Genomic DNA, 112,260 nt, shown 5'->3' on the forward strand with positions numbered 1-112,260 from the left:
GACGACATTTTTATTGAGCTGGATCGTGATCACTCATCCGCTTGAACTTAATGGTCACACCAAGCATGTAATCATTATATACATTTAATTTTTGTTAAGAAGTGATCGGTTGTTGCTAATATTATATCCGTTTGCCCAAATACTCACATTACATTTACTAAACAAAACCGAAGATTTAATATTAAAAAGAAATTATTGATCGCTACTAGATCTTAACGCAATAAAACTGCGATGGATCCTGTTTTGTGAAGTATTATTGTTCATAAACGTTTATTAAATCTTGACGGAACACGAACGCGAAGCTGGTGTAGTAAGAAAATAATGATATTCACCGTGTAGTAGAAAAATTAAGGATCTACAATGTTCAATATCAGGCCAAACCCAAATCCCAAATCGTTGGTCTGATTGTGTCGGGAATTGCATCGTTTATTTCACGTGACAAAATCCACATAACCCTCTGTTTCGTTCCGATATTATCTTTTTTTATGTTGGATAATTATGAAACGTAATGTTTGGAATATTTTCTTGAGTGGACCATTGGCGTCGCTATTAACCACCAAAACCGACATGACATTTGATATAGCCTATTTCTAAACTAAGAGCCTCGACTGTAGTATTCCTCCACAGTCGAGGCTCTGAAATAGTTCTAGAATAAGTCGTAACTTTTGTCATGTATTATAACAGATACAGAGAACTCTAATTTATAATAAAAATAAAGATAGTTTTCTCTGTAAAAAAGAGACTGGTTTGATCAATAAAAATAACACAAACGTAGGCCATAAAAAATAGCTCTGGTGGCAATTTGCAGTACTACGACGACTGAAGCACTGTTTGACAAGTGGCTTAGCCTGGTTTATAAGTTTTGTACGATGACGAAACCACGTGTTAACATCAAAATATTAGCTCACGTCTAACCGCTATTTATTGGCACCGTGTGTTTCGTCCGACGGTACATTGGCACCGACGGTTTTTTATTTGTTTATTTTAGATTGTGATGTAATTATGGCTGATAGTCACAATAACGAAAGTGAAATAAGACAATGTCTTGAAGAACCTTGTTCACAGTTAGAGAACGAAGACGCCTGGTTGTCGGAAGATGACGGTTGGTTTGGGAACCGGCAGATGACTCGGACGCCGATCCGACTTAAGTGGCGGGACCATGCAGGCCCTGCGTAGTTTGCAAGTTTACACAGAGGCGGGAAAAGAAAAGGCTAGAAACAAGATACAATATGTGCGAGGAGTGCTAAGTTGCATGGTGCGCCATATCTATTATTGGCTGTAATTGGAAGACATTCATATTTTTTTTTTTGCAGCAAACACAACTGTTTCAACTTCCTCTTTATATAAGGCACCCTGTACAATGGAAAGCTCAACATTGAAAAAAGTGACGCTCTTGCTTTTTTCCGTGGACTCTTCAAATGTGTTTTAATAAGTCCACAACTTAGACTTTTTATTGTAAAACTTATCACCTATGCGGATGGATTAAATACGTCGAACACTCAGTAGGAAATTGTATAAGCCTTGAGTAATAATTAAGGTTAAGGTTTTAATACAAACTATAGTTTTATTATTTTTTTAAACTGGGTCAATGTCTTTGAAATTAATAAATATTGTTCAAAACTCACAACCAAGAGCTTCTATAATGAAATGATTAATCATCTATGACGCCAGTATAAGCAATACATAAAATCATTATATGTACCGTTTATCCTCATTTAAGGAAGGAAAGGACAAGGAATGGGTAAGCTCTTTGGAGTAACTCCTCCTTTTACAGCTTCAGAAGTGGAGGGAATTAAAATGCTAACAAGAAACTTCCTTGTTGGAATAAGTATGTGCCGATGCAGGAAACGACCAGAGCGTTACATGGGCATTGCATTACTGGCCTTGCACAAGTGAAAGTGCACTTTCGCCGCTTACCTGCCAGCCTTGTATCAGATGCAAGGACAACCTGTGTGCAGTTGCCAGCAAATACCAACGCATTTGTGCGACTATCAACTGTATTTGGTTTGTACTTTTACACAATCTTTAAAGTTTGTTTGCAATATATTTTTATTTTGAATCGCAATAGTGTTTGTGCATTCTTTTGACTGTTATAATAATTTTTGTTAATCTTGGTTATGTTTATTTAAACACTAAAAGTATTAATCTAAACCTATTCTTTAAATCGTGATAAAATATTTTCTTTTTTAAAGATGAACAATACCGCCCACTACACCATGGGTTGCTAAAATGGTTTCCAAAATACAAAAGCTGTGAGTCAAATATGGCATCTTATGACAATTTAAGTAGTAACCATATTTTGTTTGACAAATTTAAGTCACTATCTGAAGCGGGTTTTTTTTTCTATACAGACAACGGTAATTTACTACCCGTAAAGTAAATAGTGTTAGGCGCTTTGCCACCTTCTGTTGTTTACATTTTTTTAAAGTGTCAGAAATATGCATTGTGGTTAATTTATACTTTTGTTTTGAATGGATAATGTTTACTCTGCTTGATTTAATCTTTATGTAACACACTACGTCCAAACGTCACTGCCAGATATTACACCTGTAAAATATACAAGTGACGCCACAAGCAATCGGCGGTGGTTTGGTAACAGCCATTAAGGGTGAAAATACGAAATCCCAAGATCGGATACCAGAAAAGACATCTCCTTAACCCGGACGCCACGCTTCGGGATTGCAGATGATGAGGTGATGAGTGTCATCTCGCAGGTGACGAAGAAATCTGGCGATTCTAAATCCGTTGGTCTGGCTGAACGTCAGCCGCGTCCTGTAGAAGTAAACAATACATAACAATCTTAGCCGACAGTCGCATCAGGGTCTCTATGAAACAGCGACCACTGTGCACTATCAATATTGATACGTTGTCACCGTCGAAATCCAACGCTTTATTGGTGATTATTTCCGACGGTAGTGTTAAGTACGGATACTGGTATCGGACAACCCTCGTGAACGTGGTAAACGCGTCCGATGAGAACACCGGTTCTCGTTTCACGATGGCGGCCACTTTGTTCGTATCGGCGGACTTGAAGAGACCCTCCATTACGTGATTGGAAATCCCTGTCTCTTCGGGTCGTAACTTAGGATCCGGCAGGACCTTTCCGTAAAGGCAGTTCAACATCTTGTCAGGAATCACGAGTTGTTTGAGAAAGCTCTTTCCACCCTGGGTCTCGACTTTGATGCTTTTATTACCAGTTCGATTTCCATCAGCGACTTCCACAGTTTCTGAAGTGATTCGTTGTTCACGTGGGACGGTTTCTGACGCGGCCTGTCCGCGTCGCGAACGCCGGTCTTGGTTCTGGATGAACATGCGTTTAGAGTCTCTCCCTTTTCCTTTGCCAAAACCTCATCGCCGGCGATCTGTCAGTGGAAACATTTTCTCTTTTCGATTTTCTGTTGATGCGGTCGAAACACAACCTGAGCCGCAACACTTCTTCCGGCGTGAGCGCGCACTTTTCTATTTCCTTCTCGTCAGTCCACGCGTCGTCGACCGTATAAACGGTCCCCACATCTCTTGAACCCGTTTCGTGGTTCGGCCGTCGTACACGAACGGGTTTTCCGTGTAATCGAGATCAATATCATCTAGCCTTCTCGCCACATCCCTGACCTTACCTTGCATTTCCATGGGAACACGAGACGCTCTGCCCGCGATTTCTCGTCCCGTACTGACGACCGCGACACGCGACTAGTTATCCGTAACTGAAAACGGTTCCCACCCACCCACTCAACAGACACTCACGTATACGCACATACACTCACGTACACAAACTCGTTTAACTAGTTAAATGCTGCTAAAGTTCGTATAGTATAATCTAGAGTAATAATAATAAAAAAGTGTGGATTGGATTCACCATTGCGTACACTAAGTCTTTACGAGCAATGGCGTCTGTACTTTCTGGTACGCTGTTCGGCTCTGACGAAAAATGCTACCGACGCGATAACGGAGTACCTGGTCACGTTACGAACAACAATCGGTTCCGAGGCACGTTTGTCCGTCGTGAGAACGACGGACCGGAACAGCGCAAACACTCAATACCTTCTACGTCAGTGATGGCGACCTCTCGGGGAAGTGTCTTTGGAGATTCAGCACCAGCCACTCCGGTCCCGTCATCGTTCAATAACATTTTCGGCGGTTACGACTGCCGAACGGCTACCGACCGTGAACTCATACATTGGAACGTTGTGAAAGAACAGGATGCTTAACGTGGGTTTCGCGTATTCGACGGTGTACGCGTTAGCGCCAAAGACCTATCTTCGGAAGACCTCTTTCTGGAACGAATGCAAATCGCTCACTCTACGTATGACGCGTACGTGGCTAGTCTCGTGAACGGCTCGCCGTTCGACATCGCCAAGGCATTGGTGCTAGCTGTGTTCGCGTGTCTTACGCGATAATTTTCGACACAATCCATGTTGCGCACGAACCGACCATTCATCGCCAAGGTTTTGAATCTGCAAAGTCCCGACCTTTTTTTACGTGCACTCTGACTTTTTGCAGGCGTTTCTCTTCACTGACGCTTCATCCGAAGACGAGGCTATTATATCAGTCGCCAAAAAAGTCTACACAGAAAACGATTTCGATGTTTGTGGCGATTTCGCCGATCGAAATACACCGCAGACTCAGGGAAACCGCAGCCCGTATACTGCCCAACAACTTTTCGATCTAGCAACGCGCCTCGCCGAACGCCAAGTGATCGGTTCACGGCAGGACACGAGCTCCTCATGCAGCGGAGAAACTGGGGTGATCAAGGACATGACGGAGTGGGTGGTGACAGAGCCGAGCAGGGGGGGGGGGGGGGGGGGGGGGGGGGGGGGGGGGGGGAAGACTGACGGAGTGAAAGAGTGGGGGCAGAGCCGAGCAGTACCGATAAATTCCGAAAATTCGTCAACTGGTCAGAGCCAAGCAGTGCCGACAAACCCTGAACATGCGGCTGATAACGAACTCAGTTCGGAACGGTTCTGATTTCTATTATCTTACGAATTAACGAGTCGTTTTATATCCGAACATATCTGCACAACATAGAAATTATATCGAATTAATTATATCAATATTGAACTTTCTTTATAACTCCAAAGATACTTTACAAAATGTGAGATGGTGCACAACAAATAAAATGTCATAATTTCATCATATTTTGCATAGAGGCTTAAAACGACGGTAAATGTATTATTGTGCTATTGGAATATATTCAAATTAATAGGACAAAAGCTATATATTATAATGTGGAGTCCTTAATTGGTAGTAAATAAATGAATAATTACGCTACAAAATCTGTAATAAGAGTTATGCTGTGAGTGTATAGCTGTAATAAACTAAGGGGATTAAAAAAGAAACTTGCGAGTAAATATTCAACCAAAAACATAATTATAGAAATATGACAGAATCAATGACAACTACCTTACTTAAATACCTAACATAGCACGTGACATCATTAATAAATACAAAATTTTCCTAATTATATTATATTATAGTAACTGACAAATTCAGTTTAAGATCATATATGAGTATATGTTTGGTTTAAAATTTTGAACACTTATATGTATGTAAGAAATATTACACTTATATTACAGAAATATTTATGTAATACAGATGATGAAAATAATTTAGTCCTACTGATCTCTAATGCTACGAATATACAGATTTATGATACAATTACAATTACAATAATTTATATAATTTATTGAAGTCTGCCATTATCACTCAGAAGGCTTAAAGTACAAGTAAAAAAGTACAATTAAATTGAGAATTCACTTGTAAACAAACAAATTTTGAATTTTGCGAGTAGGGCTCTTTTTAATCCTCCTGGATGTTTAATCCACCCTCGAATGTTTTCTAGCTACGCCACTGAATGTAACGAGGTTACTTTGTTACATTAGACTTCCTTACGTCTTTTTGGGTCTTTCAATACTCCGATGTATTGGTTTATTTGTATGTAGACAAGATTAATTGCCTGTAATTAATTACGTTGTAAAATCAAGGTTTAATGAAATAAATTTAATTGCACTGCATCCTGCAGCTTCCAGCTTTGAAAATGTAATATATATGTATGTTGTACCAAATTACTGAAAGGTGTTTAATTCAAAGTCGAAGCTAAAACACAGTGGTACATTTTAAGAGATTTGTCACATTGATTGCCTGCAATTTAATTGTGCTGCATCCTGCAACATCCAGCTTTGAAAATGTAATTTAAATATATGTATGCTGTTCTAAACTACGGAATGGGGTTTGAAAATACAGTGATACAATTTAATATGTTTGCCAGGTACTGAACTAAATTAAATTCAGAGGAGTATGGATGCGAGAACGCGCGGACTGCTCATTCCACTATTCTAATACACGGGCTATCTGTAGTTGGCAGGAGGCCATCCTCAGTCTTTCACTCCGCCAGTCTTGATCACCCCATTTCTCCGCTGCATGAGGAGCTCGTCGGCAGGAAGGACAAGACTCAGCTCCATCACTCTTCGCACCCAGTTTCACCGCGCCGTCGCCGTCTCAACAACAGGATGGGGCTCGGGATAGCGCTACCGCGATGTTGATCCTAGTAACCGACTTGGACGCACTACACAATTACATCGCAAACGTGTTATACTTGACGCCGGCACGACTCCAGCGTCGTTACAATGTTAGTTTCGACTGTCTGCGACGTCCCGCTTCTTCCCCGGGCCTCGACTGTTGTCGCGCCAGTGAACCGAGCAAACGCAAACGGACAACACCAAGGTAGCGATATCCACGGCGATCGAAAAAAAGCGACGAGATAAGATAGATTCGATGGGTGAGGGGAACTCCATCGAGGTATGTAAAATACTCGTTGAAATGCGAGGAGATATTAAATGAATAAAAATATCGGAAAATAGAATATTTGTCTGGAATATTTTTAAATTCGGAAAAATGGAAATATTTATGCTTTAACCTCAAATTTAGCTGACACTAAGCAGCTATTGATCAGTAGTAATGGAGATAGCAAAGAACAAGTTAATATATAACTTATACTCCAGATCGCTCCAGTTACTACTTAAAAACATGGAATGCGTTGTAAATGCTATTTGGACACACACACGTGCCTCGTGAGTTAAATGGAATAAACATTTTCATGAAGATAAACCACCTATTTTAGGGTTGAAATTGGTTCCAACCCCTAAAAAAATCATATTTTTGTTTTCAACTAACCGATGATTAGAAATTGAAATTAAAAATACACTTGGCTTAAACTCTCAAAAGACAAAGTAAATATTTCTTATGCAGATGAACTTTCGAACAGGGACTGATACAGGCTGCAACCTCAAAGAGAACTAGCCTATAATCTGGTCTTCAACTGCCGTCTGTTCTACAAAGGTGAAATTTGACACACATATGTATTATGCACTCAACAGACACACACCGGAAGCATACACAGGAAGTACAAGAAGTATATTAGACGGGAAGGGAAGTAGACTGCAATCGTCGAGAGTAATCGCTTTTCAACCGAAGTAAATTCCGTTGAATTAACTAATGTATGTATACAATTTCTTCTTTAGGTTTTCCTTATTTTAAAATGCTCCTTCGACGCCAGAAATACCTTAGGCCGGAAGTAGATGTCAATCGCTTGGATTAAACGCTTATTCACAGAAGAGAATTTTTAGCTTATAAATTTAAGCATTATATATTTTTAAGCTTATATATTTTCTTGATTGGGGCAAAAATACAAACGCTACGGCAAATACTACTGCACCAGAAATACCTTAGACCAGAAGTAGATTAAAATCGTCCCACTTTACTCTAACTTAAGTAGGCTTTTCAGACCAACGTTTGTGATGAGGGTACATTAAAATGACATATACCCATACATGTTTCATGGCATTACTCTATGGTGGTTGATCGCATCACAACATGTCCATATGTTTTGTGTTGCAAAAAAGAGCAATCAGAATAATTAATTGCAAAACTTGGTTTCAGAGAGTCATGTAGGTAGAGTTTTAGAAGGCTCGAACTGCTGACGCCCCCCCTCCCTCTACGTCTAAGAAGCTGCCTTATACTGTCGGTACAAATGCAAAAACCACACGTGGCGAGACGGGCATGGCTAATAACACTAGGGGGGAGGGATGAGTTAAGGGCCGCACAGTACAGGCTCCGAGCTTATGAAGCTCTACCCCGTGAGGGTCCGATCTAAATTGATCAATTTGCTTCCCCTCGGTATACGTGAGAAACACAGGTAAAACACTGTTTAAAAAGAAATTAAAGCAATTTTAGTAGGGGGGACTTGTACGGCATTGCTGAGTTCGTGGGCCGTGAGCCAGTTTTTAAGGGGCCGACCTGTTTTAAGTCTTAAATTATATTTTTAGGATTTTTATTGTATTTTAAAGTTTTAGCCATTTTTAAGATTTTATCTGTTTTTTAAAGTTATAACAAGTTAAAAGTATTTATAATTTTATATTTTTAAATTATATACAGTTCTTGTATAAATACTGTTTAATTTGACCAAGTTTAATTTGAAGTTACTTGTACTGATTGTGTATACTTGTACTTCAATAATATTTTATGTCATGTGTTTAAATAAATACCTGTTTACATGTTGTATTAAATTTAGTTTTATGCTCTGGACAGTTAGCTTAGAATTAAGATGAAAGTGACGGATGCTATACAATAAGTGAATTGTTTTACAGCAATAGAGAGATTTATTACTGTCATTACACACTCGAATTTAGTGCCCAAATATACGTGTTCCGTTTTCAATCCGCATGCAGTATTCAACTTTCTCTAAGATTTGTTGAATTCAGAAATCTGAAATATATTATTCAAGAAAAGTCTGAAAAATATTCGAGCCTGTTAAAAATGTAATCGACTTTTCTATGTAAACGTTATAATATGACTACACATTCATTTTATGTTTAATAAATTTACGTACAGTAATTAAATAACGTTACGTATATGACTTGAAAGCATAAGAATAGCTTAGAGGTAACAGCACTTCTTATTTCACTTTTGAGGGGAGAGGTTAACCAGAAAATAAACAGTTTCAGTAAAAATATAAATTAAATGGTAAAGTTTAATAGTTCATTAATAATTATAAGTAATAGTAATACATTTATAAAACTCAAAGACTGGTAAAAGTATACAACTCTCTTCTGCCTGTCTGTCTTTTGTCTGAAGGATATCTATAGAAGAATGAAAATTGCTATTTAAAAAATAACTTAACTTTTTACAATTTTATAATCCCGGCGCACTATTTGACATGGCACGTTCCATAAATAGGCAGTCATGCCACTATCGCAATTTTAAACAACCACATTGTTGGACTAATTTTGTAATATGATATATAATTGTATATTATATATATATATATATATAATATGAAATGTTTTAAGCGCTAGCAATAGTTTAGTTGAAAATTTCAAAGTTACCGTACACTGTTACAGTACAACTATGGCTGCTTATTGCCATAGCTTATTGTGCCATAATGTAAAAATGAATTTTTGTGTGCGTGCAATGGAAGTTGTTAGTATTTAAGCAGATTGTTCATGCGAGAGTCCAGGACTAAGGTCCCGGACACATACTCGCACAGTGCTCGGTTATCGTGCACACCACACAGGTCCGACATGTCCGTACAAAGTACGAGCGCAAACAGTCTCACTGTTTGTAACTAGAGCATATTTTTTTTGGAATTTACAGTGACAGATACTTAAAAATACGTTCAGCAAGTTTCAAAATAGTCTTTTGTAAGTTTTTTTACAATAACTGGTAAAACGTAGTAAACATTTGTAAAATATGTTTACTACAAAGTATAATGTTTTTCATATTCTCAAACCTTATAACTGAAAATAAAATATTTTAATTTTTAGACTGTACCGTTAGAAGAATAAAATAAATATGAAATGTCATAGAAACAGTTCACAAAAAACAGAAACAAGCCCTACTAAATACAGGAAACTAATTTCACAAGTAACATCAATACATAAAAAATAAATACAGTTTTGCGTAAAATAAATAAAGTCTTGATATTTGTAAATCAAAACAATATTTTTATATTATTTTAATTTAGTAGCTCTAAAATCACGAATTATACATGTTTTGTAATTTTTTTATTTGTAAAAACGTTTTAAATACCACCTAATGTTTTTGTAGTAATTTTTCCCACATTAAGAAAATCATTACTAGTTTACTGTAAAAAACCTCTTCCTCACTTCTTAAATGAATGTGTATATCCATGACTGATGCCGTCCTTAGACCGCACCGTGCCCGTCAAAATTCAAACTTCACGGCACACATCGGTGACGGTGCGGGCACGGCGGTCAGATGTCGGTTGCGGACATGTGAGGACTTGCAGGTTGAAAACTGCGCCGCAAATCTTTCACCATGACGGCCCGATGTGTCGGTGACGGTGCGGGCACGGCGGTCAGTGTCAGTGCGGACATGTGTAGACTTGCTGGTTGAAAACTGCGCCGCAAATTCTTTCACCATGACGGCCGACCTCGACCGTCAGTGCGGACGTAGCTCGGACGCGGTTTTTGTTTCGGGTTTGTTGTCCCGGACTTTTAGCCAGGAGGCACGTGGCGCGGGGGTCGTACACTATGAGAGATAAAACACAGGAAATAAGGAATAAAAAGGATTTTGATCGAACTACTCAACCTATGTTACAAGTTAAAAGTTTCAAAATTCATAACAAATACACAATGCTTTAACTGCAAATTTTCATTTTCAAATTGAAATAAATTACAAGTTCTGTTGCATCATTTTTTTATAAATAAAATATTTTGCCGCATCATCTATAACTTAAGTGCTGATTCTACTTCCAGATTACAAATCAGTTTTAAAAATTAAAATCGGTCCACATTAACGGAAAACCCAGACAAATTAATTTGCTTAATTTTTGGTGCTGCTCCGCGGTGGTTCAGTTTGGAACTAATGCCGACAAGTACGCTAGCATACGACGAACTAAAGAGTGCAATGCAATATTAAAACCTCGATATCTTCTTTTAATCCGTACAAAACCATTTTACCAGTATCTCCTGTACATTCGCACGTTGTGAAAAAATAAGTTATACTAGCCATAATTACGAACATTTTATCCGGAGTAGGGGGCATTATGCTATTATTGTTTAATGCACTACACTTAGGAACACACCCATTTGTTGTGTTATATATATATACACAATCATTAATAGTTCCTTAATACAAAATACAAAATTCAACAGTAAACTATACATAACAACAGTCACAAAAATAAATAAATAAAGAACAACACATTTCAACATAACTTTTAAATAAATAATATAATAGTAAACATTTTTATGTATAAAAGAAGTTTAAATACATATTAAATACTCTACATAAACAATTCATGAAAGATTATATATAATATTCTGTGGTTTTCTTTAGTCATGTATAAGTTAAAAATCTCGTAAATTAATTAATAACTTGCCAAAGGCCAAAAATATTTCCAAAAGTTTTATATGTTAGTAAATTGTCATTTTATCATGAAGAATAGGGTACTAATTGAAAAATTGAAGTTATGAGCTATTTTTCTGGGAATGTTGCGCCTGACCCTTACGTATGCATATAAAAACTGTGACTTAAATACAGTCGCAATATCCTCTGCAAAAGAAAAAAATGTCAGAGTATAGTTATAATGTCATTCACATATATTATAAACGTCATAGGCCCAAGGATTCATCTCTGCTCTATACCCCATTAGTAAGCCATTCACTAGATAACACTCTATTTTATTGTTACCATATGCTTTCGATAAAATTAAAAAAAACAATTAACCACTACCTGACTAGACTAAATTACGATGTACGCAAACACCTCATATCCATTTCATGTAGGCTTCCGTCACGTTTATCATAGCACGTAACCCAATCCTTTTGATTTCAGATAGTCTTCAGATTCACTAAAACTGAACTAGATACAAATATTCCACCAAGACCTTCCTCGGCCTTGCAAATAGGTGAATAACTTTCCACAAAGCAAAATTACATCAAGATGCATTGGAAATGCCAGCTCTGCGATAACTTACTCTGTCTGAATTTCAAGCGGTGTGAAACTGCCCATAAAAAGAACTAACCCTCAGACACGCATAACCTGGTTCGTGAATTAGCCTACTCCTAACCTCGCTCCTGAACTATTTATAACCTAGTTTCTAAACCAGTCCTTTAGACAAAACTACAATTTTATAAATTTGAGAACAAATAGAACACATCCATAACCAAATTTAAGAATCTACTTAACTGGAATTCCAATAAAGATTTTAGATAAACAAAGTGTACTTTATACTTTTATAATTGCCATTCAGAGCAGCTATTGGGACTATATTTATCTTAAGGCCAACATGAGAAAAACTATGATCCCGTAGCCAAAAATGTAAGAGCCGATTTTGTTAAAACGTTTGCACACACATTCTTTACATAGTCAACTATAACTTTAGTACAAACCTTATTCTCATGCAAGGCCTATTTTCGGAGCTATGTCGATTTGACAAGCCAAATACTGAAAAAACAAATCTATGGATGGTCATACCTCAAAGTCAAGGAGCTGGTTTTAATAAACTTGGCATACTCATTAATTACACAGTCTACTATATGATGTCACTAACCTCATTCTTACCCAGATCTATTTTCGGAGGAACACCGATGTTACAGGCTATGTACTGAAAACATAAATCGATAGATTCTCGTGCCTAAAGGGGCCCATACACGGTCAATATTATTGTGCAATATATTGCGCAATGATATTGAAAGGATTGGACACACACAGTTCAATAATTTTACGCAATCTGAGTGATCAGAATTACCGAGGGGCAAGGCAGTTCGTGTGCCGTGTATGGTAAAGATGTGTGACGTGGATGCTGCAGCGTGTGTTGTGGTCGCATTGTTAGTGAAAGCCAAAGAAGAAAAGAAAGAAGGGGGTATGGATTAAGGAGTGGTTAAAAAGAAGGAACCAGTTTTTACTCATGAAATACTGCTGAATGAGCTTCGTACAAATTTGAAATATTAATAATAATAATCATCAAAACCATTAATCGAATTCCATGCAAAATATATTCACCGTGAACTACATACTTGAACATTTAATTAGAATAAAAAATGATTTATACGTTAATGTTTTCAGTTCTACAGATTTATAGAGGGATATAAATAAATAGTAGTATATAAATATTAAAATCTTTTTTTGCAGTTACGTAATGATGATAATTCAATAACTTAATTTGTTCTTTGCTTATTTATTTAATATTGCCACAATTAAACGCATTAGGAAAATAATAAAATAATTAAAACAGAACTCTAACAAAATTAAAAACCTATTAAGACACCAAGAAGCATTTTAGTGGAACCCTGAAATGATTTTTATTTAAAAATATATTTAATACACTAGGTTCAACCACGAATTCACGAGTTCAAACCACGAAACATAAGATTGAGAAACGTCGTAATCACTGGCAATCGGCCTTGACGTCACGACCTCAATCGTTCCGCTTCGGCAACACGGAGTGTCCTGTCGACTGGTGCGGTGTTGGTTTTCCCAACGCGAATCGTTCTTCCATCACTCCACCGCGGCGCCGCCAGCCGCCAGTCTTCGACCGATAGTCCGACTGAGAGGTCTCTCCGTGTGGTAGACTCCGCTCCTGTCCGCCGTGTAGCGGTTGTAACCTGTATTCTACTGCTCTCTTCGGTTTACAGTTTGTTATTTTGTGTTCCACTGTTTCAAGTATAACCAGAATCATGAGCGAACCAAATAAATATCAGCTTATCAGTTGGTAAAAAGAGAGACCTGTAATTTGGGATAACGATCGCGAGGGTTACAGAAAACGAGATGTTAAGATGAGGGCGTGGAGTGACATATGCTCTATAATGAATTCCAACTACAACGAGAAGAGTGGAGATGAAAAGAAACCGTTATGGTGAGTGAGATTGTTTTTATTTTTGAAAACTGAACTAGTTTCAAATGGATCATAATTGACACACGACAATTTCTAGAGCTACATTTATAAAAAATAATTTTTGGACATAATAAAAAGTAGTTTTTAAAATATACTAAAAAGATTGAAAATACATAATTGTGTGTGTGTTGTGTGTGTGTGTGTGTGTGTGTGTGTGTGTGTGTGTGTGTGTGTGTGGTGTGTGTGTGTGTGTGTGTGTGTGTGTGTGTGTGTTTATAAGTATCGTTAAGGACATTAAACAAATTACGGTGTAAAAATACCTGATATAGAATGTTAACGATACTTACAACATAGTTAATTGCAATTTAATTTTTTACTCACCGGCGCAGTGAAATCTTTTATTAATAAGACATTTTATTTCTGATTCCGCTAATGAACGTTGGTACGCATTATTCACAAATCATGGACCGAATATTAAAGTAATAGGCTGATCTTTCGATCCATTCAAAAATCCGGTTAGTTTGAGGAAAAAAGAATCTAACAGATTACAGTACTATGAGTGCACAATTTAATAAACTTTGCACATTAAGTACATAGTTTACTATATCCCAAACTAGCCCTCATTTTTAGGCCGCGCCTATTTTCGGACCTATATCGAGTTTACAGGCCAAATACTAAAACAAAGAAATATATCGATGGTCATAACTCAAAAACATGATCCGATTTTGATAAAACTTGGCATACACATTCAATACATAATTTACTATATTATTAATATTACAACCTTCATTCATGGGCCGCGCCTATTTTCGGAGCTTTATCGATTTTACAGGCTATGTACTGAAATATTTGTCCATGGATGGTCATAAACCTAAAAAACTTACGATTTTTAAATCAGTCCCATTACTTACTGTGCATAACTCGTACATTAAAAACACAGTCTTCTACATTATATTAGTACCTTAATTCTTAGGCTGCGCCTATTTTTGGAGCTATATCTATTTTATTGTACATTTTTGAATTACGATCCTCAATAAATTTGTTTTCTGGTATTCGGCCTATAAAATCGACGACTCCCAAAATAGATGCGGCCTACGAGTGAGGGTTGTAATATAGTATGGTAGACTGTGTATTGAAAGTGTGTAGTAAGTTCTAAATAAAATACGTTTTTGAAATACGGCCTGTCTAAGTATTTTCAGTATTTGACCTGAACTGCCAAGTATTCGGACCGTGTATGGGCCCCTTTAGGTGAATATTGAGTTAGCTCCAGTTCACCGACCTCTTAGTGCAGTGTCTCATCAGTTGTGTACCTGACGAAACAGTACGAATACTGTTCACCTAGATTACACTACATTTTGTAGTCTAGTTGTCTCTGATGTCGAAACTATGTAAAGAGTCCACTTTGATCTTTTTCGTCGGCGACTTTTTTGGATCTCTTCAGACGAACATTACTCCAGAATCCAGGAGTCAAGTCTGTGACAGCGCCAGAGTCAAGAGGCTGCACTAAGAGGAAAGTGAACTAGAACTAAACTAAACATTCCTATTAGATTTAATCCCTCGGGCGGACCAACTTCACGGTAGCCCACTCATAATTCAGTTCATAAAAAAATAAAAACTTTCCCGTAATTTTTTAAATTAGAAAACTAACTGAACTAACGTCGGGAACGAAAAAAACTTACGTAAACTACTGCACAGTACTTAGGTATTTTACTTTCCTTCTCATTCATTGACTGACAACAATATTTCGAGACCGATACTATCTGTGAAGCTGAACTAACTATTCGTCGTTTATGTTTTAAGTCTGCAATAATGTTGATTTTTTTTAAATCGTCGTTAATTTGTGATATTTGTTCAGAGTAATTCTTGACTAATAACGGTTACTTTAAACACATGTGTTACTGCTAAACAGAGTTACTGTAGTTTTTAGCCAAGAATATAAATATGCTTACCTTAAGAATAATACAAAGTTATAGTAAAATACACTGAAAAGTAATTAGGACCGTAGGGAAGGAAGGTCGCTGCGCCGACCACCGCAGTTGTAGGCTGACGCAGGATAGGTACTCTCACATTAAACTTACACGGAGAGGAGATTTCTAACCCACTAGCGCCGTGACAAGAGAATTGCATTATAATGAGACTTAACTAAATAGTTTAAATATCGCATCGACAATCATGTTACCTTATAGTTGCTCTCTAAGAATGCTTTTCTCTCAGCTATAGTTGCTTCATTTTCAGCCGCTTTTAAATGTGCAAAAGAAACTTCTAAAACACAAAAACTTGCACAAATATAATGAAATTGGTTCATTATTCAAGTTACAGGTGCTTTATAGTTTTCTCTCAGCTATAGTTGCTTCATTCTCAGCCGCTTTTAAATGTGCAAAAGAAACTTCTAAAATATAAAAACTTGCACAACTATAATGAAATTGGTTCATTATTCAAGTTACCGGTGCTTTATAGTTTTCTCTCAGCTATAGTAGTTGCTTCATTCTCAGCCGCTTTTAAATGTGCAAACGAAACTTCTAAAACATAAAAACTTGCACAACTATAATGAAATTGGTTCATTATTCAAGTTACCGGTGCTTTATAGTTTTCACGTACAAATGATTGCGCATTCTATTTCAGGCATCTGTGCATAGACTTTAAAATTAGAACCTAATAAATACAAAAATACTGATACAAATGCCATGAAAATTGATAGTTATTCTCTATTTCCGATATCAAAACTCTGTATGGTAATATGGTCATTTGCCTTTTCTATCTGACTTCAGGTTTCCGAACACTAGCTCTTACAATGTAGTAGTTCAAATTCGGAATTTGTTTTTTTTAATGGAGAGGCCGATCCCCTTTTAAGCCTTATGCTGTCCGCCCTCATGGGCCACTGGCCTGTGCGAGGATCTTATCAAACAGAATAAGGGGGAAAGTCGATACAGTACGAGGTTGATTGTACTGATAAAATGTGCAACGGTCACAGACAGGATTTGAACCTGCGCTATCTCTAACTCAGACCCAAAGTCCCAACGACTTAGACCGCTCGGCCATCGGCACTCCCAAGATACGATACCAAGTAGTTCCGAAGATACGATTAAGTGGTAATAATTTCTCGCAGGGATGTTAGTTTGCTATTTAAAAGGTTTTCCTAAGACATCTCTAGAGCATGGTAGGCCAAGTACATTTATAAACGTAATATACAGTTTAATTAAAAGTATTGGTATCGCTGAATGTAATGATCAGAAAAATCTAAAATATGCCTGGAAATTGTAGAGAATTTTGTTTTATGATTTTAATAGGTAAACTGGTCAAATGATAAAAACATAAATAATGTATATTTTTAAAATCAGAATGTTTCATATAGTACAAAGTTTAAATGAGAGTGTGGTAGTTAGTTTGATGTTCTGATTTCAAAATTAAACTTTAAAATACTAACGTGGTTGTTTATTTGATTTTGAACGCAATCGTAATAATCATATGTCTGAGTTCGCCATGAATTCAGTGTATTTGTATTTTGTATTATTTATCAATCCCTGGTATAAATGTATTGTAGTATTTATGCTATGTTACTATATTATTCTAAAAAAAAAATTATATGTTACAGAAGAATCTATCCGAAACAAATGGACAAACATTCGAGATTGCTACCAAAGGAAATGGAAGCAGCGTCAAAGAAAGGCTGATGAGAAAGGGACTGGGTTTCAAGATTATTCCAATGAAAATGGGTTTCTAGAACCTTTGGGATTCCTGGATAGAGTATTAAAGAAATCTCAAAATTTAAAGTACATGGAGTCTGCAAAAAACAAAGGTAATGAAGTGCCTAATAAATCACGTCTTTCTAAGTTATTAAATTATTCAGATGACGAAACAGAATTTAACTTCAGACTGACTACACCACCACCAAGAAAAGATATGGATAATGCAGATCCTCAGTTTTCTTTAGTCAAAGAATCTGATTTGACTAAATCTAATCAACGTCAGAACGGTGACATAGATAATTCAAGAGATGCTTCTCCGACCAAGTTTGAGAATGTTTTAAATGAACCTGAATTTATCTCATCAGATTCTGATGATGATGATAATAATACTAAAAGTATGCCACTAATTAAAAAAGAAGAAGTAAATGATAATATTCAACGTGGAAATGAACAGACTTCAAACTCATTTCTAGCGTACTCTGATCATGGCAGTGATTCAGGAGTGGAAAGAATGCCATACAAGAATCGTCACCGATCAATTAAAAGACGCTTTGAAGAAGAAGAACAAGTGGAAGAAACAAAACAGGAATTAAATCGTTTTTTCAATAATGAAATATTGCCATTCGTTACTAAGCACTTTAACAAAAGACAAATATTAGAATTTAAAAGTAGCATGCTTATTCTAGTTTCCAACACACTATATCCTGAAATGAAGAACGAGTAATGAAGGTCATAAGGGTTTCAATTTCATTTCTGAACGAAAAAGTCAACACTAATAATTAATAAACTGGCAAATATGGTTCTGTATAATTACAAAATAATAACTTAAATCATACAACCATTACAACATAATACTTTAAAAACGCAATTACATTTATATTTTAAAACATATAAAAATATTGTGTAAAAGAGGAACCAAGCCAATAATTTAAAATTTGTAATCACTGACATGAATAATTAATGCCAATGAAGTGATTTCTGCTAATACTGACCAATAATGTGTATTAACATTTTTATTAATGTGTAAAAGTCCCCAGAAGTAGTCTTTAAAAATTTACAGATAACACATCATCAAATCGACTTATAAATATATATATATATATATATATATATATATATATATTGATAAGTCGATTTGATGATTTGTTATCTGTAATTTTTTATAATAATATATATATATTTATAATAATAATATAATAATATAGTAATAATATAGTTATATAGCAATAATATATATATATATATATATATATATATATATATATATATATATATATATACCGGGAGTCCCACGAATAGGTTTAAACGTTTGATTTTATATTACTTGCACATTTATGCACAAAGCATTTTCAAACTCTACACAATTCATTAAATAGAGTTTAAAAATATTATGTGAAAATTTCAGCTCTCTAGCAAAAAAACTGTATTTTTTGTTTTGTAAAATTATTTATTATGTGTGTGTATGTATCTATAAACACACACACGTTTACTATGTTATATATTTTACGAACACACATAAAAAAGTTAAAAATGGACTAAAGTCATAAAGCAAAATAACAGCTGAGTCATGAAATGAAAATAAATTGTTTTTTCAAATCCTCTATTTGATTGGCGCATTTAACTAAAAATCATAAAATTAACAACCGGTCTATGTAATAAACTATTATATTAGGGAAAAGGTAACCGTTACCTTTTTTAAACGTATTATAAATTATTTAAGTTTTATACCTGATGTCCATGATACAATCCAATATGTTGTGCCTAGTACTATTATGAAATTATTTTCAGGTTTACGAGTATTTATTACTATTAACATGATTATTGAATTTAATATTAAATCAATTCCTTATACGTTTATAATTACAAGTTTAGAAAAAAACACTTATGAATGGTAGGTAATAAAAAAATGCTACATTCAGTTTTGTATATTTTGTGAGTTTATGGTATTGTTATTAAAATAGACTAATGACTTAAGTTGATATGTCAAATCAACTATTACATGTAATTACACTAATCGATTAAATTTATATTACTGTATACCTGTAATGAAAAATTACTATTTGTATGATTACTTTATACATTAACAAGTACAAGATATATTTATACAAATCTTTAGTATTTACATTTTTACCTATATATTTTTATTGCCTTTTGTGTGATTAAATTTCACTGTGTCAACCTGCACTAGCGTCTACCTTCAGTTAATGTGAAGACTATATTTTAAATAAAAGTAATAAGAACATTACCATGTTAGTCTTTATTTGTGTTTTGCATTACAATCAAATATTGTGTATTTATATATATATACTGTATATATATATATATATATATATATATATATATATATATATATATATATATATATATATATATATACGGGTTTAATAAAAAGTCTGGAGACCCCAGACTAATATTGTAACGGCTCACACGAGAAAAACTAAACTCGCCACACATTTATGTTATATTATGAGGTACTTTTTGGGCATAATTACTGCTTCATTCACAAACCCAAAATGGGGGATTTTGGGAGCAGCTCAAAAATTTTAAATGTAAAGCCCCATCAAGTGACCTGTCATTTTCAAGCCCCTCATAAAAGAAAACAAACGACGCAAACTAGAGGTCTCTATATTAACCCAGTAAAAAATGACTGCCAATTGAAAATTTTATAAACCAGAATAAACTACTTACAACATAGGAATAAGTAAATTTTGGGCAGCTAAAAACTGTCACTTTTAAGCACCCCTCAGTTGATCTCTCATTTGTTAGGTATTAAAAGGCAAAACAATCTCAAAACGAAGTATGGGTTTAAATATCAAACCTAGCAAATAACAAAAGTTTAAAGAAATATTGGGAATTCCTAACTGCAGGAGGACTACATTCCACTAGTTATGAACTTTGTCCCGAATTATCTGTTGTTTACATTAGTCTTATCATTGTTTCATGTTTTCAATACCATCAGTGTCTTGCCGTACTGACTTGAGTCACATTATTCCTTAATTTTATCATGGAGCTAAGCGAACAGGAACGTATTACATTGTTAATGATGCGTGGATATGGTGATAGAATTCGATCATATGAACAAGTGAGACATTTATTTAATGAAACATTTCCTGATAGACCCTATATCAAAATCTGCTGTTGAAAAAACGATTTAAAGTTTTGAAGAAACAGGCTCAGTGAAGAATCGGCCTAGGTCTGGAAGACCGAGATCAGCAAGAACTGAAGACCATTGTCTGGAGGTGTTGATGTCTGTTGTTGAAAACCCGCATGTGTCAACAACTGCTTTGTCAAGAGAAGTGGGGATTTCTCAGGGATCCGTTTGTAAGATTTTACATGAAAATAAATATGAGCCATACAAAATTCATCTTGTACACGAGCAGAACGAAGATGACTTCGATCGAAGGGTACAGTATTGGGATGAAATGATGAGCAAAATAGATAACCAGACATTAAAATAATATTGTATTCAGTGACGAAGCAACCTTCATGCTAAACGGGGAAGTAAATATACACAATTCTCGTCTCTGGAGTGATGTTAATCCTTACTGGGTATAAGAACAACACACTCAACATCCCGAAAAAATTAACGTTTGGGTAGGTATGATGGGAGGACAAATTATTGGACCATTCTTCATTGAAGGGAACCTTACTGGTGATGTGTACTTAGGTATGCTCCAAAAACAAATAATTCCAGCAAACCAGGCATCCAGAAATGATTTTGAACAAGTTTGTTTCCAACAAGACGGAGCACCTCCACATTATAGCCGGCAAGTCCGCCACTACTTGGATAATGTTTTCCCAAATCAATTGGCAGTCATTTTTTACTGAGTTAAGATAGAGACCTCTAGTTTGCGTTGTTTGTTTTCTTTTATCAGGGGCTTGAAAATGACAGGTCACTTGATGGGGCTTTACATTTAAAATTTTTGAGCTGCCCCCAAAATCCCCCATTTTGGGTTTGTGAATGAAGCAGTAATTATGCCCAAAAAGTACCTCATAATATAACATAAATGTGTGGCGAGTTTAGTTTTTCTCGTGTGAGCCGTTACAATATTAGTCGGGGGTCTCCAGACTTTTTATTAGCCCTGTATATATACCCAATCATGCTTCTTATGACCACGTTGATAAAATGAATTGTCTATCAATTTACTTTGAACATGAGAGGACATCGTCCTTTATATTACCAAGTGTCGTGACAGGTGTGCCAAACAGTTATTCCTACATATATTTCGTTTGTTGAAAGTATTATGGACACTTTCTGTGTCGACGTGAACTGCCAAAAGATCATTTTCAACATTGGAACGGGTCAAGAACATTTCAAGGCACAAAATGGGGAATGAGCGGTTGTCTGCACTTACCATGTTCTCTGTCCACTAAGGAAAAATACCAGTTTCTTCAGAGCAAACACTAGAAACCAAGTCTCAGCCGTTAAGAAAATTTTACTTTTGTAAAAGCCCTTTTACATATTACCATTTCTTAATGTGCATTTGTATACTATGTACTGTGTTTGGCAGACTATATAAGCATATTTTTTGTATTTACATAACTACATAGCGTACGTATAACCAATTTTAATTATTAACTCTTCAAAGCCTAATAAATTAGTACCTCCACAATTATGAATATCAATCCTCAATACAAATTATTCAAACATGTTAACACTTTGTGCAAAATTCAATATTTTGCTTCCTATATTCGAAACTTAAAAAAACTGATTGTTTGCGGTGGAGGCCTCTCAATTTCGTCTTGACCCTTAAATTTATTTCCTGGCTACGTCCTTCCCAAGGAATACTTGTAAATACAAAAGAAAATAGTTTCAAAACCATACAAACTAGTTTCGGATCGGATCAAAAAGTATGAACACCAGATTGTTAAAGGCAACGGCAATAGTTTAAACATAAATTAAATTAATTGCGTAAAATAACTTAAAATTGTATATCCTATTGTGATCATATTTGTACACAAGAATTGCACATGTTTTAGAATATTTAAAACATTTTGATCAATTACAAACCTAAGCTTTTATTCTTGACTTTGTTAACAGCTATTTACAATGTAGAATTTTTTAAACTGATTAAATTGAGGTGTTTTAATTTACAGCAGTTGCCGCACAGTCGTACAGATAGCCTGATATCTTGAACAAACATTTTTGTACAATATATTTACACTCTGATTGTTAGTCCGTGCGCATAAAAACAACTCATCCAAATTTTACTTACCTGATATGCTTCAATATAGGCCTACCTGTATATAAATAGAAAATAACACTACTGAATATAATTCATGGTATATACATTTTTAATACAGTTACGAGTATATAGATCCAAGAGAACAGTGTGTAACTGACCATGGATTCCATCCATAGAGAAAACGAATCCTAACCTATATTGGCGACCAGTACGTACAGTATCACACAATATTTTCAACATCTCAAAATAATAACTAACAACCAATCGTAAGGGATTTAAAAAAGAATTATTATCACTTTAATTATTAACTAAGACATTTTTGGTATGTCATTCTTCAAGAGACATGCTGATAACAATTTATTTACTGCCATTACTTTTGGAATGGTGAGTTAAAGTGGAAAAAGTACAAATTTTAAACGGAAACCGTGTTTTTCTCCATATTTTGGATTATTATACTTTACAATAACACACAAAATAGTTATTCTTTTCATTCAATAGATGGGTGAATACTACCCAATTAGTAAAAAGATGTTTCCGGTGTAATATAAGTTAATATTTTAAGCTATTACCCCATGTCCCTCTCGGCACTGCCTAAAGCCTTCGAACTTCTCCCGTAGGAGAAGGAGGGTTACTTCCCCCATCTCTTCAACACATTGACAGATCAAAAATACGTAGGCCCAATACCACACAAGGAATACTACATCACTGAAACCATGAACGAGAAAACCCAAATAGACTTCAAAAACTGGCACAAAGAACAGGTCGAAAAATGTAGTTTTTCATTTTCAAAAAGAACTTGTCGAGTACTCCAATGAAGACATACTAGCGCAAGCGTGCATTAAATTCGGAAACATTTTCTTGAAAGAGTGAAATGTTGACCCCTTCATGGAAGCCGTCACCATTACCAGCGCATGCAATCTAGCTTTCAGACGCAACTGTTTTAAACCGAACACTATCGGTCTGATCACTTAGAACGGATACCGCATGGTCGATGTCCAATCGCCTATTGTTCTGCAGTGGCTGTCTTGGGAGGAAGAACGGCGTGGTATTCAAATGCACGCGGGAATGGATAGGGAGTTCAATACAGACGGGTTCAACGGAGAGGGCGTGTACGAGTTCAGGGTTGTTATTTCCACGGGTGTCCCAAAATGTTTTTCCATTTAAAAGGGAAGAGCCCCTAGCAGACGACCCTTTCGATATTCAGCATTTAAGGTTCGATCCCCCCCCCCCACCCCCCCCCCCCCCCACCCCCCCCCCCCCCCACCCCCCCCCCCCCCCACCCCCCCCCCCCCCCACCCCCCCCCCCCCCCACCCCCCCACTTTAAAAAAATTAAATATTTCCAGCAAGTAAAATGATAGTAAGAACACTTAAAAGCGGTAATACGTGGTCCAAGTCCAGGAAACAGCTTTAATTAGAGATAGGGTAATATAGATATAGTGCAGGTGCAACGACCCCTAGTATCTCGCCTGCCGTTGTCGATGTAGGTTAATGTCACAGAAGATAACTACCACACTATGCACTTTCACCATTGTTTTGTAACATGGGTGGCTTCCCGTCTCCTTTTGTTGTGACAGTATGTGTGCGTGCGAATTGCGTTTCACACCTTTAATTAACAAAACATTGTAGAAAAATATAATATTTTTATTTTTGTTTTTATAAATATGTATACGAATTAAAAATAATTGAGAAGAGTCAAAGGAAATAATTCACTAAATTGAAAGTGATTATATATAAACCACTCGCAAAGAAACCTGCGCAGAAATATCTGAGCAGCCACGCGTAGGAGGGGCCCCCCTCCATGTGGGTGAGTGGGACAAGCAATTCCTCGTCTCTGTTTGATCAGCTGTGTGGATCGTGTCTCACTCGTCCCATTTTTTTTACAGTGCAGCTACTTCTATGAGAATGTTGTATTTTTTATGACTATACAAGCGTAAAATATGAATTAATACCCATTAATGTAGCCATAAACGTATCCAGGGAGCTTGTGTTTTGGTGAGGTTAGCCGCTAAGTGGCAGCGGTCAGTCCAGGCAATAGGGCAGTGGTGGGGATACTGGGAGAGGGCGGCATCACAGCGGCGGAGGGGTATTTACCCCTCCCTGCCTGAACTAAAATCACCCAGAGTCTTTTGATAACAATTTTTACAGTCTATCAAACTCCTCAATCAATATTATTAAAATAGTCATAGTACAACTGTTTTATATCTTTTAATAGTTTGAAATAAAAATATGTTTCTAAAATTAATTCTGAAAGTTTTTTTTTTCAGTGAAATTTTCGCTACAGTTGTCTAGTTTTTATGGCAAGCCTATGCAAAAATGTGTTGTTCTCCATATCTGTATAAATATTTTAATCTTTAACATTTTTGTTTAATTTTTAATTTGAAGAACCCATATTAGCGTAATGGCTACTGCACATAATCAAAAACCTCGACAGATGGTGTGAATGTTGCCCAGCTAGCAGTTCGTTTTGTGAGATATAACGATGTTTTCATTCATGTAATACCTGGCCGCACAGACCGTGTTCTGAGATCTCTGCACGACTGCGTCACTCACAAACAGCAGTGATATGTCACGCACATATCCGGCACGAGGAGACCAAGATGTCCTTTGTCATAGCACCGAACAGCTTCTCCGTCATACGGTATATTCGGCGAGTGGACTCCTCGAATTGCACGTGTTGACATCCACGAGCATACGAGATTCACAAGAGCCAGAGGTTTAACTCTTCCTACTCTCAGGTGGTAACAAAATCCGGTGCGTTGGGCCCCTCATTAAGCGTCTAACCGAAAACATGACAAAATCCAAATAAACTCACAGTTTATCTGTCATTCAAAAGTTTAACCGTGAAGTTAAAAGTTAAAGTAACGAATTGCAATAATTAAACACCAAAAAAACAAAACTAAATTATCAAGATTAATTCACTTTACATGTGAAGTAAACATTACAACAATGATATGAAGTGGGTTCAGAAACTAGGTTAGGAGTACTTCAGGAACTAGGTTTGGAGTACTTCAGGAACTAGGTTTGGAGTAGATCACAAAATATAGTTTGTTTTTTAAAGAAGATCCCTGACGGAGCCGGGTCCAGACAACCTCTCTCCCACGCTAAACATCTCACTTCAAATGTTTACAGTGGACTAACCCGGAGTATAGGACTGGCCCCTGATTGGCCAGTCGGATTTAAACCTGATTGAGAAATTGTGAATTCGCTTGTATTTGTTGGGTAGCGACAGTCAATTTTTGCCCGTCGGCCGTCCGTGGAGTCTCTAAAAAAAGAATCAAACACCTCCAAAATATGGAGCGGGATCCCCGAACGTTCAAAATTCCAAGACCACCTGAAAAAGTACAGCATCACCGTCTACGATTATAACGGTGGTGGCTTATAATGCCTAATCTCACAGGCGCCACAAACGTGAATTTTGCTCCACAAGCGCGGCCACAGCTCATAGCGCCACGAGATTTGGCCGGAGTGGCTCCACCAGCCGCCAACACTAACCCGCCGAATAATAACACAAATTTGTTTGTGGCGCTGTGAGCTGCGGCGCTAATATGAGGCCCGACACACGATTATAACATTAAAAGGCCGAGAAGTTTTTATTTTAGTGGGTTAACTAACCCGATGCCCGATTACCAAAATAATCTAATTTGTGTCCACGAAGGCCACTATACAACGTCATCACGGTCCCCTTACCGCGGGCTTCGGTTACGCACAATTCTTTTAGCGAATCCTGCCATAACGAGCCCCGTACAAACCACAAGGGGTGAAACACAGGTGTTTCCAATATCGTCTGCGCTGCTTGTCAGGACTGTCTCTCCGCCAATATAAATAGGGGCATGGGAAAATCGTATGTGCCACAATGTAACATGATGCTCAAAAACCAAATTTGTTACTCACCCCACAAGAGTGGGCGTAGTAAATCAGTGAAAATGTTTACAATGCCATAGACTTGTCATTTTCCAAAACCGTAAGTCAAAACACGTGTGCGGGGATAGTGTTTTGCCAAACTTGTAATGATTATACACCCCTGAACCACCAGTGCTACATGCGGGTCGACACAAACAAACCCAAAACTAAACATTTCCTGTATATTTTCTTTAATCTGGAGACCCGTCAAGATGAAAATTTAACCGAAAATTCTAAAGTGCATAAAGTCATATATAATGCACCTCTCAACAGTTTTGTTTCAAACGCATTGGTCAACCGTGTCAAAATTTTAACAGCCGCACCACGGTTTTTAGACAAGACCCAATCAATCATCTTCATGGAGTACGTGATGGAGGAGAGGAAAAAATGTAAAAAGCGCATATGTCATCGCTAACAACGCTCAGGGAATCGATTTTCAGTTTTTGCTAAAGTGCATACTGGAGCAGACCAAATTCACCCCGGATCCGATTATGTCAGTCACAAAAATAATTCTTATGGAGCTCCCTGAGCTATTTTCCCATGGCCTTCTCGGCACTGCCTAAAGCCTTCGACCTTCCCCCGTTGAAGAAGAAGGATTACTTTCCCCATCTCTTAAACATATTGGAAAATAAAAAATACATAGGCCCAATACCACACAAGCAATACTACGTCCCTGAAACTATGTTCGAGAAAACCTATAGAGACTTCGAAAATTTGCACAACGAACAGGTCGAAAAAAATGTAGTTTTTCATTTTCAAAAAGAAACTCTTCGAGTACTCCGATGAAGAATATTGGCGCAAGCGTTCATTAAAATTCGGAAACATTTTCTTGAAAAGAGTGAAATGTTGACCCCTTCATGGAAGCAGTCACCATTACCAGCGCATGCAATCTAGCTTTCAGACGCAACTGTTTTAAACCGAACACCATCGGTCTAATAACTAAGAACGGATACCGCATGGTCGATGTCCAATCGCCTATTGTTCTGCAGTGGCTGTCTTGGGAGGAAGAACGGCTCCTGGAGAGGGGTTTGCTGAAGTGCAAGGCCCTCCAGGGTTCGGTTTCAACACTACTGTCGACGGTAATTACGACATTAAAGAAAAACAACTGCAATGTGGCCGATCCGACCCAAGAATCTAGAAGTTGTTAACCTGCGAACCTTGGATACGAAATTAAAAGAAATCTCGAGCGATTTGAAAACCGGTCCGGGCTTGTAACGGGCTTTCTGATTGGTATCGTTCGCTCCGTAAGGGTAACACAACGTGAAGTGTGCAGGGATTTTACAAAACATATTCGACCATCTTTATACAGACTTGGGCGAAATTTATACTAACTGTCGTGCGTGTTTCTCAGCGATACAAGTTTCGCGAACTGGTCTAGAAACGGCCTGAACAGCAGATTCTGTGGGTTCCACACCGTACACTTTAACTTTTCTTAATGGTACACGACTAGTCCAAACGATACGCCTTTCTCTTGACTCTTTTTCAAAAACTCTATCCATGTATCGCGATTATAGAAACGTCCGCTTTCCGAAATCATTAAGGGAAGGTAGCGCTGTACTGCCCTTGACGTTTGTGTCTCCAACACCTTGTATTAAAACCATGGGTGGATGTCTGCTACAGTAGTTGCAGCAAAATCTTTCCTTGTTCGGATAATACCACGTACTCAGGTTTGAGTTGATCTTGCTGCTCTTGGTCGAAACCCTCTAATGTTGTTATAGGCGTAGATCCTCGCCAGTACAGATCTTTGAACGAAACTGTCGATACCTTACGCGGTACGTTCCTTTATCAATGTCATTGTCCTTACTTATGGCTATAAACCCGTGTTTGTCCTTCCAAGCCATACTGCACAGCCGCTTGAATTTTTCAAATCCATATCGATATTGACGTGATCGCCATAGGCGTAACGCAAGTTTATGTCGTCTTGTTTAAAAAGTATTATAAAGTTGGAATTGTCCCTGCTAAGCTGTTTAGGTATGTGCGTGTACGTTTGCCCGAGATAAAATGTGTCAATATTCTTGTATCTGCCCATAGTGAAGTAGTTACGGATATTATCGTGTTTTTTCTCAAGCTATATCGTAAAAAATCATAACATAGTTCCCTTTGGCCTCGTTCGTTTTAATGACCATAGTGTTTTAATCGAAGGCGAAATATATAATCTCTTAAGCATTATTTTTGACGGTAATTGGTACTTTGGCTGGTATAGGGACTTTGAAAATACGTACACGTTTTCGGAAGCTTAAGAAGTCTAAGTCTACAATCAAATTAAATAGTACATGAGTTTTACCACAATTTAAGGGTCCTACAATCAAACCTCTTATCGTGTCAGGTAAAATGACGGGCCGTTTTTGTTATAGCGACCCAGACAGCTACCTATAAAATCCGTCTATGTTGCAGACCTTGAACTGTGTGTCTTGCTTTACAACCTTCATTTCAGTAATGACGGTTCCCCGGTATTGCGTCATCTTTTATATTTTTCTGTTTTAAGCTGGATAATGTCTTTAGAGCTTACCCTGCTGTCGTGAGTGTGGTCCGAAGCCACGCCAATCCGCACTTAAAGAGTTTGGGGGCCCTATTCCTCCGGAGCGCACTTTTTCGACGAGGATAGGACGTTCCTGTTAAGGTTCTGAATCAGTTTCATCCTGCCTTATATTAAACCGTTCTTTGCAAAATAGTTCAGAGCGATTCGTATGACTTGTAAAACGTAACGATTATACAGGGTTTTCCCTAGGTTTTATTGAAAAACATTTTTAAATGTTTCGTTCAACGTAGACACGGAAAGGTATGATGGTCCTTTTTAACACTCCTTTGCATTTACACATACCTGAACTGCTCGTTTACAACTGAACCTTTTGGTTTTTTAGTTTCGGTCGAGTCGGATGTCAGCTCATACGGGCGAGTGATTTTGTTTCATGTGCTTTTTCCTCAAGATCCTTTGGGTTCCTCAAATACCGATTGTACTCCCGTGCACTGCTACCGTTATACCTCCCTAACTATCGATAAATACTTAGCCATGTCGTAGCTGCCCGCCGAGCGCCGTATATCTTTTATACATTTTTTCTTTAAGAGTTTACCGTTTAGACGTTCCACTATAGAGGCTTTTCAAATGTGATTGTGGTGGAGTAAAGATTGATGTTGTGTTTGACTATAAGTGTGTTTACGTGGTCTGTTGTAACATCTTTACTTGGTCCGTTTGAAGTTTTTGTGTTTAGACTAGTATGGTCTCTACAGCAGCTGACTACTTCTGCCACCGTTTCTGTTCTTTAATCACGGGCCACGGCGAACGCCGAATTTTGAGATACAGAGCATCGTCAGTATGTACTTGTAACCCTTGTTCACTCTTGCGTGGGGTAACATCTCCCCCAGGTCGGCTTGATACAGATCCGTTTTAAAGTCCCATCAACGTGGACTTTACGTCTTGGATTAGTTTCGCCTAGTTTGGCTTATGCCAATTCTTTCGCCTACTGGCGTCCATATTTGGAAATGTTTTTCTTGAGGGAGTAGTAGTACACGAACGTAACTATATGTCAAGGCTGAGTGTGCGTTGCGAAAACACTCGCACTACGTATTAGTAGTACCGAAAGGTTAAGCATTATTGAAGAGTATAGTTGTCTCCTCCAAGATTGTGCTGGGTTGTAGACCGGCGACCCAATAAATACCACGCCTCTTTCTCCTTGGTGACGGCCTTAGCTGACACACTCACGACGTTCCAGGGTTCACGAGCTGTTAGACCGCACCAGAGACCTTCAAATTGCTCATGTCTCAGGGAAATTATGGGGTTTAGCCCACCCGTAAGACCACATTCACACGCGTACATGCATTCAGGTTTTACCGGGCTTTTAGGCTTGCACCTGGGACGTTCATGTCCCAGATACAAGGTATTCATAAGTACACGAGTAGCTTTTTGTAACCACGACGCTCAGTGTAATATGACATGGACGGGAGCCCAAAGGAGGCGTCTAACCCCAGAGAGGTGCTGCAGACTGCGGCGACGCTCACTCGGCCAAACTAACAAAGGTTTGCGACAAGTACCGAGAGCGAGCGTCAGTACTCGTTATGCCAGCTGCAGCCAAGGCGAAGAAGCCTACCGCCCTGCCTCATGCAAAGACGGCAGCCGCCAAAAGGGCACGGAGGGAAACTGACGACGCCGACCCTGAATCACCCCCACCGCAAGCCAGGACGAAAGACGGACGGCATCGAGAGGCGTGAGGCGTCGGCCCGCCACCGACTATCCACGGAACCCTTAAGAAAACCGTGGGGAGCGCTCGACCGGTGCGTAAGGCCAAGGAGTCACGGAAGCCCCACCCACTCCCAGCTGTCCGACAACCCGAGAGGCCCCAAGGAGACGACTCCAGCCTCCGAACACGGGACCCAGGCCGACTCCGAGGGGACTCGCCTAGAAGTCCCGAAGCGGACCAGGACGCCACTGCCTCCCTGCCCCTGCCCACAACCACCCGGGGACACACCCATGGCCACACAACCGCTGCCACCTTGACCTCCAGATCTCAAGCGGGAATTTCGGAGATACCTATCCCAGCTGACAACCATGGTCCGGGATGATGGTCGACTCATTTGGGAAAAGGCTCCTGAGCACCTTCCCTCCATGGTTTACGCTCCGGGTCGTCAGACTGGAAACGCTGACTGGCTAGCGGACAAGAAGGCTGGAGCTCAGCAAAAGCTCTACAAGGGACATGAGTTGTGGACATCGCACCTAACTCCAGGAAACCCACTTTCAGGCAAGCAGACTGCTTCAGTATCCCTAAACTTCCAGGTGTGTACCGCACTGACAGGGGCAGCAACAGAATATCCCGTCCCAGCGGAGGCCACGGGCTGTCCATGGTCCACCGCAGAGTGCCTCACACGCCTGACTGCCTGCTGTTCCTTCGCCGGGGATCGAGGTCTACTCGAGTAGCGAGTTCACATCAACGGAGCCGTGCTCGAGATCGCCTCGATCTACAACCCGCCTCGGTGGACGCTGCGCAGCCGCAATGCCTGTACAACCTGCACTGCAGCCTGGCTTCCCTGCACTGAGGTGTTGCAGGGGGACATGAACGCCAATGCACCTGGACTAGGGATGCCGGAGCAAACAAACGCTGTCCCGGTGAGAGGCCTCAAACGTTTCCTGGAGGGCCGCCCAAACACATCCAACTACCTGCGCACCCTGAGGAACGCCACCCAACTATACCCACTACATCAAACACACGGGACACCATCCAGACATCCTTGACGATTTGGATTCTAGCTGGTTCACTTCACGGACACTTCGAGGTTTTTGCCGTGTCTGACCTCTCGTCAGACCATGGTGCCGGTCATCTTCGACTTGCCAGACGAACGGAGCGCCAGTCTACCTCTCCGGCGCGCCCTCCACCTATAGTAAACTGTGCACAAGTACGGCAACTACCTCGCTGACAGACCTCAGCCTCCACCAACCCCTGCCGAATTCACCTAGACCAGCTAGACCAATCAAAGGTACTAGACCACTGACTCTCCACTACTCTAACTTCTGCTACGGTACTCTCGTCTCCTGGCAGAACACCGAACAGCCGCGTGGGAGACGACTTCGTGGAGCTTTCCAAACTGAGGTGGGTCGGGGTATCTGGAAATCTCCAAAGCCTCCCAGGGGGGAAACGATATACCAAATTTACGGGCCCCCCCACCCCCCCCCCCCCCCACCCCCCCCCCCCCCCACCCCCCCCCCCCCCCACCCCCCCCCCCCCCCACCCCCCCCCCCCCCCACCCCCCCCCCCCATAAATTACATGTAATGAGGAACATAATTTCCTAAAGTCCTGATTAGTATTTATATTATCATCTTTAGCCGTTATACTTCGACCTGATTGCAGAACTGCCTACAATCCTGCGTTTAATACAGTTCTATTAGTTGTTTCTGTGTAATTAAATACCTATAGATATTCAAATTTAAAGGGAGATGCTCGGTTGTATTAACTACAATTGAATACTAATTGGTCTAATACCGATCCATAAAGTTATACTAATTTTGGCTAGATTCGAATAAGTAATGGTAGTCTACTGACAGTCGGATAATCTTTTTTTGTCTAGATACTAAGTCTGGCTTCAAATCCACATTGCATTCATTTATACTATCCCAGATTATAACTGGAGTTCGAGCTACGATCGCGATAGCTCAGTCCAACTGGGGTAAGGGAGTCACTGGGTTGATACTACAAGGAAGTTGTACTGACAGTTATTTTATATACACCGGATTCTTCTTCATCGGTTCCGAACAATTGTCAGCCAGGATTATTATATTATTGTAAAGTATTGTAACAGCAAAAGCATATGATGTAAAAAAAAACTTTGCTTTAGTGACAATCTCTCAAAAACAGCTTGAGATATATATATATATAATAAAAACGAGAAACATTTTAAAAGTTTTTTGTCTATTCAAATTGCAGGAACTGAAGTCAACAAGGACTTTATCCGTAGAAAATGTTTTAAATAAGGTTTTGGTTAATATCACAGAAAAAAAACATGCAATTATAATGGGAATATAAAAATACTATTCCAGTTTCATGAATGTTACTAATACCAGTGACACCATCAGATTTGTCATCAACTATTCAAAGCTGACATACAAAAAGATCAACAGATATTGATGGGATTTCAATGTGGCTGGTTAATGAATGTTCGAGATCAATTGTTGAACCCTTGGCTAAATAAATAAATATTTCATTTCAAACAGCAGTTTTTCCTGGATCTCTAAAATACTCAAAAGTATCCTAATATCCAAAAAGGGAGATCCTATATAAGCTATAAACCATCGCACTATTTCTATTTACCTGTGTTTAGCAACATTTTTGAAAAATTATTTTATACCCGATTGTTTAGATATATAGAAAATACATAATCGTATAAAGGTTTTAATTTGGGTTCAGGTAAGGAAGTTCAACCATTGATGCTGTATCACTCTTAATGGAGATAATACAGTATTAGCCAAAATAAACAGTACTGAAATGGTAATGTTTTACTATGGTAAACACAGTAACATTACATATAGATTTTACCAATAAATACAAAGCAAAGGAAGCAAAATCTGTTAAACTCGTCTATTACCATGTTCAATACGACCCCCGTTCAGATTGAGGCAACACTCGTACCGTTCTTGTAGATTTTGTATCCTTTTTATGAATAGGAGTTGTTCCATTCTCCTAATACACATGGTTATTCTTTTCTTTGAGTTGAACGATGGTAGATGTTGGGTCATCGCGGAAAATGTTTTCTTTCAACATTCCCCAGACGTAAGCGTCCAGTGTTGTAAGATCAGGCGAGTGGGCTGGACGAGGAAAGTTTGTTCTAAGGGAGATGAGACGGTTGCCAAAGGTTTGTTGGAGGAAAGCAATGTTGTTAACGGCAGTGTGACTGGTTGCGCCATCTTGCTGGAACCACTGTGAATTTAACGGCAGGTTTCGTGCACGACAAAATCTCTTGAGGCCTCTCACAAAATGATCAAGAATGGTCCTATATCGATACTGATTTTGCTAACATTGTAGCACAGTACTGGACTCCGGCTAGTTTGTTTCTGCAATTCAAAGGTTGTCCAGTTTGTATCCTGTAGGGAAAACCACCAATGTTTTTGAACATTCTTCGCGTTGACGTATTGCTAATATTCAGTTTAAGAAAAGCTAGCATTAGGCTTCTTTTCGGTGATTGTAACACTTGCTGCTACACTCTTCTGTGGTTTTCATTTGTACAGACAGTAGTTGGGCGACCTGAAAAACCCTTTTGCTGTGTCAAAACAGTACCTGTTTTTACGAAAATACGAAATTTTTCAACCACTCTAAGAATCACCGCATTACTAGGCAGGTTTTTTGTGGAAATCTTTCTGAAAACATAATGCAGTGTATGACAAGCTTAGCCCACCAGCACATCCAATTCCGTATGAGATAAAATAATGCTCTACGATAAACACTTTCTCTACCGTAGTACCATGTTAGCAAAAACTAACCTCAAATAAGAAAGAAGTAATATAATGAACACGAAGCCATGGCCACAATCGAAAATTTAATCAGCTGATCGAGAAGGCATCACAGCTGATTCAGTTTCAGTACTGTTTATTATGGCTAATACTGTAGTTAAAGGAATGGAAAACCACAAACATATAATTGGCATCTTCCTAGATCTATCAAAAGCGTTTGAATGTATAAATCAATCATTAGATCCTTTCAACCATTCTGCTGTAGTATACGTGAAGTACCACATAAATGAATCATACCTAACCAATAGAATTTAAGAAGTAGATATTGATGAAAAGTTATCATTTCTAATTTACACAGTCTCTAATGACGCAGAAATAAAAACACGAAACTATAAATTGAATTGACTAAGAATTTACCAACGTCTCAACATGGAAACATTAATACTGAACACTGCTTGCCCCTTCCCCCTCTGTTATCATTATTTTCCCTCCGCCTGTTTACGATCTCAGCAGTAAGGCATGACATAAACTCTTTCAACTTATATATAATCTATATCTACCTATATATACATATACATATCTACTGTACATACAAACTGTTCAATCAGTGGTGTATACATACAATTGTTTCGGAGAGGGCTGATACATTGTGGTATAAAATACCCTCAACACAGGAGCTTAGGGTATTCCCTCGGTAACTTACACATACCCTTATACATGTAACACGTGTTCTAGAATTGTGTTTAGACGTGCTTATGTGTATGCATGTGTTCATGTATATTCTAAAGTGGAATTATTTATATTGACAGTACCTGAAGCTAGCCTCTACTGGCATATGTAGATAGCTAGTCTCTACACATTAAGACCAAGAAGCTATAGATGTTACAAACATTAATAATCATTCACATTTAAGTAATTTAATTCAAGACAAAGCAGATAGGTCTTGAAGTAAGTTATTACAAATTGAATGGTTGCTGAGCTCCATGACTATAGAAAACCTGTGACTATAGTAATAAAAAATATTTCAACCATCTGAATCCATAACTGTTACATATAATTTCGTTTAGCACAATTTATAAACAGCAAATAATGGACAATTAGACCATATGATTATAAGAAAAGTTATGAACAGAGAATTGAGAAAGTGTTGGTTTCGTTTAGCACAATTTATAAACAGCAAATAATGGACAATTAGACCATATGATTATAAGAAAATTTGTGAACAGAGAATTGAGAAAGTGTTGGTTTCTGAAAACAACAATTTTAAAGCTCATAAAAATATAAATAATTGTTTTACGCTACTAGTATGTATGTAAAAAGTTTTGATTTGTATTCCCCTATGCAAGAATTAGAAGTGTGTTGATCATTTCGTTGTACCGTACAATACATTTCAATGTAAAAAATTCATTAAAAATAACAAATATCATATGTTTTTAAAAATAGAATTGATGGAAATTACTACTTATAAAATATGACTGCGTGCAAATGATTAGTGATAAATTAGATTAAATGATAAATAAATAGAGTAGGGACAGTATAAGTTTAGTCTGTAAATAAGTACAAATTGCCACATAAATGCAAACACGTTCGTAAAACTGATCATTTTCAACATTACAGGTAAAGTATAAGTAAAATTGTAGCGCAATAGATTACATATTAAACTTGTTTTAGATTTATATCTCTAAACAGAAACGGAAAAGATTCTAAAATAGTAATCCATAAATAAATATTATAGACACATTTTCCCAATTTGAGTTAGATCTTTGTATTTAATAACCTTTGGAAAATATTTTATTATATTACGAGTATATCTGTTTACCTCATTTGAATATTTTTCTATAAAAACTAAGACATTATAAAGTTTAACTTGATGTGGTTGTTCAAATTTCTTTTTAAATTTAATAAGTTTTAAAACCCAACACAAAACCCATCTAAAATGTAAACAAACAAACCAAAATTTAATAAAATAAAGCCAACAACATGATAATAATTTAATTACTAAAAGGTAGAATTAAAACAAATATAGCATACATTATATAAATTATAAAAAACAAATATTTATTATGAACTAAAAGTGCCTAGTAATATAAAAAATATCTTTAACTCTATACTTGTGAAGTGGAGTATTGTTTTACAGATTAACTTCAATTTAATTTTCCGCTGTACAGTCTGGTCGTAGACTACATAAGACCAATGTATAGAATATGCCTATATAACTGCCATTACAGCAGCTGAAGCCATATTGTTGTAGAAAAGTAATGTAAAACTCAACATGGTGCAAAATGTTAATGGTCTTGTTTCAAATAACTCATGATCTAACTTACTTAGAATATAGATAACGTTTTAAAACTTTGCATAGTTAAAGCTGATAGGTCAAGGACACGAATGGTACCATACATAAGGTAAATAACAGCAATTTTATACTTTTTATAGTCAAGTCTACACTTTAAAAAAATCTGATTTAAGCCTTAGCGTCAGCTATGCCGACTTCTAAGTGCACTGGTTTTATTGTCAAAGTACATCATTGGACCTCCCCGGGATTTGAACCAGTGATCTCTCGGTTAGAGAGCCGAGACTATCAGTCTACGGAGGAGGACTAAGTCAGCACTAGTTTGTTTTTTGGACAGGTAGGTTTAAAAACAGTGGAATGTGTAGTCAGAGAGTTCAACTTTCTGCATCATATATACATATATATATATATATATATATATATATATTTTAATTTAACTGCCGTAGTTTGGTTAATATTTTTGATTGTATGAGAGAGTTCTAACTCAGGCGTTTCTCGATATACCAGTTCGTTATTGTTCTCTTGAGAGCCTCACTCCTCGCTTTGACGATATTATTATTTCCATTAAAAGAAACATATTAGTTCATATTTATACTGTAATACGATAAAAGATGTAGAGATCAACAATTTCTAGGGTTTATGGAAAATCAACTAAGTTATCTAAACAGGAAACTTTGTCCTACCTATAACATATAAAAACTCATTTGTGTGCAATAAAGGTGTTCTGTTTTTGTGTAAACAAATCCATTAAGAGAGGTTACAATGATCACTCTTAATACATTCACAATACATTTCAAAAGTAGTTTGAATGCGTATGAACCTAGTTTTTCATTTTGATAAGAGTATTGATGGGCATTTTTCCTTTTAGATTTGAAATGTACTTTGTGACTTCAAGAGAAAATTTGGAAATTTTTTCATGATTACTTGGTAATAAAGCCAGTTTGTTGTACTTAACTCGAATGTTCCTGGAATTCAAAATTTCAAATAATGTACCAAATGTTCGAAGAAATTAAATTGTTCCTGAATAATCTGGATAAATACTTTAGTATTATTTCTTCACTGTGCCAACATAATATTTTCAGGGCTGAAATAAGAGTTGTTAAACAAAAAGGTCTCAAAAATAATCCTAAGATGTTCTAATAAAAGATGCACATGTGAGAATTGGTTGTGCTACATCTAAATTTGTAAGGTCAAAATATACGATTTCACTTCAAATAATTAAGAATATCAATTTGTTTGATTGATGTAGGCCTACTACTCTCATGTGGTCTAAAACACCCTGTACTCTATACTCAATCAAGTAACCTATTTTTGTTATTTTGTAAATATTCACTGAACACGTTTTATTTCGTTCGCTTGAATAATATTAGCATGTAGGTAATATGAGGCGCTAAGCGGACAAATGGGCCTAACCCACAAAATAGCAATATTGAGATATGAGCCTTAGAATATCTCTAACACTCTATTCTAAATACTGCATATCGACCCAAGCCACCTTTTCCATTTTTCTGATAGATAGCAGCACTAGTTTTGTTTGTTTATTATTGGTCTTTGAGTCAGCTGCAAACTGAATAGTGGGCCCAAGCCACAGCCGTGTGGCCTAACCCACATTCTGTTCCATTGTTGTGGCTTGAGCCATTTGTTTGTTTACTTAAGTGTCACCTCTTAAGTGTCACCTTAAATTGCCGACTGAACACTGTAAAAAAATATTTTATTCCTATTATGACCTAGCGGACCATAATCTACAAACCTCCTTTATAAATAACTTAGTAACAGTTGTCAAAAAACAAAGAGTTTATACAAAATCTAATTCAGAAGAGAAACGAATGTTTACAAGGATTTATAACTTAAAAAGGGAAAGTGGAGAAGAAGTCAGGGTATGTAAGGAGTATTTTAAAAAAGTTTTTAGGAGTAAGTGATGGCAGAATTTCACGGGCCATTAAAAATAAAGACAAACGCCATAACCCCACCAAAAGACAAGAGAGGACAAGGAAAAGCCCCTAAAAATAAAACCCCTGATCATAGGCTGCAAAGGTAAAGGACTTCATTAGTAAGTTTCCAGCTTATGATTCCCACTACTCTAGGGTAAAAAATCCAAATCGAAAGTATCTTTCGCCCAAACTTAAATATCTCAATCAAGTACAAAATGTATGTTGAAGAAAAATCAGGTTGATCATGTTTCACCCTTTGTCTTTAGAAAGGTTTTTAATAATGATTTTAAATTATCACTTTTCATGCTCCAGTCACAGACAGCTGCCGTAAGTGTGATGCATATAACATCAAACTTAAATCATTACCAGAAACTGAACAAAGGCCTGTAAAAAATTGAACAAGAATTACACTGGCGCTTAGCTGAATCAGCACGAACGGGTTACAGGGTAGATGCTGAAAAAGGGAAGGATCCTTCAAATGACGTTAGCGTGATTGCGTTTGATTTAATGAAAACATTGCCAACACCTGTGCTATCCACAGGGCCAGTTTATTACAAACGGCAGTTGTGGACGTATTGTTTAGGAATACACAATTTGTCCACTAAAGACAGCTACATTATGTGTGGAATGAGGCTGTAGCCTCCCGTGGCCCTGAGGAAGTGGGATCATGTATTTTACATTTTGTGGAAAACCATGTTAAAACTTCAAAACTGATCATGTACAGTGACCAATGTGGCGGTCAAAACCGCAATATAAAAGTAGCTGCACTATGTGATTACATTGCTACGTCTCCTAAATATTTTTGTACTGAGATTGACCACAAATTTTTTAGTCTCAGGACATACATTTTGGTCTTATTGAAAAAGAAAAAAAGTATCACTCTGAAGTTTATGTACCAGATGATTGGATCAAGGTGATCTTGTCAGCAAAAAAGCCACCATTTAAAGTAAAAAAAAATTGAAAAAGATGACTTTTCATTTGAAAAGCTTATGAACAATATTACAAACCGCAAAGTTGTCAAAACTGGGGATGTGGGAAATGATCAAAAGGTTGAGTGGCTTAAAATACAGTGGATTAATTTTAAGCATTCAGAGCCTCTGCTCTTACATTACAAATACTCTAACAACGAAGAGGTCCCCTTTTCCATTGTCAACATCAAAAAAAGGACAACAACGGAAGTAATGCAGTTAGATGTTCTCTACCCCAATGGAAGAAAAATAGATGAGCCGAAAAAGAAGGACTTGAGGTCTCTTTTAGAATATATACCACCAATCAAACACTCATTTTTACACATCAATTTTAAGGTTCTGGAGATATTCCGTCAACCGTTCCAGTCGATGAGGAAGAAGATGAACTTGTTTGAATTTTGTATCTTTGTATTAATGTTTAATTTTTTACTATATCCTGTTTTAAAGTAGTGTACAATTTGTTTCATATCAAGTACAAGCTTATGGTATCATTAAGTGATGTAATAAAATGTTAATTGACAGTAAAGTTGTACAGTACTTTTATTAATATATTGGCCCAACCCACATAAATTTACTTAATGTATAAAATATGCCAATTTTCAAGTGGCCCAACCCACTTTTATTTTAAATTAATGAAAAATAATTAAATAAAAAGGTTACCATGCATACAAGGGTTATGTTCTTATATAACTGTAACAATTACAACTAGAAAGCTTGAGATTTTTTAATGTGTTTTAAAAAATGTTAAAAAAGTGACAAATCTTTAAACGCTAATAAACTCAATACAGCTGTTTTGGGGTTAGGCCACTTGTCCGCTTAGCGCCTCATATAGTAACGCAGTGATAATTTTGTCCGTAGGCAATTTCAATACAATGTCTGTAGACTAATCCATTTAAATTAACTTCGTGATTATTTAACTGTGTACATTGCTTTTGTCAATAATGGAATGTACTTAGTAAATATAGTTAAATAATTCATGCACGGTAGGTAATGCCTTCTATTTATCCTCTGTTCACACAGCCGCACGAAACGCACGAAGTAGGCATGATTCGATTAAACGAGGAAATATAAAAACTGTAAAGTTATATTCAGCAGTGACAAATTGTCCTTGGTGTGTGCACAGAGACTGCACGTGGTGCAAGAGTGAGGATTGTGCACTTGGTCTGACGCTAGCTACTAGGATGACTCATTTCCGTCCGCCGCCATCTTTTTGTAGGCGCGCGATTATCTTAGCTTCTCGTTGCGTTTACATTGTAGAGATTGAAACTGTCGTTTAGCGGCAACGCGCTACGACGTTATTCTGTCAACCTACGACAGGTTGCGGCAACGTGTTATTTCAGTAACTGTTGCCGACTGACAACAGCGAAGGTCCATTGCGCAACGTTATTAATTTTCCGTGGGCGTGCTTATTTGTAGAACATTAATCTAATATCGTCATGTATTCAAATTTTATAATTACATTTTCTTAGTGCCGTTACTATAATTTATTTTGAGTCAATTAAAATAATCAACTGTCATGAATTAATCTAACATTATTCATGAAACTTTGTATGATTATGATCATTTAAACCACACCATTGCATTGAACCAATAAAACATGGCAAAATATAAGTTTCTCAACTGTGGTTTTTATCATATGACCAATTAATTATTCATATAATTTTATCATCTAGAATTAATTATACAATTAAAAACTAATAGTGTAGTTTTAATTGTAAAATTAAACACGGTCCGTATTAGAATAATTAAATAGACTAGTTAAACAAAAATCTGTTTTTTTTTTTTTAATTTTATAAGTATAAACAGTGCACACATAATAACTTTACACAAATGCAGAACACACAATTTATTTTGTGTGTTAATTAATGTAATTGAACAATTGATTATTATTTAATTCCCGGAAATCTATCTACAGCTCGATAATACCAGTTTATACATCAGTTTTATAAAGCCCTATTGTAATTTATATTTAGTAGACAAAATTAATTGTTCAATTATGTCTAATGCACGAAATAAACTGTGCAGTTTGACTATGTTCATGTGAGTTGTATAGTTGTTTAAAGTTACTATGTGTGCATTGTTTAAATAGGCTACTGTGCAAAGTTTTATAAAATTGTGTAAAGGTTTAATAGTCCATTAACATTGTGCGTTAAAAAAAGTTATTTTATCATAAATTATGTTTATCATAAAAAATTTTTAGGAATAATGTGAGATTAACTTAACTTTGAAAGTTTGTTCTCAGTTATACAAAATTATTCTTTTAATTGTCCCAAAATAAATTATAGCGACGAGGCTAAGTAGATTTAATGATAAGATTTGAACATATTATGACAGTAACAAATTCCAATGTTTAGTAATGTATTGTGTTTAGATAGTGTTCTATAAGCAAGAGCTACTGGAATCCGTTGTTCAAAGAACGTTGCGCAATGGAAAGACAGACGACTGTTTCTCTGTGGTCAGTTGGCAACAGTGTTGCTGAAGTAGCACTTTGCCGCAACCTGTTGACGGTTGGCAGCTCGTTGCCACTAAACAACGACGATTGGTCTTATAAGTCCGATACACAACTCTGGGAATGCGAGGTTACGGTCGCGATCGTCATTCAACTCCACGTACGAACGCTTGCTGCATCACGTATTCAAGTATTTGAATAATCGGGACATTTAGCGTCCCGATAGGCATTATTTCGGAATCCAGGAAGCTTTTTGTAAAGTCAGCAACCCTGCTCATATTATCGGACATTGAAACGCTTGGGAGCTTGCTTGGCAAGTAAGAATATGTAAATAATACGGTAAGAGCTTACATTTACAATAATCAGTAATAATGCACTGAGTTAAAAACAGGCCTAACGTCTGTTACGTAAAAAACCTAGTAAAACTCGTTTATAACCCTAATTACATTATATTAGGGTGTAATAACATTAACAGACTACTAACATTAACATTACTAATAAATCCCTTTGAGTGCCACAGCGTCGCTAATTTTGACGCTACGAAAAGTGCATAAAGTGCCAGCGTCGCCAATTTTGACGTTTCGTATTTCGATAGTATTTTATATAGTACAAGATTATTTTGGCCAAATAATCAGACGGCTGTATTCAATAGGTTCCAAACTATCAATAAATACGAGTTTTATGTTGTTTCTCTACTATTTTATCTGTGAAACTTATGTTGTTTGGGTACTTATCAAGAAGCCACTATTTTTGGATGAGTTTTCCTTATCGGGGACAAAATAAATTACATTGTTAAAAACAACTGACTTTATTTAACCTATTTTGGAATGTACAAGTTATTACGACAATCAATTAAATCAAAAACTATAAGAACAACGTTTCATTATTCGGAAATGTCAAGTCATTCGTGTGTCTATTTGGAGACGATTTGAAGATAAGAAGTATGACTCATCGAGTATTTTTCGATTCATTATGGAAGAAGGAACGTATAATGAAGTTTATTTTGATCTCTGATAAGGAAAACTCGTCCAAAAATAGTGGGCTGTGATAAGTACCTGTACGATGATTCTGTCTTACAGTCACGCGACGTAGCAGACGAGTACCGTGTTGCGTAACGGCCTTTCTTGTTGTTTATGTGCCGATAACCAAGCATTTGAGTAAATACAAAATAAAATAGTAACTTATATAGTATTTTACTGTATTTCTTTACAAAATTAATGTATGATTTGAGTTGTGTTCAAGCGAAAAACGTGAATTTTCAGTGTAAATATTATTAGGGTTATTATTTAGTAAATGTAAACTTTTATGTAAATATGTTAGCAAGTATTAGTTTCTAAATTTATTAATCATAATTATTTGTGTTGTATTAATGTTTTATTAGATTTATTGGGAAAACTACATCATTACTAAGTAATTTCTAAACTCTGACAAATGAAGTACAGTTTTATTAAATGTCAGTACCGGGCAGCATTTTGTTAATACATATAATGCCATGTTTTTAAAATTCTAGAATAAGATATTACACATGTGTTTTATTTATAATCATATGGCCTTTATCATGGTATAAAGAAAAAAAATCTTAAAAATACCATATACACACAAATTAGGTCGAAACTTAACTTTTTATACAAAAGTAAAAAACTTTTTTTATAAATACTGAAATTTTTATATTTTTTTAAATCAAATTTTATTTGTAACGATATGTATCATATTCTGCATTTAATAAGAAAAAAAAAAACAACAACAAAATGATGGAAATCTGTTTGGTGGTTATTTTACAACAGATTTTTTCCCAAAAGCTTACAAATATGCGAAAAACAGCGTGGCACTTTATGCATATGCCTTCGGAAAGTACCCGTGGCACTCAAAGGGTTTTAATGTTTGAAATTTAAACTAGACATGAACGCAGTAATAGAAACGCGTCCACTGTCCGGAACAGAATATGCAAACAAATTAATTTTAGAATATCTTTGACTTGCCTTCCATATCATATGACAGTACAATTATCAACCACTCAACTAATATAGATCAAAACGATCCGATTGTTTTACGACTATAAATGGACACCGCACTGCGTTATTATAATTACGGACTAAAACATTAATATGTCTAAAACGCTTTATTTCAGCTTATAATACACACTGCTCGATACTTCAGCTTAGGCTACTAGCAGTTTAGTTGGTTGAATGTAAACACACAGCTGTGACTTAAAATGAGGTAGGCTAATTGACAGCTAGCAGTGTACCAACTCTCAGATGTCAAATGAAAAATGTTTTTGTTATAATTATAATTAAATACACGATTGTAAATTGTGTATTACACATGATATAGCACGCTGATTTCCTTTACCTTTCGATCGACACGCTTATGAGCGTTTGGAGCAATATTTGACAGTGAGTTGTTAATTTGTAAAAGGCTTGTAGGCTACCAACATCAATAGATATTCTTTGCCCAGTCTTGAGTTATTAACAATGTAATAATATGTATTGCTACCATAAAGGCTTACTGGAATATCGGTTCGAGGAGGTATGTTTTCATTATTATTTAAAATAGTAATTTGGACGCAGGTTCAAACTAGTACTTTCAAAATAGATTGTAAAGCTAACACAAGCTAGCAAGATGGAAGTTAGAGAATAAGCTTAAGTTGTTTAAGTTCGGGTTCGGTAACAATATCGTGTGTGCAATTTTAATATTTGTCTGTCAACATTTCGGAGGAGGGATGCTTGAGCCCCCTACCAAAAAAAGGTTTTTTGTTAAATACAGTGTACAGTACTTCCAGTTGTATTTAAAGTTTCTCTGTATGAACCCATTCGTTCTCTTCAGCCCATCAATAAAATGAATAGCATTTTTGCTAAATAAATAGTCCCACTTTCTCGTATCCATGACAGATTCCACTTTTTCATCCAGTGCCTGAAAACATTCGCGCTTCCTCTCTGAAACTGGTTTGAAGAAAATACATTATTTTGAGTAACGAAAGGGTGCCAAAATCATTAAGTCGCAAACAATGTAAGTAGTTACTCGTGAACTTTTCTTATGTTCTCGGCAAAAAATCCCCAAATAACGTCGTAAAGTTCAAGTCGTAGCATTTCTGCATTTGTTTTTAAAGTAGTCATAAATTATATTTTTATTTGTTTTTAAAGTTGTGATCCTTGTGGGCCCGAGTCTAATAGACCTAGAATTGGTAATTCCGCCACTGTCTAGAACTGACGTTTTGTCGTGCAACTAATATAATCCGTGTTGCATTCAATTGATTGCATCCGCTGCGTTGGGTGAAATATCTTCAGAGCACTTGAATATTTTATTGTTATATGTTGTGATAATAAAGTAAAAGTAACATTACAGTTTTACTTTACTTTTTACTTTATGATAATAAGCCATATTTATACACCCCGAACTGAATATTTTTTCATGTTAAGTTACTTTATAAAACGAATTTTAACCTAGATGACTTATATCGTAGCATGGCTATACTAGAGTAAAATAATAATATGTTGGCTACATGACAATTAAATAGGAGCGGTTAATTTTAGATTGAACAATCTTTAATATATTCTTGTTTGTTTCACGCATACATTCATATTGCTAATGTATAAGTTAGTTTTATCACACAACTTTCAAGGACCCTCGTTGTTTTGAAACATACGGTTTGTGTACTGGCATGTCTACAATAAGTTGATTACAAGATGTAAGTCGCGTCAGGCTAACACGAGGCAGAGAGATCTGCCGACGTCTTGAGAACGGTTAGTAGAGACACGGAGTTGCTGTTGCCGTTTGCCCGTCGGCCGAGCATGCGCGTTGAGTACATCCGTCGTTGCCGTGTCGATCGCGCGGCCGGGCCGGGGCCAGTACGACATGGGCGACACGGACATAGTGCCTGTCTCCCGTCTCATCGCCTTGGTGCGGCAGCGACCCGTGCTGTGGGATCGCCAACAAGAGGTATACAAGAACAGGAAACTGACGAGAAAGGCCTGGACCGAGATATGTGAGGACCTCATTGACGGATATGACGGGCTAACCGACTCGGAGAAGAAAGCCACTGGTGAGTGTGACCGACGATTACATTAATACAAACTCGCGTGATAAGGAAAGGTGATAGTTCACATCGGCCGCTTCGTTGAGCGATATGTTGTGAAGTGATAATTACTTTTCAGTAAAACATTTGAAATAAAACAAATAATATTGATGAAATACATACAGAATTCCCTTCAAAATATGTAGCTTTACAAGGGGAAATTTGTATTTTGTTTTTAAGCTGACAAACTTGAAGCTAATAAAAATAACTACGGAATGCGTTAAAGTAATAAGATCATTTGATATCAAGTTGTTGTGAAACATATTCGCTGGAAGTGGAATTCAAGATAATGTTTGAATTTTGTTGACTAACTGCTAACGAGATTTTCACTATTTGCCAAATTCGTGTAATCTTATATCACAATACACCAAAATCATAATAAAACCGACCCTGTTATATAAAATACAAATATTTCCCATGTGTACTTTGTCTGTCAAGTGAAATAATCCTGGTATGATAAGACGCGATGGATTTTGCCCGCCTTTTTCTAAGTAAAATGTTTTTATTGCACGTAATTTTAAAGGGCTATTCGGACAATTCTAACTTGACTGCAACAGAACTGCATATTTATGGTTCACAGGATGTGACTTGTGATACGTTATCAGCAACAAAGTGACCACAACTGCCGCGGTTTCCGTCTCTCCCAATAACTTGGTGGAGGGAGAGTGAGCTGATAATGATAATGATCCGTTGAAGTGGGGGTGGTGGGGAGAGGAAGGGGACATGGCGATGCAGAAGCGAAGGTGCAACGTTGCCAGATTGTACTACCACACGCTCTAGACCAGTGTTGTCATGTTCATTAAAACATACACGACCTTGACAGTATTGCTTATATTTTCTTTGGTTATATTAAATGTATTGGTTTATTTTTGTCAGTGTCTTACACAGTTCATATTATGGCATAATACAGCTTCTCACAAATAACTATAATGAGTTAGAAAAATATTATTTGTACTTAATAAATATAAATTGTTTATTAAATTATTTTCCAGAGTAGCTTTTTTGAAATCGAATTTCCTAAGGTGCTGTGTATGTACTGAATTCTGCAAAATAGTTCTGTCAGGCTTTCAAACCAATATATTTAAATATATTACTGTAGACCGGATTTCAAATTTCAAATGTGTACCGGTTGTGGATTTCAGATTTATATACCTACCTTTTGTTGACCAGATAAGTGCTGTAGTTTAGATGGTGTAATATAAATTTTCTTGGTGGTATAGTTAAAAAAATGTTTGGTATTTTTACACACAATGTTTAAAAACACTTTTATCTAAACCTATTACTAGTCGCACAGCTCCAGAAAAATTTATTGTTTTTAAACATAAAATGTAGTTGTAAAATATACTTTTAAATTAGTTTAACTAGTATTAACAAACAACAATAAATCAATGTTGTTACTTGAATTAACTGTTTGATTATACAAAATTAAAAATGATACCAATAACAGATACAATAATATGCTTCAGGATAAAAAGTTCATAACACAAATTATTTATTAAACACTATCATTACCATTTTACTCAAAGATTTATTGAACATTAAGCCTATTTACATCAATGGAGGAAGGGAATTTGAATTATAAAATTCAATTACTAATACAATGATAAAAAAGTACAGCAAACAGTGATTGAATGAACAAAACATTGTCACTTGACATTTTACAGTCTGTCGTAGAATATTAACTAAATTAATTTAACTTACAGTAAGTTAATTCACTACAGTTTCTTTTAACTTAATTAATTTCAATGAGCTGCCCTTTTGTACTGGGTTAAGATAGAAAGCTCTAGTTTCCACTGTTCCTTTATCAAGACCTTTCAAACCAGGTGTCTTAATGCTATTTACCCAAATGTATACCTGCAGTCTTTTAACCCTTTAGTGGCAAACTTTCGATGTTGGAAGTTGATAGAGCCTAATTGTAGCAAAAAGAAGAAATTTCGGTATGTCCGTTACATTTATTTTGTAACATATTTTGACAAATGTCCAAAAAAACTGTATATGGATAACCAAAGTATGGAATTATCGTGGATTCAAAATAATACTGGACTCCGTATTTTATGTCACTTCTTGCAATGCTAGCTATAGTCTGTCGTAATAATACTGGACTCCGTATTTTATGTCACTTCTTGCAATGCTAGCTATAGTCTGTCGTTTCTATTCCTGGACGTCAGATGCTCAACAGTAAAAAGACGATCACTAATTTGTGTTTACGTAATTATATATTATGCAGATATTATGTAGGTTAATACATCTAAGAATATTTTTAACGTGAATATAGGTGGTTTGAATGGTTTCATAATTTGGTATTATAAGCAATACCCGTATATTGTTCACGTTAATGGAATATATTCTGATTCTGGAAGCTCATTTTATAATCCATCATATATAAGTAGAACATTAAGGATGCGATTTTAGTTTTAGAAATAGAGTTCAGATGAAAGTTTTGTTAGTTTATTTTTTGGTTGTGCCGAACCGATCTTGTGTACCGGTAAACACGTTATCAAGAACCAAGACCTACGTAATACAGTGTTATAAGGATATTTCATACGTGGCCATATTAAATACTATTAACATTAACTCGTATACAGGCCGGACCCCACCACACGTATATTTGAAGGTATCGTGTCGACGGACATGACAGTTCAATCTAATAACTGTAACGCTATTACAGGCTAAATTTGTAATATCGTTCATTACAGTTTTTACAGTTTCAAAGAAACTATGACTATTACTTCTAAAATCATTACGATCATGTTCAAATTCTGAACAGTGTATTTCTGTATTCAATTTATTACTATTGCCCTGCGTTAACCCTAGGCCTTCATTGTTGCAATAACTATATAAAATAAAATTAGTTTTTATGGACTGTTTCACTTTGTTTCCAAATAAATTACCACAAGCAAATCAAGATAAAGTATTAAAAATAATAAGGATATAATCATACTTAACGTAACAGGTTGACTAAGCTTATTTCAACTAAGTGGGTAATCATACTTTTTTATTTTACAATCTCGATTTGGTTTAATTACATCGTGCATTAAAACCGGAAAGTCAATTATACAAGTGTCGGGTCTGACCCGATGAATCATAGCTGGAATATCGATACAGAAGCCGAATTATCTTCAATTGAGAATAATACAATTAAAAAACACATTTTTTTTAAGATTTTTTCACTTTATTTTGGATAGTGGGACATGGCGGAGCTCGGCCAAATATTTTTTCCGGGGCACGCCAAAGCTGAGTACGGCCCTTCACGTTTATTATTCTTACCATTACTTTCGCAAATAATCGTTGATTTTTATTACCTAATTGACTGCTAGAGTCGGTAGACTTTTTACACTAACTTTCTTATTATTATCGTATAACATGTGTCTATTACACTTGTAAATGTTTGTGCTTATTATATACTTGATATCAGAGATCAGGAGGGTTAATGTTATCGTTTAAAAGGCTAAACTAAAACTTTAAAATGGTATATTCGCACCTTTGAATACAAAGCGCGACAATCGAATTCCTTCATAAAACTATAATTACCTTAAACTCTCAAAGCTTCTTGATAAGACTTTAGGTGTTTTCACCCACAAGACCTATGAAAAGTAGTACTGCTTTTTCTGCTTTAAGAAACATTTTCCTCTACTCAAAGCTTTTATAGTGATAGAAACAGCACATGAAAGCGTTACTTCGTGTTGTTTTGCGATTAAGCCATCTTTTTCTGTTATCAAACTATTGTGTTTTTTTTTTTTTTATTGATTTTATGTAAGTCTGCAAGATATTTCGGAAAAGTAATAAATTAAAGAGGTAAGATTTTGATTTGTTAATATACATATGTGAACAGTATGTAAATTTAAATAGCAAAATAAGTAACTAATACTCTTTTACGAAATCACAGTTTAAATTCTTTAAAATCATCTCTATATTGGTGTCTAAATTTCAAGATTGTTTCTGTGGAGGACCCCTGATCCTCCACTTGATTGGAGGGGAGATTGTTTCACACAACCCATACCCCCCCCTTCGTATGCCAAACCCGAACCCTCCCAAATTGCCATCCTTAATCCGCCCCTAATTCTTTGAGCCACAAACATTCTACAGTTACATGTTTGTTTTCGACTTCATAAGTGACATAGAATTTTCAGTTTAATATTTTCTTTAACATCTCCTGGTGTGTGGGGATTTTATTTGTTTTAAGATATTCTTTATAAACAGATTCTTAGTTATATTTAGATATTGTGATTATTTCGGATTGTTCAGGACTGTGGAGAGAGATACTGAACATAAATATTACACTTGTGTTTTGATCCCTAGACTCAAAGTCAGTCAATTATTTAATTTTTACATCACAAATTTTTTGTATTCATCACTGTTTCTTATTTTTTTAACATTGTTTACAAAAAAATACAATTATTGTGTTGCAAGTTGTAAGTGCTCTGGTGTTTCTCAATTGATCTTAAAATGGAAAGATGATAATACTTCTTCAGATAAGATAACTAGTTTATAAGATTTATAATGCTGGTGGCCAATTGAATTATGGTCCCAGAAGAATATAACTAAGCAATTTTACTCCCTTATTGTGTGCTGAAGAGTTTCAAGAAACATATCATTTTTAAGATAACATTTGTTTCTTAGATATAAAAAAATTAAAAAGTACTCTCGATTTATTGTTTGTTCAACAGCAAAATTAATATCTTCAAGGTCATTTCTTTTTAGCTAAAATGCTCAATTATTAAAATAAACTATAAACATTACATAATAATCAGTTGGCTGCATATAAACCGTGTGTTTAAAATGAGAAAATGTGACAACTTTGTTAATAAAAATAAGGGAGTAAAATAGTTTACGGTTTAACATTGTTCTAGTTGTCTCAGTAGAGTCAGGTCTTTTAAGGAAACATTACCACAATCATGAGACTAAGGACAATCCCTATAACAGAAAATGAATGCTAAGAGTTCCTTCGTAAACACTTGAGAGAGATATCAGTTTTATAGTGAAAGTCATTCTTAATTTATTAACTACAAAATGTGTCTAAAGAATCTGGTACTCATTATCTCTCAAACTGTTATTCAAACCTTTTTCTACAAATAGGCTTCTGCAAAATGATAATTCGCCACCAGACAAAACACACTGTTGATAATGTTTGTGTATTTTCTTAGACCTGTATTTTGTTATTGTTTTCAGAATTGTTATCACAGTTCTTGAACACACCTTTGTATTGACAACAACCTGTCCGTAAACATTTCCCAATATTTCATTTGTTTGTGTTGTTGTTTTAACAAATTTGAAGCAGAACCTACTCTTGGCTTTTTGATATATACTGCTAGAAATACTCTATTGAAATGAATGCAGTAATACACGTCATGAGGAATCTCACGCATTTCTGGACAGGGGTCAGGTCCTGAAATGCCCACGCATGTGAGTGACCTTCTTTCTAACAACAGATGAAAAATTGTGCAATACTTTGTTACTAAAGATAATATTAAGTAAAATAATTTAAGATTTCATTAGATTTCAGAAGTGCTCTTTCATGCGCAGAGCCAGAAATAATTTGTAGAACATGGTGGTATGATTTACAGTACTTTATGCAATCTGTTTTGGAACAATGAGCATAGTCTTGTTGAGACATATCCATAAAAAATAATATAATAAAATTTTGTGTAAAACAACCCAATTTTGAATCTAGAGCAGAAATCTAATACTTATAGCTAAATTAGGATTTCAGTAAAAACACATTGGAGGGACACACATTATTATTACTTCCTAAAGCTGGTAGAGCACAAATCTAATACTTATAGCTAAATTAGGATTTCAATAAAAACACATTGGATGGACACACATTATTATTACTTCCTAAAGCTGGTACATGGCTCTTGTTACAGTGAAGGTGATAACAACATATTCTGTAGCTAGAAATGTATCATAGTTTAAACAAATTCACTGCGATGGACGCACGTTAATACTATTCCGGCTGTCCTAAAGTCGCAGTGAAGGTGTTGATACGAAATCAACCAAAATCTTGCATCATTCTGGAACAATTTACAACAATTTCCACTGAACTTGAGCACTGATTATTCATAAACGGTTGAAGCATTTCCTGAAACTTGAACTCTACAGATCAGAAATATTTTGCTGTATATCTTTTTTTTGACAAGAGTTTAAAGCAATATTAGTCATGTTATAGTGATAATAAATTTAGCATAGGGTTTATAAGCACTCAATAAAAAGGTGAGAAATTATGAGTGGTAGAATTTTTAACAAGAACCAGGGACTAGTGTGCATGTCATTAGAAAGAAAGAACAAACATTTTATTTTTTCTTAAATTGTGGTAGGAGATGAGGAAAATTCCATCTTAGTTATTACTATAAAATGTTTGATAATTAGCATTTGGCTATTCAATACATACATAGCAAAAGGTTTTTGCCATATCTAATTTGTTTGTCAAATGTTAATTCACATCAGTGGGTGCATTGTCTGAAAATGAGGTTTCATTTTAATTTTGAATCATTTTATAGTTTACTAACATACACACTTTATAACAGTGTAGGATATAATTAATAAAATACCCGCCCTTATCTGTTTTAAACATGATGTCAAAACAACCCAAACTCCAAACCTGTGGTCTTACACAAGTAACTTGCTACAACTCAACACATCAGCTTACTATTGCTAGTTGTAGGAAAACTATTCAAGTAAATTATCTAACAAAGGCTAAAATTTGAAAATAGTTATATATTCTGAATCTTAACTTCCCTTTGATGTTTGGCTTATTTTCATTTCTCACTGTCCTGTATACAAGGGCATTTTTATGGTACGGTTTTGATTCAGTTTAGACGAGACGCTTTATATAGAGATTAGTTTGTCCTGTTGTAGTTTTAAGGTAGTACAATAACAGTGTGAACTTTTTATATTTGTAAAAACAAATTGTTCACTGTTAAGTATATATTTCAGGTAAAAATGTCATCGGTAAATGGGCCAACCTAAGAGACAACTGGCTTCGTTACTGGCGAAAACGGCAGGAACTGTTGAGAATAGGCTCACCGACAAAGTCACTCAAGAAATACATTCATCATGACCAACTTCTATTTCTGTCCAAGGTGTACGATGACCAAGAAATTGAACAAGAAGTCGAAGAGATTCAAGTTGATGTTGATGTAATATCGGACCCAGAAATGGATTCACCTCGAAGTAATAGTTCACAGAATCTGTGGGACATTTCATCTGAAGAGAACAGGCTTGAAGAAAATCATTTTCAACCTCAGGCAGGATCACACCTTTACTTTTTTCACAGCATAATGCCAATGATATGTGAATTCAATAACGATCAAGTATTGGACTTTCAGTCAGCTGTACTAGAAAGCATTAAACGTATAAAATTTGGTGGAAATTATGTTAACATTACTCCAGGCCACACCTTGCCTCTTCTAGCTCTCATACCAGCACCTGTACCAGTAAGTTTATAATTTAGCTATTATATAAAGTAAGCAATAACATTGGTTTACATTTATATAGCTTGTTAAAATATTTTCTACTGATAGTACAAGTTACACAGATACTGATTCTGAATAAAAATAAAACAAACTGTATATCTGAAGTTTATTATGTTTCAATCTTTTTAAATATATTTTTATAAGACTCTACGTACATTTTAGACTAATTTTTTTATGAACAATGACAAAAAAATTCTGATTTGCAACTAAAAAAACTCATTAAAATGTTTTCTGTAGTGTACTGAACTAGAAAATATATAATCTACTTTTCTGAAATAAATAAATGATGTACTAATGTTAAACAATTCTAGTGTAAAAATTGTTAGATGTCTAAAAAAATTAATAAAAATATTTAAAATATAAAATATAGACCCCAAAAGTAAAAAAATGGAAAATAGCCTAAATAAAAATGGAAATTTTATATATATATATATATATATATATATATATATATATATATATATATGCTGAAATTCTGATTCAACATTGAAAATACAATAAACAAATTATGAATTATTCAGTTAAAAACCATTATGATTTCTTTAGACCAACAAAAACTTTCTTCAAATTGCGTTGTTTAAAACTATAATTAATTATGATGATTATAAATTGAAGTTTTCTATTTTGCAAGAAAATGCTATATATTCACAATTTTCAGAATTCCGGATTTTGATTAAATTTGAATTAAAGGAAAAAATTACAATAAATGCAGTATAATTATCTGAAACAAATTTTAAAATGTATAAAATACATAATGAACAGTTAGCTACATTTAAATGGATAAAAAATGTATACATTTATATAGTTTGTCTGTAATGTTTGCTTTCAACTTACAGTTTTACATCAAATTATATATTGCAACGTACAATTTACATATATTAATCAACGATAATATGAAACAAACACTAAACTATGAGATTATAACAATGTTTAATGTAAAATTTGTTCCAGTTTTACATAACTTAATAACTTAAACAGAAAATTGTATTAGTTTCCCATGAGTAATGAAAATCAGAAATACACATACAGGAGTCTTTTAGCAAAACAAAATCTTTTAAACTATACTATACAATAAAATCTGTAGCTCAAATAAAAACGCAGCAGCAGCAGCATAAAACAGGACTAGACTGTAGCTGAAGACATAGAATACGGTGGTACCAATATTAAACTTTTTTTTAATAATGAAGACAGAAAATGGCTGCTGCGACAGTTGATTGTGATTTTTTTACTAAAGTTTGTAATTTGTTATAAAGTTGTTTGTATATGTAAACTTCAAGTACCTTATATCAAAATACTCAAAATATCGTGGGATATTTCTTGGCAAATAATGCAGTTCTCTGAGCTGGTAAATTGGTCATATCCATGTCTGGTTGGTGATTGTTTCAAGTCAAGTTGAAATTAACAGCATACATTATGACTTCACAAGTATGTAAAGAGCGGAGACAATAAGGATATTTATAGTTGTGTAGTCCTCCCTACAGTTGTCCTGAAGTGCAGTGTCAGTTATCATTATTACCACCCATTTCCACAGGACTATGGCTCACTGGAGGTTGTTTGAGGAAACTCCCAAGAGTATTATCCCAAATATAATTCTGCTTATGAATAATGCATGACAGGCCACCTTGGTGGCTTCTGGGGTATTGATGGATTTGATTATTCTTGTGCATTGCTCAGCTGATTACACAACTATTTATGTAGATATTCCAAGATATAGACAATTATCAGGTGTTAATACATGTTCCTTTTTAGTGTGAGAAATTTGAGAATCATCTAGGACTGTTAATTGACCCTTGTTTCTTTCAAAGATAATGTTTTGTATTTTCGATTCATTAAAACAAGGTCATTCTCTATACAGTATTGATGGACTACCTATATTAGTTGAGATATATGTATTGATTTCAAGAAGTTAAGTTGATTTGCCAGAGGTGATCAAAACATTGTCATCAGCGTACATGACTGGAGCAGTATGATTTAATGTAGTTAGGTTGATCACTGGTAAACAATATAAATAGGACAGAACAGTGCCTTGGGACAAACCTCGGCACATAACCAGTGGTGGGAATGTTGTTGTTTTGTGAACGTGTTAACTCCTATCCACTCAGGCAGCTAATTCCTATTCATGAAATATACTATTTTCCAAATGTGCCAGAAGATATATTTTTACTTAATGATAGTAATAGAATTTGTTTTGTTTTTTACAGGCTCCTGTCATCAAAAAAGAACAACCTTCAAACGTAGTATCCATAGCTACTAACACAGTTGAACAGCTACAGCAAATCAAACAGGAATCTGATGATGTTTCCAAGAACAAAAATTCTACTGTATTACAAACGAAGGAAACTTTACCAATTCCTTCAGTTTGTGATAAAATAGAAAAATGTCCCCTTCTAAAACTAAAAACTAATGAAACTAAACATATACAAGAGTTAAAACAAGATTCTGCTGATCTTTCACATTTACAAAGGGTTATTTATAAACTGGAACGTATTTCAAAAAGATTTGTAACATCCCATTTTAAGTCTTCGTATTGCCAGTATGGAGCTTATATTGAATCACTGTTGAGGGGACTTTCACCCAGAAATATTCAATACCTTAAGAGAAATATAGTCAAAGAAATTCTGAGGGTAAAATCTTTGGAGAAGCAAAAGAAATCCAACTCAAAGAAGAAATCAACTCAACAGAATACTTGCTATACAGAGATGCAGAAGGATGATGTTACGTTGAGTACACCTCATACTTCCAAGGAGCTGTCTTCTCTTTCAAATCAAAGTAAAGATATTAATATTGAAATTCCATCTCTTAGAGATATTAAAAACAATTCTCTTTATCAAGTTCCTAATAACAAATCCAGTGATTTAGAGAACAATAACTTAAAATCTCTTGGCTCCTGCTCTACCTCTCTTAAAGGAGTTGATTCGTTCAACCAAAACAACCAAACCAATTTTACTTCATCAGAAGGAAATATGTACAGCTGTCAACAAAAAAGGTAAGAATGTACAAACTTTCTAATTATAATTTTAAAAACTATGCCTATAATTCTGGAATATCTTATCTAATTAGTTGTTTATGGTACATGAAATATAAAATTAAGAAGTAAATTACTTTCCTGTAGGATACATGATTCTTATATTCTAAAGACCGAAAAGTCGTAAAAAAGAACTATTATTTAGTAGCCATATTATAGTCAAAATTAAATATTTTTTGAGTATACAAAGTAACTAAGAATGATGTCGTCACCACAACAAATTTTGAATGGAATAACTTTAAAAAGAAAATTATAATTTTAAAATCTTTAAGAAAATAACAGAATTCTATATTTACATTTTAGCATGATTTACAGAAATCATAATCATCAAAATGGTTTTAAGAAAACTCATTTGGTAACCTACATTATTTTAACCTGTGCTAAAGTAAATTTGTAAAGATTAACAATATAAAGAAGATTAGAGATTTATTGTTTTAGGCATCAACTAAAAGTGGCCATATTTTTTAAAAAGAATTTGGGGATACTTCTAAATATTCAATCATTCTCTCCACCCAGGCCTGTGCGCATGGGGGGGGGGGTTTTGGGGGTTCAAACCCCCCCCTTGAAGATTGGGATATATCATATTGTTTCCATATATCAGTTTAATTGTGCTCTATTGTGCCGTCAGTTTACGCGCATGCGCGCGCGCAAATATTTCCAATCGTTTGGATTGCGCGCGCTTTCCGCCTGATTTGTGTTATATACTGTTTAAAAATTGGAGCTCCGACGCGCTACACAATTGGTCGCGCGGGACCAAAAACGGAGCGCGCATGCGCGGACCAGAACGATAGAGCGACGGAGCGTGCAGCGCTCAGTCCTCCTTAAGTTTCTTCTTTTTTATTTCATAAAATAAGTATAGAATCCCCCCTAAATAAAATTCTGCGCACGGCCCTGTCTCCACCACAATCAGACAGCACCAACCAAGTATATTAATGATAATTCTATACATCTTATAAATAAAAATGAATTGCATAATGTGTTGCTAAGCGCTAATCTAGAGAACAACTGGACAAATTCGGCTAATTCCTTTTGTAAAATATTAAATTAAATCTGAGGAAGGTTTATATGAAGAGAGAGATAGGAAATTTTCTCTGGATGTTTTAGAATTAGGAAGAAATGGTAATATTTATATTTTACAATCTAAATTTAAATGACATCAAACAGCTTCGTAACAGCTTCTTCTTCAAACAGTTTGTAAAAGAGGCTCAAACATTTTATTTACATTTAAATTTTACAACAGTGCTTGATCAGTAGTTTAATGCAGACAGCAAATACAAAGTCAATATTTAAACTCAACTCCAGATTATGTCAGTGACATATTTAAAACCACTAATGCATTGGAAATACTATTGAAACACTTTTATAAAATCCACCCATATGAATCTTTTCACATAAGGTACTTGAAACTGGTTGGCTTCTTTGGAGTTGTTTGTTGTATTTCGGACTGTAGTTTGGGAAAGAATGTAGTCTGCTGCTTTTTTGAGTCATGTTAGTAGTCATTCCTCTGTTTTTCCTTAATCCGTTGTAAAAATCAGTTATTGAGACTTTAATCAATGTCCATTTGGTTTAGTGAATGATTCTCAATGATGATTGTTGCCAGTTCATTCAAAAGTTTGAGAGGAATGGTTGATTTCTCTTCATAAGTTACAACACAGAAAACCTTCTGTCATAACTTGCCACTAAAACAGATTGATTCTTAGAGAAAAAAAAGAAATGTGTTGATATAATAATTTTTTTGTATGATAATGTATCACTTGGAGAACTTCCGGAAAGCAGCATTGGTGCAAATTTTTCTAGCTTGTCGAACAGTTCATCTCCGTTTATATCAAATTCTTCTTCATCATACTGTGAAATTGTATGCAAATATTGTTCAGATTTTTCTTGTCCACATATTCTTCATGTTGTAAAAAATACTAAAATTCTTGCTGCGGTTCTCCATGATTTCAAACCTCTCTATAAGCGAATAAATTTCTGTACCTAGCACTGCAAAGAAAAATTTCACTTTGAATGATGTCATTCCAGATTGGATAGGTGACCGGTTCATTCTCACTCTCATAGGAGAATGCTCGTATTGTTTTCCTTGGACAAACAGCATAAACACTGATTTTTTGCAAAATATGTATTGTTATAGGTTCTGTAGCATATATGATTATGCTATTGAAATTTTCATCAGATCTCATTTTTCTCAAAATGCTTTTCATGAGATCCACTAAATTTTGTAAAATCATATGAGACATTTTACAAGGTCTTACTTACCATTATTACTTTAAAGAAACCAATCATAATCTCCCCCTGAGTATTTCTGAGAGATTTGTTGTACAGTGGACATGTTTCGCCACAATAAATTGTATAGCATGGGCTTAGGTACCCATATAAAGCTCCCTTTACTCATGTGCTCTACGCGATTGCATGTTTTGCTTACACTTTAGCACTGCTTGTACAGCATATGTACTGTGTGGGTTCGGACAGTATAGTCTGCCCCCTGCTTTTGACTTATGAAGTTATGTGTCATATTAATACACTGCACAAAGTAAAAATTAATTGTCTGGTAGATAAGTAAAATGAAAATCATCATATATTTCAAGCCACAGTTACCGCTAATGTTTCTCAGATTAGATTGATTAGTCAATTTTTAAATTATACTGATGAATTCAATCAAATGTCTTTTCCATCACTAAAACTAGTACAAATGACTGTCCCATATTTCACTCTAAAACATCCGGGCACAACCTCAAAAATTGGGACTGTCCAGTAAAAATCGGGACAGATGATTAGTTTACTCACTCCACATAATTGGTATGGATTGGGTTTGTTAAGATATACTCAAACATTTATTACAAGTATGTACCTGCCAATGCCAGAGGGTTGCTATCTAATTTTGCATTGTGTAGGATCTCCTTATGGTGATAAATAATAGCTAAGCTTTTTCAATCCGTTTGCTGTAAATACCCTTAAGTTATAAAGATCTGTTGAAACATGTCATAGTAAAATCACAAATAAACATTTTGTTTTAATCTAAAAACCAACACAACTGTTAAAGTCTTACAAATAGCTCATGATTTTACAAAAAACACTAAAACAAGTAAAAATAATGTGTAAATTATACATTTTAAAGGTTGTCAAGATTTTTCAAGTACTGTAGTCCTACTTACAAAAAACCAATGATATTTCTTATCTTACTTAAAATTACTAACATTGGGCTAACATATGATTGTTACATTGGTTTTTAAAATAAAAATCTCTTTACATGGTTCTATAGTGTTTAAAGTAACAGCGAAGAGAGCTTGTGTAGGTTATGTGGGCTTTGGTGTTAGGTACATGATCTGTTCTTAATACTTTGTTACGTGGTTCCCCAAAATAAAGTTAGCTTCTTCCCTTTCCAGGAATGCTGACTGGTTTCAACGTTGAATCTGAATTTTATATGAATGCAATTATAGCTAGGTTCCACCTTATTATACTTGTATGCTGGCCTTGCAGTTAAACCGCACATCTCCGTTCACACACCCAAAATAGACAATTAAGAAGCGAGCCCCCATGGTGGCGAACAGGATGGCGGATCAGAATTAAACCTAGAAGGCAAAAAAAAAAAAAAAACACCATGGATAGCGTGCTCAGAATCATTTACTACTAGTCTGGAGGTCACCAACACAGAGTAAAAAAAAAATTTTTCTTTAACCAAGATACAAACCCTTTCTATCAAGATAACAATATTGGCCATACAAAATAAAACAAACTCATTACTACAGTCAACATAATATTTCAGTCATATGTCTCAGGTGCACCTGGATAAAAAAAATTAGGAACAGCCATAATTTAAAACAAGAACTGCCAATTCCACCCGGTATCCTTCGGCTAAGGGCGGGCTCCTAATGAAACCAAGAAATAAAACTAAATAGCATTTAAACTAAACTAAATAACAAAATATAAACTATAATAACTGGCAACAATAAATAAATCAATAAACTAACAAATAAATAAATAACAAATAGCAGGGCATCACAAATGTAGACTAGGGGTGTTCATCTCATCATGGAGGCCAGCTTTCCAGCAGAGCAGGAAAACCCTGGAAACTGTCTGCGATCACCCATGATGAGAGAGCAGCAGGAGGCAAGAGCTCCCCTCCTGGACCTCGTCAGTGTGAAACAGCAACTTAAGCCAGCATGTCAGTGGTAAAATTTAAAAAAGAATTAACAAATATAATTGTATTAAATGTTTCCACTAACATGTAAGAATTTAGAAGTTCCTTGCCACTCTGAAGAGGATGTGCAGAGCGCTCTCAAACAGCACAGTCAGTGCCTTCTGCAGCCACAACGAACAACACTTACATATATTATATAAATAAACATATACATGAGCCGGGCAGAACTGGGCTCAAGACTTAGAACCGGCTCAGCGGTTTTAAAACTATGAGTTAAATTGTCTGATGGCTAGCAGAAACCAACTTAAAACTTTCTTTTAACATTTTTAGTGCCACTGAAAAATTGCTGTTCCCCACCATGAGTATCAGTTAAACTCATGCAGGTTATACATACAATGCCAAGATGTTTTTTACAAAGTTATGAAGGCTAAAGAGAGAAAGTTATACATAATTGTCTACATAAAATGATAATATTTTTTATGTGACTATTGAGCTACATATCTTTTCATTATATATTATCAATACTTACTTTTTGACGTGACAACGTCTTAAATTAGGTTGCGGCTCGGAGTCACTCATGAAAAAGTGTAACGCCCGGTAACGTTACGATGCCCGTCCAGTGGGTCCGCCGCACGGGATAAAGCAGATAACTATGTTTATTCGTGAAAATGTGGAGTGCTTAGATTCGTCATTTACAACAACTACAACAATAAAGGTAAATAATTGTACACTGATATTTCATTATCGTAAACTATGATTGATTGATTAATTGTTAGATTGACACAAAAGTTGAGAAACTGAGTTTATAGGTTATGTCATACTATTGACAAATGTTGATAGTGTTAAGTAAATTATTAGTTTAAATCACTCTGCAATTAATCGTAATTCAGTCGATTGAGAAGAAACAGCGCGTATTGCTAGTCAAACATTTAAAATAACAAATTATAACCTCTAACCTGTCATAACAGTGCGACCAAACAAACGAACTAAACCGACCAATCACCACGCGCGGAGTTAGAATTTAACTGTGTTTAGCAAGAATTTCAAATTCCAATTTTAGTAAATGTTTTATTCAACTTTACCATTTACAATAACAAATTTTAATTAATTTCAAATTATGTACAATGTTTTAGTAAACAAAATATATTTCTATAGTTAAAATTTGTGCAATTCTTATTTTCATTCAATTCCTTGTTCCTATTGTGCAATTTAATAATATTCATATCAATAAATATTCTACCGAGAAAAAGACGTTGTCACGTAAAATCTTCGCCCGTAAAACCGACTTTACAGGCAACCATAATTTTTTTACTCATAAAATTGTTTTAGCAATAAAAAAAGGAATAACATCTTTTAACTTTTGAGTTAAAAAAAGTAATTTGTGAGAAGTCACCACTAATCAATATGAACAAAAACTAAATCAATTTCCTGTAGTTCAGAATCTAAACTAAGACTTTAATTCCTAATCAAAATGTCTAAAGTTTTAAGTTGGTAAATAAAAATGCATATACATATTTTTATCTCAAATTTTAGTTTTTATTGAATAATTTTGTTTATTATAGAAATATTGCTGTCCATGTTCTAAAGTTACACTTTTGCAATTACTTTTTTTTATACACATATGCTGTAAAATAATATGGGGTAAACTTGTATTAATATTTTATTCATGCATTAAAAAAATTGTAATATACCAAATTAATTGTTTCTGCAAGCTTGGCTGTGAACGAATTTACAATGATTGTCCAAGATAGCCTAGTCGGTAGTTATTATATGTTATCATGATACTTCAACTGCTATCACATCCTGTTAGTTCATATCCTTATCCCACTAGAAAAATAGTAGTATCTTCTAGTTTTCTACTTTCCCCACTTGTTTTCTTTGTTTACGAATCGTGCATGTCTAAAACAGTGTTTTTAGTATTTTTTATTGCTAATTTAATCTTAATGGAATCTTCAATGCCACGGCCGCCTGGAGTACAAGCCAACAGAGCAGCATTTGACCTCTTGTTGCCTGGACCCTCTGGGCTACAGGGCGCATCTGGTGCGACATCGGAAACCTACCTGACTTTTGCTTGTCAGCTCATTGAACCAATCGATCCTGGTGACAGTGATATTGATGAGGATGACAATATACAAAGAATTGTGAATGGTGAATCTTATGAAGACTGTGGTGGTAAGGAAAACGAAGAAAGTGATGGTGAGAATCCTAAAACTTATTTGAATGCTCCTGAATGGACATTACTACATCTGGAATGATGCTCATCCAATTTACTAGAACTGACACATTGCTTGTGCTTATGCCAGGTGATGGAGCCCCATTGGATTGGTTCAATATGTTGATTGACAATGTATTTCTGGAGGAAATATATAGATTTACAAATCTATTTAATTTTACTTCAAGCCTTTTCTGACTCTTAAATTCCGAATAAACCGCTGGAAAAAACGTTAACAGTACCTGAAACTAAGAGTGCTCATTGGACCAATTCTACACATGGTCCAATGAGCATTCATCTGAATAGAATACAAGATTATTGGAAGATAGGCTCTATGTTTGACTTGAAATATTTCTGGCAGAATATGTCAAGGGTCCGCTATCTGCTTATTTTACGCTATCTTCATTGTAGCAAAGTGACTGATGATGGGTCAAAAGAGAACTCAGTCCATAAAGTACAAGAGTTGTTAGTTATTTTAACAACAAAATTATGCAGGTATATTATCCTCAAAAAGAGTTATCCCTTGGTGAGGCAATGGTTCTGTGGCAGGGCAAACTGCACTTCAGGCAGTATATAAAAGGAAAGTAGCATGCATATGGTGTGAAACTCTACACATTGGTAGAGCCCTGAGGACTTATTGTACAATATTTAGTGTACGCTGGTTGTTCAGACGAGGTTGTAGATGGCAAGGGTCATACTGAAAAGGTTGTCATGCTGAAATAAAAACTAGGTAATGGACACAGTGTCTACATGGACAACTATTACAACAGTTACAATTTGTCCTCTAAGCTCTTGGGGCATAAAACGTACTCAACAGGAACTTTGCACCAAGACCAAAAACTGATTCCAACTGAAGTAAAATCTGCCATGCTGAAAATTTGTATTCATAGACAGATACAAAAGCAGTGTGACAATCGGAAAATGGAAGGATAAGCATGTGGTGACTTACATATCGACTGAACATGAGCATGAGATTAAAACATTTGAGATTGAACATTTTATTGACAAACGAGGCCGCTACAAACAAAAACCTCTCGCAATTGTCGAATACAATGCCTTCATGAGCCGACCAGATAATGAGCTACTATCCCTGTGAGCAGAAAACACTTTACTGGTGTTAGAAAATTATAATTCATGTTGTACAAATTCTGTTTTTGAACAGTCATATTTTACACAGCATGTACCACTGTGACTGTTGACTTCAAGTCATAAAAATCATTGTTACTGATACCACCTTTACAGAAGAGAAAACGTGAAGAAACGCATGTCATTGTTAAATCTTCCGAACAAGACAACACCAATCATCAAATAAGAACTGCCGGATGTGCTGGCAAAGAGTTGAAAAAAAAAATTAAAAGTGTGTATTAATGTGATACTTGTCCTGAAAAACCGGAAACTTTGCAAGGGTGAGTGTTTTAAAATTTACAATGACAATTTTATAAATTGTGCAAACAGAAAGTGGGAAGAGCTGTAAATATGAAAAACTAAAATAATAAAATGTAAAAAATAGCAGTAAGACAGTAGGGTTGTGGCACAGAGAGCTAGGGGTCCACTGGTGAATGATAGAACTAAATGTTCATTACCAACGGAAGGAACATTCCAAATCTGGTGTGGACCCATATTCTAAGTTTCTGAAGATAGCGAAATGATGATATATGGTACAAAATATCAATGACACAGTGCTGGTCGTGGTGAGGAGCTATGGGTCCACCGGTGACTAATGAAACAAAATGTCCTCTACTAATGGAAGGAACATTCAAAACCCATAATGGACACATATTCTGTGTTTCTGGACATATAGGATGAGTTTTACAAAGACAAAAATAATAGCCCTAGAATACTTATTACCCACGCAGCGAATGGATTAATAATATTTCACAAGGTCATATACTAGGATTGATTAAAATAAGTAGTAGAATCTGCAAATAATGAAATCTTTTTTGAAAGAGGCCCATACAGATTTTTGAGACTTTATACAGACTTGTGTAGAACTCCATATTTTTATAGTTTAAAAACTGAAATGATCCTTGAGCTTATATATATATAAATTTAAGGAATAATGACTTGTGAAAACAGCTCTCGAAATGATTTAAATTTAAGGAATAATGACTTGTGAAAACAGCTCTCGAAATGATTTAAATTTAAATTTAAGGAATAATGAATTGGCACACCAACTTATATTAAAAGCAAAACAACCATATGGACTAAACATTCGCTAAATTATTGTTTTCCACTTGAATAATTAGATTGTGATACAAATTTACCTAAATTCAAAATTATATTATATTATATTATGTTATTATTGTTAAATTAACAACTAATCAAAACTTGTTTACATGTCAAAATTGTATTTACATTTAGAATGTTTATTATCAGGTGTTTCTTCTTTTGTTTGTATATTTTATTCTGTGTATATTAAGTGTACTTGAAAAAGTTGTTAATTACAACGAAATATTGTACGAAATAATTGTAGTTTTCTTTTGAACTGCTTTAAGAGACTATATAATATATAGAAAAAGTTGTTAATTACAACGAAATATTGTACGAAATAATTGTAGTTTTCTTTTGAACTGCTTTAAGAGACTATATATATATATATATATATATTCATAACTGTAAAATTATATTAGTAAAACTCTTATAACATTCTTTTTAATCAACCAAATACATTGTAAATAATTCAGAGTATTTACATATGATATTTATATGGCTAAGTTATTAAATATTAATACATGTGATGTTCTCTGCTAGTTTGGTTAGAACATATCATCCGTGTCACCTGGCCCACGGCTTGTGAACAAGGCTAGAAGAGTTATAGCACTTTTACAGACCCAACAGGCTATCAAGACTCTCCAATGCATTTTTAGGGACACACTTCAAAAAAATTTATAAAAATTTCTTCTTCTCCTAATCCAAAATCCGTTTAGAGACTTTTGCAAAAACTTGGAAGTTGCTCGTGTCACAGTTGCAACACATGCTCTGTCAACATTCCCTTTAGATAGAATTTGCATTCTAAAGGAAACCATAATGTGGTGGCCACTGTATTATTTGAGTGTGTATGGCTTACATTCTCCTTTCTGTATTCACACTTAAACTATCCCAATCCAAACTAATAAAATTAATCTGGAAGCCAGGAATCAATTTGCATTGTATAAAGACTATAAGTTTTTCATGGATTTAATAGAGGAATTTAACTTAAGAGAGAAATAAATCATCAGTCTTTCTTGCTAGTTTTGGAGGAGGTTGAAATAAGAGTGTATAAAAATATAAATTCATAAATTTTTTTACTGTCATATATTTTAACTTGACACACTTAAATTCAGCCATCAGGCACCAGTTATACCAGTCTAGATACCAGTTAACACCTTCACTGCTAGTCTATACTGAGTGAGACCGTCTACTCAATGTGGTTCTGCGGCATCGTTCGCTTTCAACATGTTAAGTGTCAGATAATAAGATATGAGATAACCGATTATTTATTGAAGATAACAACATTCAGTATTCAACTTTTTATATTATTGGCTGACACTCATATAACTTTTAATGTATGAGTAGAAAGAAAAAAACCAATATAAAATGTATCAATTGACACTTTTTACCCCTTTTGATAACCTTCCATTGGAACACCACCAAAACTAATGTGGCTGATGATTAATTTCTTTCATAGAGAAAATTTCTTTATCAATATTACCAAAAATGAAGTTGTGTGTATGTAAATTTAAATTGACTCTCACCTCCCAGTCTGAATTTCCAAAGAACGGAGAGTAAAGTGGCATAGGATAAAGATGTTTCCTGCTATTGGATGTCAAGGTAATGATGATTTCAAGTTTTGTTTACAAATAGGTTTTCTAAACCTAGTACTAAGTGTCTATATTACATGATATGGTACTTAGACTCAACTTTTCAGATTATAGTTGTAAAATTTTGAAATATATCCAGTAATTTGATAAAAATCCATAAATTTTAACATTTCAATCAACTATTAAACAACAGGGTCATATGTGTAGGTAGTATTGTAATATCCAATATGGGATTTTTTAATTTTCAGTAAATGTGTAACTTCTACATTCCAGGAGATTCTTCTAAGATCTCATTATTATGTAAGACTTTCTCCAACTTAACTCATTATTAGCCTGGAATGGTTCTTGTGCATAATGACCTCAATGTATTTGTTCCAGGGAATTCGTTGAGACCAGTGGTACTAAACCTTTATCTAGGACTCTGAGAAAACGTCAGAAAATATTAAATAACTAATTGTTGTGGGAATTTATCATTACTGTAGGTTTTTAATTCAATTTTACATTCACAGTCTTTCCATATGGTTCTATATTCCAAAAGTACATTTCTAATAAAAAGATTAAAGTTAAAAAAGTTAAAGTTCTTATAATTTATTTGTCCAACAAAACAAGCTTACAATCCTGTTCTCCCCCTGTAATCAATCATTTAATGATTAATACATTATAATTTTTTTAACTTAAGTTGTATATACAAATTTATTGTGTTCTTATAAAAATATTCTTTCTCAATTGCAATTACAAACAAATAAAAAAATGTTTTCTCGTATAAGTATTGAGGATATAAAATTACAATCAGAAATGTATAAAGTTCATAATAGTATTACTATTAAATAAAAATACCATCTATTTAAATTGTTGGTATATTTTTAACAATAAGTTAGCAGTGTACACTTATGCTAAGTATTTTTATTTTATAAATTATTATGAATGTATATTTTTTATTTTTATGAATTATTAGAGAGAGATATTTTTATTTTATAAATTGTTAATAACACAAAGGGGAAAACATAAGTTGCCAATGCGAGGGTGGTTTGATAAGTCTGGTAAAAATAGAATGAAATATTGTTTTAAAAGGCAAAAACATACTTTATTGCTTGACATAGTCTCCTAGCAAGACTATACACTTGGTCCAGCGAGTTTCCAATTTTTTCAATGATCAAGCAGAGCAGCATAGTAGGGCTCAGTTATAGATATGCCTTTTTCCAAATAATTTATCAGTATTATACTCTAGGAATCCCAAAAGACAGTGGCCATCACCTTTCCAGCTGACAACAGTCTTTACCTTCTTTGGTGCACTCTCCCCATTCTTTGTCCATTGTTTGGAATATTGCTTGGTCTTCGGAGTGTAATTTGAGTAGAAATGTTTTTTCGATTCCATTTTTGGTCTGAAGTAAGCAGGCGCGGCACCCATTGCGCACAGATCTTCTTTATAGCCAGTTTTTCATGGAGGATGCAATGCACTCGTTTAGTTGAGATGCCTATAATGTTAGCTATGTTGCGAACTTTTAATCTTCGATCTTCCATTACCATAACATGCACCTTATCGATGGATTCCTGTGTGGTGACTTCAACAGGCCAACCGGAGCATGCTTCATCTTCCATGCTTCTATGACCACGTTTAAACTTATTGATCCAAAAGTAAGTGATCTTCAATGTTAGTGCAGAACCTACATGGACATCATCCAACTCAGAATTGATCTGTGCAGCTGTCTAACCCTTCAAATGAAAATGTTTAATGACCATGTGAAATTCATTTTTCTCCATCCTAAGGAACTAACTACGCAGTTACCACTTCAGTTGGCTGCCAACAATCAACTAATAACAACTGCTATTCAAAACTTGCTATAATATCCATAGAAATATCAGGCTTATCAACAACAGTGCAGGTTCCAAAAATTTTCCGCTCTTTCATACAAATTTACCAGACTTATCAAATCGTCCTCGTACATGTGACAATCATGCCCAAGACTGGACATATGCATAACTGCTAATCTTATCTTGTATTTGATTCTTGTGTTGCATTTGATGAAATTAATAATAACCAATCAATGTATGCCGTAATTCTAATTGTATTTCTGTTTTGAGTTCATTCTATTTTCTACCAGTATTTTTAGAATGAAGTTGTGTGTTATTACTGCAAATTAGCTTTCTGGTGTTTTGTGGAAATATTCATCTGAGTATCTTAAGTAAAAATGTGGATCAGTAAAATTGTCCATCTGATATGTCTGTGTCTGTTCAAAACAAACTCAAAGGGTTTTGAATATACTTTTGTTACTTCAGTTAATTAAACGCATAATAAAGTGCTACAGACAGCATTTAATCTAAAGTTATAATTTTTCATTAAAAAATCAACCTTATTATAGTTTATTGTTTGGCATTAAAATGTAAACGTTCATGTATTCATTAGCGGTTACAAAACACAAAAAATCAGTAATATTTAGTAAGCATTTGATTATAACAACGCATTAATTATTGCTCATCAAAAAGAATGTGAATTTTGATTGAATTTCCTTTATTTGTATCTTACATTATATAATACAATATAATATTAATAATACATTATACAATACATTACATTACATTATATAATACATTTATTAGTAATATAATACACACTAATGGGCATGAGAAAAAAAAAGGTTTTATATTAGACCAAATCATTAAGACAAAAGATTTATGTTATTTGGAAAGCATATTTCTATTCAACTTTAAATCTCGCTAGACAGGGTTGACATCAGAGTCGGTGTATTGTCGGTGTTTGCTGTAAAGAAGTCGAAGTTTTTGGCAAAGCAGAGTTCCTAACAAAGCTAATGTATTTCAACTTCCAATTCTACTGTGGGCAATTTTGCAAAACGAGGTTTGCCCGTAAACTCTTTATTAAACAAAAATATTTGTGTTGACTTGAACCTTGTGATATAAAATAACCTGTTGGTAAATTCCTATCAATGTGAAAAAACTGGTGAACTTTGTTTGGTAACAAAGTTGGTGAATCCTCAAGGGCCAAGGCTACTACTATGAGGTTGAATCCCATGTGTTCATCAGTTCAAAGGTCTTTCCACTTAGTTATTAAAAAACTTATATAACGCCATAAATAATTTCTTCACAGAAATAGACCAGTATAGTTACTAAAATAAAACAAGTATGTTTGGAGCTTAGATGGAGCTTATATTGGTTACTGTTAACTTACATTAAACATAAAACCAATATTTAATACTTTTATTTTTTGGGAGGCCTATCTTCTTCAGACACATCACAAAATTTTGTGATGTGTGAAGAAGATAGCCTCGCTATCGAAAGGCCTCCCAGAAAAATAAAAGTATTAAATATTGGTTTTATGTTTTAATGTAAGTTAAGTATGTTATTAATAAGGACCATTCAATAAGAATAGATTAGGTACAATATTTGTTCAATATCAGTTGGAAAGTATTGATTTTAATCTGTTAAAAAACATCACAAGTTTTTTGTACAGGGTCCTTTTTTTATAACAAAGAGAAGCCAATCCTTTTTTATGCCTTATTCTGCCTGTGCTCACAAGCTTCTGGGCTGACAAGGCTGTGATTGCCTTATATTTGTTATTTAAATGTTTTCACACAAGTTTAAATAACTTAGTAACATGCCATAAATTTGAAATCATTTTATTTTAAGTTTAAAAATATATCTTAAAAAGTTTGTTTTTCTCTTGTATAAATGTTTCTTTCATTTTATAGAAATAGCACTGAGAAGTATGCTTTGAGTTGATATCAAAACAGTTAAAATTCATTTCTTTTGAGTGCATTAAATTATTTCAGAACCAGTCCCTAATTCTTATTTTATTTTACGGTGTCTTTTCTGTTTCATAGTCAAAGCGATTGTTTTGTTTTTGTGATATTTTCTGTACCTATTGTGAAAGAAACATTATATTTGAATATATAGGCTACTTTTCTTTAAGAAATTAATATACAACACATAGTAAATTTTAATTTTAAAGATTCAGTGTAATATGTAAAATAAATAATTACATGTTTTATGATAACAAATTATATTAATGTATATAAAATAATTCAATGAATTTCTTACTAACTGTGATACTATTCAGTAAGTTTTTGATTAGCTATATGCTATATATAGTACATTTAGTTGTAATAATTTTGTTCAATAAAACCTATTTACCAGAAACCATACTGAGTGGTGTGTTTCATTTTCCCAAACTACTTTTTTGTCATTTTTTGACAGTCAAAGTCATGACTTAAGCTTTGCAGTATTTATGTATGTATGTATGTATATATATATAATATATATACTGCAAAGCTTAAGCCATGAATTTCACTGTCTCATATATATATATATATATATATATATGTGTGTGTGTGTGTGTGTGTGTGTGTGTGTGTGTGTGTGTGTTCACAGAATATTCAAGCAGTATGTAATTAACGAATCCAATGAATAGGCCTTTTGTAAGAAGATAACCTGAACCTTTAGTAAGGATGAACCTGAACTGAGAGTAGCATCCAGGTAACATGGATGTCAAGTAGGGTTTTATTTTTGTGAAATTAAGATTTGCCGTAATTACAAATAATTAGACAGTTAAGAGGCCAAAGCATAAAGTCAAATATTAAAAAAGCTTTATTCACTACCCTAATAAATATCACTTGAACCATGCACTCGAGCTTGGCTAAATTCTTAGCATACACAACCACAAGTAAAAAAGTACTGTTTTATTATAAGTGGCTATCAATCAATATTTATAGATATTATTGTGTACGGAGACTCAATGTTACTATAGATAAAACCATACTTCTATTAGAGACATAAGAGACTTTTTTGCAAACGATACTGCCCAGGCTGCTATAGAGATATTCCTTGAGAGGTCAAAGAGATAATATGAATTTTCCTAGATGGCACATCTCACTACACTAGAAATGTTCGACTCTGAACCATCAGTTTCCTAACAGGAGTGGTTGGATTTCTAAGTCTCTTACATCACCTAATATCAATTGATTACACACCTTTACCTTTGGTTACGTCTCAAAAATATCATAAGAAACTGACCAACAATTCAATTGCTGGGCTCCGTGAAGAAGTGTTATGGTCTGTTTTTTTAATTCAAAAACAGGATGTCTGGAAAGTAATGGCATTTATTTCAAGTATTTGAACTGTATACAAATATTTTTTAGATTTTCATTCTGCATTTGTCTTGTAACAAATTTACTGAATAAATGTTGAAAATCATAAAACTGAATTTGTTGATATAAACTTTCACTTGGTACCCATAAATACAGTTTATTTGATGTAATTTTGTAAGGTTTAGAGATAGAGAAGAACTTTAAATGTAAAAGTTCTTCAGTTTTGTATGACCTGTAACTGGATGTGGACCCATTAAAAAGTTTTGGGTTATGAGCATTTTAATATATTTATAAAAGTAAATTTTAAAGTGATCGAATATTTTTTACACTGCCATGCATGGTATCATTAGTTGAAAGCTCGTATCATGAAGTATCAAAAAACATTATTTTGGTGTGGGTTCATATTACAGGAATACAATACAAACAAAAAAGCACTGTTTTATATACACTTTAGACTGGCATTTTCGAGCAAATATAGGTATTTACATTTTTTCTTCATCAAAATGTTTGGGATACAAAGACCTTTAAAATGTTTTATGACGTGTTTGCATTTGAAAGTTTTGAGATTCGAATATAGGATCCTCTGTTTTTGGAGCTCCTATATTTTTATAGAGTTGAAATTATTTGAAACAAATTCTGTAGGGTTGATTCAGTGGGGAATCCGTTTAAACTAAATCTCAGCAGTTAGGAAGAAAACAGGATTTTGAAGTGATTCAAAAATTTAGTAAGTGTTAGTTATGGAAAAGGTCCAGAAAATCCGGATTCTTTCACAATCCTTCTATAGTTAAATACAAACATTGTAGTTAGTCGTTCGCCTGGTAGACATTTGGGACAGATGTATATTAGGGTCAGAAACATCCTATATATATATATATATAATCCAGATTTTCTGGACCTTTTCCATTGTTAAGTGATACAAAAAATCAGTAACACTGTTACTGAAATATATATATATATATATATATATTATATATAATATATATATATATATATATATATATATATATATATATATTATGCAGATAGAAAAAAAAGATTTGAACATTTAAGCAAACAAGTGGTTGTTTAGAAAAACTATTTTAGGAAGAATTTTGAAACAAAATCAACAGTATCAAATAAATAGAGGTTTAATTACATATAAACAGAAGCTAACTTGCTAATAATAATGTAATAAAACACATTACAATCACCTCATATTTGTCCATATAATTATTTTAAAGAGAGGATAGTTTGGATGTTTTAAAGTTACTACATAATATTCAAATACATATAATAATAACTTATTACATAATTATGGCACAACATTATGTTATACAGAAAATTAAGAACACGAATTTCAAATCGCAAAATTACATTGGTTTTTTTTATTTCTAAAAGCGTCAGAACAATTACTTTCTATTAACTCAGTACATATACTATCACAATAATAACTAACAGTCATTTGCTCTATCTGGCACATAATTTTCACAATTTATAAGATTCTAGTAAAACTTACATATGCCTTTGAAAATCTAATGGACATTTCATATACACAAGTATTATATGTTGTTATTTCAGAAATCATCTAGGAAAATAACATATTAATAATTGCATTTACGGTACTATAATTTTTTATCACTTCATTATCAATATAAATATATTCAAATTTCAACCAGTGTTTCTGCTGAAGATAATTAATTACCACTGGTTTGTAAATATTTTGTTTTGTATTCTGGTATTGCCGAGTAAATATTTATGGTTATATTTAAAAGACAAATGTTATAATTATAGTAATTGGTAACATTAACTATTTTTATTTGGTATTTTTCGAGATTGAATATTTATGCATATTGTTTAAATTTAATATGCACCGTATTCAGTTACATCTATCATTTCAATATTTATAATCTTGTTCTCTTTCCGAGCTACAACTGATAACTGGGATGAATTTTAGGTAAATTTGAGTACAATATTTATTGTTATTTGCTTGTCAGCCTCATTTCATAGCACAAATATTTATTTTACCCACGTTGAGGAAACGTATAACAGATGATGAAAAGGTAATATTCAGGTGATTACCTAAAGACAATAATTCATAATCGCTGTCTTCATGCAGTAGATAATTTCCATTTCATTCTATCAAATTTTCTCAGATAGGATCACTTCTGTCTTTAGTTTATGTTAACTGAAACATACAAGAAAAATAACCAAATTAGGCTTTAATTCTCACTCATTTATTGCTTTTAAAAATCTTACTGCAGTTTATTCATATTTTGATTGCATTAAAAGTTAGTAACGTTCAATATTTATCACATTTTAATGGTAATAATTTTTATTTATTTATTTTTAAGCAAAATTTTATGTAAGTAAATGTCATAAATTCATCTTACATATTATAATATACTCTTGTCCACAGGCTTCGGACTCGCCAGTGTACAGCGTTTTCAGGTGTTATCACTACACACCATCCATACAATTGTTTCTTGAAATAATACTTTCTCTTAACAGAATTAGATCATGCATGTTGTTGAAGCATCTTAACCATTGTAAAATAAAAGTTTTGCTACGTATGGTAATAATATGCAATAACTAAATAGCAATTTCATTTTGATAAGCAATGGTTAAGTTTGAGGCTGTGTTTTATAAACGTATTTTTGTATTGTTAATCTAAATACACTTTTTCACAACAATTGTACAAAACTAGCCAAACGACTTTTAAATGTATTGTACTTCATATGCTCTCTCATAATTTATAAAGTGATCACCATTTTAAGTTTGTTCAGTACCATAGAAATATAATAAATATATAGACAAAAAAGGTACATCAGGAAAGAAATTATTTATAGTTTTTCAATAACTGCATGTCACACTACCTTATGATGCCCGTGTTTGGAACTTGCACAAAACAAGTTATAGAAAACATATGTCAGTTACTTTATCTGCTGACAAAAATTGTAACAAATACATAAATTTATTACATAAATTATTTGAACTGGTAGTTAAATTTGTTTGAACCAAGATAGAACTCAAGTTGAGAAGCCAACTACTTAAAATAATATTAGCTGATTTTGTTATTAGAGTGTTATCTTATCTTGCCCACTGATAAAAATTTAGCAATAACTGATACCAACTCTGCTCATCTTAGATACAGGAAAAAACAATGCTACACACTACATAGAGAGAAATGTAACCCTTCAAGTGCTTGTCATATAGGTACTTACGAGAAATTGCAGGGTGTTTTTTTGCCATAAAGCATGCTTATACTTGAAACTATAATTTTGTTGTATTTTCACTTCAAATTAACTTTTCACACATGTGTAATCTCAAAACTATATTTTTTACAAAAATAAATAAATAAGTAATTATAACTGTAAACAACCATTTTAAAACATTACCGACTTTGTGTCATCTAAAATATTTAATATAAAAATCTAATCCCTATGTTGAGCTTAGTATGATATTATACATCTGTTTATGAGTCTATATAAGCAAATAGGTTGTCCTATCTTTCTTAGAAGTTAAGGTACAGCAAATTTTTGACATTGGTCTAGATTTACACATTATTGACCATTTTTTGTTTTGCACATACAATTTTTATTTTATATATTTTTAAACAAAAGGTAACCCATACTCTCTACTTTAGCATAAAATAAAACATTTCGTTCATAAAAACATCACAAATTTATTTCAAAACTATTTCAAAAAAAAATATTGTACGTACTATTTACAAGAAAAGACAAAAAAGCACAGAAGAACGTTGGATATACACTCTTTTTACATATATTGCAGAAGTGCCTATAGTTTTCCAGATGTAAACATACAAATGATATATCGATCGTAAATAAGACTATCAAACATAGGATTGAAGTTTGATCCAAAATAATTATCCATGTTGAATTCCCTTGACTCTCACACACGAAATAGATGGAAGGATTACCTGAAGCTTCTCCAGTGTTAATGGATGCTAACACAGTTCAACCGACTGTAATTACAGTATCACACACTACCTCATAATATTTAATGTGACCACCATGAATTCGGTAGCACCCGTATCATATGAGCTCTACTTCTTAACACATCGATCAGCTCAGCATTGGACACCCAAATATCACCTTCCCCTAGTTGTATCTTCATATGAAGATGATATTATACATTCTTAACATATCGATCAGCTCAGCATTGGACACCCAAATATCACCTTCCCCTTATTGTATATTCATATGAAGATGATATTATACATTCTTAACACATCGATCAGCTCAGCATTGGACACCCAAATATCACCTACCCCTTGTTGTATGTTCATATGAAGATGATATTATACATTCTTAACACATCGATCAGCTCAGCATTGGACACCAAAATATCACCTTCCCCTTATTGTATGTTCATATGAAAATGATGTTATACATTCTTAACACATCGATCAGCTCAGCATTGGACACCCAAATATCACCTACCCCTTATTGTATGTTCATATGAAAATGATATTATACATTCTTAACACATCGATCAGCTCAGCATTGGACACCCAAATATCACCTTACCCCTTGTTGTATGTTCATATGAAGATGATATTATACATTCTTAACACATTGATCAGCTCAGCATTGGACACCAAATATCACCTACCCCTTATTGTATGTTCATATGAAGATGATATTATACATTCTTAACACATCGATCAGCTCAGCATTGGACACCAAAATATCACCTTCCCCTTATTGTATGTTCATATGAAAATGATGTTATACATTCTTAACACATCGATCAGCTCAGCATTGGACACCCAAATATCACCTACCCCTTATTGTATGTTCATATGAAAATGATATTATACATTCTTAACACATCGATCAGCTCAGCATTGGACACCCAAATATCACCTACCCCTTGTTGTATGTTCATAAAGATGATATTATACATTGTTAACATGGCAGACATATTAGTGCACTGGTTTAAGCATAATATACACTGTTATGAGTATTTAAAATCACTCGGTTACCAAGTAATGCTCATAATGCATAAGAAGCTATTATATTACTTTTTCCAAGATTACCAGCGAGAGAAAAAAATAAGGTATACAGTATTGAAAGAAAATAAAATATTTAGAAAGGAAAATCTTATTTAATTCTTTCGGACAAAGGAGGGAAAACTGAATAACATTAGATAGGGAGAAATAAAGATTGGAGAGGGAAGGTCTTCTTAGTTTTATTCTGGCATCTATTGACAATTCATGACAATAACAGGTACATGTGAAGATCTTATAGACATAAAAGTTGGATGAGAATTGGTACAATGTGTAGTAAACAGGGCAGACAATAGTGCTAAGGTCATAGACAGTATTTCAACTTTAACCAGACACAAAGTTCAGTACAGCTATCGGTTATCTAAAATCATTTAAACTGATAACTAAGTAAATTTCTCTACTAGATTCAGCAATTATTGTATTATTACTAAATTAACAAAGAGGATATTAGTTATATTTTTGCTCGTATATTAGACCAAGTTAGTATTCTCTCTTACCTGAACAAACTGTAGAGACAATATCGCCAAATGTTAATTGCCAAATGTTAATTGCCAAATGAATTTAAAAACCTAATTTCATGAATGGTGAGAGGAGTCACCAGACATGTAGTGATCTTCCTCATTATCTGGAGGTTCTTGCTTCAACTGTGAAACATACATCTCTGTTAATATTGTTAAATACACTCAAATAGTGACCAAATATACTTGATGCTCAACTTGGCACCAAAAATCAAGAGTGGAAATTTCTTCAGAGTTTTTATTTCTTTTCATCTACAGTCTATTTGATATTAATTTATGAAAATATCACAAATCCCATTCCAAATTGAACTTTAACCCTTTGAGTTCCATGAGCCGAAAAGTAGATTTAGAAAAAATGCTTAAGGCCGACTAGATCAGCTTTTTGAATTTTTATTATTCTGTTACTAAATGTTGACGTAATATGGCTTTGTACTTAGTCTCATTTTATACATAATAAATCAAATAAAAATAGATGATCTATCTGTGATTTTTTACAGCTGGTAAAAGCTATTTGGGAAATATGAGAGACAATTTTTATGCTAGTCCAGATTTTCAACGTTTTGCACTAATATAGAAGAAAATCAAAACTCAGTATTACAGATACTTACTTTTTTGAAACTTAGAAAGTTATACTTACTCCTTTACACAGGGAACAATAAAAAGGTACATATGAATGTATTGAGATAAAAAATAAAATTTTTGTTATATATTTTTTATTTCGAAATTTAAAAAGATTTATAATTCAAATAAATATTATAAGTTATAGCCTAACTTTTCCCCCTCCCTACATAGTACAAAATATCATCTAACTTAGTTATGTTTATTTTTGAAAAAGTTGTGAATTATTTTGTGGAACACTACATACATTCCAAATTTACAAAAAATCAAAAACTCAGATATACAGATAATTTTTTTAAACTTAGTATGTTTGTTCCTTCGTACATAAGGAACAAAATGCATACTAATAAATTGTGAAGAAATATTAAAATATTTTTATTTCTAACTTTAAATAATAAATAAAATTTTTGTTGCATTTGTTTGCATTTAATAATTTTAACAGTTTTGTTTATTTAAAAAAACATTATAAGTTATAGCTACTTTTCCCCCTACTTAATAAAACAAAAATCATCTCATAATGTTTATTTTATTAAGTTATGAATTATTTGGCGGAACACTACACAAACACCAAAAGAGAGCTTGTCACTGACAGCACCACCACCCCTGAAAAGTACTTGGCACTGAAAGGTTTTTAAAATGATAAAACACACACACACACACACACACACACACACACACACGCACACACGCGCGCGCACACACACACACACACACACACACGCACACACGCGCGCGCACACACACACACACACACAAATATAATTTCATGTTACAGAACTTAATACAAATTGCTGATAAGTTCAGAAAACTTTCCGAGACTGATGACAATTGGCTAAATTAAGTGTTGGTTAAGTTATTAGCTTCTTTTATTTGTTAATATATTATTATTAATCTTCCCAAACTAGGCAATGTATTTTACTCCATTATGCATATAGTATACATAATTATTATGATACTGTTTATTTTATTACAGCCAAGTCAACGAATGATTCTGGAAGGAAATACTATTTATGTATGGGACATTGTTTAGGGTACATGGTAGTATAACATACTAAAAGTCTATAACACAGGGTGGCGGAAGAGGATGGAGAAGTGTTCCAAGGTCCCTTTTTTGTTTTTTTACCTATGTCTCAGTAGTAGGGGTTGGTCAGAAAATGTACACGTAAACAGCTGACAAAACTTTCTACACGTATTGTTCTCATAGTATTTTTGTTATCTGTTACAGTTAATGATACATAAACTCTCGTAAATTGTTAACTCTCGAAAAACACCTTGTGGTAACACATTTTTCACCCCTTCTGTCTCCAGTGCCTTAAGTTCCACGGAAAATTTGTTAAAGGGTGTGTTAGAGAATTATATTTAATTCAACCTGAGTTTCTGTTTTATCACTTTACATGGATTTATTAAAAAGTTAGAGGATTTTAAAGATATTAACTGGAATAAGTGATTTTGGTAGGAACCAAAACCAGGTCCCTTCTGCCAAAACCTCTATGGCAATGAACGAAAAACAGTGATTACTCTGGACATGAAGGCTTACAAGCAATGTTATCACGTATCATTCGTTTATCATCACACAGATTAAATACTATCATTTACAAGGAGTTGAAAAAATAAAATAATTTTGTTTTAAATGCTGTTTGCTACCAAAATCACTTTTTGCATTAAAAATCTTTTAAACTCTCTGAAATAACTTTTGATTAATTTAATTTACGATGGTAAAACAAAACCTCATGTTGAAGTAAATTTAATTCTGTACTACTCCCTTTTTGACAAATTTTCAGAAAGTCCCTTTTTTGACAGAAGTTTGGAAAAATGTGTTATAAGTAGTTTTTTTAAATAACAAATTTTCAAGAGCTTATATGTCACTCCTGACCTGAGCTGATGACCTCCTCTCCCCCCTCTTCTTCCACAGCCCTAGAGTTGAGGACTTTTCGTTGTTACACCACCTTACCCCGAATAACGTCCCATAGTTGGTTTTTACACATATTGAAAGATCTGATATTCATAGTTATGACACAAGAAAGAAGAGTTACATAGAATGTGAATATTTCAAATTGGGTAAAAAAACTTTATTTATATAGGTATTAAAGTATTAATTTTCCGAATATCTTACACGAATATGTCTGTAAATGTTTTTAAAAATAAAGTAGCGGTTTATTTAAAAAAAGCATAGCTTATTACTCTGTTGAAGAGTTTTAAGAAGACTGCTGTGCTACACTGTACATAAAAGTAAGCTATACTTTTAAGATTCATGACAATTTCTATTACACTGTATTGTGTTCAATGGTTGATTCTGATTTCTGCTTGACTTTCTTGTACATCCCTTACTTTACCATTAATTGACGGTATATTAGGACGGTTTTAAATTAAATGTTACAAAACAGTATTTTTGGAAAATGCATGTGATTTAATTCACTAAGTAAAAAATTAATGTTTGTTACTTTTGCAAAGTGTGATTATTATAGAAATATATGTAAACTAATTTGTTACAAAACCAACACTTTATAAAAATACATGTTTAAAATTCGTTTATAATTTCTACGTATACAATCAACTATGATGATTGCCAGAGTCTAAAGCAGAATTACATAAAGACATCAAAAAAGTAAAATTAGTTTAGAAACAAAATAAATTTAGCAAGAACTCATTTTACTATATACTATGATCTTTATAAATGAAATCACTAAAATATACTATTGTGAGATATTTTATGTGTTATTCAGAGTTTTAATTTACCTTTCAATTAGTTATTTCTAAAAAAAGGTTTTCATCCTACCTCTGGTAAAGGATCACAGAAAACTGTTTCAAATGAGCTGTCTTGATTCTGTTTCATGTTGGTCGATTCTTCATTTTCCTACAACACAGCAAAATATAAATGAATTTTGTTAAAATTATGAATAAATAAATTTCATTTGCCTTCTCTTTCTCTGCTTTAATGCATTGGCATACTACTTTATTAACCGTGGTTGTTTTATAAATAGGCAGAGTGGGCACTTGGCCACATGTGCAAAGGTTTTGGGCAACTTGGAGGGCACAAGAGATGGCAGAGACAATTGAATTCAATTTCACTCAACCTAAGTGTAAATTTAGTCATTGGGTACTTTTATGGTATTTAAATCAAATAGAGAAGTACTGTAATAAAGTTTTTTAAATACTGTTTTTAATTTATTGCAAATAAAGCCTTTCAGTTAATCAACAACCAAGTTACTTAACCGTTAACCAAGTTCTGATCTTGTGAACAGGCTATGCCCTAATCTGAGTTGTGCTGAAGTGTGACCGCAGTTGCTGAGCACTAGCGTTGCCACGGCTGAAATTGAGAGAACATTATATGACATAAATAAAATAACCACTACTAAGGTTTGATCTTGGTTGGTACTTGTGACATTGTTGTACTCATTTGTTGTACTAACCGTTTCTAGCTTACTATCTCCTCCCCTCCACCTTTAACACGTCTTCTTCAGCCGGTGCAGCATCTTCCCTGCTTGTTGATATGTCATACACACTACACCAGTCTCTGTCAATTAGTGTCTGTTTATTGATGTGTTACACTTATTGTTAGAATTAGCTTGATTTCTTCTTAATTATTGGGAACAGTTGCCTTGTGATAATATAGTATTAAGCGCTAACTGAAATAGTCTGAGAAGGAACAACATAGCAGAACTGAACTCGTCAAATCTGTAGCTCAAAATCAAGAATGAGAGGAAAGTTTTCTAAACAAGATACAACAAATAAATAATTGTTTAGTGTACTTTCTTAAACACAATTATGGCAAAAAAAATAATACCATGTTCATGATAAAAATTAGTACAAACAATATGTATAGAAAAATTGCTTCTACCCATATAAATGTTCGAAACCGTCTGAACCATTCTCTTTTGCCATATCTTTTTAGAATTATACCACTAAAGAAACAAGAGCCTAACAACATCAAATTCTTAAACGCCGAGTTTGAAAGTAGGTTTTATTTTCATCTAGATGGCCAGGTTTCATGGAAAGTAAAAAATACAATAAAATGTGCAAAAAAAATTGTTCATTCTAACTTGGAACAAAATCTACAGGCAAAAATAGCTATAAGACATGTTGTTCTTTCAATAACATGTCAACTCACTTTCAGAATTTTAGTAAATTTACTTGAAATTTTAAAAGGAACTGGATTTGTATCAGTTCTGGTAGGTTTTTATCTAAACTGGTAGGTTTAGCAGGGCAGGTTTGAACCTGCTCCTAGCTCATGGGTAAGCAAGCTGAAGGAATCGTTCTGTCATCTTGGAGCTCATAGTGGGAATGGCCACCTTACTAGGTAGTATTTGATTTGAGTGGTAGTTGACTAGATTTGTGAATTTAATACTTTTTTTAAATATTGCTACTGTATTTCAAGTGTAACATTTACCTCAATATCCATCAGAAAATCAACATCAGAATTCCTGGAACATAAAATACACTATTTTAGCATTGTTAAATAACCTCAATGGCATACATTTACAAGAGTTAATAATGGAGATATGGTTTGATTTATGGTGAAGAGATTAACCACCACAGTTGGTCTATTGCATAGTACGGCATAGCTGGGAGGTCAGATTTTTCAAACCACCCGTTTGACCAAAAGTAGAGTCTGAGTAGGCCTGACTGCACATTAGCTCTAGAATGGTTTGGTGTACAGTGGAAAGATTCAGCACCAAAGTTGGTCTATTAACAATGCAATGATTGATGAATCACAAATGCTAATGCAGAACAAAAACTCACTAAGTTGTAGGAGAATATATATAAGGGGGTCAGTTATTATCTTTAGATGCTCTTATACGGTATGAGAAAGCATTATCCAAACAATGTTATTGGCCAAGCTTGCAAGTACAAATTTAGTACCTCTCCTAGTAGTATTCACAGGACTCACAGCAAGGTTAATCAAAGGCAGTCATACTATTCGCACTAAATTTAACTGCTCATTCTCATGTTAGAGGACTTTGAGGTAATACCTAACCTGGGCATGGTTGTTATTTAGACTCAGCTAGATTAATAATGAGTAGATGATGTAAACATGACATACTTCCAGTATAATCAGAGATTGATCGATATTCTCATGCAGGACGTGATGCCACAGTCTGAAACTGTCTCAATAAGCTGTGGCTATTAATAATATTTTAACTGAATTAAGAGAAAAAATATGTGTTACTGATGGAAAGATAAATTTTTAAAGTACCTGTTGAAAGTTGGTAATGAATGGTTCTTTACCTTTATCATTAAACAGTTATTCAAAGGTGACAAAGGAGCTTTTTGGTATTGGCTTACCTAAAACCTTAATATTTTCTAATGTTGAGGAATATACTGGGTGACTCATGAAGTTATACAGAAACTGTGGGAGCTTATTATACGTGTAAAAATAATGAAAAACGTTTATATAAATGATTTGGTAGCAAGTTACAGCTAGCGAAAGATTTTGCATGAATTTCATCTCAACATTTAAAACAAGGTCTTCCTAAAATTTTGGTAAGGTAGATTAAGGGGTGAAATCCATAATTTCTCATGTTTTTTTTTCTTGAGTAGATTGATTTTAGCAGTGCATTCAGGTTCTGCTGACATACTGTACAGCTTAATTTAATTTGATTTAAAAACACAGAATGATTTTTTGCAAGAAACCTTTATTTCATAAGTTTGCAATACAATAAGCTTGTTCAACAATGATATGATTTGAATTATAGAATTGAAATGATTTTGAAAGCTAATAACTGGGTTTCAGTCCATGTGCATATTGTTCTGTTCGTAGTAAATGAGTTTTATATCGGTGTATTCATAGTAATCATTAAATTATTGGAGTAATAATGCCACACTTATTTACAAGTGAAGAATACACCGATATGGTGTTTATTTATGGTGTATGTGAAGGCAGTGCTATGGCCGCTGTTGAAGAATACAGACATTACCATTACCGCAGATTACCAAATGTTATATTCTTATGTTACAAGCAACAGGATCACTTCATAGCGCAAAGATTATTTTCATTATGAGTGCTCTTCCCAACATGATATTATTGTAGAAGAAAACATTGTTGCTGCTGTTGAACACAGTCCAGGTATTAGTACAAGACGTATTTCTAAAATCTTTAGGGTTAGTGTAGAGAACACTCAATAATAACAAACTCTATCCCTATCATAAACAAAACATACAGCATTTACATCCAGGAGACAAAGCCCATCACTTGGAGTACTGCATTTAGTTAAACACTCATCATCGACTAAAAAAGTGTATTTTATTTATCGATGATTCAAAATTTACGAAACCAACATTCATGGGCAGAAGTGAACCCTACGCAGTAATTGAACGTACCTTTCAACAGCGTTTTAGTATTAACATAAATATGGTGTTACCACATTGATTCATGATCAACTGATTGGACTGTTTATTTTTCAAGAGCACTTAACAGGTCAGACATACAGTTTCTTCAAGAATAATTACTGACATTACAAAGTAATATCCATTTTCAGAATACACATTTATATCCTATTTTGAGCTAAGCGTTTAAAAGCATAAAACTATTTATCAAACACATTAGACTCAACTATACCAGATCATTAGAGATTTGTTTAATTTTTTTACCAATGTTTGTTAATACAATTTTCATCAGCAAGTTCAGAAATATATATGTGTGCCTTCTAAGGCCTTTTACTCCTGTTAGTTGAACTATTTATATTTAACTACTGAATGTTGAAATAACAAAATCATACTTACACATTTGTGTTGTACATTTTAGCTTTCTTAGAATATGTCTTTGTATTTTCTTTTCTCTTTCTTTGAAGTATCGTTGGAACTTCAGTGCTGGAGGCAGACACTAACAGTTCTGATTCCTTAGACAAGAGGAATTGCTTCTGGTTCTCCTTAATCTGCTGCTCAGCTCGATATTTACATGATTTTCTAATGAAATTCAAAATAAAACTTAAAATAAGAAAGTTTGTTTTTATTACAATAATTGTTCTTACCCTGTATATTTATTATGGAAATAACAATATTAAGTATTGTTGTTTTATTAAGAATCCAGGTAAAAAGCAATTTTTTATAACAAATGTCCTGCTTACCTTTATTTATTACTACAGCTACAAATATTACATATAATTATTAGAAATTCAGATAATGAAATCAGTGAATAAAAATTTGGGCTTCCTTAATTTTGCTAACTTTGAAATGAACATTTTATGTGCGTTTAATAGATTACATGCTATCATGGGGGTTGTACTTGGTTCTCTGTCCTCTTCATTAGTTTTAATAATGCCTAACATTCACTAACTTGTTGCAATAATTGTTTCGTAATTGTGGAGTGTAAAAGATAACTTAGTTCAATTTGGCCGTTTGGCCTAGCATAATATTTATTCAGTTACATGTACTGACATATTATTTACAATAATGTGCTCTATACATTGATACTGATCTAAAGGAAAATAAGAAAAATCTCTCCTACATCAAATATTGTACAAGCTCTAAATGATTTTATGTTAAAGTTTATATTATGTGTTAATTTCTAGAACCATTTATCATAGTATGTGTTATTCGCGGAAAGGGTGTGAACTTTCAAATGCTACAATGAGGAAAATTGCAAATGGTAGTTTTGTATACAAAATCTACCTACAATTACTGAAATTAATAGAGCTGCAACTTTGTTGAGACTAGTACTTTTCTATATCCAGTTGCAATAACTCTTAGCAGAAAAGAATAATTTTTAATAATTACTACAACAAAATTGAAAATGTTAACTAATTAAGATGTTGTAGTTGGTTAATTACGTAGTTGGCTACGAGAGATTGCTAAGTGTAAATTTGTAGATTTAAATTATAGGCCTCATACCAACATCAGTATCGAGGCGATGACCGACGTAAAAATGGAACAACGATAACAAAGAACAGTGAAAACCATTCTGATAATGAAGTTGGAAGATATCATGACTCATTCTGATGCATAGACGCTCAACTAGAATGGTTTATTTTAAGCGACAATCTGACTGTCAGCGGAAATTATGGCCTGGAAACATCTGCGTGTTCGTACTTCCCGGAAGTGTTTTACCAATGTTAATTAAACAAAGAAGACTGGCTGATTTTTTTACAAATCAGTAATAATTAAGTTCTTATTATTTGTTATTTTTATTTAGTTCTCTCTGTAATTCCGTGAAACGAAATAATAAATTGGCTCCTTTATTGTTGTACACAAATGTTCAAAACTAATATATTCCTTATAACATGTTATAAACTTATGTTATAAGTTATATTTATAACGTGTAATAAACAATATCAGATAAACAAAAGCAGTTACTTTCTATTACCTTTAATTTTATAACACATTCAAAACTTGTCAGTGTGTTTGACAGGGCCATTTTCAGCGATTTATAGGAAATAGATATCTTTCTTGAGTAGTTTTCAGGTGTTTGTTTATCAGTGCAGGAAACCAATTTATAAAAAGAACACATACACAAGATTACACCACTACTGCATGTAATATTAGCTATATGGGGTAAACATTTCAATTTTTAGATTACAATTTGAGACTTACTTGTTAGATAGAAGTTTGGGTTGCTTTGGCACACGACAATGATCGCTTAGCTCAGTTTTTTGGTGCTGAGTGAAGGGCTGACGAGAAGTAGACTGGGGCTCTCGTTCTGGTATATGATCCAGAAGAAGAGTTGCGGTAGAGTTAGGTGTTCCCTGAGGGATAGTAAACTTTTGAGAATTGGTATCAATGTCTGTAATGTTGCTAAGGTTTGAGACATCACCAGTTAAGTTTGAGCTTGGTGTAGAAGATGTACCACCCGTGGGGAGAATAGAAGTAGAAGGTCTCTCAGTAAAAGTACAACTGATATCGGTGTTTTCAGATATCATCTGATGCTGTAGATTAGATAAATGTTGAGAGTTATCAGCAAAAGTTTTCACTGAAGCAAAGTTTGTTTTGTCAGAAATTTTCAGCAAAGGAGTGACAACTGCAAATTTCTCTGATTTTTTAGGAGTTTCAGAAATGGATTCGTTTTGTTCTTCAGCAAGTTTAACATTAAGAACAGCCTGCACCATTTGCTGTTTCAGGGAAATGACCGTTCTCTGAGGAAGTCCTCGTAGAAGAGTAGCAATATACTTTCCAAACTGATCGTAACTATCACCAAAGGTTGCAGTTGCTATTTGATCTGAGACTCTCTCAAGTTTGCTGACAACACCCATTAGACGTATTATTTCATTACTTTTTTCATTTGTTTTTTCTTGAAAAGGCAATTTTGGTTCTTTTAATTCTAAAACAGGTTTACATATATTCCTCTCAATGTCTTGATCCTGTAGCTCGGATGCCTCTTGGTAACTGTTGTCAACATCTACAAAATCTTCCAATTCTAATGCCTCTTCTTTAATTCTCATAGGTTGTAACATATCTACTACTTCCGGCAATTTTTCATCATTAGAATATTCCTCTTCTTTGAAAGCTGTTTCACTGTTATTATTGACTGCCATCTGTAACAATGTAATCTTTTAAACATGCTTCATTATAATAACAATAATGATATAGAATGTTAAAATTAAAATATTTAATATATATCAGGTCTCAGGATATATAAACGACTCAAATTCGTGTATTTAAAATCACAGATCTTTATAAAAGTTTAAAAAATAACATCATAATCTAAGCATCTTCTCGGAAATCAGGAGACAAACAAAATCGTATACAAATTCCATCTACTAATATTGCACATTCTACTTGGAGGTTACATTTTAAACTGATATACAAAAATTTCAACTTTAAAATAAGGTACAACATGATGAGGTTACTTTTAAAACCCCATGACCACCATTTTTAGGGGATTTTTGATACACCAAAAATGAATGTTTGGGTCATATAAAAATCTAATAAACTAAAGTTGTTTTGGATAGATCAGAATTTGGGTTTCTAGGTGTTATTGGGTTTATCTTATTAAGATATCAAATTTAAAGTATTAAGTCGTGGATAATATTAATCAAAATTATTTAGCTGCCGCCCACCCGTCCATTATTGTGGAGGAGAGCAGGTACTTTTGAAATTCATAAAATCCCTCCCTTGATGTTAGATATAATCCCAAACAAGGTTTAAAAATTCATAACTGTTCATATGTTAAGGGCAGGGCACTTAGTATATATTCATTCCGTTGATATTGTAGTCACAACTTAAGTTATGATATCAAATAATAGAATTTGTACTAGTGAGTCAATTTGTATATAGTGAGTCAATTTATTGGTGACAAGTTTAAGGATCTTTTAATATTCTAATATACATATACACGTGTAAGAAATTAATGTTCTGTTTGAATGAGGTTGTCAAAAACACATTTTATTATAATAATTATTGAGAAAATTCTATTTATAGATCTTTGAATGAGTGAACTAATATTCCAATAAAATATTCAAAGAATTAACAGTGGTCACGAATGAATTCTACTTCACTTTTATTAACATAACTGTCTATAGCATCAAGATTCACGTGAAAAGCAGTTAATCCAGCCAACCTTCAATAAAGGAATCTTTAGGAAGGAATGTATTTTTAAACACAAGAAAAAAGGACATAGTTTTTCTATTGAAGTTGAAGGCTTTTATTGAAAATTACAAGACGGGCTTCTTAGTTGGGACTTTAATAGGCTTCTTAACTTTTGCTCTCCTTTCTCACCTACGCTTTCATACCTTTATTTTTCAGTATTCTCTTGCTGCTGTGTATATATGGTGAACTAGTTAAATTATGTCCAATTTTATTTTTCTACAATTTTTCTTCTGGGCGCTTTTTATATTGTGGCAAAGGCTGGTATTGTGGCTTTATATTTTCTGGTAACACCTAATGCATTTGAATTTGTTAAACGATAGTAAATTTTCTTTCCATCCAACTTTAAGACAGAATGAAACTTCGATCGGTTCAGAGATGCCAAGAAAGCAGCGTGGTGGAAGTTATAAACTTCTCTACATCTAAACTTGAAGTTTAATCAATTTATTTTTTGTCACAATTTAACTTGGTCTACTTTGCTCCTCTTGATTTACGATAGGACGTTATCGATTCTGGGGGTCAACAGGCCTAAGAACAGCACTATAAAATTATTCAGCAGCGTTCTGACATGGATATAATTGGATTGTGTGTAATCTGTCGAGTCCTTCTCTCTTCTATACTACGCTGTAATGGTTTATTACATTTGTTGTTTTATCTTAGCATTGTTCTGGCTTCAGTATTCTAAATTACGTAGTATCTAATTTGGTCAATAAGTAACTAAAAATAATACAACATACAATTTATTCATTCAGTTTTCAATTCCGCCCTTTCAAAATAACTAAATTTCCTGCATTTAATTATAACCACATACGTGATCAGATAAAAGCGTATTGTCTGGATTGTCACTGATATTAAAAAAAAACCTATTATGAATCTATCGGTCTTATCAGATGGCAAATATGAATGAAAGAAAGTCCCCGCTACCTTCACAGACACTCCAATATCAAAAACCTGGAATAAAGTACATCTTATCATATCTCCAGAAATCAGATTAGCTACGGTGGTCTAAGACTCCCAATGCATTTACAAGCAATGCCAAGAAAGCAGCGTGGTGGAAGTTATAAACTTCTCTACATCTAAACTTGTTGTTTAATCAATTTATTTTTTGTCACAATTTAACTTGGTCTACTTTGCTCCTTGATCCTTGGTCTAACTTGGAACTCTAATGGTTATAGCCTAATTAGAGTTCCAGCAATAGCAAACGCCACGTCCTAAATCGTTTAAAACTTTGTTATGAATCGCAAACGAACTGCGGTCGCATCGATAAATACCTTGAAAATAAAATATATTTTTACAAAGGTCCAACATTGTCTAATCATCTAGGACTACCCAATATCCAGACACAATCCTGAACAAAGTGGCAGTCTTAACGCTTAACCCGCGGTCCAAAGAAGTCCCAACACCAACCAGATGGAAAAGTTCTTTGTTTTATTCGTCATAGCTTTGATTATAATACTAGTTACACAATTTTATCAATAATAAATATTCAAATGCCATATGCTCCAGAAATCAGACTCCCACTTCTCACTAATTAAACGTGTTTAAAGGAAGGAGAGAATATTTTTCACAGCTTGAAGATCACTACTTTTATTTCTAGATTCTGAACCAACAGTTATTTATTATTTTAATGTGTACCTATTGTTCGTTAATTAACGTCATAAAAATCAGTCTCTCGCTTTGTTGGCTATCTTTTGTGGAATTTTATCTTATCTCCTGTGCGGCAGCGGTACATTATGTGATATTGATCGTACAATGCTGAACAGTTGAATGGAAAATTCCGCCCTTATCATTCTAACTGTGTTTTGCCTATTATTATTATTTTTTTGTTGCGTCCAGGCTCTCATAAATTTAATACAATTTATACATATTTACACATACATCCACATATAAATAGGCTATATAAAAACCTTAATGCCGTATAAACCCACCTGATCAAGATCTGTAAAGACATCGCCAACGGAAGTGTTGACTAAGCCAATCTCATATTGTAACTTGCCCCCACCAGAAAACAACGCACGGATTCCATAACGTTTTTTGAATTTATCAAGCCAGCCCTCGCTGGCTCTGAAATCGTCTTTGTTCATGATTTCTTTGTAGATAATTCTTGCTCTGTCCCTGATCATTTCACCTGTGATAGAACTGTTGTTGTCTACCTCTTGAACAAACCACTTGTAAAGCGCTTCTTCCACTTGTGGGTAACCCCCTAACTTCAAAGTTTTCCTCTCCTTGAATGCACCATCATTGTCTCTCATGAAACCAACAATTTTGTCCCTATTTTTCCTGATGTCGTACACTGTGGCACGGCCGACACCGTAAACAGCCGCTAAATCAATAAGCTTTTCACCATTTTCGACTCTTCTGATTATTTCAGCTTTTTCCGATAAAGTCAAAGTTTTGTGTTTCCGTTTTTCACACACAGACATTGTACACATCAAACAATAACACGTTCTATTAGTTAAATTAAATCGATTGACATGCTGACAAAACTCGATTGCATATATCTAGTTATGAAACTGAACACAGGGTGATGTAATGGACTTCTAACGCTGGCAACTGTCACAGTTCTCCGCTCTGTCAGACTCTGAGCTCGAGGTCGGATTACTGGCCGGGCGCGGCGTGTCGACTGGATGGCGGGGCGGATTATAGAGAGAGAGAGGGGGAGATCGGCAGGAGAGCGAGAGAGAGAGAGAGAGAGAGAGAGAGAGAGAGAGAGAGAGAGAGAGAGAGAGAGAGCTCACGCCACGCGTGTGTTGTGTTCTTGTTGCAGTGTTGAACCATACGTAATGTGATATAACACTGCCAGTTGCCCGAGCTGATTACTTGTAATGGTTATTTAATTACGTGCATAATTCTAGTACTTTACTATCGACCGCCTACAATTCGTAATTTTGCAACTATTCTAATTTACATATTACCAATACATATTTTTACTTTTTTATTTTAACTACTATTATAATAGAACTGTGAGTTAAAGAACTATTGTCTATAGCATGATATAAAAATCTATGATATATGTCTGTCTGTATATGTGTGTATTTTCGTGTGAATGTTTCTCAAACACATAAACACTACTGTATCGATTGTACTGAACTTTTATATGGGTATTATTGGGGCCCCTGGTTAACATATAGGCCTATTCTTATTTCGGAAATCCCTCCGGGTTTCGTCCACTGGTCTCTAAAGTTGGGAAAAATCCCATCTTGGTCTCTGAAGTTGCATTAGAATAAACTAAGTTGCATTAGAATAAACTATATTAATTTAAAGACTCTGTTAAATTTTATGTAACCAACATTACTATTCTGTGTGAACATTGTTAAATGACAGCACAATATGTTATTTAGTTTAACCACTATTTTCAACTTTTTTACATTTAGTCTTGAAAGCATAGGCGTAATGGTATCATTTTCTTATTTTAACCTTTTTTGCAACCGCTATTGAACACAGAGTAAGCAAATATCCAGATCAGAAAATTAAAAGTTGTAGTAAAAATATACTTTTAACTGTACATTTTTCAGTTGTATGCATTGTTTGGTCAATAGTATAATGCAGATATCAAAGACAAAGTTACTATGTAGACAGAAGTAGGCCTCAGACCTGTATATATATTTTCTATCTTTTTAGAATATTAAAAAAAAATTCTTGATCGGGTAAGAAAATCAACTATGGAACATAAAACTAAGACAAGCGTAAATTACAATAATAATAAAATTTTGCCATACACGTGCAAAGCCTGCGAAATTGTGTGCGAAACCGTGGGTAATGGAATACTAGTAGAGTAGAGTGGGGCAAAAGCTTGCACTTAAAGTTTGACGGCAGCCTGTGACGAGTAAAATTATTAAAAAAAAAAAAAACAAAATTTTGCATACAGTAAGGTTAAGATGTTAACTATTGGATGACATGTTTTTATAAAAATATTCTAATAAAAACCTGCTAAAAAATGAAAATCTAAAAAAAAAGTTAAAATGCGAACTTTTGCCTCGCTAGTGGGGCAAAAGTCCGCTTTAAGTGGGGCAAAAGTACGCATTTTTTATTTTGAAAATTTGTGTATTGATTACAAACTCAAAAGTTAATTTTAGGTTCAAATACAAAATGGAGAAGTTTAAAAAACAAAATTAATACTTAAATTTAAAAAATTAAACTATTTTATACTAACTATAGTGGAACTTACACTTAATTACTTTTACATTACTTACTAATAATAATTAATCTGAATTTGTTGTCTTAGTAATAAATCAACACATATTATTAGTCTATACATATTAAGAAAATACAAAGGTATCTATTATTAGGTAGATATTATTTTGGATACAAAGTTACAACCTGATTACAAAAACTGTATCACAACCTCTTTAAAAGTTAGCAGTGGTCACAAATATATTGGCCTACACCTTCGTAGCTTGAACAGTTCTCATGCCACCATGATCCACATGAAAAGCACTGAACCCAGTCTTCAGTCGGAGGATTTATGTATTCTTCGTCACAAGCTGGGCACTTAATTTTTTGTGATGAGGTTGAAGGCTGCTCTAGGTCTACATTTAACGAAATGGGCTTCTTAGTTGGGACTTTAGCACGGGGTTTCCCCTTTTCTTCTTTCAACAATTTCTTTCTAGCTTTTTCTTTCAACGCCTCCTTTTTTATCTCTGTGGCTTCTAGAAGCTTATTTTTAAAGGGTAAACTTGTAAATATTTCAGATTTCATTTTTTTACTTTTTCTCTTCTGGACGCCTGTACGCTTCGGTAAAGGTGTTATCATTTGTGGGGACACCCAACGATTTTGATTTTTTTGACTGGTTTTGGGTGTAGTTTTCTTGATCGGTGTTGACTGTGTGTTGCTAGAAGTTTCTTGCTCAGCTATCTTAGGGTTAATAAGATTGTTATCACTTCTAGCAAAGTTCCTTACATCATTCTCTGCGAGGACCTGATGGTCAGCATTAACTGAGCAGAAATTATCAACAACATCCTCTTCCAGGACTTCATCGGGAGCACCAGACTCATCTGCACACGCTTGGCTTGGGTTATTTTCCTCCACTGGCTGATCTGTAACACTACTTGGGAGGAAGTCTTCCTCAGAAAAAGTATCTTTATTGAAAGGAAAAATGCCGCAAACCTTAAAACCAGTTAACGCTTTTCCCATAGTAGCACTCTTTTCACATGCCTCAGCAAAGATCTCTGCGACCTGGAACTGGGTAATTACTCTACCTGGATGATTCAACAGCCATCTGTCACAAGATTGGGAAAAAAATCTTTCAAAGACTTAAAGAAGCTCCTGTCAAGAGGTTGCATCCTATGGCTACTATGTGGTGGTAGAGAGAGAAAATGGATACTGTGCTGCCTACAAAATTCAATACTTTCAATACTGATATGCGATCCATGATTATCCAGGACTAATAGAGCTGGATTTGTTTCATTTGATGCAACATGATTCTGGAAGTGTTTCCACCAAACGGTAAACAGATCGGAATTACTGTACCCAGAATCGGAACACATCATAATTGAATCAGGAGGAGCTCGATTCATGAGCTCTTGTTTGGCCCTTTTTCTGGCAAAGATTATGGCAGGGGGTATGTAATTTCCACTAGCACTCATTGAGCATATGACAGTGGTTAACTGACCTCTTTCTGCAGACGAAACTTTGCCGACACCTTTTTTTCCTTGAATGGAAACAACTTTGGGTGTTTTGTTGGGTACTGTACTCATTCCTGTTTCGTCCATATTGAAAATACGGGAAGCAGGAAATTTGTAGTTCATCAAGAGGTTTTCAAGGTTTGAAAAAAAAAGATCCACTTGAGGCTTGTTGAAGCCCATGATTCTAGCTATACTGGTCTTTGTTGGTGTGCGAAGGCTCAACTTGTGACCTTTTAAAAAACTCAAACCCCAATCTTTACCTGCCTGTTTGGTTTCCTTGTTGAAGGGATGTGGTATCCCGTTGGTGTCAGCATAATCATATGCTATTCGAAGAAGGTCTTTGAAGGTGAGTCCGTAAAAACATGTGTCTAACTTCTTACAGTGCTCCGCCAATTCTTTTTCTTGTTTACTCCTCAGGCTGCCGTCAAAACTTAAGTGCAAGCGCCCCAGCTTACTTACTCCAAAGCCCTAAAAAAAGCTTGTGTCATTTGGCTGTATTCGGTATCTAGTTTTATCTCGGCCTGAACATTTTTTGTAAATTAGTAAATAAATTGTAATTGTAGTTAGTAAATTAGTGGGATATCGCATGTAGATCTAATTAATATAATCAAAATTATTAACGAAATGACTACCTGTTTCAGACGTTTCCGTAAACCTGTATCCGATACTCCAAACTCCCTCGCTATCTGCCTTATAGAGATACCAGCTTCTAACTTCTGTCGTGCTATTTGTAGCATTCCTTCAGTTATTGTTTTCCGATCAGTTTTTCTCTTGTAATTTCTGGGAAAAAATTGAAATTTTTAGTATTGGAGCCTAAAAATAATTAAACATAATATATTTTCAACAAATTAAAATAATTAGTTGCTTTGGGAATAAAGAAATATTTTATTCCCTTAAGAATATTAGACCTATTAGTGTTCTTTTTAAACAAGTAACTATATCACGGTGGTGGGGCAAAAGTTCGCATGCGAACATTTGCCCCACCGCGCAGTGCGAATCTTTGCCCCACATCCTGCAATTACATTATTTGCTTAGTGCTACAATCTAGCGGAGAAATTGAGAACTGTCAATAGCATCACTGTACACGTTGTTCACTGTGCTTTCAGATTATATGCGGTTTTAATTGAAAAGTAAATGTTATCAGTCTAATTAACTGTTTGCAAAAACTCGAAATATTACATCAGAAAGTATTAATTTGTAACTTACCTCATAGTTGTATTATCAAGGTATCTGGAAGTACGAAACTACGTTGACGCAGCTACTACTTTGAGACCATTACACTGATGAGCAAGTTGGCCAACTGCAACTCTCACAACACTAAAATTACCCCAGTGCGAACTTTTACCCGCCACGAACTTTTGCCCCACTCTACTCTAATGACATAAAACTGACTGCCACACTATACTTCTTACTCAAATGTAGGCTACTATCTAGACTGATTCGCATATCGTTAACAATATATTTTAGAAACTAAACTGCATTAAAAATGTAAATATATTTGAGGGAAATCGCGATGTTATCAAATGCTTTTTCCTACATTTATTTATGAAATCTTCCGTTACAAGTCGGAGTAAAATTTTACAACAATCTTTTTTTTACAAAAAACAACAAATATTTTTACAATCAATTAAATTACAAACCAATGACAAATTATTCAAAAGAGTACTGAAACAATGCTTATTGTTCAGTGCGTTTCACACAGTAGATGCACTTATGGAATATTGGATAAATATCTAAATTTAAAATTTAAAACTAAAATGCTATCAATTTTAAAATTATTTGGATATCTCAAAGAAAGAGGAATTAATTTTATTCTTTTTTCAATATTAAGATATTAATGTGAAACCTTCTGCAAATTGAAACATTGGTGTATTACAATATTGACATTAACTACATAACTTAATATTGTAAGGTCAATAAAATGGCTAAGAAAGTACTTTTTAAATTATATTGACAGTGATAAAGCACTAACAGTTTTGCATTGAATTTGATACGGTACCTGAGTGACCGAGACTGCAGACATCTCAAGACTCGATTCCTCACTACCATTCTGAACTTTCGTCCTTTTTCTCGTTTTTCTGAAAGGGGGCAATGACGGAAAAAGGCGACTACGAGATCTTCTGATCGAATTGTAGAACAGAGGAAAATCCACTCTAGTAACTGCCTCTCGGGAATATCTGTAATTTTAGTATTTACATGTCGATGTACATTTTATACTATACATTGTTTAAAGTGCAATTACAGTAAACAAAACAAAAAATGTCAGACAACCAATTATGTTCGCGAATCTACCAACATTCTTGTAGGCAAGTCTTGCATTAATTGAACTAGTATTAATTATATCTGTAGTAAGTAAATCAGCAATTTTCCAATACTTTATTACCGACGAACAAATACGATCATCAAATTAAGAGCAGGCTGCAGTAAAAGGATATTGAGTTTTTCCATAAGAACTATGTTAAACCTATGTAGTTTTACATTCTTATATTTGATGCCAGCATTATGGACGATTTCACATTTTAAAGATATAATTAATACCAAACAAACGATTTAAATTTTTTTTTAATGTGTATTCTTTACTTAAACGTTGATGTACAACAAAGTTCGAGATTTTGATATAAATAATCCATAAAAACGCCGAAAACACTAGAACGCGTTTGGATGCATATTAATTATTTGGATGTATTCTACGACTAAAAATAAGGATTAACACGTTGACTGTAACAGACTGGTGCGTATTTTTGAGGCGCAGTGAAGGTGTTATCTACATGTATTATAGTAGAGATGTATTGTAGAGTAGCTTAACACGTTGACTGCAACAGACTCTGGTGCGTACTATTGAGGCGCAGTGAAGGTGTTATCTACATGTATTATAGTAGAGATGTATTGTAGAGTAGCTTAACACATTGACTGCAACAGACTCTGGTGCGTACTTTTGAGGCGCAGTGAAGGTGTTACCCACATGTACAGGGTTAGCCAGTGAAACGGGAAGATTTAAACAAGTAACTAATTCTTTAAGAAAATTAATTTTATTATTTAATGTTTATAAATATAAAGAAAAAAGGTAGCCATTTACTGTACAATAAGTGAAAAAAATTATTTTTCGAATATAATACTTGTCATATGTCCTCTATTGGAATCTATGCACTGCTACAGCCGGGCCTGGAAGTTTTTCATGACATTTTGCAGCATATTGACTGGTATTCCTTCGATTTCGTCCCGAATTCGTTTTTTTAGGGCAGAGATAGTTCTAGGTGGATCGTTCTGAAAAACTCTTATTTTTAAGTAACTCCATAGAAAAAATTCACAGGCTGTCTAAACTGGAGAGCGAGGGGGCCAAGGGATATCCCCGTTTCGGGAAATGATGCCACCTGGAAAGAAAGCATTCACAGCATTCATAGCAACTCTTGCAGTGTGGCTTGTTGCCCCATCTTGTTGGAACATTGTGTGTTCATTTACTGGAAAACGGGAGAGTTGTGGCGTAAGAAAGTTCTGGATCATTGCAACGTAACGCACAGTCACAGCACTTCCATTGCTATTCTCAAAGAAAAATGGGCCTATGATTCCTCTTGCTGACATTGCGCACCAAACCGTCACTTTTTCAGTATGAAGAGGCGTTTCATGAAGTGCGCCAGGGTTTTCCTCAGACCAGTATCTGAAGTTTTGTTTATTAACAAAACCAGAGAGGTGGAAATGCGCCTGATCGCTCATCCACAATTTGTTTACTTGGTAGACATTTTCTTCAAGTCTTCTGGCCATTTCCTCGCAAAACTGTAATCGTTTCTGATGGTCAGTTGGTTTGAGAGATTGCACAATCTGTATTTTGTATGGGTGAAAATTTAAATCTTGATGAAGAATCATTCTCACCGAAGTGTTACTTATTCGAAGGCGTAGAGCATGTTGTTTGGCAGATCGGAGTGGACTTCTGAGCATTGCCTGTTGAACAGTAGCGATATTTTGAGGGGTTCGAACGGCTTTTGCACTTCCACCTCGTTTTTTAAACGTTGATCCAGTTTGTTCAAGGTTGTTTATCCACGAATGAATTGCATTATCCGAAGGAACAGGACCGCGCCTGTTGCGCGGTATGTTGAAATGGCGTAGATAAGCACGTCGCTTTTTCACCAAACTCTCACCATTCGTATAATATGCTTTAACCGCGTAGCCGCGATGTTCATTCGTCCAACGATCCATCTCAACTAAATGGCGGGACCCGCAGGTAGAAAGGAGCCGGCCACTATTACCCCAACCACTCACATTCCAACTGTCAAGGCCTTCTCCAATCTTCCCGTTTCACTGGCTAACCCTGTATTATATTAGAGATGTATTGTAGAGTACCTTAACACATTGACTGCAACAGACTCTGGTGCGTACTTTTGAGGCGCAGTGAAGGTGTTACCCATATGTATTATAGTAGAGATGTATTGTAGAGTACCTTAACACATTGACTGCAACAGACTCTGGTGCGTACTTTTGAGGCGCAGTGAAGGTGTTACCCATATGTATTATAGTAGAGATGTATTGTAGAGTAGCTTAACACGTTGACTGCAACAGACTCTGGTGCGTACTATTGAGGCGCAGTGAAGGTGTTACCCACATGTATTATAGTAGAGATGTATTGTAGAGTAGCTTAACACGTTGACAGCAACAGACTCTGGTGCGTACTATTGAGGCGCAGTGAAGGTGTTACCCATATGTATTATAGTAGAGATGTATTGTAGAGTACCTTAACACATTGACTGCAACAGACTCTGGTGCGTACTTTTGAGGCGCAGTGAAGGTGTTACCCATATGTATTATAGTAGAGATGTATTGTAGAGTAGCTTAACACGTTGACTGCAACAGACTCTGGTGCGTACTATTGAGGCGCAGTGAAGGTGTTACCCACATGTATTATAGTAGAGATGTATTGTAGAGTAGCTTAACACGTTGACAGCAACAGACTCTGGTGCGTACTATTGAGGCGCAGTGAATGTGTTATCCACATGTATTATAGTAGAGATGTATTGTAGAGTAGCTCCATTTTATTACCAATCATAAATCAGTCGGTTGTCGTGTTTTGGTTTGTTTATTTATTACCGTTATTACTTTTGAACTAGGGGAGACTACCTCGCTCGAACCTACATGTATTATAGTAGAGATGTATTGTAGAGTAGCTTAACACGTCGACAGCAACAGACTCTGGTGCGTACTATTGAGGCGCAGTGAAGGTGTTATCTACATGTATTATAGTAGAGATTTATTGTAGAGTAGCTCCATTTTATTACCAATCATAAATCAGTCGGTTGTCGTGTTTTGGTTTGTTTATTTATTACCATTATTACTTTTGAACTAGGGGAGACTACCTCGCTCGAACCTACAGTGTAAACCTGTAAGGTGGTGAACAGTAGAGGTACTCATAGCGGAATAATAATAGGCCGGAGTATTTCAAGCGTTTGAGAAGATTGACGATTTTTCAATTGTTTGTTTGATAATTATCGCTATTGTTTTGAACTAGCAGAGACCATCTCGCTCTACTTGAGTGATGAACCTTCTGTGTGTTAATTAGATTTGTAAGGGGGTGAACCAAGTTGTGTACCTATAAGTATTCGGGCTGAATAATCCTAGATTGAAACGTTGTAAAACTATTTCGTTATAACATTTGGGCTTGGTAAGAGAAATTGCCGATTTGTTTCATCCCTTCCTTACCTCATTGACCCCTGGAGTTATCCCAACCCCTTATAGGCTGTGCTTTCCGAGTAAGGCATCAATTATTGTTGCGGAATTTCATCTCAACCTGTAAATTCCTCACAAGAAAAGGGCATCCGAACATAGACTTGAATAAGGAATTTTAGGTGCACACCAAAACTTAAATTCTCATTGTCAGATGAATATTAATTTTGGGGGAAAAGTTGATTTAGTTTTTGGTGACTTAAGAGCAAACTTGAAAATTATAATAGTTGTGTAGAAATGTCAATGCGGTATGCAATTGAAGTATTCAGTTTCTTCGGGTAATGGTAACCTTGGTGTTTTTGTTCACAAAAATCCGTTTTTGTATTGCCCTATTCTATTGATGGTAAAGCTGTAATTGCAGCTATTATTATAGTTATCTGCCAAACCGATATTTATTACATAAACTGGATAGATTAATGCAGCCGCCCAACAAATGCAGTTACCAATAAAGTGTCATTTATATATTCGTCAACTTTAAATAAATGTTTGTTGGTTTTGGCTATGTGACAGAATAAAGGAATTTTATAAATTTCAATAAATGTTTACGTTTTAAAGGCATAATTGTTGGAATTTGCTTATGTTTTGATTATTATTTTATTAATAATAGACTAGGTAAATGTGTATCAACTTTTCTATACACACGCGCACGAGCTTGGCATTATAGTTTAACGGTAATGTTTGCTGCGATACGAAAGGCAAGAAAGTGAAACACTACATTTAAAATATTCCGCTTCTATTTACTGAATTCCCGAAGGCGGCCTCTGCAACATCGAGGTGGTTCCACGGTGCGACCCCAGGCCCAGTCAACTCACATAATGGTGCCATATTATGGTGCCGGGCCAATGTTCGCCTCTTCTTCGGTTATGGGCGCAAGTTGGGTACCATACTGAAAAGGGCGTTTAGTCATAGTACCACCACGTTTCTGATTGGCTGAGGGTTTATAAGCCTAGGGTTTATGTGCCCATGTGGTTCTTCATTATTTACGTTTTTTACTGTTCTAGTTGTGAGTTACAACTGATTTATCAACATTGCCATATTTATTCACGTTTAATTTAATTATTTAAAACAGTCTTCAGTATACTTACAAATTCAGTTCCAATTCTTTTAACTTTTTAACACCTTTCGTGTTGTATGTTGGTAGTATAAAACAACTGAATGGTTACAGCGAAATGTTTCTAACCAAAGTCGACAGAATTATTACTAGTTTTTGGTAGTATCAATATCGTATTAATACATTTCAATTGGCGCCACGTATAAGGTGTCAGAAAATAGGGCCTCCAGTTTCCGGTGAGCTAGATTGGGTACTATGTGAGAGTGTGTTGAAATGTAACCTTTACAACGACTTTTAACATCGACTTCCACTCTATTACTCCATTCTTCTTGCTCTATGGTGCGATCCACTGTTAACCGCCATTAGCTCATCTGAGGCTCTGCTTTAACAGGGGGATAAAGTCCAAATATAACTCGTCTCAAATCTGTAAACCTTTCACTATACAACCTTAGATTTTAGTGTCTGAACGGTAATGAATTGTTAAATTGTGACTATCTGTTAATAATGATGGTTTATAATTTATATTCAGTATTAAGTTCCTTATGGGAACATCTATACTATGCATTATTAATTATGTCCCCTCAGAGTTTTAAAAATGGCCTATTTCGGCTTAATCCACCCACACTTTGCGTATGGAGTGAGACTCTGGGGAGGTTGTGCCAGAAACAAAATGGAAAGAGTTTTTTTCAAGCTCCAAAAAAAAGCAATCAGAATCATTGCAAAGCTGAATTATAGAGTCGTGCAGGGAATCTTTCAGGGAGTTGGGGTTGCTGACTTTGCCCTGCCTCTACATTCTTTGAGGTGATCACGTACTTCAAATCAAAGTGTGTTTTGGTTCGTGGCGGTGACGTTCACCAATATGGGACAAAAGACAGGGACAATTTTCGTACTAGCCAATACTGATTGACGTTATCACACCACCTCCCGCAACAAGTTGGTATCAGACTCATCAACAAGCTCCCTGAGAGTATAAAAAGTTCCAACAATCAAAATCAATTAAAACTCGTCTCAAATGCCTTTTGGTGTCAAAAGCGTTTTATTCTGTCGATGAATTCATGACGAGCCGCTGGGAGGTCTAAATTTGCACTGTATTTAAAATCAGTTTGTATGTGTTTGCTCTCGATCTGGAGTCGGTATGTATATGTTTGCTTTGGATCTGGAGTCAGTTTGAATGTGTCTGAGCGAATGTATGAATTGTAAGTGTGAATGTGTATGAAGGTATAGTTGGGACTATTTATTTTTGTTTATGACGATTACAATGTTATATTGTCTAAAAAAATGCAATAAAGAGATTATTATTATTATTATTATTCTCATTTTAAATATGTAATTAATACACCTCCGAGGTCATGTTAGTATTTGTTTTATATTTTTATTGGTTATTCAGAACAAATCTGAAACTTGTATGCACTTATCATTTAAATGTTAAGAGAATACTTTTAAAGAAACACTAAAAAGATTTTGGATGCATATTGATCATACCTTAAGATGAGTCATCAGAGCGTAAAGTGCATGGACGGTTCCAGTAGGCCTACTGATTTTCGGGAGAATCCTTGGCTTTGTTTACCATTATAATTATTTTAACAGGAGATTTTGCTTATGAACACAACAAAAAAATAAAATGTTTGGAAAGAAATTAACTCATACTTTAAGTTCATTTCATGTTCAGTTCAATGAATGTTATTTATACAGTATACAATACGAATGTAATTATTTTTTTACTTAAACACTTTTTTCAAAATCTTGGAGGGTGCCATGGCTCCTCCTTAGGATCCGTCACTGGTAAAGTGTATTAAAAAAATTAAAATAAAATTCCTTTTTGAATACTAAACGAATTTGAGTACTTTTGAAGAAGCGAAATCTGTATAGTATTCTTGCCACGGACCATGAGGTGTATTGATGTGTATTAATGGGAATGTAAAATTGTACTTTTTAATATTACAAAACATTATTAGAATTAAATTGTCTGCAAAATAGCCTGAATAATAATTCAAAACCGCCCTCCCACGGGTCAGGTGTCCAATGCGCCAATGATATGTTTTTCGTATTCCATTCTGTGAACGGCTCGCAAGGAGTCTAAAGTTGAAAATTGCGTGCTGTAATTACTGTAACTGCCAAATTTAATACGCTGTTTTTTTAATAAGAATTGTGATCAATTTTCAAGCAATTAAGTTTGTGCTATTAACAATTTTAAACGCATGTATCAAATAAATAACCCAATGGAGAATTATAGTCTGTTTAAATGATTTACGTTGAAATTATTCATATATAAATTTAGACATCGGGCATAGGTATTAATATATGACCCAATGTCTTAATTAGCCGTAAACTTAAAAGTAGATACATCGGTTAATATACTTACTTTGTACATACTTCATCGAAGACCTTTTTGAAAGGCCTATTATCCCAGCTAGCCTGAGACTTGATTTCCGCCTTAAGTTTCAGTACCTCAACATCAATAGGGTCGGCAGCGTGGTTGTGTGGGCTGGTGGTGGTAAACCTGTCTCCTGCCGGCTCCCACTGGGCAGTACATTCACAGGTCTTCAAGCGGCACCTCAAGTACACCTTGCCGTTCCGCACTTTGTTGCGAATGTACAGATAATTATCCCTTGTCAGCAGACTGCAGTCAGTACGTGATCCTTTGATGTAATTCATTTGTGGTTAGCAGTAAGACACAATTTGAAAGATACCGGTCTATAATTAAAAATAAAACATCTCCAAACAACGTCCTCGGTGTCTGATGTATTTATTGTAATACGTATAGGGGTTATTAACTGCAGCTATGGGGATGTTTCTCTAAAATTGATAGCTGAATATCTCAGACGATGAAAGATGAGAACGGGACAAGAAATTCGGGCAGACGAATCGGTATTATCGACCACAACGCGGGGAGGGGGAGGGAACTGGCGCGTCGACAATAGAGCAAGGCTGTCACATGACAACCCCCCCTCTCCCAGTACACGATCGGCCTGCCACGCTCGCACTTCACGACAAACTCCGAAAACTCCTCTCTCCGACAGAGTCGACTTCAAGGCATAGGCGGATCTAAAGGGGGGCAAGAAAGGGAGAATCAGTTAAAAAGTTATCTACCTCCTATCGATGCACTAAGGAGTGATTTTTATTCATTGTGTAAATAATAAGCAATCACTTATGAAACCATTATATTTCTGAATTTCCACTGTAGTAAAGAATACATGCATTATCAATGTTTTCACTTTAATTTGTATATAGCTGGAAATCGTTATTTCTTTGTAACAATATTAATTTTTTCTAATAAAACCAAAATCAATTTCATACTTGGTGACTAACTTACCCGATTCTGATTTGAATGTATTAAACAACTGATGATGCTGTCTGGCAGGTGTCTTAATGATGTCCTCTCTACACTCCCTTTACCTAGCCAATCATATATGGAACCAAAGAAGATAATATTTGACTTGATCTTTTGCTTTGACAGGGAGGTTCAAGGACACCGAATTGTTAATCTTACCCAATGCTGATCCCATATTTCTATCCACCTGTTATTCCAAGAGTATGCCTGGTCCACAGCAACAAACAAATTATGCAATTTATATAGATTGAGCTAAAGCACTCAAGAAAGTCAGCCAATCTAACCTCATGGCTAAGTTGAAATGGTACGAGTAGCTGATCCCCAGTTATCCTAGATGTCTGAGTGATCACTCTCTTACAGTCAAAATTGGTTCCTGTACTTCAATCAATTGAAGTACCATCTTCTGGTGATCCACAAGGCTCTAACTGTATAAATAGCTATGCAAATTTCAATGCTGTAACTTAGACAGTGTTTCATTCATAACTGTAAGACAATAGCTTAAAAAATATGCAATCTCGTATGACAAAAGAAACTCTTAAGTTTCATCTAAACAATTTTACCAATGCCAGAGATTTTGGTCAATATCTTCACACTGTACCTTTAATATTTTTGTTATCTGAAGGAAAAGCTAAGAACCTGCAATTAGTCCTAAAAAGACCTTGGTGCCTTCATTACTTGTATTCATTTCTTAAATTTGACCCTTCTGCAAAAACTAATTAACTCCAGTTCCCTAACATTCTTCCTTTGGGTTAAAAAGAATTTTCCTTGGCATGGAAAAGAACCGATCATTAATGCAGTACAGGCTGTGATGATGCCTTTGGTGTCACTCTACACTTCTGGCGTACAAATTAAAACAACCCTTGAGATAGTAGGTACCTATTTGCAAGGTCAGATCACATAAGAACTTGTAAAATTAATTGTCTATTTATCTATACATATCTTTTAAATTTGTTATTTATAAATATTAAAAATTACTTATCTCTAAATAAGTAACAAAAGAATTTGGTTATCGCTTGATCAATGAACAAAAATGTATAAATCAAGGATATACAAAGTAAAAAATAAAAAATACAACTGGAGATTACAGTAATTTACTGATTAAAAGATATTTAAAGAGAAGATTATTGGTCACGGAAGATTATGCAAAAGAAGGGTTGTTATGCTGAGGATAGACAATTGTTTTCACTACATTTGATGGAGGTTTGTTATACATTTATATAAATTCCAAACTTTAATTAACTGTTTATAGTACTAATTTTATATATATATATATATATATATATATATATATATATATATATATATATATATATAATGCAATTAATGGTATTTCAATTTATAATAATACATGTTTAAACAGAAAACGGTCGAAAACAATTTGCAAATTCTAATGTTCTTAAAGAAAATCGAACCCGATACCTATTGGTTACAGCCACAGCCCTACCACTACACTATAGACTATTGGGGGGTTATTGACTATTGATGCCCAATAAACCTTTAGAAAAGGTAAGAGGATTGTGGTTGGATATTTAGGCTGCCAATATTAAGTGATGATAAGTTGGATGGGGACTAGGATGATGGGGAATTAATTGTAAACCCGACAGTGTAGTCCAAAACCTGATCTAAGTGATATTCCTTTTACAGAGATTAGTGGTTTTATGTGCCAGTCCAGAAAAAGACTTTGATATTTTTAACTGATAATTTTGATGAACTGTTTTTGAAGAATAGTCTGAATCCATAAAACAAAAGACGACACAACGAAATTTTAAGAATTAATTTGGGGAGAGATTTGACTGTACATGAGCTAAAAGTAGTTTGTCTCTTGCTCCAAATGGCTAAATAAGTTAAACAGAGTGATTATAGACAATGATTATAGACATAGATTATGATTATAGACAATGGATTTTTTTACTAAACTCATTCAAATACATGATAAAGGTACTTTTCAAGTAAACCATGTATTGATGTAGGAAAGAATGATCATAGAGTATAAAAGAAAAATAATGGAAAGTCAATGTTAAAAGTTGTTGCAAAGATTTGGTTTCAATTCTCTCGTGTTTAGTACCTGCACTAAACTTAAATAAGGGGCCTTATTTAAGGTATGACCAGTCTCGGCTGGTCTGCCTGAAATCGCACTACACAAATTTGATTTGACTGAGGGCCCCCAATCCCACGGTGTGAGGCGACCCGTGCTTAAGTGATGCATGGCGCAGGGGTTGTGCGTCGCTAACGGAGCCCTTGGGGGTTGGACACCCTCCCCAAGCGTAAATAGCCTTACCTTGTCATGCGGGGCTCTGGCTGGGCAGACTTTTTATTTCCTCGGTACTCGTGGGACCTTTTATGACAAAACACACCCTCTAACAAAAACAAACCCCAACAGATCTTGATCTTTAATTACTGCAACAGGCAGTTGCATCCGGCAACCAGGTTTTGGATATCTCTGCCTGTTCCTCAAGCGCTACCACCATCGACGATGATTCAGCAGTCGATGATGCAGGCGCAAAGGTTGAATCCATGAACACAGACTCTGAACCATATGAACTGGACTACAACCTCCAGAATACACAGCTGACGGAAAGAAATATCTAGGTAAGGATTCAATTACTATATGGGATAAAGATTTATCTGAAATAAGAAGAGCACTCAAGGTCGAGCTCGACTACATAATGTAGTTATAAGGCTTCCAGGACCCAAAGGAGACGCTCGCAACATTAGGTCACCTTCAGATGCCTTTGCTTTATTCTTACCAGATCAAGAACTTGAACAAATAGTATTAAATACTAATAAATGGATTCAGGCAGCCCAAGAAAACTATGAGCCTGAACGTGACGCCTTACCTAAAACTCTTACCGAACTTAAATCTTTGTTAGGTTTGCTCATTTATGCTGGTGTTATGAAGTCATCACATCAAAATATAAGTGAGTTATGGAGTACTGATGGCACTGGCATAGACATATTTCGTAGCGTAATGAACCAAAGGCGTTTTGCATTTTTGCTCAGAGCATTGCGTTTTGACAATACCGACGATCGAGAAGAAAGATTGGCGGTCGATAACCTAGCTAAAATAAGGCCATTGTTCGATCCATTCGTCGAAAGATGTCAAAATGCTTACACACCAAGTGAGTATTTAACTCTTGATGAAATGTTGGATTCATTTAGAGGTGGATGTTACTTCAAGCAGTATATGCCAAAAAAACCTGCCAAATATGGCATAAAAATATTTGCATTATGCTGTGCCAGAACATTTTATACAGTCAAATTAGAGATTTACCCAGCAGTACAGCCGCCTGGTCCATATAGACAAAGCAATACAGTAATGGATGTAGTCGAGAGGATGATTTAGCCAGTTGCTGGAACTGGTAGAAACATAACCATGGATAATTGGTTTATGTCTGTGCCAATGGCTGACCGTCTTAGAGATATCCATCGGTTGACAGCAGTTGGAACAATTCGTAAAGATAAACCCCAACTTCCACTACTGTTCAATACTTTACAAGATCGACCAGTACGAAGTAGTATATTTGCTTTCAGACCAAACTGCACTGTTGTGTCTTACGTACCAAGTAAGAAAAAGATCGTCACGTTACTGTCCACAATGCATGCATCTGACGCCATTGATCCGGACAGTGGCGAAGCTCAAAAACCTGAAATTTTGACATTCTATAACTTGACCAAAAGGGGGTGTAGACGTAGTAGACGAGATGAAAAACACGTATTCAGTCTCCCGAATCAGCAGACGATGGCCACTTACAGTTTTTTTCTCAATTTTAAACATAAGTGGTATAAATGCCTACATTGTTTATAAGGCTGTTACCAACGACAACGTCAGTAGAAGAATGTTTCTACAAAATCTAGCTTGGAGTCTCTGTGCAGAACAAATGAGGGTAAGAGTTCAGATATTTTCAATGCCACAGAATATCAAAACCAAGATAAGAGAATTATTTGAAATCCGAGGTGATGCTCTTCCAGCACAAGCTGTGCAGCGGCAGGGACAGGCAGTGGACGGAGTTGGCCGTTGCTACATGTGTGGCACAAAAAAAAGCCGAAGAACCAAAACACGATGTGTAAAATGTGGAGACTTTGTTTGTAGAGAACACACTAATCCGTTGTGTGCGCAGTGTGCAGGACTGGGACGTCGGCCAGGACAAGAAAGTGACAGTGACTAATCCGCTTCAGAACAAGCTTTTGATGATAACTACCATTTCTTTATAAAATATTGTTGTTTTTAATTTACTAATAAAGTAGCTAGAATTAGAATATTATTTCCATAAATTTCTCCATATAGTAGAATTTTTAAATTTTATAATAATGTTTTGTCTTATTTACAGAGTAATGTATTTTTTCAATTTTGAACAAGTAGAAATTTATATTCGACTTCAAAATTTGTATTATACAGCTAATATGATGTTTATAATAATTAACAACCATATAACAATGTAATAAATTAAAGTTTTTACTCGAAAAATTACTTGCTTGTCTTTAATTTTCACATTTCGGTCAAAAAGACCGAGTGCGACTGACGGCGTTACACAAGCCAGTGCGACTGATGACGGGTTAATTGAGTTCAAATCCAGTTTTACTTTGTATGTTCCATTGACACTGATTCATCTTCCAATCATCCTTTTCGGCTTAGTGTAGATTTAATACTGGTAGTAGTAGCTAATCTTTGTAGATCTGAGAGTTCTGGTTGTCATCCAATATTCAAGTGTTCATCATCTAGTAAATGTCTTTTCTGTTCTTGGATTCAAAAATCGAGATTCACCAATTCAATACAAATAATAAAAGTATTACTGTATTTAATAACTCAAATGTTTATTAACTTTGATGAGAAATGCTTCTTCTCAGTCTCCTATAAGCCATCATTCAAAAGAATAAAAATTCCATTATTGTAAAGTCACCAGCTGATCTAAATTCACTTTATAACTCCAGGTGTTGTAAACTTACTTTGCATAACAATCTCCTTGATATTAAGATTTAATCTATTCTGTGGTATTTGGTCTAAAGAAATTATTTTTTTATCTGATGATTCAATTTTACAATATTTTATGTATTTCTATCTTATATGTATGATAATTTGTTTTATGTTAATTTTAACTCTAAAATAGGTTTCTAGTTTTTCTTAATTTTAAAATCTATTAATTTATATATGTTTATTGTAAGTTATCAAAATTGCATGGGTGTATGTTCTTCTTCTTGTATGGATCCCTGTGTGTGCGTGTGTGTGTGTGTGTGCGTGTGTGTGTGTGGGTGTGGGTGTGCACGCGTGGGGGCGTGCGCGCGTGTGCGTGCGGGCGCGCGGGCACGTGCGTGCGTGTGTGTGTGTGTACTTATGTGGTATAAACTCCTAAGTTATTTATTAATATTTTACAAACAAACATAAAAAAAAAATGGATGGTTGCCTGTAAAGTCGGTTTTACGGGCGAAGATTTTACGTGACAACGTCTTTTTCTCGGTAGAATATTTATTGATATGAATATTATTAAATTGCACAATAGGAACAAGGAATTGAATGAAAATAAGAATTGCACAAATTTTAACTATAGAAATATATTTTGTTTACTAAAACATTGTACATAATTTGAAATTAATTAAAATTTGTTATTGTAAATGGTAAAGTTGAATAAAACATTTACTAAAATTGGAATTTGAAATTCTTGCTAAACACAGTTAAATTCTAACTCCGCGCGTGGTGAATGGTCGGTTTAGTTCGTTTGTTTGGTCGCACTGTTATGACAGGTTAGAGGTTATAATTTGTTATTTTAAATGTTTGACTAGCAATACGCGCTGTTTCTTCTCAATCGACTGAATTACGATTGATTGCAGAGTGATTTAAACTAATAATTTACTTAACACTATCAACATTTGTCAATAGTATGACATAACCTATAAACTCAGTTTCTCAACTTTTGTGTCAATCTAACAATTAATCAATCAATCATAGTTTACGATAATGAAATATCAGTGTACAATTATTTACCTTTATTGTTGTAGTTGTTGTAAATGACGAATCTAAGCACTCCACATTTTCACGAATAAACATAGTTATCTGCTTTATCCCGTGCGGCGGACCCACAGTTATCTGCTTTATCCCGTGCGGATCCCGTGCGTCGGACCCACTGGACGGGCATCGTAACTTTACCGGGCGTTACACTTTTTCATGAGTGACTCCGAGCCGCAAACCTAATTTAAGACGTTGTCACGTCAATAATATGAACTATTAACTTTTCAAAACAAAACTGTAACATTATTGTATATAATATTAAAAAAAAATGATGTTTATTTGTTGCTCTTGGAAGGGTTTGTCCCTAAATGAAGCCGTGATATTAGTTCATGATGGGATAAAATCAATTACCATGTGGCATAAAACTGTATAAGTAATGACACTATAGTTGGAGTATGGAAGAACAAACATAACATATTGCACATTCAACTCAGTTCCAAAATAACACAATTAGTTTTATAAAGACACATGGTGTGACAGAGTTAAGCCCATCACACAGTACAATGGTCATGACATTAATTGTTTGGATCAACGGCTATCACCCCTGTAACCAGAAGAGCTTTATAGATGATATCAGTGGTGTAACTAGGGCTTGCTATTTTTGGGGGGTGGGGAGGGGAGGGGAATGAATCTGGTTGAAGAGTACACCACACTGGGGGTATGGAATAAATATAAATTGAACTAATTAGATAGGCCTAATTCAAACTAAGACATTTTACTGCTATATTTTAAACTTGTACTTACAAAGTAATCAGACTCATTCAGCAATAGTTGGGACATGTAACTGTACCATTTTAGGAGTACTCTATATTGTATGATTCTAAACAAGTACAAGTACATTGCATGGTTACCGTCGTTCCTGGGTGTAGCAGTAACAGTATTGGAACATCTACATGTACCATTTTAGGAGTACTCTGTTACATATGATTCTAAATCAGTACTAGTACATTTGTGCTCGGTTACTGAAAGTACCATGTACAGGTAAAAACCAGAAACAATAGTAAGAGCTAACCTAGCTTTTGTTTTTTCTGCTTGACTGTAAAATTCAAATATTTAGTGTTTTGAACAAAATTGAATTATTATATGTGTAGTACCGTGTATTTCACAAATTAAAATACATATTAAGGTTATATTTATATATTTTATTATGAGTGATTTCAAAGTTCCAACATAATTGTTCTTTTTAGCCGAAACAAATGTTGAAGTTAGTGAAAAAAGACATTAGCAGAATTAAATATAAGAAGTGTAGGATGTGTCTAGGGACCATATTACCTAGGGGGCTAATAGTGTGTCAGTATTAATATACACTACTGATTTGCTCATTGTATGGTTATTCAAAAAATAATGTATTTGTGATTCAAATAAAATAAAAATATCTTTCATAAGAATTTCAAATTTGTTCTCATTATCACTTTTTGGTAGACAAGTTTTAATGATGCTTACAAACAAGTTTTCAAGGACACAAACACACACACACACATCTTTTCCAAGCCTACAGATAAAAGAATTGTAATTCACCTCTACCTGTGCACAAACTGATTTTTTTTACTATTTCCATTCCAGCCTGCAAATGTAAAAGTATGGCTGGAGATATATGAACATATATTATATTAACGTAAAATAGATTTATTACATAAAAGCTTAAAAAACCAAACTAAACCTCTGCACTTTGACATTCGAAATTTTGGCTATTTGATAGGTTGTGTTTACTGGCTGTATAAATAATCCAAAAACACCTAATTTGTGATAAACACAGTCTGGATAGTTGTAAAATAAAACATTGATACTCTGTAGTTTTTTCATTAATAGCTGCTGTCTTTTTTTCTTGCTTTTTACTTAAAAATTTTTCTTATAGTATTACTATGTATTT

General features: G+C 34.5%; 3 protein-coding genes across 5 annotated transcripts; 2 read left to right on the top strand and 1 right to left on the bottom strand.

The window, feature by feature from the left end:
* Window positions 1-13,723: 13,723 nt before the first annotated feature.
* Window positions 13,724-18,387, top strand: LOC124360735. The gene is made up of 2 exons (XM_046814591.1): window positions 13,724-13,873; window positions 17,445-18,387. The coding sequence occupies exons 1-2, from the start codon at window positions 13,855-13,857 to the stop codon at window positions 18,260-18,262; spliced, it is 837 nt and encodes a 278-aa protein (XP_046670547.1). The 5' UTR covers window positions 13,724-13,854; the 3' UTR covers window positions 18,263-18,387.
* A 27,537-nt stretch (window positions 18,388-45,924) lies between these two features.
* LOC124360736 lies at window positions 45,925-67,493 on the top strand. The gene is made up of 4 exons (XM_046814592.1): window positions 45,925-46,233; window positions 53,203-53,702; window positions 55,943-56,727; window positions 67,295-67,493. Exons 1-4 carry the CDS (start codon window positions 46,047-46,049, stop codon window positions 67,368-67,370), a joined length of 1,548 nt encoding a protein of 515 aa, XP_046670548.1. The 5' UTR covers window positions 45,925-46,046; the 3' UTR covers window positions 67,371-67,493.
* A 5,624-nt stretch (window positions 67,494-73,117) lies between these two features.
* On the bottom strand, window positions 73,118-103,972 carry LOC124360737. Of its 3 annotated transcripts, XM_046814596.1 has the most exons (9): window positions 103,421-103,571; window positions 96,298-96,475; window positions 94,931-95,078; window positions 86,686-87,623; window positions 84,880-85,062; window positions 82,547-82,580; window positions 80,936-81,013; window positions 77,521-77,667; window positions 73,118-74,179 (listed from the first exon to the last, which is right to left on the bottom strand). In XM_046814596.1, exons 1-8 carry the CDS (start codon window positions 103,434-103,436, stop codon window positions 77,599-77,601), a joined length of 1,644 nt encoding a protein of 547 aa, XP_046670552.1. In that variant the 5' UTR covers window positions 103,437-103,571; the 3' UTR covers window positions 73,118-74,179; window positions 77,521-77,598. The 3 variants fall into 3 exon arrangements, with proteins under 3 accessions (XP_046670552.1, XP_046670551.1, XP_046670550.1); XM_046814595.1 differs by lacking the exon at window positions 94,931-95,078 and having other exon boundaries at window positions 103,421-103,972; XM_046814594.1 differs by lacking the exons at window positions 94,931-95,078; window positions 96,298-96,475; window positions 103,421-103,571 and adding an exon at window positions 90,603-91,287.
* Window positions 103,973-112,260: the final 8,288 nt, after the last annotated feature.

The sequence above is a fragment of the Homalodisca vitripennis genome, chromosome 4 (genome assembly GCF_021130785.1).
Source record: "Homalodisca vitripennis isolate AUS2020 chromosome 4, UT_GWSS_2.1, whole genome shotgun sequence".
Classification (NCBI taxonomy): Eukaryota; Metazoa; Arthropoda; class Insecta; order Hemiptera; family Cicadellidae; genus Homalodisca; species Homalodisca vitripennis.

What these genes read in the sequence shown, in the direction of transcription:
- LOC124360736 (XM_046814592.1), top strand. Translation starts at nt 46,047, where the DNA reads ATGGGCGACACGGACATAGTGCCTGTCTCCCGTCTCATCGCCTTGGTG. An exon ending in CTCGGAGAAGAAAGCCACTG is followed by an intron (nt 46,234 to 53,202) that starts GTGAGTGTGACC and finishes TATATATTTCAG; the next exon opens with GTAAAAATGTCATCGGTAAA. An exon ending in TCATACCAGCACCTGTACCA is followed by an intron (nt 53,703 to 55,942) that starts GTAAGTTTATAA and finishes TGTTTTTTACAG; the next exon opens with GCTCCTGTCATCAAAAAAGA.
- LOC124360737 (XM_046814594.1), bottom strand. Translation starts at nt 91,106, where the DNA reads ATGTGTACAATGTCTGTGTGTGAAAAACGGAAACACAAAACTTTGACT. An exon ending in ATTTTCTGATGGATATTGAG is followed by an intron (nt 81,014 to 82,546) that starts GTAAATGTTACA and finishes GCTGTGTTGTAG; the next exon opens with GAAAATGAAGAATCGACCAA. An exon ending in TCTGTGATCCTTTACCAGAG is followed by an intron (nt 77,668 to 80,935) that starts GTAGGATGAAAA and finishes TATGTTTCACAG; the next exon opens with TTGAAGCAAGAACCTCCAGA.